Source organism: Martes martes (assembly GCF_963455335.1).
Source record: "Martes martes genome assembly, contig: scaffold_57, whole genome shotgun sequence".
Classification (NCBI taxonomy): Eukaryota; Metazoa; Chordata; class Mammalia; order Carnivora; family Mustelidae; genus Martes; species Martes martes.
In genome coordinates, this window is record NW_027666627.1 from 192,352 (window position 1) to 318,927 (window position 126,576).

At 39.7% G+C, this 126,576-nt stretch overlaps 2 protein-coding genes across 2 annotated transcripts; both read left to right on the top strand.

Moving 5' to 3' along the window:
• Window positions 1-19,640: 19,640 nt before the first annotated feature.
• LOC308337877 (uncharacterized protein) lies at window positions 19,641-86,112 on the top strand (the record flags this gene model as incomplete). Its single annotated transcript, XM_080831423.1, has 32 exons — window positions 19,641-19,707; window positions 22,509-22,537; window positions 22,629-22,701; window positions 25,506-25,534; window positions 25,626-25,698; window positions 28,503-28,531; window positions 28,623-28,695; window positions 31,500-31,528; window positions 31,620-31,692; window positions 34,497-34,525; window positions 34,617-34,689; window positions 37,494-37,522; window positions 37,614-37,686; window positions 40,491-40,519; window positions 40,611-40,683; window positions 43,496-43,524; window positions 43,616-43,688; window positions 46,497-46,525; window positions 46,617-46,689; window positions 49,502-49,530; window positions 49,622-49,694; window positions 52,511-52,539; window positions 52,631-52,703; window positions 55,514-55,542; window positions 55,634-55,706; window positions 60,819-60,901; window positions 63,319-63,467; window positions 76,841-77,008; window positions 78,897-78,930; window positions 79,277-79,418; window positions 84,665-84,878; window positions 86,085-86,112. The coding sequence occupies exons 1-32, from the start codon at window positions 19,680-19,682 to the stop codon at window positions 86,110-86,112; spliced, it is 2,070 nt and encodes a 689-aa protein (XP_080687549.1). The 5' UTR covers window positions 19,641-19,679.
• A 439-nt stretch (window positions 86,113-86,551) lies between these two features.
• Window positions 86,552-121,692, top strand: LOC308337882 (ankyrin repeat domain-containing protein 26-like). Its single transcript, XM_080831427.1, has 8 exons — window positions 86,552-86,729; window positions 87,462-87,596; window positions 88,939-89,091; window positions 105,104-105,373; window positions 106,218-106,432; window positions 107,661-107,892; window positions 120,322-120,367; window positions 121,447-121,692. Exons 1-8 carry the CDS (start codon window positions 86,589-86,591, stop codon window positions 121,584-121,586), a joined length of 1,332 nt encoding a protein of 443 aa, XP_080687553.1. The 5' UTR covers window positions 86,552-86,588; the 3' UTR covers window positions 121,587-121,692.
• The last annotated feature ends 4,884 nt before the right edge of the window (window positions 121,693-126,576 follow it).

Below are 126,576 nucleotides of genomic sequence, written 5' to 3' on the forward strand. Positions count from 1 at the left end.
AGAGACACCTGGAAAGGCCACTGGATACTTCAAGACACCACAGGATCAAGGAAAACATTATTTTCTTTTTGTTTGTAAGCATGTTTTCAGCTAGACGGGAGAAAGGAGATGCAGAAAGGGAGGTTATAGATGTAAGATACTAGTGCTAACTAAAAAGGAAAGAAGTGGTGGAGATAATCCCTAATAAAAAGGGTGTAAAAGCAAAACAATCAAGACTATAGATCCACAAATAAGTCTTTTTTTAGGGTTTTGTTTTCCTTTATTTGTTTCAGGGAGCAAGATTGAGAGAGACAGAGAATGATCAGGGGGAGGGGCAAAGGCAGAGGGAGAGGTTCCTCAAAGAGGCTCACTTCTGAGCCTGGAGCCTCCATGCAGGGTTCCGTCTGAAGACTCTGTCCTCATGAGCTGAGTCGAAATCAAGAGCCAGGTGCTCAACCCGCCGTTCCGTCCGGGTGCTCCCAGAAATTACTTTTTGAAGGGGCGTAGCGAAGGGAACAAGGGAAAAGGGAAAGGCACGTTAGCTGAGAAGTCTTGGAGTTGAGAAGGAAACTCCAGAGAATTCACTTTAGATGGCTCGAGGGTATTTGCACTAGAACCACATATCCATCCTCCTCAGGTCTTTTGGACATCAAAGATACAGGTTACGTCGGACTCCATTACTCAAGTGAGATACGGAAGCTATGGCTTTCTTTTTTTTTAAGATAGGTAATTTTTTGGTACGAGAGCTGTTTCCAAAAACCCTTGAAAGACTGACATGATCTACCCATTCAAACTACGTTTGGAATCAAAAGAAATTATAGGGTTGGTTCCCTGAATGCTAAAATTGTTTTTATCAATAAGTATGACAGTGACCAAAGATTTTCAGTACCTAGGATTTCTGTGGCCATTCAATAGATTTTGTTCCATATACATAGTCATATTTCCATATTTAAAGCTATTGTACATTATTTCTTAGATGTGTTTTATACACCTTCTTGTATGAGTGAATGAAGAAACTTTAAGGTGGCTAAACTAGTGGATGCAGGAAATGTCGGCATACCGGTAGCCCACAAGGATATGGACAAAAATGAGTACTTTTAGTAACTGTGATCCCACAAGTGTATATCCAAGCTGATCAGTTCCTACGGTTTTGTTTGATGAAAACTCAGTTATGCATTCAGTTGGCCTATCATCAGCACTGTGTACTCCTACAGGACAGGACAAATTGAAGCAGGTCATACATACTTAGAGTCCAATGGTATAAATGATTCTGCTGTGCTGCCTTAAGGATGTGGTGTAGCATTCTACCATGGGCTTTCACGTATGTCCACTCAGGGTCACGATGTGTTCCTCTCAATAGAAATTGCTCTTCTGGCCAACCCACCTTCCTGTCTGCAGAAACAACCCCCAAACGCACTCGTCATCTGAGCCAGGCATGAGGATTCAGCTTAGTACCAAGTGCATGAGTGTTTGTGGGCTTCTCTATGTACATGGAGCTAACTAGATGACCCTTTTGCTTTTTAGATTCTGCAGGAAAATATTCTCACCGGAAGGTAAAACTTACATTTCTATTTTGAGGCTTTAACTACAGATTGCATGAAATGTTCATTATGTCTTAATCATATTGTTTCAATACCCATCCAGCCTGCTGTGGAGGGGAAAGGTTTCATTTCTAATCCACCCAGAGACATGGAGGAAATTCAAGCATCCCACTCAGGTAAATTTTACCATACAAATTGAACGGTGTAAAGAAGTCCACTAAAATATTTGAAATGCTCACAGTCTTCTTATTCTGAAGTCTTTTTATTTATTTAGTTAGTTATTTAGTTATTTATTTAACTTTGGGGGCAAGCTTCAGTGAAGGTTCTGACATAAATAAGGTAGATGTTATTGCTGATATCTATGTTTGAACAGAAGATATTTACAAGCCTAAGAACAAGAGCTTCTGAAACATGGAAGGTTTAGCTCAATTCTTTTAAAAGGAAGAGCCGACTGTTTGAAATGCCGGAAGGGTATCAGGGGCGCTTCCGGTACCAAAACCTGTCGGAGTCGGATACCAAAATTTTCCCCCTGTTACTGCTTTCCTCGCTGCTGGGAAGACATTAAGGACTGACGTGGTTGATGATGCAAAGCTATGTTCTAGTCAGCTATAAGAATGTGTGGCTGGATGGCATGTGAAATGGTGGTACTTCATAAATCGTATCATTGAGTGCCAAGTAAGAGTATTGGAAGGAGGAGAGAGCAGGGTCAGTTTGGGGGAAATTGAGGAAGCCTTAGCCGTGCTAAAAAGTCTATTAGAAAGTTTGTGACTTTTAAGACTTTTCCAGTTTTGAAGAATTGATAGTGACGAACGTGAAGCTTGCTTCTCGAAGGTGAAGTTAAGGTGAAGGAATGTGGCAGCAGACTCAATATGGACCAGAATTTCTCCAATGTTACTGAATCCTCGGAGACCTTGTTAAAAATGCACATTGTGGGGGCGCCTGGGTGGCTCAGTGGGTTAAAGCCTCTGCCTTCGGCTCAGGTCGTGATCCCAGGGTCCTGGGATCGAGCCCCACATCAGGCTCTCTGCTCTGCGGGGAGCCTGCTTCCCCCTCTCTCTCTCTCTGCCTTCCTCTCTGCCTACTTGTGATCTCTCTGTCAAAGAAAGAAAGAAAGAAAGAAAGAAAGAAAGAAAGAAGGAAAGAAATCTTTAAAAAAAAAAAGAAGTGCACATTGTGAGGGGCGCGTGGGTGGCTCAGTGGGTTAAGCCTCTGCCTTGGGCTCGGGTCATGACCTCAGGATCCTGGGGTTGAGCCCCGCATCCGGCTTTCTGCTCCGCAGGGAGCCTGCTTCCCCCTCTCTCTCTGCCTGCCTCTCTGCCTACTTGTGATCTCTCTCTGTCAAAGAGATAAATACAATCTTTCAAAAATAATGAACATTGTGAGCGGCAGGTCTGGGATCCTGCATTCTGACCTGTCAGGTGATGCAAATGTCAATGGTCCGTTGGTCATGTGCTCCATTGCAAGGGTGGAGACTTCCACGTAGAGACACCTGGAAAGGCCACTGGATACTTCAAGACACCACAGGATCAAGGAAAACATTATTTTCTTTTTGTTTGTAAGCATGTTTTCAGCTAGACGGGAGAAAGGAGATGCAGAAAGGGAGGTTATAGATGTAAGATACTAGTGCTAACTAAAAAGGAAAGAAGTGGTGGAGATAATCCCTAATAAAAAGGGTGTAAAAGCAAAACAATCAAGACTATAGATCCACAAATAAGTCTTTTTTTAGGGTTTTGTTTTCCTTTATTTGTTTCAGGGAGCAAGATTGAGAGAGACAGAGAATGATCAGGGGGAGGGGCAAAGGCAGAGGGAGAGGTTCCTCAAAGAGGCTCACTTCTGAGCCTGGAGCCTCCATGCAGGGTTCCGTCTGAAGACTCTGTCCTCATGAGCTGAGTCGAAATCAAGAGCCAGGTGCTCAACCCGCCGTTCCGTCCGGGTGCTCCCAGAAATTACTTTTTGAAGGGGCGTAGCGAAGGGAACAAGGGAAAAGGGAAAGGCACGTTAGCTGAGAAGTCTTGGAGTTGAGAAGGAAACTCCAGAGAATTCACTTTAGATGGCTCGAGGGTATTTGCACTAGAACCACATATCCATCCTCCTCAGGTCTTTTGGACATCAAAGATACAGGTTACGTCGGTCTTCATTACTCAAGTGAGATACGGAAGCTATGGCTTTCTTTTTTTTTAAGATAGGTAATTTTTTGGTACGAGAGCTGTTTCCAAAAACCCTTGAAAGACTGACATGATCTACCCATTCAAACTACGTTTGGAATCAAAAGAAATTATAGGGTTGGTTCCCTGAATGCTAAAATTGTTTTTATCAATAAGTATGACAGTGACCAAAGATTTTCAGTACCTAGGATTTCTGTGGCCATTCAATAGATTTTGTTCCATATACATAGTCATATTTCCATATTTAAAGCTATTGTACATTATTTCTTAGATGTGTTTTATACACCTTCTTGTATGAGTGAATGAAGAAACTTTAAGGTGGCTAAACTAGTGGATGCAGGAAATGTCGGCATACCGGTAGCCCACAAGGATATGGACAAAAATGAGTACTTTTAGTAACTGTGATCCCACAAGTGTATATCCAAGCTGATCAGTTCCTACGGTTTTGTTTGATGAAAACTCAGTTATGCATTCAGTTGGCCTATCATCAGCACTGTGTACTCCTACAGGACAGGACAAATTGAAGCAGGTCATACATACTTAGAGTCCAATGGTATAAATGATTCTGCTGTGCTGCCTTAAGGATGTGGTGTAGCATTCTACCATGGGCTTTCACGTATGTCCACTCAGGGTCACGATGTGTTCCTCTCAATAGAAATTGCTCTTCTGGCCAACCCACCTTCCTGTCTGCAGAAACAACCCCCAAACGCACTCGTCATCTGAGCCAGGCATGAGGATTCAGCTTAGTACCAAGTGCATGAGTGTTTGTGGGCTTCTCTATGTACATGGAGCTAACTAGATGACCCTTTTGCTTTTTAGATTCTGCAGGAAAATATTCTCACCGGAAGGTAAAACTTACATTTCTATTTTGAGGCTTTAACTACAGATTGCATGAAATGTTCATTATGTCTTAATCATATTGTTTCAATACCCATCCAGCCTGCTGTGGAGGGGAAAGGTTTCATTTCTAATCCACCCAGAGACATGGAGGAAATTCAAGCATCCCACTCAGGTAAATTTTACCATACAAATTGAACGGTGTAAAGAAGTCCACTAAAATATTTGAAATGCTCACAGTCTTCTTATTCTGAAGTCTTTTTATTTAGTTAGTTAGTTATTTAGTTATTTATTTAACTTTGGGGGCAAGCTTCAGTGAAGGTTCTGACATAAATAAGGTAGATGTTATTGCTGATATCTATGTTTGAACAGAAGATATTTACAAGCCTAAGAACAAGAGCTTCTGAAACATGGAAGGTTTAGCTCAATTCTTTTAAAAGGAAGAGCCGACTGTTTGAAATGCCGGAAGGGTATCAGGGGCGCTTCCGGTACCAAAACCTGTCGGAGTCGGATACCAAAATTTTCCCCCTGTTACTGCTTTCCTCGCTGCTGGGAAGACATTAAGGACTGACGTGGTTGATGATGCAAAGCTATGTTCTAGTCAGCTATAAGAATGTGTGGCTGGATGGCATGTGAAATGGTGGTACTTCATAAATCGTATCATTGAGTGCCAAGTAAGAGTATTGGAAGGAGGAGAGAGCAGGGTCAGTTTGGGGGAAATTGAGGAAGCCTTAGCTGTGCTAAAAAGTCTATTAGAAAGTTTGTGACTTTTAAGACTTTTCCAGTTTTGAAGAATTGATAGTGACGAACGTGAAGCTTGCTTCTCGAAGGTGAAGTTAAGGTGAAGGAATGTGGCAGCAGACTCAGTATGGACCAGAATTTCTCCAATGTTACTGAATCCTCGGAGACCTTGTTAAAAATGCACATTGTGGGGGCGCCTGGGTGGCTCAGTGGGTTAAAGCCTCTGCCTTCGGCTCAGGTCGTGATCCCAGGGTCCTGGGATCGAGCCCCACATCAGGCTCTCTGCTCTGCGGGGAGCCTGCTTCCCCCTCTCTCTCTCTCTGCCTTCCTCTCTGCCTACTTGTGATCTCTCTGTCAAAGAAAGAAAGAAAGAAAGAAAGAAAGAAAGAAAGAAGGAAAGAAATCTTTAAAAAAAAAAAAGAAGTGCACATTGTGAGGGGCGCGTGGGTGGCTCAGTGGGTTAAGCCTCTGCCTTGGGCTCGGGTCATGACCTCAGGATCCTGGGGTTGAGCCCCGCATCCGGCTCTCTGCTCCGCAGGGAGCCTGCTTCCCCCTCTCTCTCTGCCTGCCTCTCTGCCTACTTGTGATCTCTCTCTGTCAAAGAGATAAATACAATCTTTCAAAAATAATGAACATTGTGAGCGGCAGGTCTGGGATCCTGCATTCTGACCTGTCAGGTGATGCAAATGTCAATGGTCCGTTGGTCATGTGCTCCATTGCAAGGGTGGAGACTTCCACATAGAGACACCTGGAAAGGCCACTGGATACTTCAAGACACCACAGGATCAAGGAAAACATTATTTTCTTTTTGTTTGTAAGCATGTTTTCAGCTAGACGGGAGAAAGGAGATGCAGAATGGGAGGTTATAGATGTAAGATACTAGTGCTAACTAAAAAGGAAAGAAGTGGTGGAGATAATCCCTAATAAAAAGGGTGTAAAAGCAAAACAATCAAGACTATAGATCCACAAATAAGTCTTTTTTTAGGGTTTTGTTTTCCTTTATTTGTTTCAGGGAGCAAGATTGAGAGAGACAGAGAATGATCAGGGGGAGGGGCAAAGGCAGAGGGAGAGGTTCCTCAAAGAGGCTCACTTCTGAGCCTGGAGCCTCCATGCAGGGTTCCGTCTGAAGACTCTGTCCTCATGAGCTGAGTCGAAATCAAGAGCCAGGTGCTCAACCCGCCGTTCCGTCCGGGTGCTCCCAGAAATTACTTTTTGAAGGGGCGTAGCGAAGGGAACAAGGGAAAAGGGAAAGGCACGTTAGCTGAGAAGTCTTGGAGTTGAGAAGGAAACTCCAGAGAATTCACTTTAGATGGCTCGAGGGTATTTGCACTAGAACCACATATCCATCCTCCTCAGGTCTTTTGGACATCAAAGATACAGGTTACGTCGGTCTTCATTACTCAAGTGAGATACGGAAGCTATGGCTTTCTTTTTTTTTAAGATAGGTAATTTTTTGGTACGAGAGCTGTTTCCAAAAACCCTTGAAAGACTGACATGATCTACCCATTCAAACTACGTTTGGAATCAAAAGAAATTATAGGGTTGGTTCCCTGAATGCTAAAATTGTTTTTATCAATAAGTATGACAGTGACCAAAGATTTTCAGTACCTAGGATTTCTGTGGCCATTCAATAGATTTTGTTCCATATACATAGTCATATTTCCATATTTAAAGCTATTGTACATTATTTCTTAGATGTGTTTTATACACCTTCTTGTATGAGTGAATGAAGAAACTTTAAGGTGGCTAAACTAGTGGATGCAGGAAATGTCGGCATACCGGTAGCCCACAAGGATATGGACAAAAATGAGTACTTTTAGTAACTGTGATCCCACAAGTGTATATCCAAGCTGATCAGTTCCTACGGTTTTGTTTGATGAAAACTCAGTTATGCATTCAGTTGGCCTATCATCAGCACTGTGTACTCCTACAGGACAGGACAAATTGAAGCAGGTCATACATACTTAGAGTCCAATGGTATAAATGATTCTGCTGTGCTGCCTTAAGGATGTGGTGTAGCATTCTACCATGGGCTTTCACGTATGTCCACTCAGGGTCACGATGTGTTCCTCTCAATAGAAATTGCTCTTCTGGCCAACCCACCTTCCTGTCTGCAGAAACAACCCCCAAACGCACTCGTCATCTGAGCCAGGCATGAGGATTCAGCTTAGTACCAAGTGCATGAGTGTTTGTGGGCTTCTCTATGTACATGGAGCTAACTAGATGACCCTTTTGCTTTTTAGATTCTGCAGGAAAATATTCTCACCGGAAGGTAAAACTTACATTTCTATTTTGAGGCTTTAACTACAGATTGCATGAAATGTTCATTATGTCTTAATCATATTGTTTCAATACCCATCCAGCCTGCTGTGGAGGGGAAAGGTTTCATTTCTAATCCACCCAGAGACATGGAGGAAATTCAAGCATCCCACTCAGGTAAATTTTACCATACAAATTGAACGGTGTAAAGAAGTCCACTAAAATATTTGAAATGCTCACAGTCTTCTTATTCTGAAGTCTTTTTATTTATTTAGTTAGTTATTTAGTTATTTATTTAACTTTGGGGGCAAGCTTCAGTGAAGGTTCTGACATAAATAAGGTAGATGTTATTGCTGATATCTATGTTTGAACAGAAGATATTTACAAGCCTAAGAACAAGAGCTTCTGAAACATGGAAGGTTTAGCTCAATTCTTTTAAAAGGAAGAGCCGACTGTTTGAAATGCCGGAAGGGTATCAGGGGCGCTTCCGGTACCAAAACCTGTCGGAGTCGGATACCAAAATTTTCCCCCTGTTACTGCTTTCCTCGCTGCTGGGAAGACATTAAGGACTGACGTGGTTGATGATGCAAAGCTATGTTCTAGTCAGCTATAAGAATGTGTGGCTGGATGGCATGTGAAATGGTGGTACTTCATAAATCGTATCATTGAGTGCCAAGTAAGAGTATTGGAAGGAGGAGAGAGCAGGGTCAGTTTAGGGGAAATTGAGGAAGCCTTAGCCGTGCTAAAAAGTCTATTAGAAAGTTTGTGACTTTTAAGACTTTTCCAGTTTTGAAGAATTGATAGTGACGAACGTGAAGCTTGCTTCTCGAAGGTGAAGTTAAGGTGAAGGAATGTGGCAGCAGACTCAGTATGGACCAGAATTTCTCCAATGTTACTGAATCCTCGGAGACCTTGTTAAAAATGCACATTGTGGGGGCGCCTGGGTGGCTCAGTGGGTTAAAGCCTCTGCCTTCGGCTCAGGTCGTGATCCCAGGGTCCTGGGATCGAGCCCCACATCAGGCTCTCTGCTCTGCGGGGAGCCTGCTTCCCCCTCTCTCTCTCTCTGCCTTCCTCTCTGCCTACTTGTGATCTCTCTGTCAAAGAAAGAAAGAAAGAAAGAAAGAAAGAAAGAAGGAAGGAAAGAAATCTTTAAAAAAAAAAAGAAGTGCACATTGTGAGGGGCGCGTGGGTGGCTCAGTGGGTTAAGCCTCTGCCTTGGGCTCGGGTCATGACCTCAGGATCCTGGGGTTGAGCCCCGCATCCGGCTCTCTGCTCCGCAGGGAGCCTGCTTCCCCCTCTCTCTCTGCCTGCCTCTCTGCCTACTTGTGATCTCTCTCTGTCAAAGAGATAAATACAATCTTTCAAAAATAATGAACATTGTGAGCGGCAGGTCTGGGATCCTGCATTCTGACCTGTCAGGTGATGCAAATGTCAATGGTCCGTTGGTCATGTGCTCCATTGCAAGGGTGGAGACTTCCACGTAGAGACACCTGGAAAGGCCACTGGATACTTCAAGACACCACAGGATCAAGGAAAACATTATTTTCTTTTTGTTTGTAAGCATGTTTTCAGCTAGACGGGAGAAAGGAGATGCAGAAAGGGAGGTTATAGATGTAAGATACTAGTGCTAACTAAAAAGGAAAGAAGTGGTGGAGATAATCCCTAATAAAAAGGGTGTAAAAGCAAAACAATCAAGACTATAGATCCACAAATAAGTCTTTTTTTAGGGTTTTGTTTTCCTTTATTTGTTTCAGGGAGCAAGATTGAGAGAGACAGAGAATGATCAGGGGGAGGGGCAAAGGCAGAGGGAGAGGTTCCTCAAAGAGGCTCACTTCTGAGCCTGGAGCCTCCATGCAGGGTTCCGTCTGAAGACTCTGTCCTCATGAGCTGAGTCGAAATCAAGAGCCAGGTGCTCAACCCGCCGTTCCGTCCGGGTGCTCCCAGAAATTACTTTTTGAAGGGGCGTAGCGAAGGGAACAAGGGAAAAGGGAAAGGCACGTTAGCTGAGAAGTCTTGGAGTTGAGAAGGAAACTCCAGAGAATTCACTTTAGATGGCTCGAGGGTATTTGCACTAGAACCACATATCCATCCTCCTCAGGTCTTTTGGACATCAAAGATACAGGTTACGTCGGTCTTCATTACTCAAGTGAGATACGGAAGCTATGGCTTTCTTTTTTTTTAAGATAGGTAATTTTTTGGTACGAGAGCTGTTTCCAAAAACCCTTGAAAGACTGACATGATCTACCCATTCAAACTACGTTTGGAATCAAAAGAAATTATAGGGTTGGTTCCCTGAATGCTAAAATTGTTTTTATCAATAAGTATGACAGTGACCAAAGATTTTCAGTACCTAGGATTTCTGTGGCCATTCAATAGATTTTGTTCCATATACATAGTCATATTTCCATATTTAAAGCTATTGTACATTATTTCTTAGATGTGTTTTATACACCTTCTTGTATGAGTGAATGAAGAAACTTTAAGGTGGCTAAACTAGTGGATGCAGGAAATGTCGGCATACCGGTAGCCCACAAGGATATGGACAAAAATGAGTACTTTTAGTAACTGTGATCCCACAAGTGTATATCCAAGCTGATCAGTTCCTACGGTTTTGTTTGATGAAAACTCAGTTATGCATTCAGTTGGCCTATCATCAGCACTGTGTACTCCTACAGGACAGGACAAATTGAAGCAGGTCATACATACTTAGAGTCCAATGGTATAAATGATTCTGCTGTGCTGCCTTAAGGATGTGGTGTAGCATTCTACCATGGGCTTTCACGTATGTCCACTCAGGGTCACGATGTGTTCCTCTCAATAGAAATTGCTCTTCTGGCCAACCCACCTTCCTGTCTGCAGAAACAACCCCCAAACGCACTCGTCATCTGAGCCAGGCATGAGGATTCAGCTTAGTACCAAGTGCATGAGTGTTTGTGGGCTTCTCTATGTACATGGAGCTAACTAGATGACCCTTTTGCTTTTTAGATTCTGCAGGAAAATATTCTCACCGGAAGGTAAAACTTACATTTCTATTTTGAGGCTTTAACTACAGATTGCATGAAATGTTCATTATGTCTTAATCATATTGTTTCAATACCCATCCAGCCTGCTGTGGAGGGGAAAGGTTTCATTTCTAATCCACCCAGAGACATGGAGGAAATTCAAGCATCCCACTCAGGTAAATTTTACCATACAAATTGAACGGTGTAAAGAAGTCCACTAAAATATTTGAAATGCTCACAGTCTTCTTATTCTGAAGTCTTTTTATTTAGTTAGTTAGTTATTTAGTTATTTATTTAACTTTGGGGGCAAGCTTCAGTGAAGGTTCTGACATAAATAAGGTAGATGTTATTGCTGATATCTATGTTTGAACAGAAGATATTTACAAGCCTAAGAACAAGAGCTTCTGAAACATGGAAGGTTTAGCTCAATTCTTTTAAAAGGAAGAGCCGACTGTTTGAAATGCCGGAAGGGTATCAGGGGCGCTTCCGGTACCAAAACCTGTCGGAGTCGGATACCAAAATTTTCCCCCTGTTACTGCTTTCCTCGCTGCTGGGAAGACATTAAGGACTGACGTGGTTGATGATGCAAAGCTATGTTCTAGTCAGCTATAAGAATGTGTGGCTGGATGGCATGTGAAATGGTGGTACTTCATAAATCGTATCATTGAGTGCCAAGTAAGAGTATTGGAAGGAGGAGAGAGCAGGGTCAGTTTGGGGGAAATTGAGGAAGCCTTAGCCGTGCTAAAAAGTCTATTAGAAAGTTTGTGACTTTTAAGACTTTTCCAGTTTTGAAGAATTGATAGTGACGAACGTGAAGCTTGCTTCTCGAAGGTGAAGTTAAGGTGAAGGAATGTGGCAGCAGACTCAGTATGGACCAGAATTTCTCCAATGTTACTGAATCCTCGGAGACCTTGTTAAAAATGCACATTGTGGGGGCGCCTGGGTGGCTCAGTGGGTTAAAGCCTCTGCCTTCGGCTCAGGTCGTGATCCCAGGGTCCTGGGATCGAGCCCCACATCAGGCTCTCTGCTCTGCGGGGAGCCTGCTTCCCCCTCTCTCTCTCTCTGCCTTCCTCTCTGCCTACTTGTGATCTCTCTGTCAAAGAAAGAAAGAAAGAAAGAAAGAAAGAAAGAAGGAAAGAAATCTTTAAAAAAAAAAAGAAGTGCACATTGTGAGGGGCGCGTGGGTGGCTCAGTGGGTTAAGCCTCTGCCTTGGGCTCGGGTCATGACCTCAGGATCCTGGGGTTGAGCCCCGCATCCGGCTCTCTGCTCCGCAGGGAGCCTGCTTCCCCCTCTCTCTCTGCCTGCCTCTCTGCCTACTTGTGATCTCTCTCTGTCAAAGAGATAAATACAATCTTTCAAAAATAATGAACATTGTGAGCGGCAGGTCTGGGATCCTGCATTCTGACCTGTCAGGTGATGCAAATGTCAATGGTCCGTTGGTCATGTGCTCCATTGCAAGGGTGGAGACTTCCACGTAGAGACACCTGGAAAGGCCACTGGATACTTCAAGACACCACAGGATCAAGGAAAACATTATTTTCTTTTTGTTTGTAAGCATGTTTTCAGCTAGACGGGAGAAAGGAGATGCAGAAAGGGAGGTTATAGATGTAAGATACTAGTGCTAACTAAAAAGGAAAGAAGTGGTGGAGATAATCCCTAATAAAAAGGGTGTAAAAGCAAAACAATCAAGACTATAGATCCACAAATAAGTCTTTTTTTAGGGTTTTGTTTTCCTTTATTTGTTTCAGGGAGCAAGATTGAGAGAGACAGAGAATGATCAGGGGGAGGGGCAAAGGCAGAGGCAGAGGGAGAGGTTCCTCAAAGAGGCTCACTTCTGAGCCTGGAGCCTCCATGCAGGGTTCCGTCTGAAGACTCTGTCCTCATGAGCTGAGTCGAAATCAAGAGCCAGGTGCTCAACCCGCCGTTCCGTCCGGGTGCTCCCAGAAATTACTTTTTGAAGGGGCGTAGCGAAGGGAACAAGGGAAAAGGGAAAGGCACGTTAGCTGAGAACTCTTGGAGTTGAGAAGGAAACTCCAGAGAATTCACTTTAGATGGCTCGAGGGTATTTGCACTAGAACCACATATCCATCCTCCTCAGGTCTTTTGGACATCAAAGATACAGGTTACGTCGGTCTTCATTACTCAAGTGAGATACGGAAGCTATGGCTTTCTTTTTTTTTAAGATAGGTAATTTTTTGGTACGAGAGCTGTTTCCAAAAACCCTTGAAAGACTGACATGATCTACCCATTCAAACTACGTTTGGAATCAAAAGAAATTATAGGGTTGGTTCCCTGAATGCTAAAATTGTTTTTATCAATAAGTATGACAGTGACCAAAGATTTTCAGTACCTAGGATTTCTGTGGCCATTCAATAGATTTTGTTCCATATACATAGTCATATTTCCATATTTAAAGCTATTGTACATTATTTCTTAGATGTGTTTTATACACCTTCTTGTATGAGTGAATGAAGAAACTTTAAGGTGGCTAAACTAGTGGATGCAGGAAATGTCAGCATACCGGTAGCCCACAAGGATATGGACAAAAATGAGTACTTTTAGTAACTGTGATCCCACAAGTGTATATCCAAGCTGATCAGTTCCTACGGTTTTGTTTGATGAAAACTCAGTTATGCATTCAGTTGGCCTATCATCAGCACTGTGTACTCCTACAGGACAGGACAAATTGAAGCAGGTCATACATACTTAGAGTCCAATGGTATAAATGATTCTGCTGTGCTGCCTTAAGGATGTGGTGTAGCATTCTACCATGGGCTTTCACGTATGTCCACTCAGGGTCACGATGTGTTCCTCTCAATAGAAATTGCTCTTCTGGCCAACCCACCTTCCTGTCTGCAGAAACAACCCCCAAACGCACTCGTCATCTGAGCCAGGCATGAGGATTCAGCTTAGTACCAAGTGCATGAGTGTTTGTGGGCTTCTCTATGTACATGGAGCTAACTAGATGACCCTTTTGCTTTTTAGATTCTGCAGGAAAATATTCTCACCGGAAGGTAAAACTTACATTTCTATTTTGAGGCTTTAACTACAGATTGCATGAAATGTTCATTATGTCTTAATCATATTGTTTCAATACCCATCCAGCCTGCTGTGGAGGGGAAAGGTTTCATTTCTAATCCACCCAGAGACATGGAGGAAATTCAAGCATCCCACTCAGGTAAATTTTACCATACAAATTGAACGGTGTAAAGAAGTCCACTAAAATATTTGAAATGCTCACAGTCTTCTTATTCTGAAGTCTTTTTATTTAGTTAGTTAGTTATTTAGTTATTTATTTAACTTTGGGGGCAAGCTTCAGTGAAGGTTCTGACATAAATAAGGTAGATGTTATTGCTGATATCTATGTTTGAACAGAAGATATTTACAAGCCTAAGAACAAGAGCTTCTGAAACATGGAAGGTTTAGCTCAATTCTTTTAAAAGGAAGAGCCGACTGTTTGAAATGCCGGAAGGGTATCAGGGGCGCTTCCGGTACCAAAACCTGTCGGAGTCGGATACCAAAATTTTCCCCCTGTTACTGCTTTCCTCGCTGCTGGGAAGACATTAAGGACTGACGTGGTTGATGATGCAAAGCTATGTTCTAGTCAGCTATAAGAATGTGTGGCTGGATGGCATGTGAAATGGTGGTACTTCATAAATCGTATCATTGAGTGCCAAGTAAGAGTATTGGAAGGAGGAGAGAGCAGGGTCAGTTTGGGGGAAATTGAGGAAGCCTTAGCCGTGCTAAAAAGTCTATTAGAAAGTTTGTGACTTTTAAGACTTTTCCAGTTTTGAAGAATTGATAGTGACGAACGTGAAGCTTGCTTCTCGAAGGTGAAGTTAAGGTGAAGGAATGTGGCAGCAGACTCAGTATGGACCAGAATTTCTCCAATGTTACTGAATCCTCGGAGACCTTGTTAAAAATGCACATTGTGGGGGCGCCTGGGTGGCTCAGTGGGTTAAAGCCTCTGCCTTCGGCTCAGGTCGTGATCCCAGGGTCCTGGGATCGAGCCCCACATCAGGCTCTCTGCTCTGCGGGGAGCCTGCTTCCCCCTCTCTCTCTCTCTGCCTTCCTCTCTGCCTACTTGTGATCTCTCTGTCAAAGAAAGAAAGAAAGAAAGAAAGAAAGAAAGAAAGAAAGAAGGAAAGAAATCTTTAAAAAAAAAAAAGAAGTGCACATTGTGAGGGGCGCGTGGGTGGCTCAGTGGGTTAAGCCTCTGCCTTGGGCTCGGGTCATGACCTCAGGATCCTGGGGTTGAGCCCCGCATCCGGCTCTCTGCTCCGCAGGGAGCCTGCTTCCCCCTCTCTCTCTGCCTGCCTCTCTGCCTACTTGTGATCTCTCTCTGTCAAAGAGATAAATACAATCTTTCAAAAATAATGAACATTGTGAGCGGCAGGTCTGGGATCCTGCATTCTGACCTGTCAGGTGATGCAAATGTCAATGGTCCGTTGGTCATGTGCTCCATTGCAAGGGTGGAGACTTCCACGTAGAGACACCTGGAAAGGCCACTGGATACTTCAAGACACCACAGGATCAAGGAAAACATTATTTTCTTTTTGTTTGTAAGCATGTTTTCAGCTAGACGGGAGAAAGGAGATGCAGAAAGGGAGGTTATAGATGTAAGATACTAGTGCTAACTAAAAAGGAAAGAAGTGGTGGAGATAATCCCTAATAAAAAGGGTGTAAAAGCAAAACAATCAAGACTATAGATCCACAAATAAGTCTTTTTTTAGGGTTTTGTTTTCCTTTATTTGTTTCAGGGAGCAAGATTGAGAGAGACAGAGAATGATCAGGGGGAGGGGCAAAGGCAGAGGGAGAGGTTCCTCAAAGAGGCTCACTTCTGAGCCTGGAGCCTCCATGCAGGGTTCCGTCTGAAGACTCTGTCCTCATGAGCTGAGTCGAAATCAAGAGCCAGGTGCTCAACCCGCCGTTCCGTCCGGGTGCTCCCAGAAATTACTTTTTGAAGGGGCGTAGCGAAGGGAACAAGGGAAAAGGGAAAGGCACGTTAGCTGAGAAGTCTTGGAGTTGAGAAGGAAACTCCAGAGAATTCACTTTAGATGGCTCGAGGGTATTTGCACTAGAACCACATATCCATCCTCCTCAGGTCTTTTGGACATCAAAGATACAGGTTACGTCGGTCTTCATTACTCAAGTGAGATACGGAAGCTATGGCTTTCTTTTTTTTTAAGATAGGTAATTTTTTGGTACGAGAGCTGTTTCCAAAAACCCTTGAAAGACTGACATGATCTACCCATTCAAACTACGTTTGGAATCAAAAGAAATTATAGGGTTGGTTCCCTGAATGCTAAAATTGTTTTTATCAATAAGTATGACAGTGACCAAAGATTTTCAGTACCTAGGATTTCTGTGGCCATTCAATAGATTTTGTTCCATATACATAGTCATATTTCCATATTTAAAGCTATTGTACATTATTTCTTAGATGTGTTTTATACACCTTCTTGTATGAGTGAATGAAGAAACTTTAAGGTGGCTAAACTAGTGGATGCAGGAAATGTCGGCATACCGGTAGCCCACAAGGATATGGACAAAAATGAGTACTTTTAGTAACTGTGATCCCACAAGTGTATATCCAAGCTGATCAGTTCCTACGGTTTTGTTTGATGAAAACTCAGTTATGCATTCAGTTGGCCTATCATCAGCACTGTGTACTCCTACAGGACAGGACAAATTGAAGCAGGTCATACATACTTAGAGTCCAATGGTATAAATGATTCTGCTGTGCTGCCTTAAGGATGTGGTGTAGCATTCTACCATGGGCTTTCACGTATGTCCACTCAGGGTCACGATGTGTTCCTCTCAATAGAAATTGCTCTTCTGGCCAACCCACCTTCCTGTCTGCAGAAACAACCCCCAAACGCACTCGTCATCTGAGCCAGGCATGAGGATTCAGCTTAGTACCAAGTGCATGAGTGTTTGTGGGCTTCTCTATGTACATGGAGCTAACTAGATGACCCTTTTGCTTTTTAGATTCTGCAGGAAAATATTCTCACCGGAAGGTAAAACTTACATTTCTATTTTGAGGCTTTAACTACAGATTGCATGAAATGTTCATTATGTCTTAATCATATTGTTTCAATACCCATCCAGCCTGCTGTGGAGGGGAAAGGTTTCATTTCTAATCCACCCAGAGACATGGAGGAAATTCAAGCATCCCACTCAGGTAAATTTTACCATACAAATTGAACGGTGTAAAGAAGTCCACTAAAATATTTGAAATGCTCACAGTCTTCTTATTCTGAAGTCTTTTTATTTAGTTAGTTAGTTATTTAGTTATTTATTTAACTTTGGGGGCAAGCTTCAGTGAAGGTTCTGACATAAATAAGGTAGATGTTATTGCTGATATCTATGTTTGAACAGAAGATATTTACAAGCCTAAGAACAAGAGCTTCTGAAACATGGAAGGTTTAGCTCAATTCTTTTAAAAGGAAGAGCCGACTGTTTGAAATGCCGGAAGGGTATCAGGGGCGCTTCCGGTACCAAAACCTGTCGGAGTCGGATACCAAAATTTTCCCCCTGTTACTGCTTTCCTCGCTGCTGGGAAGACATTAAGGACTGACGTGGTTGATGATGCAAAGCTATGTTCTAGTCAGCTATAAGAATGTGTGGCTGGATGGCATGTGAAATGGTGGTACTTCATAAATCGTATCATTGAGTGCCAAGTAAGAGTATTGGAAGGAGGAGAGAGCAGGGTCAGTTTGGGGGAAATTGAGGAAGCCTTAGCCGTGCTAAAAAGTCTATTAGAAAGTTTGTGACTTTTAAGACTTTTCCAGTTTTGAAGAATTGATAGTGACGAACGTGAAGCTTGCTTCTCGAAGGTGAAGTTAAGGTGAAGGAATGTGGCAGCAGACTCAGTATGGACCAGAATTTCTCCAATGTTACTGAATCCTCGGAGACCTTGTTAAAAATGCACATTGTGGGGGCGCCTGGGTGGCTCAGTGGGTTAAAGCCTCTGCCTTCGGCTCAGGTCGTGATCCCAGGGTCCTGGGATCGAGCCCCACATCAGGCTCTCTGCTCTGCGGGGAGCCTGCTTCCCCCTCTCTCTCTCTCTGCCTGCCTCTCTGCCTACTTGTGATCTCTCTGTCAAAGAAAGAAAGAAAGAAAGAAAGAAAGAAAGAAGGAAAGAAATCTTTAAAAAAAAAAAAGAAGTGCACATTGTGAGGGGCGCGTGGGTGGCTCAGTGGGTTAAGCCTCTGCCTTGGGCTCGGGTCATGACCTCAGGATCCTGGGGTTGAGCCCCGCATCCGGCTCTCTGCTCCGCAGGGAGCCTGCTTCCCCCTCTCTCTCTGCCTGCCTCTCTGCCTACTTGTGATCTCTCTCTGTCAAAGAGATAAATACAATCTTTCAAAAATAATGAACATTGTGAGCGGCAGGTCTGGGATCCTGCATTCTGACCTGTCAGGTGATGCAAATGTCAATGGTCCGTTGGTCATGTGCTCCATTGCAAGGGTGGAGACTTCCACGTAGAGACACCTGGAAAGGCCACTGGATACTTCAAGACACCACAGGATCAAGGAAAACATTATTTTCTTTTTGTTTGTAAGCATGTTTTCAGCTAGACGGGAGAAAGGAGATGCAGAAAGGGAGGTTATAGATGTAAGATACTAGTGCTAACTAAAAAGGAAAGAAGTGGTGGAGATAATCCCTAATAAAAAGGGTGTAAAAGCAAAACAATCAAGACTATAGATCCACAAATAAGTCTTTTTTTAGGGTTTTGTTTTCCTTTATTTGTTTCAGGGAGCAAGATTGAGAGAGACAGAGAATGATCAGGGGGAGGGGCAAAGGCAGAGGGAGAGGTTCCTCAAAGAGGCTCACTTCTGAGCCTGGAGCCTCCATGCAGGGTTCCGTCTGAAGACTCTGTCCTCATGAGCTGAGTCGAAATCAAGAGCCAGGTGCTCAACCCGCCGTTCCGTCCGGGTGCTCCCAGAAATTACTTTTTGAAGGGGCGTAGCGAAGGGAACAAGGGAAAAGGGAAAGGCACGTTAGCTGAGAAGTCTTGGAGTTGAGAAGGAAACTCCAGAGAATTCACTTTAGATGGCTCGAGGGTATTTGCACTAGAACCACATATCCATCCTCCTCAGGTCTTTTGGACATCAAAGATACAGGTTACGTCGGTCTTCATTACTCAAGTGAGATACGGAAGCTATGGCTTTCTTTTTTTTTAAGATAGGTAATTTTTTGGTACGAGAGCTGTTTCCAAAAACCCTTGAAAGACTGACATGATCTACCCATTCAAACTACGTTTGGAATCAAAAGAAATTATAGGGTTGGTTCCCTGAATGCTAAAATTGTTTTTATCAATAAGTATGACAGTGACCAAAGATTTTCAGTACCTAGGATTTCTGTGGCCATTCAATAGATTTTGTTCCATATACATAGTCATATTTCCATATTTAAAGCTATTGTACATTATTTCTTAGATGTGTTTTATACACCTTCTTGTATGAGTGAATGAAGAAACTTTAAGGTGGCTAAACTAGTGGATGCAGGAAATGTCGGCATACCGGTAGCCCACAAGGATATGGACAAAAATGAGTACTTTTAGTAACTGTGATCCCACAAGTGTATATCCAAGCTGATCAGTTCCTACGGTTTTGTTTGATGAAAACTCAGTTATGCATTCAGTTGGCCTATCATCAGCACTGTGTACTCCTACAGGACAGGACAAATTGAAGCAGGTCATACATACTTAGAGTCCAATGGTATAAATGATTCTGCTGTGCTGCCTTAAGGATGTGGTGTAGCATTCTACCATGGGCTTTCACGTATGTCCACTCAGGGTCACGATGTGTTCCTCTCAATAGAAATTGCTCTTCTGGCCAACCCACCTTCCTGTCTGCAGAAACAACCCCCAAACGCACTCGTCATCTGAGCCAGGCATGAGGATTCAGCTTAGTACCAAGTGCATGAGTGTTTGTGGGCTTCTCTATGTACATGGAGCTAACTAGATGACCCTTTTGCTTTTTAGATTCTGCAGGAAAATATTCTCACCGGAAGGTAAAACTTACATTTCTATTTTGAGGCTTTAACTACAGATTGCATGAAATGTTCATTATGTCTTAATCATATTGTTTCAATACCCATCCAGCCTGCTGTGGAGGGGAAAGGTTTCATTTCTAATCCACCCAGAGACATGGAGGAAATTCAAGCATCCCACTCAGGTAAATTTTACCATACAAATTGAACGGTGTAAAGAAGTCCACTAAAATATTTGAAATGCTCACAGTCTTCTTATTCTGAAGTCTTTTTATTTAGTTAGTTAGTTATTTAGTTATTTATTTAACTTTGGGGGCAAGCTTCAGTGAAGGTTCTGACATAAATAAGGTAGATGTTATTGCTGATATCTATGTTTGAACAGAAGATATTTACAAGCCTAAGAACAAGAGCTTCTGAAACATGGAAGGTTTAGCTCAATTCTTTTAAAAGGAAGAGCCGACTGTTTGAAATGCCGGAAGGGTATCAGGGGCGCTTCCGGTACCAAAACCTGTCGGAGTCGGATACCAAAATTTTCCCCCTGTTACTGCTTTCCTCGCTGCTGGGAAGACATTAAGGACTGACGTGGTTGATGATGCAAAGCTATGTTCTAGTCAGCTATAAGAATGTGTGGCTGGATGGCATGTGAAATGGTGGTACTTCATAAATCGTATCATTGAGTGCCAAGTAAGAGTATTGGAAGGAGGAGAGAGCAGGGTCAGTTTGGGGGAAATTGAGGAAGCCTTAGCCGTGCTAAAAAGTCTATTAGAAAGTTTGTGACTTTTAAGACTTTTCCAGTTTTGAAGAATTGATAGTGACGAACGTGAAGCTTGCTTCTCGAAGGTGAAGTTAAGGTGAAGGAATGTGGCAGCAGACTCAGTATGGACCAGAATTTCTCCAATGTTACTGAATCGTCGGAGACCTTGTTAAAAATGCACATTGTGGGGGCGCCTGGGTGGCTCAGTGGGTTAAAGCCTCTGCCTTCGGCTCAGGTCGTGATCCCAGGGTCCTGGGATCGAGCCCCACATCAGGCTCTCTGCTCTGCGGGGAGCCTGCTTCCCCCTCTCTCTCTCTCTGCCTGCCTCTCTGCCTACTTGTGATCTCTCTGTCAAAGAAAGAAAGAAAGAAAGAAAGAAAGAAGGAAAGAAATCTTTAAAAAAAAAAAAGAAGTGCACATTGTGAGGGGCGCGTGGGTGGCTCAGTGGGTTAAGCCTCTGCCTTGGGCTCGGGTCATGACCTCAGGATCCTGGGGTTGAGCCCCGCATCCGGCTCTCTGCTCCGCAGGGAGCCTGCTTCCCCCTCTCTCTCTGCCTGCCTCTCTGCCTACTTGTGATCTCTCTCTGTCAAAGAGATAAATACAATCTTTCAAAAATAATGAACATTGTGAGCGGCAGGTCTGGGATCCTGCATTCTGACCTGTCAGGTGATGCAAATGTCAATGGTCCGTTGGTCATGTGCTCCATTGCAAGGGTGGAGACTTCCACGTAGAGACACCTGGAAAGGCCACTGGATACTTCAAGACACCACAGGATCAAGGAAAACATTATTTTCTTTTTGTTTGTAAGCATGTTTTCAGCTAGACGGGAGAAAGGAGATGCAGAAAGGGAGGTTATAGATGTAAGATACTAGTGCTAACTAAAAAGGAAAGAAGTGGTGGAGATAATCCCTAATAAAAAGGGTGTAAAAGCAAAACAATCAAGACTATAGATCCACAAATAAGTCTTTTTTTAGGGTTTTGTTTTCCTTTATTTGTTTCAGGGAGCAAGATTGAGAGAGACAGAGAATGATCAGGGGGAGGGGCAAAGGCAGAGGGAGAGGTTCCTCAAAGAGGCTCACTTCTGAGCCTGGAGCCTCCATGCAGGGTTCCGTCTGAAGACTCTGTCCTCATGAGCTGAGTCGAAATCAAGAGCCAGGTGCTCAACCCGCCGTTCCGTCCGGGTGCTCCCAGAAATTACTTTTTGAAGGGGCGTAGCGAAGGGAACAAGGGAAAAGGGAAAGGCACGTTAGCTGAGAAGTCTTGGAGTTGAGAAGGAAACTCCAGAGAATTCACTTTAGATGGCTCGAGGGTATTTGCACTAGAACCACATATCCATCCTCCTCAGGTCTTTTGGACATCAAAGATACAGGTTACGTCGGTCTTCATTACTCAAGTGAGATACGGAAGCTATGGCTTTCTTTTTTTTTAAGATAGGTAATTTTTTGGTACGAGAGCTGTTTCCAAAAACCCTTGAAAGACTGACATGATCTACCCATTCAAACTACGTTTGGAATCAAAAGAAATTATAGGGTTGGTTCCCTGAATGCTAAAATTGTTTTTATCAATAAGTATGACAGTGACCAAAGATTTTCAGTACCTAGGATTTCTGTGGCCATTCAATAGATTTTGTTCCATATACATAGTCATATTTCCATATTTAAAGCTATTGTACATTATTTCTTAGATGTGTTTTATACACCTTCTTGTATGAGTGAATGAAGAAACTTTAAGGTGGCTAAACTAGTGGATGCAGGAAATGTCGGCATACCGGTAGCCCACAAGGATATGGACAAAAATGAGTACTTTTAGTAACTGTGATCCCACAAGTGTATATCCAAGCTGATCAGTTCCTACGGTTTTGTTTGATGAAAACTCAGTTATGCATTCAGTTGGCCTATCATCAGCACTGTGTACTCCTACAGGACAGGACAAATTGAAGCAGGTCATACATACTTAGAGTCCAATGGTATAAATGATTCTGCTGTGCTGCCTTAAGGATGTGGTGTAGCATTCTACCATGGGCTTTCACGTATGTCCACTCAGGGTCACGATGTGTTCCTCTCAATAGAAATTGCTCTTCTGGCCAACCCACCTTCCTGTCTGCAGAAACAACCCCCAAACGCACTCGTCATCTGAGCCAGGCATGAGGATTCAGCTTAGTACCAAGTGCATGAGTGTTTGTGGGCTTCTCTATGTACATGGAGCTAACTAGATGACCCTTTTGCTTTTTAGATTCTGCAGGAAAATATTCTCACCGGAAGGTAAAACTTACATTTCTATTTTGAGGCTTTAACTACAGATTGCATGAAATGTTCATTATGTCTTAATCATATTGTTTCAATACCCATCCAGCCTGCTGTGGAGGGGAAAGGTTTCATTTCTAATCCACCCAGAGACATGGAGGAAATTCAAGCATCCCACTCAGGTAAATTTTACCATACAAATTGAACGGTGTAAAGAAGTCCACTAAAATATTTGAAATGCTCACAGTCTTCTTATTCTGAAGTCTTTTTATTTAGTTAGTTAGTTATTTAGTTATTTATTTAACTTTGGGGGCAAGCTTCAGTGAAGGTTCTGACATAAATAAGGTAGATGTTATTGCTGATATCTATGTTTGAACAGAAGATATTTACAAGCCTAAGAACAAGAGCTTCTGAAACATGGAAGGTTTAGCTCAATTCTTTTAAAAGGAAGAGCCGACTGTTTGAAATGCCGGAAGGGTATCAGGGGCGCTTCCGGTACCAAAACCTGTCGGAGTCGGATACCAAAATTTTCCCCCTGTTACTGCTTTCCTCGCTGCTGGGAAGACATTAAGGACTGACGTGGTTGATGATGCAAAGCTATGTTCTAGTCAGCTATAAGAATGTGTGGCTGGATGGCATGTGAAATGGTGGTACTTCATAAATCGTATCATTGAGTGCCAAGTAAGAGTATTGGAAGGAGGAGAGAGCAGGGTCAGTTTGGGGGAAATTGAGGAAGCCTTAGCCGTGCTAAAAAGTCTATTAGAAAGTTTGTGACTTTTAAGACTTTTCCAGTTTTGAAGAATTGATAGTGACGAACGTGAAGCTTGCTTCTCGAAGGTGAAGTTAAGGTGAAGGAATGTGGCAGCAGACTCAGTATGGACCAGAATTTCTCCAATGTTACTGAATCCTCGGAGACCTTGTTAAAAATGCACATTGTGGGGGCGCCTGGGTGGCTCAGTGGGTTAAAGCCTCTGCCTTCGGCTCAGGTCGTGATCCCAGGGTCCTGGGATCGAGCCCCACATCAGGCTCTCTGCTCTGCGGGGAGCCTGCTTCCCCCTCTCTCTCTCTCTGCCTTCCTCTCTGCCTACTTGTGATCTCTCTGTCAAAGAAAGAAAGAAAGAAAGAAGGAAAGAAAGAAGGAAAGAAATCTTTAAAAAAAAAAAGAAGTGCACATTGTGAGGGGCGCGTGGGTGGCTCAGTGGGTTAAGCCTCTGCCTTGGGCTCGGGTCATGACCTCAGGATCCTGGGATTGAGCCCCGCATCCGGCTCTCTGCTCCGCAGGGAGCCTGCTTCCCCCTCTCTCTCTGCCTGCCTCTCTGCCTACTTGTGATCTCTCTCTGTCAAAGAGATAAATACAATCTTTCAAAAATAATGAACATTGTGAGCGGCAGGTCTGGGATCCTGCATTCTGACCTGTCAGGTGATGCAAATGTCAATGGTCCGTTGGTCATGTGCTCCATTGCAAGGGTGGAGACTTCCACGTAGAGACACCTGGAAAGGCCACTGGATACTTCAAGACACCACAGGATCAAGGAAAACATTATTTTCTTTTTGTTTGTAAGCATGTTTTCAGCTAGACGGGAGAAAGGAGATGCAGAAAGGGAGGTTATAGATGTAAGATACTAGTGCTAACTAAAAAGGAAAGAAGTGGTGGAGATAATCCCTAATAAAAAGGGTGTAAAAGCAAAACAATCAAGACTATAGATCCACAAATAAGTCTTTTTTTAGGGTTTTGTTTTCCTTTATTTGTTTCAGGGAGCAAGATTGAGAGAGACAGAGAATGATCAGGGGGAGGGGCAAAGGCAGAGGGAGAGGTTCCTCAAAGAGGCTCACTTCTGAGCCTGGAGCCTCCATGCAGGGTTCCGTCTGAAGACTCTGTCCTCATGAGCTGAGTCGAAATCAAGAGCCAGGTGCTCAACCCGCCGTTCCGTCCGGGTGCTCCCAGAAATTACTTTTTGAAGGGGCGTAGCGAAGGGAACAAGGGAAAAGGGAAAGGCACGTTAGCTGAGAAGTCTTGGAGTTGAGAAGGAAACTCCAGAGAATTCACTTTAGATGGCTCGAGGGTATTTGCACTAGAACCACATATCCATCCTCCTCAGGTCTTTTGGACATCAAAGATACAGGTTACGTCGGTCTTCATTACTCAAGTGAGATACGGAAGCTATGGCTTTCTTTTTTTTTAAGATAGGTAATTTTTTGGTACGAGAGCTGTTTCCAAAAACCCTTGAAAGACTGACATGATCTACCCATTCAAACTACGTTTGGAATCAAAAGAAATTATAGGGTTGGTTCCCTGAATGCTAAAATTGTTTTTATCAATAAGTATGACAGTGACCAAAGATTTTCAGTACCTAGGATTTCTGTGGCCATTCAATAGATTTTGTTCCATATACACAGTCATATTTCCATATTTAAAGCTATTGTACATTATTTCTTAGATGTGTTTTATACACCTTCTTGTATGAGTGAATGAAGAAACTTTAAGGTGGCTAAACTAGTGGATGCAGGAAATGTCGGCATACCGGTAGCCCACAAGGATATGGACAAAAATGAGTACTTTTAGTAACTGTGATCCCACAAGTGTATATCCAAGCTGATCAGTTCCTACGGTTTTGTTTGATGAAAACTCAGTTATGCATTCAGTTGGCCTATCATCAGCACTGTGTACTCCTACAGGACAGGACAAATTGAAGCAGGTCATACATACTTAGAGTCCAATGGTATAAATGATTCTGCTGTGCTGCCTTAAGGATGTGGTGTAGCATTCTACCATGGGCTTTCACGTATGTCCACTCAGGGTCACGATGTGTTCCTCTCAATAGAAATTGCTCTTCTGGCCAACCCACCTTCCTGTCTGCAGAAACAACCCCCAAACGCACTCGTCATCTGAGCCAGGCATGAGGATTCAGCTTAGTACCAAGTGCATGAGTGTTTGTGGGCTTCTCTATGTACATGGAGCTAACTAGATGACCCTTTTGCTTTTTAGATTCTGCAGGAAAATATTCTCACCGGAAGGTAAAACTTACATTTCTATTTTGAGGCTTTAACTACAGATTGCATGAAATGTTCATTATGTCTTAATCATATTGTTTCAATACCCATCCAGCCTGCTGTGGAGGGGAAAGGTTTCATTTCTAATCCACCCAGAGACATGGAGGAAATTCAAGCATCCCACTCAGGTAAATTTTACCATACAAATTGAACGGTGTAAAGAAGTCCACTAAAATATTTGAAATGCTCACAGTCTTCTTATTCTGAAGTCTTTTTATTTAGTTAGTTAGTTATTTAGTTATTTATTTAACTTTGGGGGCAAGCTTCAGTGAAGGTTCTGACATAAATAAGGTAGATGTTATTGCTGATATCTATGTTTGAACAGAAGATATTTACAAGCCTAAGAACAAGAGCTTCTGAAACATGGAAGGTTTAGCTCAATTCTTTTAAAAGGAAGAGCCGACTGTTTGAAATGCCGGAAGGGTATCAGGGGCGCTTCCGGTACCAAAACCTGTCGGAGTCGGATACCAAAATTTTCCCCCTGTTACTGCTTTCCTCGCTGCTGGGAAGACATTAAGGACTGACGTGGTTGATGATGCAAAGCTATGTTCTAGTCAGCTATAAGAATGTGTGGCTGGATGGCATGTGAAATGGTGGTACTTCATAAATCGTATCATTGAGTGCCAAGTAAGAGTATTGGAAGGAGGAGAGAGCAGGGTCAGTTTGGGGGAAATTGAGGAAGCCTTAGCCGTGCTAAAAAGTCTATTAGAAAGTTTGTGACTTTTAAGACTTTTCCAGTTTTGAAGAATTGATAGTGACGAACGTGAAGCTTGCTTCTCGAAGGTGAAGTTAAGGTGAAGGAATGTGGCAGCAGACTCAGTATGGACCAGAATTTCTCCAATGTTACTGAATCCTCGGAGACCTTGTTAAAAATGCACATTGTGGGGGCGCCTGGGTGGCTCAGTGGGTTAAAGCCTCTGCCTTCGGCTCAGGTCGTGATCCCAGGGTCCTGGGATCGAGCCCCACATCAGGCTCTCTGCTCTGCGGGGAGCCTGCTTCCCCCTCTCTCTCTCTCTGCCTTCCTCTCTGCCTACTTGTGATCTCTCTGTCAAAGAAAGAAAGAAAGAAAGAAAGAAAGAAAGAAGGAAAGAAATCTTTAAAAAAAAAAAGAAGTGCACATTGTGAGGGGCGCGTGGGTGGCTCAGTGGGTTAAGCCTCTGCCTTGGGCTCGGGTCATGACCTCAGGATCCTGGGGTTGAGCCCCGCATCCGGCTCTCTGCTCCGCAGGGAGCCTGCTTCCCCCTCTCTCTCTGCCTGCCTCTCTGCCTACTTGTGATCTCTCTCTGTCAAAGAGATAAATACAATCTTTCAAAAATAATGAACATTGTGAGCGGCAGGTCTGGGATCCTGCATTCTGACCTGTCAGGTGATGCAAATGTCAATGGTCCGTTGGTCATGTGCTCCATTGCAAGGGTGGAGACTTCCACGTAGAGACACCTGGAAAGGCCACTGGATACTTCAAGACACCACAGGATCAAGGAAAACATTATTTTCTTTTTGTTTGTAAGCATGTTTTCAGCTAGACGGGAGAAAGGAGATGCAGAAAGGGAGGTTATAGATGTAAGATACTAGTGCTAACTAAAAAGGAAAGAAGTGGTGGAGATAATCCCTAATAAAAAGGGTGTAAAAGCAAAACAATCAAGACTATAGATCCACAAATAAGTCTTTTTTTAGGGTTTTGTTTTCCTTTATTTGTTTCAGGGAGCAAGATTGAGAGAGACAGAGAATGATCAGGGGGAGGGGCAAAGGCAGAGGGAGAGGTTCCTCAAAGAGGCTCACTTCTGAGCCTGGAGCCTCCATGCAGGGTTCCGTCTGAAGACTCTGTCCTCATGAGCTGAGTCGAAATCAAGAGCCAGGTGCTCAACCCGCCGTTCCGTCCGGGTGCTCCCAGAAATTACTTTTTGAAGGGGCGTAGCGAAGGGAACAAGGGAAAAGGGAAAGGCACGTTAGCTGAGAAGTCTTGGAGTTGAGAAGGAAACTCCAGAGAATTCACTTTAGATGGCTCGAGGGTATTTGCACTAGAACCACATATCCATCCTCCTCAGGTCTTTTGGACATCAAAGATACAGGTTACGTCGGTCTTCATTACTCAAGTGAGATACGGAAGCTATGGCTTTCTTTTTTTTTAAGATAGGTAATTTTTTGGTACGAGAGCTGTTTCCAAAAACCCTTGAAAGACTGACATGATCTACCCATTCAAACTACGTTTGGAATCAAAAGAAATTATAGGGTTGGTTCCCTGAATGCTAAAATTGTTTTTATCAATAAGTATGACAGTGACCAAAGATTTTCAGTACCTAGGATTTCTGTGGCCATTCAATAGATTTTGTTCCATATACATAGTCATATTTCCATATTTAAAGCTATTGTACATTATTTCTTAGATGTGTTTTATACACCTTCTTGTATGAGTGAATGAAGAAACTTTAAGGTGGCTAAACTAGTGGATGCAGGAAATGTCGGCATACCGGTAGCCCACAAGGATATGGACAAAAATGAGTACTTTTAGTAACTGTGATCCCACAAGTGTATATCCAAGCTGATCAGTTCCTACGGTTTTGTTTGATGAAAACTCAGTTATGCATTCAGTTGGCCTATCATCAGCACTGTGTACTCCTACAGGACAGGACAAATTGAAGCAGGTCATACATACTTAGAGTCCAATGGTATAAATGATTCTGCTGTGCTGCCTTAAGGATGTGGTGTAGCATTCTACCATGGGCTTTCACGTATGTCCACTCAGGGTCACGATGTGTTCCTCTCAATAGAAATTGCTCTTCTGGCCAACCCACCTTCCTGTCTGCAGAAACAACCCCCAAACGCACTCGTCATCTGAGCCAGGCATGAGGATTCAGCTTAGTACCAAGTGCATGAGTGTTTGTGGGCTTCTCTATGTACATGGAGCTAACTAGATGACCCTTTTGCTTTTTAGATTCTGCAGGAAAATATTCTCACCGGAAGGTAAAACTTACATTTCTATTTTGAGGCTTTAACTACAGATTGCATGAAATGTTCATTATGTCTTAATCATATTGTTTCAATACCCATCCAGCCTGCTGTGGAGGGGAAAGGTTTCATTTCTAATCCACCCAGAGACATGGAGGAAATTCAAGCATCCCACTCAGGTAAATTTTACCATACAAATTGAACGGTGTAAAGAAGTCCACTAAAATATTTGAAATGCTCACAGTCTTCTTATTCTGAAGTCTTTTTATTTAGTTAGTTAGTTATTTAGTTATTTATTTAACTTTGGGGGCAAGCTTCAGTGAAGGTTCTGACATAAATAAGGTAGATGTTATTGCTGATATCTATGTTTGAACAGAAGATATTTACAAGCCTAAGAACAAGAGCTTCTGAAACATGGAAGGTTTAGCTCAATTCTTTTAAAAGGAAGAGCCGACTGTTTGAAATGCCGGAAGGGTATCAGGGGCGCTTCCGGTACCAAAACCTGTCGGAGTCGGATACCAAAATTTTCCCCCTGTTACTGCTTTCCTCGCTGCTGGGAAGACATTAAGGACTGACGTGGTTGATGATGCAAAGCTATGTTCTAGTCAGCTATAAGAATGTGTGGCTGGATGGCATGTGAAATGGTGGTACTTCATAAATCGTATCATTGAGTGCCAAGTAAGAGTATTGGAAGGAGGAGAGAGCAGGGTCAGTTTGGGGGAAATTGAGGAAGCCTTAGCCGTGCTAAAAAGTCTATTAGAAAGTTTGTGACTTTTAAGACTTTTCCAGTTTTGAAGAATTGATAGTGACGAACGTGAAGCTTGCTTCTCGAAGGTGAAGTTAAGGTGAAGGAATGTGGCAGCAGACTCAGTATGGACCAGAATTTCTCCAATGTTACTGAATCCTCGGAGACCTTGTTAAAAATGCACATTGTGGGGGCGCCTGGGTGGCTCAGTGGGTTAAAGCCTCTGCCTTCGGCTCAGGTCGTGATCCCAGGGTCCTGGGATCGAGCCCCACATCAGGCTCTCTGCTCTGCGGGGAGCCTGCTTCCCCCTCTCTCTCTCTCTGCCTTCCTCTCTGCCTACTTGTGATCTCTCTGTCAAAGAAAGAAAGAAAGAAAGAAGGAAAGAAAGAAGGAAAGAAATCTTTAAAAAAAAAAAGAAGTGCACATTGTGAGGGGCGCGTGGGTGGCTCAGTGGGTTAAGCCTCTGCCTTGGGCTCGGGTCATGACCTCAGGATCCTGGGATTGAGCCCCGCATCCGGCTCTCTGCTCCGCAGGGAGCCTGCTTCCCCCTCTCTCTCTGCCTGCCTCTCTGCCTACTTGTGATCTCTCTCTGTCAAAGAGATAAATACAATCTTTCAAAAATAATGAACATTGTGAGCGGCAGGTCTGGGATCCTGCATTCTGACCTGTCAGGTGATGCAAATGTCAATGGTCCGTTGGTCATGTGCTCCATTGCAAGGGTGGAGACTTCCACGTAGAGACACCTGGAAAGGCCACTGGATACTTCAAGACACCACAGGATCAAGGAAAACATTATTTTCTTTTTGTTTGTAAGCATGTTTTCAGCTAGACGGGAGAAAGGAGATGCAGAAAGGGAGGTTATAGATGTAAGATACTAGTGCTAACTAAAAAGGAAAGAAGTGGTGGAGATAATCCCTAATAAAAAGGGTGTAAAAGCAAAACAATCAAGACTATAGATCCACAAATAAGTCTTTTTTTAGGGTTTTGTTTTCCTTTATTTGTTTCAGGGAGCAAGATTGAGAGAGACAGAGAATGATCAGGGGGAGGGGCAAAGGCAGAGGGAGAGGTTCCTCAAAGAGGCTCACTTCTGAGCCTGGAGCCTCCATGCAGGGTTCCGTCTGAAGACTCTGTCCTCATGAGCTGAGTCGAAATCAAGAGCCAGGTGCTCAACCCGCCGTTCCGTCCGGGTGCTCCCAGAAATTACTTTTTGAAGGGGCGTAGCGAAGGGAACAAGGGAAAAGGGAAAGGCACGTTAGCTGAGAAGTCTTGGAGTTGAGAAGGAAACTCCAGAGAATTCACTTTAGATGGCTCGAGGGTATTTGCACTAGAACCACATATCCATCCTCCTCAGGTCTTTTGGACATCAAAGATACAGGTTACGTCGGTCTTCATTACTCAAGTGAGATACGGAAGCTATGGCTTTCTTTTTTTTTAAGATAGGTAATTTTTTGGTACGAGAGCTGTTTCCAAAAACCCTTGAAAGACTGACATGATCTACCCATTCAAACTACGTTTGGAATCAAAAGAAATTATAGGGTTGGTTCCCTGAATGCTAAAATTGTTTTTATCAATAAGTATGACAGTGACCAAAGATTTTCAGTACCTAGGATTTCTGTGGCCATTCAATAGATTTTGTTCCATATACATAGTCATATTTCCATATTTAAAGCTATTGTACATTATTTCTTAGATGTGTTTTATACACCTTCTTGTATGAGTGAATGAAGAAACTTTAAGGTGGCTAAACTAGTGGATGCAGGAAATGTCGGCATACCGGTAGCCCACAAGGATATGGACAAAAATGAGTACTTTTAGTAACTGTGATCCCACAAGTGTATATCCAAGCTGATCAGTTCCTACGGTTTTGTTTGATGAAAACTCAGTTATGCATTCAGTTGGCCTATCATCAGCACTGTGTACTCCTACAGGACAGGACAAATTGAAGCAGGTCATACATACTTAGAGTCCAATGGTATAAATGATTCTGCTGTGCTGCCTTAAGGATGTGGTGTAGCATTCTACCATGGGCTTTCACGTATGTCCACTCAGGGTCACGATGTGTTCCTCTCAATAGAAATTGCTCTTCTGGCCAACCCACCTTCCTGTCTGCAGAAACAACCCCCAAACGCACTCGTCATCTGAGCCAGGCATGAGGATTCAGCTTAGTACCAAGTGCATGAGTGTTTGTGGGCTTCTCTATGTACATGGAGCTAACTAGATGACCCTTTTGCTTTTTAGATTCTGCAGGAAAATATTCTCACCGGAAGGTAAAACTTACATTTCTATTTTGAGGCTTTAACTACAGATTGCATGAAATGTTCATTATGTCTTAATCATATTGTTTCAATACCCATCCAGCCTGCTGTGGAGGGGAAAGGTTTCATTTCTAATCCACCCAGAGACATGGAGGAAATTCAAGCATCCCACTCAGGTAAATTTTACCATACAAATTGAACGGTGTAAAGAAGTCCACTAAAATATTTGAAATGCTCACAGTCTTCTTATTCTGAAGTCTTTTTATTTAGTTAGTTAGTTATTTAGTTATTTATTTAACTTTGGGGGCAAGCTTCAGTGAAGGTTCTGACATAAATAAGGTAGATGTTATTGCTGATATCTATGTTTGAACAGAAGATATTTACAAGCCTAAGAACAAGAGCTTCTGAAACATGGAAGGTTTAGCTCAATTCTTTTAAAAGGAAGAGCCGACTGTTTGAAATGCCGGAAGGGTATCAGGGGCGCTTCCGGTACCAAAACCTGTCGGAGTCGGATACCAAAATTTTCCCCCTGTTACTGCTTTCCTCGCTGCTGGGAAGACATTAAGGACTGACGTGGTTGATGATGCAAAGCTATGTTCTAGTCAGCTATAAGAATGTGTGGCTGGATGGCATGTGAAATGGTGGTACTTCATAAATCGTATCATTGAGTGCCAAGTAAGAGTATTGGAAGGAGGAGAGAGCAGGGTCAGTTTGGGGGAAATTGAGGAAGCCTTAGCCGTGCTAAAAAGTCTATTAGAAAGTTTGTGACTTTTAAGACTTTTCCAGTTTTGAAGAATTGATAGTGACGAACGTGAAGCTTGCTTCTCGAAGGTGAAGTTAAGGTGAAGGAATGTGGCAGCAGACTCAGTATGGACCAGAATTTCTCCAATGTTACTGAATCGTCGGAGACCTTGTTAAAAATGCACATTGTGGGGGCGCCTGGGTGGCTCAGTGGGTTAAAGCCTCTGCCTTCGGCTCAGGTCGTGATCCCAGGGTCCTGGGATCGAGCCCCACATCAGGCTCTCTGCTCTGCGGGGAGCCTGCTTCCCCCTCTCTCTCTCTCTGCCTTCCTCTCTGCCTACTTGTGATCTCTCTGTCAAAGAAAGAAAGAAAGAAAGAAAGAAAGAAAGAAGGAAAGAAATCTTTAAAAAAAAAAAGAAGTGCACATTGTGAGGGGCGCGTGGGTGGCTCAGTGGGTTAAGCCTCTGCCTTGGGCTCGGGTCATGACCTCAGGATCCTGGGGTTGAGCCCCGCATCCGGCTCTCTGCTCCGCAGGGAGCCTGCTTCCCCCTCTCTCTCTGCCTGCCTCTCTGCCTACTTGTGATCTCTCTCTGTCAAAGAGATAAATACAATCTTTCAAAAATAATGAACATTGTGAGCGGCAGGTCTGGGATCCTGCATTCTGACCTGTCAGGTGATGCAAATGTCAATGGTCCGTTGGTCATGTGCTCCATTGCAAGGGTGGAGACTTCCACGTAGAGACACCTGGAAAGGCCACTGGATACTTCAAGACACCACAGGATCAAGGAAAACATTATTTTCTTTTTGTTTGTAAGCATGTTTTCAGCTAGACGGGAGAAAGGAGATGCAGAAAGGGAGGTTATAGATGTAAGATACTAGTGCTAACTAAAAAGGAAAGAAGTGGTGGAGATAATCCCTAATAAAAAGGGTGTAAAAGCAAAACAATCAAGACTATAGATCCACAAATAAGTCTTTTTTTAGGGTTTTGTTTTCCTTTATTTGTTTCAGGGAGCAAGATTGAGAGAGACAGAGAATGATCAGGGGGAGGGGCAAAGGCAGAGGGAGAGGTTCCTCAAAGAGGCTCACTTCTGAGCCTGGAGCCTCCATGCAGGGTTCCGTCTGAAGACTCTGTCCTCATGAGCTGAGTCGAAATCAAGAGCCAGGTGCTCAACCCGCCGTTCCGTCCGGGTGCTCCCAGAAATTACTTTTTGAAGGGGCGTAGCGAAGGGAACAAGGGAAAAGGGAAAGGCACGTTAGCTGAGAAGTCTTGGAGTTGAGAAGGAAACTCCAGAGAATTCACTTTAGATGGCTCGAGGGTATTTGCACTAGAACCACATATCCATCCTCCTCAGGTCTTTTGGACATCAAAGATACAGGTTACGTCGGTCTTCATTACTCAAGTGAGATACGGAAGCTATGGCTTTCTTTTTTTTTAAGATAGGTAATTTTTTGGTACGAGAGCTGTTTCCAAAAACCCTTGAAAGACTGACATGATCTACCCATTCAAACTACGTTTGGAATCAAAAGAAATTATAGGGTTGGTTCCCTGAATGCTAAAATTGTTTTTATCAATAAGTATGACAGTGACCAAAGATTTTCAGTACCTAGGATTTCTGTGGCCATTCAATAGATTTTGTTCCATATACATAGTCATATTTCCATATTTAAAGCTATTGTACATTATTTCTTAGATGTGTTTTATACACCTTCTTGTATGAGTGAATGAAGAAACTTTAAGGTGGCTAAACTAGTGGATGCAGGAAATGTCGGCATACCGGTAGCCCACAAGGATATGGACAAAAATGAGTACTTTTAGTAACTGTGATCCCACAAGTGTATATCCAAGCTGATCAGTTCCTACGGTTTTGTTTGATGAAAACTCAGTTATGCATTCAGTTGGCCTATCATCAGCACTGTGTACTCCTACAGGACAGGACAAATTGAAGCAGGTCATACATACTTAGAGTCCAATGGTATAAATGATTCTGCTGTGCTGCCTTAAGGATGTGGTGTAGCATTCTACCGTGGGCTTTCACGTATGTCCACTCAGGGTCACGATGTGTTCCTCTCAATAGAAATTGCTCTTCTGGCCAACCCACCTTCCTGTCTGCAGAAACAACCCCCAAACGCACTCGTCATCTGAGCCAGGCATGAGGATTCAGCTTAGTACCAAGTGCATGAGTGTTTGTGGGCTTCTCTATGTACATGGAGCTAACTAGATGACCCTTTTGCTTTTTAGATTCTGCAGGAAAATATTCTCACCGGAAGGTAAAACTTACATTTCTATTTTGAGGCTTTAACTACAGATTGCATGAAATGTTCATTATGTCTTAATCATATTGTTTCAATACCCATCCAGCCTGCTGTGGAGGGGAAAGGTTTCATTTCTAATCCACCCAGAGACATGGAGGAAATTCAAGCATCCCACTCAGGTAAATTTTACCATACAAATTGAACGGTGTAAAGAAGTCCACTAAAATATTTGAAATGCTCACAGTCTTCTTATTCTGAAGTCTTTTTATTTAGTTAGTTAGTTATTTAGTTATTTATTTAACTTTGGGGGCAAGCTTCAGTGAAGGTTCTGACATAAATAAGGTAGATGTTATTGCTGATATCTATGTTTGAACAGAAGATATTTACAAGCCTAAGAACAAGAGCTTCTGAAACATGGAAGGTTTAGCTCAATTCTTTTAAAAGGAAGAGCCGACTGTTTGAAATGCCGGAAGGGTATCAGGGGCGCTTCCGGTACCAAAACCTGTCGGAGTCGGATACCAAAATTTTCCCCCTGTTACTGCTTTCCTCGCTGCTGGGAAGACATTAAGGACTGACGTGGTTGATGATGCAAAGCTATGTTCTAGTCAGCTATAAGAATGTGTGGCTGGATGGCATGTGAAATGGTGGTACTTCATAAATCGTATCATTGAGTGCCAAGTAAGAGTATTGGAAGGAGGAGAGAGCAGGGTCAGTTTGGGGGAAATTGAGGAAGCCTTAGCCGTGCTAAAAAGTCTATTAGAAAGTTTGTGACTTTTAAGACTTTTCCAGTTTTGAAGAATTGATAGTGACGAACGTGAAGCTTGCTTCTCGAAGGTGAAGTTAAGGTGAAGGAATGTGGCAGCAGACTCAGTATGGACCAGAATTTCTCCAATGTTACTGAATCCTCGGAGACCTTGTTAAAAATGCACATTGTGGGGGCGCCTGGGTGGCTCAGTGGGTTAAAGCCTCTGCCTTCGGCTCAGGTCGTGATCCCAGGGTCCTGGGATCGAGCCCCACATCAGGCTCTCTGCTCTGCGGGGAGCCTGCTTCCCCCTCTCTCTCTCTCTGCCTTCCTCTCTGCCTACTTGTGATCTCTCTGTCAAAGAAAGAAAGAAAGAAAGAAAGAAAGAAAGAAGGAAAGAAATCTTTAAAAAAAAAAAGAAGTGCACATTGTGAGGGGCGCGTGGGTGGCTCAGTGGGTTAAGCCTCTGCCTTGGGCTCGGGTCATGACCTCAGGATCCTGGGGTTGAGCCCCGCATCCGGCTCTCTGCTCCGCAGGGAGCCTGCTTCCCCCTCTCTCTCTGCCTGCCTCTCTGCCTACTTGTGATCTCTCTCTGTCAAAGAGATAAATACAATCTTTCAAAAATAATGAACATTGTGAGCGGCAGGTCTGGGATCCTGCATTCTGACCTGTCAGGTGATGCAAATGTCAATGGTCCGTTGGTCATGTGCTCCATTGCAAGGGTGGAGACTTCCACGTAGAGACACCTGGAAAGGCCACTGGATACTTCAAGACACCACAGGATCAAGGAAAACATTATTTTCTTTTTGTTTGTAAGCATGTTTTCAGCTAGACGGGAGAAAGGAGATGCAGAAAGGGAGGTTATAGATGTAAGATACTAGTGCTAACTAAAAAGGAAAGAAGTGGTGGAGATAATCCCTAATAAAAAGGGTGTAAAAGCAAAACAATCAAGACTATAGATCCACAAATAAGTCTTTTTTTAGGGTTTTGTTTTCCTTTATTTGTTTCAGGGAGCAAGATTGAGAGAGACAGAGAATGATCAGGGGGAGGGGCAAAGGCAGAGGGAGAGGTTCCTCAAAGAGGCTCACTTCTGAGCCTGGAGCCTCCATGCAGGGTTCCGTCTGAAGACTCTGTCCTCATGAGCTGAGTCGAAATCAAGAGCCAGGTGCTCAACCCGCCGTTCCGTCCGGGTGCTCCCAGAAATTACTTTTTGAAGGGGCGTAGCGAAGGGAACAAGGGAAAAGGGAAAGGCACGTTAGCTGAGAAGTCTTGGAGTTGAGAAGGAAACTCCAGAGAATTCACTTTAGATGGCTCGAGGGTATTTGCACTAGAACCACATATCCATCCTCCTCAGGTCTTTTGGACATCAAAGATACAGGTTACGTCGGTCCTCATTACTCAAGTGAGATACGGAAGCTATGGCTTTCTTTTTTTTTAAGATAGGTAATTTTTTGGTACGAGAGCTGTTTCCAAAAACCCTTGAAAGACTGACATGATCTACCCATTCAAACTACGTTTGGAATCAAAAGAAATTATAGGGTTGGTTCCCTGAATGCTAAAATTGTTTTTATCAATAAGTATGACAGTGACCAAAGATTTTCAGTACCTAGGATTTCTGTGGCCATTCAATAGATTTTGTTCCATATACATAGTCATATTTCCATATTTAAAGCTATTGTACATTATTTCTTAGATGTGTTTTATACACCTTCTTGTATGAGTGAATGAAGAAACTTTAAGGTGGCTAAACTAGTGGATGCAGGAAATGTCGGCATACCGGTAGCCCACAAGGATATGGACAAAAATGAGTACTTTTAGTAACTGTGATCCCACAAGTGTATATCCAAGCTGATCAGTTCCTACGGTTTTGTTTGATGAAAACTCAGTTATGCATTCAGTTGGCCTATCATCAGCACTGTGTACTCCTACAGGACAGGACAAATTGAAGCAGGTCATACATACTTAGAGTCCAATGGTATAAATGATTCTGCTGTGCTGCCTTAAGGATGTGGTGTAGCATTCTACCATGGGCTTTCACGTATGTCCACTCAGGGTCACGATGTGTTCCTCTCAATAGAAATTGCTCTTCTGGCCAACCCACCTTCCTGTCTGCAGAAACAACCCCCAAACGCACTCGTCATCTGAGCCAGGCATGAGGATTCAGCTTAGTACCAAGTGCATGAGTGTTTGTGGGCTTCTCTATGTACATGGAGCTAACTAGATGACCCTTTTGCTTTTTAGATTCTGCAGGAAAATATTCTCACCGGAAGGTAAAACTTACATTTCTATTTTGAGGCTTTAACTACAGATTGCATGAAATGTTCATTATGTCTTAATCATATTGTTTCAATACCCATCCAGCCTGCTGTGGAGGGGAAAGGTTTCATTTCTAATCCACCCAGAGACATGGAGGAAATTCAAGCATCCCACTCAGGTAAATTTTACCATACAAATTGAACGGTGTAAAGAAGTCCACTAAAATATTTGAAATGCTCACAGTCTTCTTATTCTGAAGTCTTTTTATTTAGTTAGTTAGTTATTTAGTTATTTATTTAACTTTGGGGGCAAGCTTCAGTGAAGGTTCTGACATAAATAAGGTAGATGTTATTGCTGATATCTATGTTTGAACAGAAGATATTTACAAGCCTAAGAACAAGAGCTTCTGAAACATGGAAGGTTTAGCTCAATTCTTTTAAAAGGAAGAGCCGACTGTTTGAAATGCCGGAAGGGTATCAGGGGCGCTTCCGGTACCAAAACCTGTCGGAGTCGGATACCAAAATTTTCCCCCTGTTACTGCTTTCCTCGCTGCTGGGAAGACATTAAGGACTGACGTGGTTGATGATGCAAAGCTATGTTCTAGTCAGCTATAAGAATGTGTGGCTGGATGGCATGTGAAATGGTGGTACTTCATAAATCGTATCATTGAGTGCCAAGTAAGAGTATTGGAAGGAGGAGAGAGCAGGGTCAGTTTGGGGGAAATTGAGGAAGCCTTAGCCGTGCTAAAAAGTCTATTAGAAAGTTTGTGACTTTTAAGACTTTTCCAGTTTTGAAGAATTGATAGTGACGAACGTGAAGCTTGCTTCTCGAAGGTGAAGTTAAGGTGAAGGAATGTGGCAGCAGACTCAGTATGGACCAGAATTTCTCCAATGTTACTGAATCCTCGGAGACCTTGTTAAAAATGCACATTGTGGGGGCGCCTGGGTGGCTCAGTGGGTTAAAGCCTCTGCCTTCGGCTCAGGTCGTGATCCCAGGGTCCTGGGATCGAGCCCCACATCAGGCTCTCTGCTCTGCGGGGAGCCTGCTTCCCCCTCTCTCTCTCTCTGCCTTCCTCTCTGCCTACTTGTGATCTCTCTGTCAAAGAAAGAAAGAAAGAAAGAAAGAAAGAAAGAAGGAAAGAAATCTTTAAAAAAAAAAAGAAGTGCACATTGTGAGGGGCGCGTGGGTGGCTCAGTGGGTTAAGCCTCTGCCTTGGGCTCGGGTCATGACCTCAGGATCCTGGGGTTGAGCCCCGCATCCGGCTCTCTGCTCCGCAGGGAGCCTGCTTCCCCCTCTCTCTCTGCCTGCCTCTCTGCCTACTTGTGATCTCTCTCTGTCAAAGAGATAAATACAATCTTTCAAAAATAATGAACATTGTGAGCGGCAGGTCTGGGATCCTGCATTCTGACCTGTCAGGTGATGCAAATGTCAATGGTCCGTTGGTCATGTGCTCCATTGCAAGGGTGGAGACTTCCACGTAGAGACACCTGGAAAGGCCACTGGATACTTCAAGACACCACAGGATCAAGGAAAACATTATTTTCTTTTTGTTTGTAAGCATGTTTTCAGCTAGACGGGAGAAAGGAGATGCAGAAAGGGAGGTTATAGATGTAAGATACTAGTGCTAACTAAAAAGGAAAGAAGTGGTGGAGATAATCCCTAATAAAAAGGGTGTAAAAGCAAAACAATCAAGACTATAGATCCACAAATAAGTCTTTTTTTAGGGTTTTGTTTTCCTTTATTTGTTTCAGGGAGCAAGATTGAGAGAGACAGAGAATGATCAGGGGGAGGGGCAAAGGCAGAGGGAGAGGTTCCTCAAAGAGGCTCACTTCTGAGCCTGGAGCCTCCATGCAGGGTTCCGTCTGAAGACTCTGTCCTCATGAGCTGAGTCGAAATCAAGAGCCAGGTGCTCAACCCGCCGTTCCGTCCGGGTGCTCCCAGAAATTACTTTTTGAAGGGGCGTAGCGAAGGGAACAAGGGAAAAGGGAAAGGCACGTTAGCTGAGAAGTCTTGGAGTTGAGAAGGAAACTCCAGAGAATTCACTTTAGATGGCTCGAGGGTATTTGCACTAGAACCACATATCCATCCTCCTCAGGTCTTTTGGACATCAAAGATACAGGTTACGTCGGTCCTCATTACTCAAGTGAGATACGGAAGCTATGGCTTTCTTTTTTTTTAAGATAGGTAATTTTTTGGTACGAGAGCTGTTTCCAAAAACCCTTGAAAGACTGACATGATCTACCCATTCAAACTACGTTTGGAATCAAAAGAAATTATAGGGTTGGTTCCCTGAATGCTAAAATTGTTTTTATCAATAAGTATGACAGTGACCAAAGATTTTCAGTACCTAGGATTTCTGTGGCCATTCAATAGATTTTGTTCCATATACATAGTCATATTTCCATATTTAAAGCTATTGTACATTATTTCTTAGATGTGTTTTATACACCTTCTTGTATGAGTGAATGAAGAAACTTTAAGGTGGCTAAACTAGTGGATGCAGGAAATGTCGGCATACCGGTAGCCCACAAGGATATGGACAAAAATGAGTACTTTTAGTAACTGTGATCCCACAAGTGTATATCCAAGCTGATCAGTTCCTACGGTTTTGTTTGATGAAAACTCAGTTATGCATTCAGTTGGCCTATCATCAGCACTGTGTACTCCTACAGGACAGGACAAATTGAAGCAGGTCATACATACTTAGAGTCCAATGGTATAAATGATTCTGCTGTGCTGCCTTAAGGATGTGGTGTAGCATTCTACCATGGGCTTTCACGTATGTCCACTCAGGGTCACGATGTGTTCCTCTCAATAGAAATTGCTCTTCTGGCCAACCCACCTTCCTGTCTGCAGAAACAACCCCCAAACGCACTCGTCATCTGAGCCAGGCATGAGGATTCAGCTTAGTACCAAGTGCATGAGTGTTTGTGGGCTTCTCTATGTACATGGAGCTAACTAGATGACCCTTTTGCTTTTTAGATTCTGCAGGAAAATATTCTCACCGGAAGGTAAAACTTACATTTCTATTTTGAGGCTTTAACTACAGATTGCATGAAATGTTCATTATGTCTTAATCATATTGTTTCAATACCCATCCAGCCTGCTGTGGAGGGGAAAGGTTTCATTTCTAATCCACCCAGAGACATGGAGGAAATTCAAGCATCCCACTCAGGTAAATTTTACCATACAAATTGAACGGTGTAAAGAAGTCCACTAAAATATTTGAAATGCTCACAGTCTTCTTATTCTGAAGTCTTTTTATTTAGTTAGTTAGTTATTTAGTTATTTATTTAACTTTGGGGGCAAGCTTCAGTGAAGGTTCTGACATAAATAAGGTAGATGTTATTGCTGATATCTATGTTTGAACAGAAGATATTTACAAGCCTAAGAACAAGAGCTTCTGAAACATGGAAGGTTTAGCTCAATTCTTTTAAAAGGAAGAGCCGACTGTTTGAAATGCCGGAAGGGTATCAGGGGCGCTTCCGGTACCAAAACCTGTCGGAGTCGGATACCAAAATTTTCCCCCTGTTACTGCTTTCCTCGCTGCTGGGAAGACATTAAGGACTGACGTGGTTGATGATGCAAAGCTATGTTCTAGTCAGCTATAAGAATGTGTGGCTGGATGACATGTGAAATGGTGGTACTTCATAAATCGTATCATTGAGTGCCAAGTAAGAGTATTGGAAGGAGGAGAGAGCAGGGTCAGTTTGGGGGAAATTGAGGAAGCCTTAGCCGTGCTAAAAAGTCTATTAGAAAGTTTGTGACTTTTAAGACTTTTCCAGTTTTGAAGAATTGATAGTGACGAACGTGAAGCTTGCTTCTCGAAGGTGAAGTTAAGGTGAAGGAATGTGGCAGCAGACTCAGTATGGACCAGAATTTCTCCAATGTTACTGAATCCTCGGAGACCTTGTTAAAAATGCACATTGTGGGGGCGCCTGGGTGGCTCAGTGGGTTAAAGCCTCTGCCTTCGGCTCAGGTCGTGATCCCAGGGTCCTGGGATCGAGCCCCACATCAGGCTCTCTGCTCTGCGGGGAGCCTGCTTCCCCCTCTCTCTCTCTCTGCCTTCCTCTCTGCCTACTTGTGATCTCTCTGTCAAAGAAAGAAAGAAAGAAAGAAAGAAAGAAAGAAAGAAAGAAGGAAAGAAATCTTTAAAAAAAAAAAGAAGTGCACATTGTGAGGGGCGCGTGGGTGGCTCAGTGGGTTAAGCCTCTGCCTTGGGCTCGGGTCATGACCTCAGGATCCTGGGGTTGAGCCCCGCATCCGGCTCTCTGCTCCGCAGGGAGCCTGCTTCCCCCTCTCTCTCTGCCTGCCTCTCTGCCTACTTGTGATCTCTCTCTGTCAAAGAGATAAATACAATCTTTCAAAAATAATGAACATTGTGAGCGGCAGGTCTGGGATCCTGCATTCTGACCTGTCAGGTGATGCAAATGTCAATGGTCCGTTGGTCATGTGCTCCATTGCAAGGGTGGAGACTTCCACGTAGAGACACCTGGAAAGGCCACTGGATACTTCAAGACACCACAGGATCAAGGAAAACATTATTTTCTTTTTGTTTGTAAGCATGTTTTCAGCTAGACGGGAGAAAGGAGATGCAGAAAGGGAGGTTATAGATGTAAGATACTAGTGCTAACTAAAAAGGAAAGAAGTGGTGGAGATAATCCCTAATAAAAAGGGTGTAAAAGCAAAACAATCAAGACTATAGATCCACAAATAAGTCTTTTTTTAGGGTTTTGTTTTCCTTTATTTGTTTCAGGGAGCAAGATTGAGAGAGACAGAGAATGATCAGGGGGAGGGGCAAAGGCAGAGGGAGAGGTTCCTCAAAGAGGCTCACTTCTGAGCCTGGAGCCTCCATGCAGGGTTCCGTCTGAAGACTCTGTCCTCATGAGCTGAGTCGAAATCAAGAGCCAGGTGCTCAACCCGCCGTTCCGTCCGGGTGCTCCCAGAAATTACTTTTTGAAGGGGCGTAGCGAAGGGAACAAGGGAAAAGGGAAAGGCACGTTAGCTGAGAAGTCTTGGAGTTGAGAAGGAAACTCCAGAGAATTCACTTTAGATGGCTCGAGGGTATTTGCACTAGAACCACATATCCATCCTCCTCAGGTCTTTTGGACATCAAAGATACAGGTTACGTCGGTCCTCATTACTCAAGTGAGATACGGAAGCTATGGCTTTCTTTTTTTTTAAGATAGGTAATTTTTTGGTACGAGAGCTGTTTCCAAAAACCCTTGAAAGACTGACATGATCTACCCATTCAAACTACGTTTGGAATCAAAAGAAATTATAGGGTTGGTTCCCTGAATGCTAAAATTGTTTTTATCAATAAGTATGACAGTGACCAAAGATTTTCAGTACCTAGGATTTCTGTGGCCATTCAATAGATTTTGTTCCATATACATAGTCATATTTCCATATTTAAAGCTATTGTACATTATTTCTTAGATGTGTTTTATACACCTTCTTGTATGAGTGAATGAAGAAACTTTAAGGTGGCTAAACTAGTGGATGCAGGAAATGTCGGCATACCGGTAGCCCACAAGGATATGGACAAAAATGAGTACTTTTAGTAACTGTGATCCCACAAGTGTATATCCAAGCTGATCAGTTCCTACGGTTTTGTTTGATGAAAACTCAGTTATGCATTCAGTTGGCCTATCATCAGCACTGTGTACTCCTACAGGACAGGACAAATTGAAGCAGGTCATACATACTTAGAGTCCAATGGTATAAATGATTCTGCTGTGCTGCCTTAAGGATGTGGTGTAGCATTCTACCATGGGCTTTCACGTATGTCCACTCAGGGTCACGATGTGTTCCTCTCAATAGAAATTGCTCTTCTGGCCAACCCACCTTCCTGTCTGCAGAAACAACCCCCAAACGCACTCGTCATCTGAGCCAGGCATGAGGATTCAGCTTAGTACCAAGTGCATGAGTGTTTGTGGGCTTCTCTATGTACATGGAGCTAACTAGATGACCCTTTTGCTTTTTAGATTCTGCAGGAAAATATTCTCACCGGAAGGTAAAACTTACATTTCTATTTTGAGGCTTTAACTACAGATTGCATGAAATGTTCATTATGTCTTAATCATATTGTTTCAATACCCATCCAGCCTGCTGTGGAGGGGAAAGGTTTCATTTCTAATCCACCCAGAGACATGGAGGAAATTCAAGCATCCCACTCAGGTAAATTTTACCATACAAATTGAACGGTGTAAAGAAGTCCACTAAAATATTTGAAATGCTCACAGTCTTCTTATTCTGAAGTCTTTTTATTTAGTTAGTTAGTTATTTAGTTATTTATTTAACTTTGGGGGCAAGCTTCAGTGAAGGTTCTGACATAAATAAGGTAGATGTTATTGCTGATATCTATGTTTGAACAGAAGATATTTACAAGCCTAAGAACAAGAGCTTCTGAAACATGGAAGGTTTAGCTCAATTCTTTTAAAAGGAAGAGCCGACTGTTTGAAATGCCGGAAGGGTATCAGGGGCGCTTCCGGTACCAAAACCTGTCGGAGTCGGATACCAAAATTTTCCCCCTGTTACTGCTTTCCTCGCTGCTGGGAAGACATTAAGGACTGACGTGGTTGATGATGCAAAGCTATGTTCTAGTCAGCTATAAGAATGTGTGGCTGGATGGCATGTGAAATGGTGGTACTTCATAAATCGTATCATTGAGTGCCAAGTAAGAGTATTGGAAGGAGGAGAGAGCAGGGTCAGTTTGGGGGAAATTGAGGAAGCCTTAGCCGTGCTAAAAAGTCTATTAGAAAGTTTGTGACTTTTAAGACTTTTCCAGTTTTGAAGAATTGATAGTGACGAACGTGAAGCTTGCTTCTCGAAGGTGAAGTTAAGGTGAAGGAATGTGGCAGCAGACTCAGTATGGACCAGAATTTCTCCAATGTTACTGAATCGTCGGAGACCTTGTTAAAAATGCACATTGTGGGGGCGCCTGGGTGGCTCAGTGGGTTAAAGCCTCTGCCTTCGGCTCAGGTCGTGATCCCAGGGTCCTGGGATCGAGCCCCACATCAGGCTCTCTGCTCTGCGGGGAGCCTGCTTCCCCCTCTCTCTCTCTCTGCCTTCCTCTCTGCCTACTTGTGATCTCTCTGTCAAAGAAAGAAAGAAAGAAAGAAAGAAAGAAAGAAAGAAGGAAAGAAATCTTTAAAAAAAAAAAGAAGTGCACATTGTGAGGGGCGCGTGGGTGGCTCAGTGGGTTAAGCCTCTGCCTTGGGCTCGGGTCATGACCTCAGGATCCTGGGGTTGAGCCCCGCATCCGGCTCTCTGCTCCGCAGGGAGCCTGCTTCCCCCTCTCTCTCTGCCTGCCTCTCTGCCTACTTGTGATCTCTCTCTGTCAAAGAGATAAATACAATCTTTCAAAAATAATGAACATTGTGAGCGGCAGGTCTGGGATCCTGCATTCTGACCTGTCAGGTGATGCAAATGTCAATGGTCCGTTGGTCATGTGCTCCATTGCAAGGGTGGAGACTTCCACGTAGAGACACCTGGAAAGGCCACTGGATACTTCAAGACACCACAGGATCAAGGAAAACATTATTTTCTTTTTGTTTGTAAGCATGTTTTCAGTTAGACGGGAGAAAGGAGATGCAGAAAGGGAGGTTATAGATGTAAGATACTAGTGCTAACTAAAAAGGAAAGAAGTGGTGGAGATAATCCCTAATAAAAAGGGTGTAAAAGCAAAACAATCAAGACTATAGATCCACAAATAAGTCTTTTTTTAGGGTTTTGTTTTCCTTTATTTGTTTCAGGGAGCAAGATTGAGAGAGACAGAGAATGATCAGGGGGAGGGGCAAAGGCAGAGGGAGAGGTTCCTCAAAGAGGCTCACTTCTGAGCCTGGAGCCTCCATGCAGGGTTCCGTCTGAAGACTCTGTCCTCATGAGCTGAGTCGAAATCAAGAGCCAGGTGCTCAACCCGCCGTTCCGTCCGGGTGCTCCCAGAAATTACTTTTTGAAGGGGCGTAGCGAAGGGAACAAGGGAAAAGGGAAAGGCACGTTAGCTGAGAAGTCTTGGAGTTGAGAAGGAAACTCCAGAGAATTCACTTTAGATGGCTCGAGGGTATTTGCACTAGAACCACATATCCATCCTCCTCAGGTCTTTTGGACATCAAAGATACAGGTTACGTCGGTCTTCATTACTCAAGTGAGATACGGAAGCTATGGCTTTCTTTTTTTTTAAGATAGGTAATTTTTTGGTACGAGAGCTGTTTCCAAAAACCCTTGAAAGACTGACATGATCTACCCATTCAAACTACGTTTGGAATCAAAAGAAATTATAGGGTTGGTTCCCTGAATGCTAAAATTGTTTTTATCAATAAGTATGACAGTGACCAAAGATTTTCAGTACCTAGGATTTCTGTGGCCATTCAATAGATTTTGTTCCATATACATAGTCATATTTCCATATTTAAAGCTATTGTACATTATTTCTTAGATGTGTTTTATACACCTTCTTGTATGAGTGAATGAAGAAACTTTAAGGTGGCTAAACTAGTGGATGCAGGAAATGTCGGCATACCGGTAGCCCACAAGGATATGGACAAAAATGAGTACTTTTAGTAACTGTGATCCCACAAGTGTATATCCAAGCTGATCAGTTCCTACGGTTTTGTTTGATGAAAACTCAGTTATGCATTCAGTTGGCCTATCATCAGCACTGTGTACTCCTACAGGACAGGACAAATTGAAGCAGGTCATACATACTTAGAGTCCAATGGTATAAATGATTCTGCTGTGCTGCCTTAAGGATGTGGTGTAGCATTCTACCGTGGGCTTTCACGTATGTCCACTCAGGGTCACGATGTGTTCCTCTCAATAGAAATTGCTCTTCTGGCCAACCCACCTTCCTGTCTGCAGAAACAACCCCCAAACGCACTCGTCATCTGAGCCAGGCATGAGGATTCAGCTTAGTACCAAGTGCATGAGTGTTTGTGGGCTTCTCTATGTACATGGAGCTAACTAGATGACCCTTTTGCTTTTTAGATTCTGCAGGAAAATATTCTCACCGGAAGGTAAAACTTACATTTCTATTTTGAGGCTTTAACTACAGATTGCATGAAATGTTCATTATGTCTTAATCATATTGTTTCAATACCCATCCAGCCTGCTGTGGAGGGGAAAGGTTTCATTTCTAATCCACCCAGAGACATGGAGGAAATTCAAGCATCCCACTCAGGTAAATTTTACCATACAAATTGAACGGTGTAAAGAAGTCCACTAAAATATTTGAAATGCTCACAGTCTTCTTATTCTGAAGTCTTTTTATTTAGTTAGTTAGTTATTTAGTTATTTATTTAACTTTGGGGGCAAGCTTCAGTGAAGGTTCTGACATAAATAAGGTAGATGTTATTGCTGATATCTATGTTTGAACAGAAGGTATTTACAAGCCTAAGAACAAGAGCTTCTGAAACATGGAAGGTTTAGCTCAATTCTTTTAAAAGGAAGAGCCGACTGTTTGAAATGCCGGAAGGGTATCAGGGGCGCTTCCGGTACCAAAACCTGTCGGAGTCGGATACCAAAATTTTCCCCCTGTTACTGCTTTCCTCGCTGCTGGGAAGACATTAAGGACTGACGTGGTTGATGATGCAAAGCTATGTTCTAGTCAGCTATAAGAATGTGTGGCTGGATGGCATGTGAAATGGTGGTACTTCATAAATCGTATCATTGAGTGCCAAGTAAGAGTATTGGAAGGAGGAGAGAGCAGGGTCAGTTTGGGGGAAATTGAGGAAGCCTTAGCCGTGCTAAAAAGTCTATTAGAAAGTTTGTGACTTTTAAGACTTTTCCAGTTTTGAAGAATTGATAGTGACGAACGTGAAGCTTGCTTCTCGAAGGTGAAGTTAAGGTGAAGGAATGTGGCAGCAGACTCAGTATGGACCAGAATTTCTCCAATGTTACTGAATCGTCGGAGACCTTGTTAAAAATGCACATTGTGGGGGCGCCTGGGTGGCTCAGTGGGTTAAAGCCTCTGCCTTCGGCTCAGGTCGTGATCCCAGGGTCCTGGGATCGAGCCCCACATCAGGCTCTCTGCTCTGCGGGGAGCCTGCTTCCCCCTCTCTCTCTCTCTGCCTTCCTCTCTGCCTACTTGTGATCTCTCTGTCAAAGAAAGAAAGAAAGAAAGAAAGAAAGAAAGAAAGAAAGAAGGAAAGAAATCTTTAAAAAAAAAAAGAAGTGCACATTGTGAGGGGCGCGTGGGTGGCTCAGTGGGTTAAGCCTCTGCCTTGGGCTCGGGTCATGACCTCAGGATCCTGGGGTTGAGCCCCGCATCCGGCTCTCTGCTCCGCAGGGAGCCTGCTTCCCCCTCTCTCTCTGCCTGCCTCTCTGCCTACTTGTGATCTCTCTCTGTCAAAGAGATAAATACAATCTTTCAAAAATAATGAACATTGTGAGCGGCAGGTCTGGGATCCTGCATTCTGACCTGTCAGGTGATGCAAATGTCAATGGTCCGTTGGTCATGTGCTCCATTGCAAGGGTGGAGACTTCCACGTAGAGACACCTGGAAAGGCCACTGGATACTTCAAGACACCACAGGATCAAGGAAAACATTATTTTCTTTTTGTTTGTAAGCATGTTTTCAGCTAGACGGGAGAAAGGAGATGCAGAAAGGGAGGTTATAGATGTAAGATACTAGTGCTAACTAAAAAGGAAAGAAGTGGTGGAGATAATCCCTAATAAAAAGGGTGTAAAAGCAAAACAATCAAGACTATAGATCCACAAATAAGTCTTTTTTTAGGGTTTTGTTTTCCTTTATTTGTTTCAGGGAGCAAGATTGAGAGAGACAGAGAATGATCAGGGGGAGGGGCAAAGGCAGAGGGAGAGGTTCCTCAAAGAGGCTCACTTCTGAGCCTGGAGCCTCCATGCAGGGTTCCGTCTGAAGACTCTGTCCTCATGAGCTGAGTCGAAATCAAGAGCCAGGTGCTCAACCCGCCGTTCCGTCCGGGTGCTCCCAGAAATTACTTTTTGAAGGGGCGTAGCGAAGGGAACAAGGGAAAAGGGAAAGGCACGTTAGCTGAGAAGTCTTGGAGTTGAGAAGGAAACTCCAGAGAATTCACTTTAGATGGCTCGAGGGTATTTGCACTAGAACCACATATCCATCCTCCTCAGGTCTTTTGGACATCAAAGATACAGGTTACGTCGGTCCTCATTACTCAAGTGAGATACGGAAGCTATGGCTTTCTTTTTTTTTAAGATAGGTAATTTTTTGGTACGAGAGCTGTTTCCAAAAACCCTTGAAAGACTGACATGATCTACCCATTCAAACTACGTTTGGAATCAAAAGAAATTATAGGGTTGGTTCCCTGAATGCTAAAATTGTTTTTATCAATAAGTATGACAGTGACCAAAGATTTTCAGTACCTAGGATTTCTGTGGCCATTCAATAGATTTTGTTCCATATACATAGTCATATTTCCATATTTAAAGCTATTGTACATTATTTCTTAGATGTGTTTTATACACCTTCTTGTATGAGTGAATGAAGAAACTTTAAGGTGGCTAAACTAGTGGATGCAGGAAATGTCGGCATACCGGTAGCCCACAAGGATATGGACAAAAATGAGTACTTTTAGTAACTGTGATCCCACAAGTGTATATCCAAGCTGATCAGTTCCTACGGTTTTGTTTGATGAAAACTCAGTTATGCATTCAGTTGGCCTATCATCAGCACTGTGTACTCCTACAGGACAGGACAAATTGAAGCAGGTCATACATACTTAGAGTCCAATGGTATAAATGATTCTGCTGTGCTGCCTTAAGGATGTGGTGTAGCATTCTACCATGGGCTTTCACGTATGTCCACTCAGGGTCACGATGTGTTCCTCTCAATAGAAATTGCTCTTCTGGCCAACCCACCTTCCTGTCTGCAGAAACAACCCCCAAACGCACTCGTCATCTGAGCCAGGCATGAGGATTCAGCTTAGTACCAAGTGCATGAGTGTTTGTGGGCTTCTCTATGTACATGGAGCTAACTAGATGACCCTTTTGCTTTTTAGATTCTGCAGGAAAATATTCTCACCGGAAGGTAAAACTTACATTTCTATTTTGAGGCTTTAACTACAGATTGCATGAAATGTTCATTATGTCTTAATCATATTGTTTCAATACCCATCCAGCCTGCTGTGGAGGGGAAAGGTTTCATTTCTAATCCACCCAGAGACATGGAGGAAATTCAAGCATCCCACTCAGGTAAATTTTACCATACAAATTGAACGGTGTAAAGAAGTCCACTAAAATATTTGAAATGCTCACAGTCTTCTTATTCTGAAGTCTTTTTATTTAGTTAGTTAGTTATTTAGTTATTTATTTAACTTTGGGGGCAAGCTTCAGTGAAGGTTCTGACATAAATAAGGTAGATGTTATTGCTGATATCTATGTTTGAACAGAAGGTATTTACAAGCCTAAGAACAAGAGCTTCTGAAACATGGAAGGTTTAGCTCAATTCTTTTAAAAGGAAGAGCCGACTGTTTGAAATGCCGGAAGGGTATCAGGGGCGCTTCCGGTACCAAAACCTGTCGGAGTCGGATACCAAAATTTTCCCCCTGTTACTGCTTTCCTCGCTGCTGGGAAGACATTAAGGACTGACGTGGTTGATGATGCAAAGCTATGTTCTAGTCAGCTATAAGAATGTGTGGCTGGATGGCATGTGAAATGGTGGTACTTCATAAATCGTATCATTGAGTGCCAAGTAAGAGTATTGGAAGGAGGAGAGAGCAGGGTCAGTTTGGGGGAAATTGAGGAAGCCTTAGCCGTGCTAAAAAGTCTATTAGAAAGTTTGTGACTTTTAAGACTTTTCCAGTTTTGAAGAATTGATAGTGACGAACGTGAAGCTTGCTTCTCGAAGGTGAAGTTAAGGTGAAGGAATGTGGCAGCAGACTCAGTATGGACCAGAATTTCTCCAATGTTACTGAATCGTCGGAGACCTTGTTAAAAATGCACATTGTGGGGGCGCCTGGGTGGCTCAGTGGGTTAAAGCCTCTGCCTTCGGCTCAGGTCGTGATCCCAGGGTCCTGGGATCGAGCCCCACATCAGGCTCTCTGCTCTGCGGGGAGCCTGCTTCCCCCTCTCTCTCTCTCTGCCTTCCTCTCTGCCTACTTGTGATCTCTCTGTCAAAGAAAGAAAGAAAGAAAGAAAGAAAGAAAGAAAGAAAGAAAGAAGGAAAGAAATCTTTAAAAAAAAAAAGAAGTGCACATTGTGAGGGGCGCGTGGGTGGCTCAGTGGGTTAAGCCTCTGCCTTGGGCTCGGGTCATGACCTCAGGATCCTGGGGTTGAGCCCCGCATCCGGCTCTCTGCTCCGCAGGGAGCCTGCTTCCCCCTCTCTCTCTGCCTGCCTCTCTGCCTACTTGTGATCTCTCTCTGTCAAAGAGATAAATACAATCTTTCAAAAATAATGAACATTGTGAGCGGCAGGTCTGGGATCCTGCATTCTGACCTGTCAGGTGATGCAAATGTCAATGGTCCGTTGGTCATGTGCTCCATTGCAAGGGTGGAGACTTCCACGTAGAGACACCTGGAAAGGCCACTGGATACTTCAAGACACCACAGGATCAAGGAAAACATTATTTTCTTTTTGTTTGTAAGCATGTTTTCAGCTAGACGGGAGAAAGGAGATGCAGAAAGGGAGGTTATAGATGTAAGATACTAGTGCTAACTAAAAAGGAAAGAAGTGGTGGAGATAATCCCTAATAAAAAGGGTGTAAAAGCAAAACAATCAAGACTATAGATCCACAAATAAGTCTTTTTTTAGGGTTTTGTTTTCCTTTATTTGTTTCAGGGAGCAAGATTGAGAGAGACAGAGAATGATCAGGGGGAGGGGCAAAGGCAGAGGGAGAGGTTCCTCAAAGAGGCTCACTTCTGAGCCTGGAGCCTCCATGCAGGGTTCCGTCTGAAGACTCTGTCCTCATGAGCTGAGTCGAAATCAAGAGCCAGGTGCTCAACCCGCCGTTCCGTCCGGGTGCTCCCAGAAATTACTTTTTGAAGGGGCGTAGCGAAGGGAACAAGGGAAAAGGGAAAGGCACGTTAGCTGAGAAGTCTTGGAGTTGAGAAGGAAACTCCAGAGAATTCACTTTAGATGGCTCGAGGGTATTTGCACTAGAACCACATATCCATCCTCCTCAGGTCTTTTGGACATCAAAGATACAGGTTACGTCGGTCCTCATTACTCAAGTGAGATACGGAAGCTATGGCTTTCTTTTTTTTTAAGATAGGTAATTTTTTGGTACGAGAGCTGTTTCCAAAAACCCTTGAAAGACTGACATGATCTACCCATTCAAACTACGTTTGGAATCAAAAGAAATTATAGGGTTGGTTCCCTGAATGCTAAAATTGTTTTTATCAATAAGTATGACAGTGACCAAAGATTTTCAGTACCTAGGATTTCTGTGGCCATTCAATAGATTTTGTTCCATATACATAGTCATATTTCCATATTTAAAGCTATTGTACATTATTTCTTAGATGTGTTTTATACACCTTCTTGTATGAGTGAATGAAGAAACTTTAAGGTGGCTAAACTAGTGGATGCAGGAAATGTCGGCATACCGGTAGCCCACAAGGATATGGACAAAAATGAGTACTTTTAGTAACTGTGATCCCACAAGTGTATATCCAAGCTGATCAGTTCCTACGGTTTTGTTTGATGAAAACTCAGTTATGCATTCAGTTGGCCTATCATCAGCACTGTGTACTCCTACAGGACAGGACAAATTGAAGCAGGTCATACATACTTAGAGTCCAATGGTATAAATGATTCTGCTGTGCTGCCTTAAGGATGTGGTGTAGCATTCTACCATGGGCTTTCACGTATGTCCACTCAGGGTCACGATGTGTTCCTCTCAATAGAAATTGCTCTTCTGGCCAACCCACCTTCCTGTCTGCAGAAACAACCCCCAAACGCACTCGTCATCTGAGCCAGGCATGAGGATTCAGCTTAGTACCAAGTGCATGAGTGTTTGTGGGCTTCTCTATGTACATGGAGCTAACTAGATGACCCTTTTGCTTTTTAGATTCTGCAGGAAAATATTCTCACCGGAAGGTAAAACTTACATTTCTATTTTGAGGCTTTAACTACAGATTGCATGAAATGTTCATTATGTCTTAATCATATTGTTTCAATACCCATCCAGCCTGCTGTGGAGGGGAAAGGTTTCATTTCTAATCCACCCAGAGACATGGAGGAAATTCAAGCATCCCACTCAGGTAAATTTTACCATACAAATTGAACGGTGTAAAGAAGTCCACTAAAATATTTGAAATGCTCACAGTCTTCTTATTCTGAAGTCTTTTTATTTAGTTAGTTAGTTATTTAGTTATTTATTTAACTTTGGGGGCAAGCTTCAGTGAAGGTTCTGACATAAATAAGGTAGATGTTATTGCTGATATCTATGTTTGAACAGAAGGTATTTACAAGCCTAAGAACAAGAGCTTCTGAAACATGGAAGGTTTAGCTCAATTCTTTTAAAAGGAAGAGCCGACTGTTTGAAATGCCGGAAGGGTATCAGGGGCGCTTCCGGTACCAAAACCTGTCGGAGTCGGATACCAAAATTTTCCCCCTGTTACTGCTTTCCTCGCTGCTGGGAAGACATTAAGGACTGACGTGGTTGATGATGCAAAGCTATGTTCTAGTCAGCTATAAGAATGTGTGGCTGGATGGCATGTGAAATGGTGGTACTTCATAAATCGTATCATTGAGTGCCAAGTAAGAGTATTGGAAGGAGGAGAGAGCAGGGTCAGTTTGGGGGAAATTGAGGAAGCCTTAGCCGTGCTAAAAAGTCTATTAGAAAGTTTGTGACTTTTAAGACTTTTCCAGTTTTGAAGAATTGATAGTGACGAACGTGAAGCTTGCTTCTCGAAGGTGAAGTTAAGGTGAAGGAATGTGGCAGCAGACTCAGTATGGACCAGAATTTCTCCAATGTTACTGAATCCTCGGAGACCTTGTTAAAAATGCACATTGTGGGGGCGCCTGGGTGGCTCAGTGGGTTAAAGCCTCTGCCTTCGGCTCAGGTCGTGATCCCAGGGTCCTGGGATCGAGCCCCACATCAGGCTCTCTGCTCTGCGGGGAGCCTGCTTCCCCCTCTCTCTCTCTCTGCCTTCCTCTCTGCCTACTTGTGATCTCTCTGTCAAAGAAAGAAAGAAAGAAAGAAAGAAAGAAAGAAAGAAAGAAGGAAAGAAATCTTTAAAAAAAAAAAGAAGTGCACATTGTGAGGGGCGCGTGGGTGGCTCAGTGGGTTAAGCCTCTGCCTTGGGCTCGGGTCATGACCTCAGGATCCTGGGGTTGAGCCCCGCATCCGGCTCTCTGCTCCGCAGGGAGCCTGCTTCCCCCTCTCTCTCTGCCTGCCTCTCTGCCTACTTGTGATCTCTCTCTGTCAAAGAGATAAATACAATCTTTCAAAAATAATGAACATTGTGAGCGGCAGGTCTGGGATCCTGCATTCTGACCTGTCAGGTGATGCAAATGTCAATGGTCCGTTGGTCATGTGCTCCATTGCAAGGGTGGAGACTTCCACGTAGAGACACCTGGAAAGGCCACTGGATACTTCAAGACACCACAGGATCAAGGAAAACATTATTTTCTTTTTGTTTGTAAGCATGTTTTCAGCTAGACGGGAGAAAGGAGATGCAGAAAGGGAGGTTATAGATGTAAGATACTAGTGCTAACTAAAAAGGAAAGAAGTGGTGGAGATAATCCCTAATAAAAAGGGTGTAAAAGCAAAACAATCAAGACTATAGATCCACAAATAAGTCTTTTTTTAGGGTTTTGTTTTCCTTTATTTGTTTCAGGGAGCAAGATTGAGAGAGACAGAGAATGATCAGGGGGAGGGGCAAAGGCAGAGGGAGAGGTTCCTCAAAGAGGCTCACTTCTGAGCCTGGAGCCTCCATGCAGGGTTCCGTCTGAAGACTCTGTCCTCATGAGCTGAGTCGAAATCAAGAGCCAGATGCTCAACCCGCCGTTCCGTCCGGGTGCTCCCAGAAATTACTTTTTGAAGGGGCGTAGCGAAGGGAACAAGGGAAAAGGGAAAGGCACGTTAGCTGAGAAGTCTTGGAGTTGAGAAGGAAACTCCAGAGAATTCACTTTAGATGGCTCGAGGGTATTTGCACTAGAACCACATATCCATCCTCCTCAGGTCTTTTGGACATCAAAGATACAGGTTACGTCGGTCTTCATTACTCAAGTGAGATACGGAAGCTATGGCTTTCTTTTTTTTTAAGATAGGTAATTTTTTGGTACGAGAGCTGTTTCCAAAAACCCTTGAAAGACTGACATGATCTACCCATTCAAACTACGTTTGGAATCAAAAGAAATTATAGGGTTGGTTCCCTGAATGCTAAAATTGTTTTTATCAATAAGTATGACAGTGACCAAAGATTTTCAGTACCTAGGATTTCTGTGGCCATTCAATAGATTTTGTTCCATATACATAGTCATATTTCCATATTTAAAGCTATTGTACATTATTTCTTAGATGTGTTTTATACACCTTCTTGTATGAGTGAATGAAGAAACTTTAAGGTGGCTAAACTAGTGGATGCAGGAAATGTCGGCATACCGGTAGCCCACAAGGATATGGACAAAAATGAGTACTTTTAGTAACTGTGATCCCACAAGTGTATATCCAAGCTGATCAGTTCCTACGGTTTTGTTTGATGAAAACTCAGTTATGCATTCAGTTGGCCTATCATCAGCACTGTGTACTCCTACAGGACAGGACAAATTGAAGCAGGTCATACATACTGAGTCCAATGGTATAAATGATTCTGCTGTGCTGCCTTAAGGATGTGGTGTAGCATTCTACCATGGGCTTTCACGTATGTCCACTCAGGGTCACGATGTGTTCCTCTCAATAGAAATTGCTCTTCTGGCCAACCCACCTTCCTGTCTGCAGAAACAACCCCCAAACGCACTCGTCATCTGAGCCAGGCATGAGGATTCAGCTTAGTACCAAGTGCATGAGTGTTTGTGGGCTTCTCTATGTACATGGAGCTAACTAGATGACCCTTTTGCTTTTTAGATTCTGCAGGAAAATATTCTCACCGGAAGGTAAAACTTACATTTCTATTTTGAGGCTTTAACTACAGATTGCATGAAATGTTCATTATGTCTTAATCATATTGTTTCAATACCCATCCAGCCTGCTGTGGAGGGGAAAGGTTTCATTTCTAATCCACCCAGAGACATGGAGGAAATTCAAGCATCCCAATCAGGTAAATTTTACCATACAAATTGAACGGTGTAAAGAAGTCCACTAAAATATTTGAAATGCTCACAGTCTTCTTATTCTGAAGTCTTTTTATTTAGTTAGTTAGTTATTTAGTTATTTATTTAACTTTGGGGGCAAGCTTCAGTGAAGGTTCTGACATAAATAAGGTAGATGTTATTGCTGATATCTATGTTTGAACAGAAGATATTTACAAGCCTAAGAACAAGAGCTTCTGAAACATGGAAGGTTTAGCTCAATTCTTTTAAAAGGAAGAGCCGACTGTTTGAAATGCCGGAAGGGTATCAGGGGCGCTTCCGGTACCAAAACCTGTCGGAGTCGGATACCAAAATTTTCCCCCTGTTACTGCTTTCCTCGCTGCTGGGAAGACATTAAGGACTGACGTGGTTGATGATGCAAAGCTATGTTCTAGTCAGCTATAAGAATGTGTGGCTGGATGGCATGTGAAATGGTGGTACTTCATAAATCGTATCATTGAGTGCCAAGTAAGAGTATTGGAAGGAGGAGAGAGCAGGGTCAGTTTAGGGGAAATTGAGGAAGCCTTAGCCGTGCTAAAAAGTCTATTAGAAAGTTTGTGACTTTTAAGACTTTTCCAGTTTTGAAGAATTGATAGTGACGAACGTGAAGCTTGCTTCTCGAAGGTGAAGTTAAGGTGAAGGAATGTGGCAGCAGACTCAGTATGGACCAGAATTTCTCCAATGTTACTGAATCCTCGGAGACCTTGTTAAAAATGCACATTGTGGGGGCGCCTGGGTGGCTCAGTGGGTTAAAGCCTCTGCCTTCGGCTCAGGTCGTGATCCCAGGGTCCTGGGATCGAGCCCCACATCAGGCTCTCTGCTCTGCGGGGAGCCTGCTTCCCCCTCTCTCTCTCTCTGCCTTCCTCTCTGCCTACTTGTGATCTCTCTGTCAAAGAAAGAAAGAAAGAAAGAAGGAAAGAAATCTTTAAAAAAAAAAAGAAGTGCACATTGTGAGGGGCGCGTGGGTGGCTCAGTGGGTTAAGCCTCTGCCTTGGGCTCGGGTCATGACCTCAGGATCCTGGGATTGAGCCCCGCATCCGGCTCTCTGCTCCGCAGGGAGCCTGCTTCCCCCTCTCTCTCTGCCTGCCTCTCTGCCTACTTGTGATCTCTCTCTGTCAAAGAGATAAATACAATCTTTCAAAAATAATGAACATTGTGAGCGGCAGGTCTGGGATCCTGCATTCTGACCTGTCAGGTGGTGCAAATGTCAATGGTCCGTTGGTCATGTGCTCCATTGCAAGGGTGGAGACTTCCACGTAGAGACACCTGGAAAGGCCACTGGATACTTCAAGACACCACAGGATCAAGGAAAACATTATTTTCTTTTTGTTTGTAAGCATGTTTTCAGCTAGACGGGAGAAAGGAGATGCAGAAAGGGAGGTTATAGATGTAAGATACTAGTGCTAACTAAAAAGGAAAGAAGTGGTGGAGATAATCCCTAATAAAAAGGGTGTAAAAGCAAAACAATCAAGACTATAGATCCACAAATAAGTCTTTTTTTAGGGTTTTGTTTTCCTTTATTTGTTTCAGGGAGCAAGATTGAGAGAGACAGAGAATGATCAGGGGGAGGGGCAAAGGCAGAGGGAGAGGTTCCTCAAAGAGGCTCACTTCTGAGCCTGGAGCCTCCATGCAGGGTTCCGTCTGAAGACTCTGTCCTCATGAGCTGAGTCGAAATCAAGAGCCAGATGCTCAACCCGCCGTTCCGTCCGGGTGCTCCCAGAAATTACTTTTTGAAGGGGCGTAGCGAAGGGAACAAGGGAAAAGGGAAAGGCACGTTAGCTGAGAAGTCTTGGAGTTGAGAAGGAAACTCCAGAGGATTCACTTTAGATGGCTCGAGGGTATTTGCACTAGAACCACATATCCATCCTCCTCAGGTCTTTTGGACATCAAAGATACAGGTTACGTCGGACTCCATTACTCAAGTGAGATACGGAAGCTATGGCTTTCTTTTTTTTTAAGATAGGTAATTTTTTGATACGAGAGCTGTTTCCAAAAACCCTTGAAAGACTGACATGATCTACCAAATCAAACTACTTTTGGAAACTATAGAAATACAGGATTGGTTCCCTAAATATTAAAATTTTTATTATCAGTAAGTGTGACACTAATTCTGAAATACATATTTTTTATTTTAATAAATAGAATTTTTTTAAAATTTTAATAAACATATAATTTTTTTTTATCCCTAGGATGTACAGGTCTGTGAATCGCTACGTTTACACATTTCACAGCAGTCATCATAGCACATACCCTCCCCAATGTCCATATCCCCCGTATAATCTTTTTTCAAAAGATTTTGGAGATTGTAATTTCTTTTAGGCTCTTTTTAGCATTCACTTGAGAGTGGGTGGCAGTATTATATTTAGAAGTTTGTGCTCAGCTGGGGATACTAGGTTGAGGTCTAAAGATTGCTTATTGAAAACAAAGTTTCTTAACTTTATTTGTATAGCTTTAAATTCACAAGTATTGGTCCAATTATATTCAATGTAACTAGAAAATGCAGCTTCCCAAACCAAATATTAAAATATTTCCTATATTCTCTATGACTTTATTTTAGAGTTGTCTTTCCCAGCATTAATGGGAATCATTGAGAATTTACTATATAGTATCATCTTCTCAACTATGTATGCATAGTCTATGTTCTTGTTTTATTATTTTTATTTTATTTTTTTAGAGAGCAAGAAAGTGGGGAGGGAGGGAGGTAAGGCAGAAAGAGAGGGAGGGAGAGAACCCCAAGCAGCAGGCTTCACGCTTAGCACGGGGTCTGATGTGGGGCTGGATCTCACGACCCTGAGATCATGACCTGAGATGAAATCAACAGCCAGACACTTACTTCACTGAGCCACCCAGATGCCCCTTATTATTATTATTATTATTATTATTATTATTTGAAGATTTTATTTATTTGAGAGAGATTGAGAGAAAAAGTGGGAGGAGGGGCAGAGGGAGAAGCAGACTCCCCACTGACCTGGGAGCCCGATGGAGGACTCCATCCCAGGATCCAGTCATGACCTGAGCTGAAAGCAGCCGCTTAACTGACTGAGCCACCCAGGCGCCCCCCTTCATTAATTTTGATGAATAGGTGGAATATTGGTTTTAAGCAGTACTACACCGTTTAAAAATAACATTCTCCTGATATACTCAGTCTACTGATTAACCATATCTAATGTGTGCTCTACTTAATGTACCAGTTAACTAAGGGCCTTTCATCAGTCATATGATCAGGTCGGTACTAATAAATTGTACAGTATTTTTTTCACCCCTGTAGTTTTATGTTCTTTCTTTACTTGTAGAATTAACACTATAGTTTCAAAAGATTTTCAATTATCTCCTAGAGTAGTGAATGCAGACAATAAATTCAAAGTTACTTACCTATACAAGTGACTTGTTCCTGTTACTTCCTCATGAGCTTGGTAGATCCAAGAAGCAGGACTTTTAAAACAAAGCACCCACAGGCTTCTGTAACATAGGAAGATATGGAACAGAAAAATTATAAAATAAATACATTCAACTTAAAACAGTTCATGTAGAATAATTCCCACTTGATGCCTTTTATAAAGTAACGAGCAAAATTGGTTGCTAGGGACCCAAGATTGTGTATTTACTCATTTAATATAGATTTATTCTGTACTGGCCCTGATAATTTTATATCCTCAATATTTCTAGAACCATTCTGTCGGTTCAGGTGTGCTTCATCTTTATTTTGCATCAGTGCCTTCTCATTCATCTCCCATCTTTTATTACAATGCCCCTCAGATTCATCCCTCTCCACAGCATTTAGAGTGATGTGTCTCGAATGCAAATATGACTGTGAACCATTGTTGAAAATATGTTTGTGTCCACGTATCTTAAAATTACATATAAGGCTTTCATAATTTTGAGTTCTGCTAAGCTCTCTAACCCTTTCTACTGTCTGCCCTTTTCTCTGGCATCTGAACTGCTTTTGATGTCTTCCTCTTTGATTCCTGTATTTTAGACAGATATTTACCCTGTTGTGTGTTTCTCTCCCTTGTCTTACTGCGCCCTCTAACCCCTTTGACTCTGGCTGACCTCAGTGTTGCTGTCTCAGTTCAGGCATTATCTCTACAAAAACCATTCCTGACACCTTTTATCTACAAGTGCTACATGCACCCAGGTGCCTAGCACTTACTGGGAACTCAGTAAATAATTACTGAGTAGAATAAATACTGTTTACACAGAGATGATTTAAGAGATTGTCCCATACAGGGGCCCCTGGGAGGCTCAGTCGGTTGAGTGTCCAACTCTTGATTTTGGCTCAGGTCAAGCCCCAAGTGGGGTTCAGTGCTGGGCGTGGAGCCTGGTCAAAATTCTCTCTCCCTCTTCTCCTTCCCCCCGTCTCTCTCTTAAAAAAAGAGAAAGAGAGAGATTGTCCCATACAGTCTAGTAACAAAAGGAATATGTACACATAAAGAAGTAACTTACAGTTCGGGTGGTGAAGATGCACTAGAAAAATCTGTATGGTACTAACGTAGCCCCAAAGAAAGAGATCTATTTATCTAGGGAAGGGTAGCCTTAATCAAGGATGACTTTGTGTAGCAGTCTGTGTCCTAGAAGATGTGAAGAAATTTGTCAAGAAGTAGAGGAAAACATTTTAGGAATGTTTACATTCATCAGGGAAATACACCCATAGGAAGGTTGTACACTGATAAAGGCATAAAAAATACTAGTAATTTTGGAAACCATGAATAATGTTGTAGTTGAAGCTTAGGGTGACATTTAAGAGGTACTGTAACAAGGTAAAGAATAGTCTGTTGTGATTTTATATCTTTCTGCTGCATTTTAAAAATTTGTTTCTGATTGTTTTGTTCATTGGTGTTAGGTGGGTGAATTTGTGAATGATTCTTTGAGATGTTTGTATGCCTTTAACCTAGTGACATTTAGTATTTCCCAAATGGTTTGTTGAAGTTTTTGATAATGAAAAGTATTTCTTAAAGTAAATATCCAGCTAAAGATTAAGTTTAATTTAAACTCTTAATTGATAAGATGTTGTTTTCTATTTTTATGAAGGTTATAGCTTTTATCTAACCAGTCTAATTTGTCTATTTTAATAAAATATATAGATTTTTCAGCAGAACTAGACTTAGAAATGACAACAGAAAAAGAGGAAGAAAGTCTTAATGAACGTGAAAATAAACACCTGCAGGTATATACAAATTTAAATTTAAATTTCCAATTTTATATTGTTTTTCCTGCTTTAAGAATGTAACGTAGCTCAAATGAAATTATCTTATGAACAAAATGTATTGAAGTTGATCGATTATAATTTAGTATTTAGTTTTTGTAAAATTTTACAAGTTACCATATTTAAAATATTGTTAGAATTTATAGTAGCTTGTAGTTAAACTTCATCCTTGGAATTGGACCAAAAAAATTCCTGAATATTGTTTGCTTCTTCCATTTTTGTAAGTTTTTACATGCTAAAAAGTTGACATCAAATACTGAACCATATGTTTTAGCAGTTGAAATTAAGTGCAGTATAACAATTATGACTATTGACTTAGATTCATGTAGAAGGAGTGGTTCTTAATGTGCAGTTCTCAGTGGTTCAAAACGTGCAGTTCTGTATTGTCAGTCACTAGTGCCAAGATTAAAGATTTATTTTGTCTTGTGATCTCTGTGTAGTTGACTTCAGAGAGTAGGATCATAAAATGAACACAATTGCCTATTGTAGAATCAAACCTTCCAGGATGGGACCTTTGTATTTGGGTAATAAACAGGAACATTTTCAGTTATTTCATTTCCATATAGGGAATCTGTAAATATTATTAACATTTTTCTTATCCACTCTCAGTGGACGTTACAATAGCTGGATACAGGCAGATAATTTATAGTGATGTATAACACTATCATAGTATATAATTTGAATTAAAATTTAGGAATTTATTTTTCTTTCTGATTGATGTTTATTGATTTTGGCTCCTAATAATAAGTTTGTCTATTCTCTAGTTATTAATCTTTAAAAAAATTCTCAAATGCACTATTAGGGTCACTGTTTAAGGTATGGTAAGATAAAATGGTTTTAAGTTTATAACATTGAAAATCATCTAATTCATTTTTTTTTAGATGTGACATGTAATGAATTGTTTAGTTTAAAAAAACTGACAAAGTTAAGTTTATGGATTTGTGTTTTTCTTCTGTCTCAGGCTAGGGCAAGTTATTTTCGCTTCTTAGTTACAATCCAGTGATTTGGGAGCAGCTTAACATAGATTAAGACATTTAACAGTTAAATTTTAATTATTTTCTAATTTTTTCTTTGTCCATACTTGATTACTTAAGGATAAAGTTATTTTACAAACATGTATGCCAACAGAAAGGACATCTGAAAATGAAACACAGCAATTTAACTTTTATATCTGTCAAAAATGGCTCAAGAACCAGGAATGAATAAGGAATGTGATAGAGAGGATGATAGATTTTTATATTCAGAACATCCCTCTGTTCAAAAGTGTGAGGACATGTGGACCAAACAAGACAAATTAGAGTGGAAAAATAAGTTAAAACTCATCACCAGAGAATTAAAGCAGAAGTTTGGTGAAATTTGTGGGAAAAAAAAATTACTGCTTATCCTAAGGAAGATTCACTACATGGTCACTTTAAAGAAGGAGCAAACTTAATGGAAATACCTTCTAATTTGACAAATGATAGACTTGATTGTGAGAAAAAAGATGCATTTGCATCTTTGAACAGAAAGAGTCTAGACTTGAAAATGTCGTTCTTTCTCATTCATCCTCAGATCATAGTTGCCAGTCATCTTCTGATCTTTCCTTAAGTGAAAATAAATCAGACTCTGAAAATGATAACAAATCAGACTTTGAGCATATTTTTAACAAAAATGAGAGTTTTGATAGTGACATAGAAAATAAAAAAGTAAGGAACCCAGGGGTTACGTTTGAAGGGAAAGAAGACCAGGAGTTTGACATGCAAATGGCAAAAAGTATAAACCAAACTAGTTATTTTAAAGATTTTATTTACTTGTCAGAGAGAGAGTGAGAGAGAGAGAGAGAGAGAGAGAGAGAGAGAGAGAGACAGTGTGTGCACACAAGCAGGGGGACGTCCTGGCAGAAGAAGCAGGCCTGAACTCTGTCCCAGGACTCTGGGATCATGACCTGAGCCCAAGGCAGATACTTAGCCAACAAGGTATCCACGTGTCCCAATTCCTCTCTTTTTATTGACACAGAAATGAAGCAGAATTTATAAAAATTGCAGTTACTTGTAATGATAAGCACAAAATATTTTTATCAATTAAAATTAGGACAAACTAAGAGTCAAATGATATAATTAATGAAAAAAGTTCTGGGATGCCTGGGTGGCTCAGTTGGTTAAGAGCCTGCCTTTGGCTTGGGTCATGATCCCAGGGTCCTGGGATGGGGTCCTGCATTGGGCTCCCTGCTCAGGAGGGAGCCTGCTTCTCCCATTGCTGGCACCTCCTCCTGCTTGTGCGCTCTCTCTCTCTGATGAATAAATAAATAAAATCTTTAAAACATGTATAATTAATGAAAAAAGTTCATTTTAATGAATAAACTAGTAACGATTATCCTTCCTATCAAACTTCCATTAAAGATTGAAGAAACGGAGAAGCACCAAAATGATGAAATGGCAGTATTAGAAAGCGTATATGCTTCTGCTGCTGCTGGACTAATGCATCAAAGAGGGAGTGGAAAAACTGATAACAACCTATGTCCTATTATGGAAAATGAAGAATCTGATGGGTAAGCCTATAGCAATGCTTAAATAGTAGGTAATTATTATTTTCCTATAAAACAAATTCTAGTTGGAGCTAACATTCATGATTAACAAATTTTATGTTTTTTAGTAAGGCTATTTCATCTTGGGTGCTAATCAGAAAAATTTAAATAATGAGATACCATTTTTTGCTATCATAGTGATACATATTTTATTAAAAAATTAACAACCAAAGTTAGCAAATGTGAAGAAAAGGGCATTCTTATACACTGTTGTTAAATAAAATTGGTAAAGCCCTTCCGAAGGGTGATTTAGCAGTGTGTTTCAAAAATTTTATATATTCTGACCTCTTATCCCAAGAACTTCATTGCTAGGACTAGATCCTATAGGAAAACATGACTTGTGTAAACACACACACACACACACACACATTCTAAGGACATTTATTATACATTTATATATATATATAAAATATGACATATGTTAAGGATATTTATTTTAGCATTATTTTCATATAAAAAGTTGGAGATAGTCTAAGTATCTGTCAATAGGGAAGTAAACTTTCACCCCTGTAAAACAATGTAGTACGCGACTGTTTGAAAAAATGAGTTTAGGTCTACAAGGTACTGATTGTTTAACAAAGTATATTTAAAGTTTTTGGTTTGATGTCATGTTTTATGCAAATTTTAGAATACTTTTATTTACTTATTTATTTTTCTACCCCAGCATTTCTTTTTCTTTTTTTTTTTTTAATTACGCTATGGTAGTCACCATACAGTACATCATTAGTTTTTGATGTAGTGTTCTGTGATTCGTTGTTTGTGTATAACACCCAGTGCTCCATGCAATACATGCCCTACTTAATACCCATCATTGGGCTCACTCAACTCCCCCACCCCATTCCCCTTTAAAACCCTCAGTTTGATTCCCAGAGTCCATAATGTCTCATGGTTCATCTCCCCCTCTTATTTTCCCCCCTTCATTTTTCCCTTCCTTCTAATTCCTCCATGCTATTCCTTATGTTCCACAAATAAGTGAAACCATGTCATAATTGTCTTTCTCTGCTTGACTTATTTCACTCAGCATAATCTCCTTCAGTTCCATCACGTTGATGCAGATGTTGGTATTCATCCTTTTTGATGGCTGAGGAATATTCCATTGTATATATGGACCATATCTTCTTTATCCATTCATCTGTTGAAGGTTACCTCTGCTCCTTCCACAGTTTGGCTATTGTAGACATTGCTGCTATGAACATTGGGATGCATATGGCCCTTCTTTTCACTACATCTGTATCTTTGGGGTAAATACCCAGTAATGCAATTGCTGGGTCTTAGGATAGCTCTGTTTTAACATATATATATATATATATATATATATATATATATATATATATATATGTATGTTAAATATATATTTACATTATATATATTATATATATATTATATATATATATTTAGATTTTTATTTATTTATTTGACAGAGAGAGATCCCAAGTAGGCAGAGAGGCAGGCAGAGAGAGAGAGGAGGAAGCAGGCTCCCTGCCGAGCAGGGAGCCCAATGCAGGACTCGATCCCAGGACCCTGAGATCATGACCTGAGCCGAAGGCAGAGGACCAACCCACTGAGCCACCCAGGCGCCCTGTTTTTAACTTTTTGAGGAACCTCCACACTATTTTCCAAAGCAGCTGCACCAACTTGCATTCCCAACAGTGTAACAGGTTTCCTCTTTCTCACATTCTCTCCAACATTTGTTGTTTCCTGTCCTGTTAATTTTGGGCATTCTAACTGGTGTAAGTTGGTATCTCAATGTAGTTTTGATTTGAATTTCCCGATGGCTAATGATGATGAACATTTTTTCATGTGTCCGTTAGCCATTTGTATGTCTTCTTTGGAGAAGTGTCTGTTCATGTCTTCTGCCCATTTTTTAATATAATTTTTTATTTTTTTATTAACATATAATGTATTATTAGCCCCAGGGGTACAGGTCTGTGAATCACCAGGTTTACACACTTCATAGTACTCACTATAACATATACCTTCCCCAATGTCCATAACCCAACCACCCTCTCCCTACCCCTCTCCCCCCAGCAACCATCACTTTGTTTTGTGAGATTAAGAGTCTCTTATGGTTTGTCTCGCTCCTGATCCCATCTTGTTTCATTTATTTCTTTCCTACCCCCCAAGTCCCCCATGTTGCCTCTCAACTTCCTCATATCAGGGAGATCATATGATTGTTGTCTTTCTCTGATTGACTTATTTCACTCAGCATAATACCCTCTAGTTCTATCCATGTCATCACAAATGGCAAGATTTCATTTCTTTTGATGGCTGCATACTATTCCATTATATATATATATATACACACACACACACACACACACACACACATATATATATGTATATGTATATATATGTATATATATATATGTGTGTGTGTGTGTGTGTGTGTGTATATACCCCGCATCATCTTTATCCATTCATCTGTTGATGGACATCGAGGTTCTTTCCATTGTTTGGCTATTGTGGACATTGCTGCTATAAACATTCAGGTGCCCATGCCCCTTCGGATCACTACATATGTATCTTTAGGGTAAATACCCCGTAGTGCGATTGCTGGGTCATAAGGTAGCTCTGTTTTCCACTTTTTTGAGGAATCTCCATGCTGCTTTCCAGAGTGGTTGCACCAGCTTGCATTCCCACCAACAGTGTAGGAGGGTTCCCCTCTCTTCGCATCCTCGCCACGATTTGTCATTTCCTGACTTGTTAATTTTAGCCATTCTGACTGGTGTGAGGTGGTATCTCATTGTGGTTTTGATCTGTATTTCCCTGATGCTGAGTGATGTGGAGCACTTTTTCATGTGTCTGTTGTTCTGCACATTTTTTGACTTGATTATTTGTTTTTTAGGTGTGAAGTTTGGGAAGCACTTTATAGATCTTGGATACCAGCCTCTTGGATATAAAGTACTTTATAGATCTTGGATACCAGCCTTTTATCTGTAGTGTCAGTTGCGAATATCTTCTCCCATTCCGTGGGTTGTCTCTTTGTTTTGTTGACTGTTTCCTTTGCTGTGCAGAAGCTTTTTATCTTGAGGAAATCCCAAAAGTTCATTTTCACTTTTGTTTCCCTTGCCTTTGGAGACATGTCTTGAAAGAAGTTGCTGTGGCTGATGTCGAAGAGGTTACTACCTATGTGCTGCTCTAGGATTTTGATGGATTCCTGTCTCACATTGAGGTCTTTCATCCATTTAGAATTTATCTTTGTGTATGGTGTAGGAGAATGGTCGAGTTTTGTGAAAAATGGAATACTTTTAAAATCTGCTGTGTTGCAAAAGGAAGTTACCTGCTATACTGGCACTCTTATTACCCACAAAATTGCTAGTCACTAGGTTTTGGTTTTGGTTCCTAATGCATGAGTGCTCAAATGTTGGACCCTCAAATTGATCTGAGTATTACCAAGAGATTTCATATAGCAACTTGTCCCATGTTCTATACAAACATTTGATTTGATCCCTGTGCTATAAACCAAGATGTTGCTAATGCATTGAATCTTCTTCTTAAGGTACCATGCACGCGTGCTATTATCCTTCCTTTTTTACAAAAATTAATTTATTTTATTTTTAATTTTTTAATTTATTATTATTTTTTAAATAAACATATAATGTATTTTTATCCCCAGGAGTACATGTCTGTGAATTGCCAGATTTACACACTTCACCGCACTCACCATAGCACATACCCTCCCCAATGTCCATAACCCCACCCCCCTCTCCCTCCCCCCACCCCAGCATATTATCCTTCCTTTTTAAAGAGAATCTATTTCTACATGCGCCTCACCAAAATTTTCAATAGTGACTTCATATTATAGAATTTATGAGAATTCAGTTTACAAAATAGGAATATTTTCTACATTCTAAACCCCTTGTACTTTCCTTACAGAATTTTAATATGACTAATGATTTTGGATAGTAGAAGATATCCTAGAGTTAGAGGATTTTTACCAAGCATGAAATACTGCTGTTGGAACTTAGAGTTTTTCTGTGGTCTTTCTAAGCATGAGAAAAATGATAATCAGTTTATATAATATTATATATCTAGGAAATTTTTAAAGAGTCTTTTGCTTGTATAATTTCATGAATTATTTAATGCTTTGGTTTGGCTTTTTAAAAAGATTTTATTTGTTTATATTAGAGAGAGAGTGGGGGGTGAGGTGCAGTGGTGGGGAGAGGGACAAGCGGGCTTGGCACTGAGAGTAGAGCCCTGTGCAGGGCTTGATCCCACAACCCTGAGATCATGGCCTGAGCCAAAACCAAGAGTCGAAGACTTAACTGGCTAAGCCACTCAGGCGTCCCCTTGGTCAGGCACATAAAAAAAAAAATTAGTGCTACATGTATTTAATTTAAAAAATTTCAAAATATTACAAAAATACTACATCATCTTTGTGTAAGGATTGAACTAAACAAGAAAATTGAGTCATCTGTGACTGTGGCTTCCACTTTGCTATGAAATCCTTAAAAGAACCACGTACACTCAGTGATCCTTACTTCCCTCCCATTCACTCTTGAATTCTCACTAGTAATTTTCACTCCCATTACTCCAAAATTGATTTTCAAAGGTTACCACTGATTTTCATTTTAATAAATCTAGACATAATTTCTTAGATCTCTCTTTTTTTAACCTATCAGCAATATTTGACCCATTGGAAAACTCTCTTCTCCAAAATTCTGTCTTCATGTAGCTTTCAGAATATCACTCACTCACCTGGTTTCCCCCTGCCTTTCTAGTCTGTACATCTCAGCCTGATTTGCTTCTTTTTCCTCATTCTCCTGATTCTCCTTCCAGGAATCAGTCCTTGATTTTCCTTGTCTTGACTTTTACTATCTTTTTTTTTTTTTTTTTAATTTACTTATTTGTTAGAGAGAGAGCGAGTGAGCACAGGCAGACAGAGTGGCAGGCAGAGGCAGAGGGAGAAGCAGGCTCCCCGCGGAGCAAGGAGCCCGATGTGGGACTCGATCCCAGGACGCTGGGATCATGACCCAAGCCGAAGGCAGCTGCCCAACCAACTGAGCCACCCAGGCGTCCCATTGACTTTTACTATCTTGTATATTCTAATGATCCTCAAGTTTGTATCTCCAGCCCACATCTCTCTGTGGAATTCCAGACTTACATATAAAACCACCTATTTGATATTTTGGGGGATAGTTATTGGGTATTGCAAACTTAACATGCCCAAAATTGAAGTACTGATATTCTTTCTTATACCTGCCTTTCTTATCTTTCCTAATTAAGTTAATGACAATTCTAGTTGCTCTGCCAAAAAACTTGGTATCATCTTTGACTCCTGTCTTTTTCTTTTTCATACATGTCCCATCTAATCTGTCAGCCAATCTTGTCAGGTCTTCCTTCAAAATATAATCAGAAGCCAAACACATCCTCCATGACCAAGCCACTGTCATCTGTTGTCTGTATCGGTGTAATAATTAACTAATTGGTCTTCTTGTTTGTTCGTTCTTTTGCCTTTTCTTTTTCCATTAATTCTAAACACAGTGGATCTTTTAAAACATAAGTCAGAGTATGTCTTCCTCTGCTCAAACCCCAGTTGCCTCCCATTTCGCTCAGAGTATGTGCCGAAGTTCTTTCTAACACCTACAAGGCCTTGTGTGATCTATTCATCTCAGGTCTCTCCCTATTGCTTACTACCTCTCCTTGATTTGAACCCCTATTTTCTGTCCTTTTCACTCTGCTGAGGTACACTGAATGTTTCACTTTTTTTTTTTTTTCTCACTATAAACACTTTGAGCTTACCTCTCTACTTCCTGTTGACTCTGTCTGGAGTGCTTTTCCCATCAATAATACTCTTATGGCTTGCTTGCTCCTTGGTCCTTCCTTTTTTTTTTTTTTAATTTAATTTTTGCTTAAAAATTAATTAAATTAATTTAATTAAATTAATTAAAATTTTCGGGGTGCCTGGGTGGCTCAGTGGGTTGAGTCTCTGCCTTCAGCTCAGGTCATGATGCGGGGGTCCTGGGATCAAACCCTGCATCGGGCTCTCTGCTCGGTGGGGGGCCTGCTCCGCCGCCCCCCACCCCCGCCCCGCCGCCTGCCTCTCTGCCTACTTGTCATCTCTCTCTCTGTCAAATAAATAAATAAAATCTTAAAAAAAATTAAGGCCTTTCTTGGTTATCCCGATTTCTTGGTTATCCTATATTTTGGGAAATATCCTGATTTCTTGGTTATCCTATAGCACATCAAAATTTGATTTCTCTGCTTTAGTTTTTCTCCTCTACTACTGGCTATTTTGCCTGTGTAGTTTATTGTTTTTTGTGTTTACTTCACTCATGAATAGGATTTTTATCTGTTCATTGCCATGTTCTCAGTGCCTAGAAAATGTTCTAGCATATATAGTTCTATTCAATAAATGTTTATTGAGTGAATGGGGTTTAACCTGCATGTATTGTTTTTAACATAATACTGATTCTCACTTAAACAAAAGGAAAGTTTGACATGGGTCCCTTCTGACAATTTAACCTGTCAGTTGTATGCATTTTTTTTTTTAATTTTTTGGGGGCCCAATATTGTGGTTACTTGCTACTTATTCTTTTACTGGTATTTATGTTAGCTTTAATTATAGTAAAATGGATCAAAGGAATCACAAACTTCATTTATATTTTATTAGGGAAAATGAAATATGATTGTAAATTATTATAAGATTTTAACAATTCTTGCAAAAGGATTATGAGCCCTCAATATGTAAACTAAGAAGATGAAGCTGGAATTTATTGCCTACTAGTAAGAGAGAACTATGCTGGTCAGTCTTTTCTGACAGAGCAGTCTGCTATTCTTATATAGGGTTTTGGGAAGAGTAGAGTTTAAGGTTTGGGGGGCTTTCAGAGAATTAAGTGGTTTGTCATCATCTGAAACACCATGGTAATTTGGGTGAGACTGTTGGTTGGTTGGTTGGCACTCGAGGCATGTGTATTGGAGTGATTTTGTTCCATATTGGCTTTCTTTTAGAAGGGAGGAGCTGACATTGCCTGATTGGTGAGTGAGGCCAGTAGGCATTGATCAATTACACGCATTTAAAACTGCATATGGTGGCTTCTTGTTACTATGGCTTCCTATTCCTATTTGGGTTCCCCCCACCCTAAGTTTGAGGCGACTTTAACTAGATTTTTTCTATTTAAAAGTTGCTTCTATCAACTGTGTTCAAAATGAAAGCTATTTCATATTCTGTAATTATAGATTTATTTTTGAAATTTAGGTCGAGAGAGATTGTTCAATAATTGCTTTCAGGAAGATCCTTCTTTTTTGGATGTTAAATTTTAACTAGAATAGTTATCTGTTTAACAGTTTTAAAACAGTAATTGCTAGCTTTGTTTTTGTTTTCAGTGCTCTGAGGGGCTCATGTTCAATTCCTAAATTAATCATCTCTTGTGGGAAATTTAGTCTTTTTGTGAGTTTAGGTAGCTATATGCTAATAATATTCTCTTGCATGCATTTAGTCCATGAAAAAGTAATTATAATTTTGTATTAGTAAATCTAGCTTTTTATGTTAGGATTAAATAGTAAGGTAAAAGTATATAAAAGTTACCAAATCATTTTCTTTAAGAAAATTAAGAAGAAATTATTTGTGTGAGAGAGAGTATGAGCAGGAGGGAGGGGCAAAGGGAGAGGGCGAAGCTCAGCGGGGAGCCTGATTTGGGGTTCGATCCCAGGACCTGGAGATCATGACCTGAGCTGAAGGCAGACCTTATCCAACTGAGCCATCCAGGCACCCTCAAATAATTTTATTTTCAAACAAAATTAATCAGATTATTGCTATTTTTGACATGTGAGTATTGTTGAATTTTGTCCAGATTTTTTGAGGTATAATTGACAGATAACTGTGTAGGTGTAAGGTATACCTGTATTACTTTAATACTCTTTTATATTGTCAAATGATAATAGTGTTAATAACTCTATCACCTCGCATAATTATCATTTCTTTTTTAGCAACTCTTTTAGTAACTTTCAAATATGTAACAGTATTATTAACTGTAATCACCATTCTGTACATTAGACCCTCAGATCTTACTAATCTTGTAATGGGAAGTTTGTACCCTTTAGCCAATATCTATCCATTTCCCTCAGCCTCCTACCCCTGGCAACCACAAGTCTATAAATGTGTTTTTTTCAAGATTCCATGTGTAAGATTATAGAGTATTTGTCTTTTTGGATGACTTCCTTCACTTAGCTTAATTCCCTCAAGGTTCATTCATGCTGTCACAGATGGCAGGGTTTCCCTCTTTTTTTTTGTGGCTAAAAATATTCCATGGTAAATATATACCACATTTTTAAAATTAAATTTATTATTTATTTTCAGCGTAACAGTATTCATTGTTTTTTCACCACACTCAGTGCTCCATGCAATCTGTGCCCTCCCTAATACCCACCACCTGGTTCCCCCAACCTCACACCACCCCCCGCCCCTTTAAAACCCTCAGGTTGTTTTTCAGAGTCCATAGTCTCTCATGGTTCACCTCCCCTTCCAATTTCCCTCAACTCCCTTCTCCTATATATATATACACCACATTTTTAAATCCGTGGATCCCCTGATGGGCATGTAGGTTGTTTCCATGTCTTGGCTGTTGTAAATAATGCTGCAGTAAACATAGAGGCGCAGGTACCTCTTTGAGATACTGATTCATTTCTGTCAGAATGTTCCCAGAAATAGGATTACTGGATATTCTGATAGTTCTATTTTTAGTTTCTTGAGGAACCTCCACACTGTTTTGCATAGTGGCTGTACCAGTTTACAGTCCTGTGGCAGTGTGTAAGGATTCCCTTTTCTGTACATCTTTGCCAGTGGTATCTCTTCCCTTTTTGTTGTAAGCCATTTTATTAGGTGTGAGGTGATAGATATATCATTATGGTTTTGATCTGCATTTCCCTGATGAATAGTGATGTCGAGCCCATTTTTTGGTCCTGTTGGCCATTTGAATATCTTCTGAGGAGAGCTGTCTATTAAGATGCCTTGCCCAGTTTTTAATTGTATTTGGTTTTTTGCTGTTGAATTTTATGAATTTCTTATATACTTTACATATTAACCTTTTTTCAGATAGTGTGGTTTGCACATATTTTCATCCATTCTGTAGGTTGCTTTTTCATTATGTTACTTGTTTCTGCTTTGTTTTTTAGATAAATTCAACTTAGTTAACATATATTGTATTACTAGTTTCAGGGGTAGACTTTAGTGATTCATCACCTGCATGTAACACCCAGTGCTCATCACAAGTGCCCTCCCTAATGCCCACTGCACAGTTAGACCATCTTCCCGTCACCTCCCCTCCAGCAACCCTGTTTGTTTCCTCTAGTTAAGAGTCCCTTATGGTTTGCTTCCATCTCTGTTTTTATCTTATTTTTTCCTTTCCTTCCCCTATATATTCAACGTAAATGGAACTAGAGTGTTGCTCGTTTCTTTTGCCGTGCAGAAACATTGCTTGTTCCACCGATTCTGCTTTTGTTGCTTGTACTTTTGATGTCACATCCAAAATCATTGCCAACATCAATGTCAGGGAGCTTTCCCCCGTTTTCTTGTAGGAGTTTTATGGTTTAAGGTTATATATTTAAGTCTTTAATCCAGTTTGGGTTAATTTTTGTGAGTGGTGTAAGTTAGGGGTCCGGTTTCATTCTCTGCATGTGAATATCCAGTTTTCTCAGGATCATTTATTGAAGAGATTATCTTTTCTTCCTTGAGTGTGCTCAGCTCCCTTATCAAATTTTAGTTGACTATATCCATGGGTTTATTGTCCGGTTCTTGATTCTGTTTCTTTGCGTTTTGTGTTTTTTTTTTTTTATGAATGGTCATCCTATTTTGATTATTGTACCTTTGTAACAGTTCGAAAACAGGAAGTGTGATGCTTCCAGCTTTGTTCTTTCCTGGACTGATTTGCTTATTTGGGGTGTTTTTTGTTCTATATAAATTTAAGTATTCTTTTTCCTATTTCTCTGAAAAATGTCACTGGAATTTTGACAGGGATTGCATTGAATCTACAGATGGCTTTGAGTCACGTGGACATTTAATGTTGATTTCTCTAATCCATGAATAATGAGATATCTTCCTATTTGTGTGTCTGATATTTCTTTTATCAAAGTCTCATAGATTTTAGTGTACATATCTTTCACCTCCTTGGTTAAGCTTATTCCTAAGTATTTTGTTCTTTTTGATGCTTTTGTGAATGGTATTTTTAAATTTCTTTTTCAGATTTTTTTGGTTAATGTATAGAAATGTAACGGATTTGTATATGTGGATATTGTATCCTTCATCTTTGCTAGTTCTAACAGCTTTTTGGTGGTGTCTTCAGGATTTTCTATATGTAAGATCATATCCTCTGCAGACAAAGACAGTTTGATTTCTTCTTTTCTGATCTGGATGCCTTTCATTTCTTTATCTAGTCTGATGTTTAATACGAGTGGTAAGGTGGGCGCCTTTGTCTTATTCTTGAACTTAGAGGAAAAACTTTCAGTGTTTTGCCACTGAGTATGATGTTAGCTGTGGGTTTTTCATATGTGGTCTTAGTTATGTTCAGGTATGATACTTTGGTACCCACTTTATTGAGAGTGTTTATCATGAAAAGATGTTGAATTTTGTCAAATGCTTTTTCTGCACATATTGAGATGATCATGTAATTTTTTTCCCATTCTGTTAATGTGTATCAAGCTTACTGATTTGATTTGATTGATTTCTATAGGATAATTTTGCTCAATAAAGTATTCTTGGTTGGCAGTTCTTTTCTCTCAGCATTTTTTTTTAAGCTTTTATTTATTTGACACAGAGAGAGGGATCACAAGTAGGCAGAATGGCAGGCTGAAGAGAGGGGGAAGCAGGCTCCCTACTGAGCAGACAGCCCGATGTGGGGCTCAATCCCAGGACCCTGAGATCATGACCTGAGCTGAAGGCAGAGGCTCAGCCCATTGAGCCACTCAGGTGCCCTTCCAACTCTTTATTAAACTTCTCATTTTGTTCATCTAGTATTTTTCTCATTTTATTGAACTGTTTTTTTTGTTTTGTTTTGTTTTTTAAGATTTTATTTGTTTATTTATTTATTTTAGAGAGAGCATGTGTGTGAGCCGGGCAAGTAGCAGAGGGGGAGCCACATGCAGACTCCACACTGAGCATAAGGCTGATGCTGGGCTGGATCTCATGACCTTGCGATCATGAAACAAAATCAAAGGTCAGGTGCTTAACAGACTGAGCCACCCAGGCACCCCTGAATTGGCTTTTTGTGTTTTCTTGTAGCTCACTGAGTTTACTTAAAACTGCTATTTTGAATTCTTTTTTGGATAAACTACTGATCTTCATGTGTTTGAAATCAATTACTGGAAGATTATTGTGATCATTTTGTGGTATCATATTTCCTTGACTTTTTATATTCTTTGAAGTTTTACATTGCTGTCTTTGCATTTGAAGTAGTCTTTAATGACTACCTTTCCAGTGTATCCAAACCTGATTTTGTTTTGTTTTGTTTTGTTTTTGCTCTGGTGGTGTGCTGGAACTTTACTGTAGGAAATCTAGTTTTTCTAAAAAAGCTCTTTTGTCAATGGGTGATTATCTAAGTGTTTTCCAGGGGCTCCCAGATGTGGTTGAGAGGAAGGGGCTGGAGCCAGTCTATGGGCTATTGCTGGGTCCATAGCTGGGACTGTAGTGAGTGTGCCTGTTATCTGATGCATGGGTAGGCAAGAGTTTTCCTAGGTCCCTTGGTTTATGGTGCTTGGTTCCACAGCTCCTACAAAGAGGTCCACAGCTGCTTTGTCACCACAAAGACATTGTATTGTAGTTGTATATTGATCAGTCTTTGAAGCAAGGGATGTGTATTTGCTTATATATGGTTGGACTTCATAACTGTTCTGTGAACTAATAAATGAATTGAAATGGGTAGCCGCATTTTACAAAAAATTGTTTTTTTTTAAATTCTTGACCAGTGAAATTATTAGAAAACATTGGCTTTTTAAATCTTTAAAAAAATTTTTTAAAAGATTTTTTTAAATTAAATTTAATTTTTTCCCAGTGCTCCAATATTCATTGTTTATGGACCACACCCAGTGCTCCATGCAATATGTGCCCTCCTTAATACCCACCACCAGGCTCAACCAACCCCCCACCCCCACCCCTCCAAAACCCTCAGTTTGTTTCTCAGAGTCCACCACTCTCGTGGTTTGTCTCCCCCTCCGATTTCCTCCAACTCACTTTTCCTCTCCATCTCCCAATGTGCTCCATGTTATTACTTGCTCCACAAGTAAGTGAAACCATATGATAATTGACTCTCTCTGCTTGACTTATTTCACTCAGCATAATCTCCTCCAGTCCCGTCCATGTTGATACAAAAGTTGGGTATTCACCCTTTCTGATGGAGGCATAATATTCCGTTGTATATATGGACCATATCTTCTTTATTCATTCGTCTGTTGAAGGGCATCTTGGCTCTTTCCACAGTTTGGGGATTGTGGCCGTTGCTGCTATGAACATTGGGGTACAGATGGCCCTTCTTTTCACTACATCTGTATCTTTGTGGTAAATACCCAGTAGTGCAATTGCAGGGTCAGAGGGAAGCTCTATTTTTAATTTCTTGAGGAATCTCCACACTGTTCTCCAAAGTGGCTGCACCAACTTGCATTCCCACCAACAGTGTAAGAGAGTTCCCCTTTCTCCACATCTTCTCCAACACTTATTGTTTACTGTCTTGTTGATTTTGGCCATTCTAACTGGTATAAGGTGGTATCTCAATGTGGTTTTGGTTTGAATCTCCCTGATGGCTACCGAAGATGAACATTTTTTCATGTGTCCATTAGCCATTTGTATGTCTTCTTTGGAGAAGTGTCTGTTCATGTCTCTGCCCATTTTTTGATGTGATTTTCTGTTTTGTGTGTGTTAAGTTTGAGGAGTTCTTTATAGATCTTGGATATCAGCCTTTTGTCTGTAGTGTCATTTGCGAATATCTTCTCCCATTCCATGGGTTGTCTCTTTGTTTCGTTGACTGTTTCCTTTGCTGTGCAGAAGCTTTTTATCTTGAGGAAGTCCCAAAAAGTTCATTTTCACTTTTGATTCCTTTGCCTTTGGAGACATGTCTTGAAAGAAGTTGCTGTGGCCGATGTCGAAGAGGTTACTGCCTATGTTCTCCTCTAGGATTTTGATAGATTCCTGCCTCACATTGAGGTCTTTTATCCATTTCGAGTTTATCTTTGTGTATGGTATAAGAGAATGGTCGAGTATTTATTTGAGAGAGAGGGATAGAGAGTAAGAAAGAGCATGAGAAGGGAGAAGACCACTGAGCCAAAGGAAGTGGCTTAACCAACTGAGCCACCCAGGCTCCCGAAAACATTAGCTTTTTAATGGATGTTTTAAATGGATTTTTTTAAAATAGTGCTCCTGCTTTGGATATAAAAGAAGTAAGGAAAGGGGATAAAGAAAAACAAACATCAAAAGAATCTGTGATTACATCAAGGTTTGAGAAAGCCCCTTCTCTAACTTCTCATCCTCTACAAATGAATGATGACAACACTTCAAGTGGAATGGATCAGGATGAAGGAAGGTAAAATCTACAAATTCTTTATTTCCTTCTGAAGGAATTTTAACAGTGATTACTTTTTATGGAAATGAAATGCTGTAGCGTAGGTACAAGTGAAGACAAGAAATACTCAAGTATATCAGACACACTGCTTGAAAGGTTAAGATGAGGACAAGTGACTTTGACAAGGAGCAGTTTCAACAGTCACCATGGAAGCTGGACTGTAATGAATAAGTATAAAGAACTCCTTAAAGAATTTTTACAGGGAAAGGTAATAGAGAAATGGATGATATGAAAAAGAATGTGGAGTTCAAAAGAATTTTCTTTATTTTTTAATTTTAAGATGGGAGCTTTTAGAATACCTTTGTATGCTCCCGGAAATGATCCAATGGAGATAGGCATGGCTATTTTATTTAATTTTTTTCACATTTCCAAATGTTAGAAAGCTTATTGATTGTATTACATTCTTTTAAAGATGATATAGTAATTGTCCTTAGTACTCCTATTCATGTAGTTTTGTGTCAAGAAATTGTTTATTCAGAATTGGTTCCACCGTGGAGTATTCTCATATAATTGAATATGCAGATACTATCATTCATTCACTTAAAACTATACATATAATAGTAAATATACAAACCTTAGGCCATTCTGAGTAGAACTAATCATTCCTTGATAATTTTTTTAGATTTTATTTATTTATTTGACAAACAGAGATCACAAGTAGGCAGAGAGGCAGGCAGAGAGAGAGACGAAGGGAAGCAGGCTCCCTGCTGAGCAGAGAGCCCGTTGTGGGGCTTGATCCTGGACCCTGGGGTCATGACCTGAGCTGAAGGCAGAGGCTTTAACCCACTGGGCCACCCAGGCATCCCCATTCCTTGATAATTTCAGATATTCAGTGCCTTTGACAGTATCATGAATAGCTATGGTTTTATTAGGGACTTTGAATTATCTGGTTATATTTACTTAATATTTGTTTAGATTCTGGGGGAAGGGGAAAGATTTTATTTATAATTGAAAAAAAAAACTATCAATCTATCATAGATTATTACTTTTGGTTTATAAAGTTCTAAATTACAAAGCTGAAGATTCCTGTACCAACAGTGTCATTGACACCTACATAGTGTACTCAATAAGTGTCTGTTTGTGAATAAACAGTTGAATGAATAAATGAATGCCCATTGATCAACTTATTTAGAAGAAGCAAATCTTGAGTTGTTTGAAAGTAGATTTTCAATATTGCCTACATATGAAGTTTTTTATTTAAAAAAATGGTTAAGATTCATGAATTATTATTTACAATTATAGCTAAAAATGGAATACACATAGATTCATTTGCTATCAGATTACTTAAAAACACTTAAATATTACTTTCACCATATACTGTAAAACACGTGTTTTGAAGGCACATTTCCTGGATTTGAATTCTGGGTCTACTCCTGACCACCTGTACCAGCTTTGGGAAGTTACTTTTTTCTGTGCCTCATTTTCTTCCTGTGTAAAATACCCAATATAATTACCTACGTTTATAAGATTGTTGTGAGGCTTAAAATACCCTTAAAACATGTGAAGTTTTCATAATAATGCATAGTATTTACACAGTAGATCCTCAAAACACTAATATCATGATTATTAAAAAAGGGTTTCTTTCATATAAGAACTTAACTTGCACTTTCCAAATCGTTTTTAGAACCAGTAAAAGCTTGTTTTTATTGAAAATGATGACAAAAAATGTGGTATGTTTCTTCATGTCAAATAATGCAAGTAACGTTATGATTTTCCTTTGCTTTTTGTCAGTTTGATCTAAATTTAATGCTTTGTTAACATTATTAATAATATAGTTTAGATATGATTTAGATATTCTTTGTATGTTAAGTATTTAATATTTGCCTGAAAAGAATTGATTTTTTTTTAGATCTGCAAAGGAAACATCTAGTGACAAGGAAAAGGTAAATATATACATATAATTTTTTTCATTTATTTTTAAATTTTTATTTTATTACGTTATTTTGATAAATAATGTTTATCAGAAATATTATTCCACGATAAAAAATTACTTTAGGAAAGGCATAGTGAAAAAAGAGAAAATCTGCCTTTGTTGTACAGACATATACGTTGAAAAAGTTGTTCAGAAACACTAGTTATTGATAAAGGTCATTTTGATAAAAATCAGTCCTTTTGAAAGTACCTTTTTTTTACTCTTGTAAAAAGATACGGGTATTTATCATCTCTCTACACTTAGTATATTTTATCAACATTTAGGGGACATTTTGAAGTAGTATTATTTATTTGTAGGTCAAAAAGCAAATTGATTCTATGGATGACTTTGATGACTTAACTCTGTCATCTGAAACAATTTCGGAGGGTTTCCACATGCCTTGCTCTAATCATATGACTTGCATGTCGCTAATTGAACAACATCGCATGGATTGTAAAGGTAAGACCCTTGTGTAAATATGAAGCCTTTGTATGTACATTACTATAGTAATATGTGCACTTCTTGTCTAGTGCTGTACCATACAACACTGATGTGTTATAGAGCTACTCATCTCAGAAATACGTTTTATATGAAAATAGAGAAATGTTGAATACTCTTAGCCAAAGAGCTGTAATTTCCACTATGTTTTTCGTCATGGCAATGGCACACCTGATGTGTGTTAACTCTCCTCTTGTGTGCCTTCACCCAAGGTCAGGTCAGGTTACCACTACATTTGTCCTAGAAAACTGAAACGACCCAGGACTGTTTTCCCTGGCATTCCACTTCCCAGAATCTTGGTCTACACTGCAACCATAGTTACCATATATTTTTAAAAATTTATATTTCATCACGTGACCCCCTTGCTTAAAGCTTAGTTATTACGTCTCATCGTTCTGGGGTGAAAAACCACAGTTCTCAGCTTCATCTTGGATTGTTTCATATTCTTCTGTCCGTGTCTCAGCCACTGTTTTAGATATTTTTTCTTATAATAGAGGTTTTTTCCCCTCAACAGCTTAAGTTAGGGCAACTGCACATTATGAAGTGTATAATTTGATAGTTTTGACATATGTATATGCATATGAAACCTTAACTGTAATTCAGGCAGGTAATAACCCTTAAGTCTCGTGTCTCTTTGTATTCCCTCATTATGAAACTGCCGAATGGTTTTCTAAAGTAGTTGCACCATTTCCAATTCCCACTAGCAATGTGTAAGAGTTCTGATTTCTCCCTATATATTCATGAACACTTAGTATTGTCAGTTTTTTAAGTCTTAGATGTTCCGATGGGTCTGTAGTATATGTATCATTATGGTTTTAATATACATTTCCCTAATAACTTATAATGTTGAGCATATCTTCGTGGGCTTATTTGCCATCTGTATATCTTCTTTGAACTGTCCAAATCCTTTGTCATTTTAAAAATTAGGTTTTCTTGGGGTACCTGGGTGGCTCAGTGGGTTAAAGCCTCTGCCTTCGGCTCAGGTCATGATACCAGGGTCCTGGGATCGAGCCCCGATATCGGGCTCTCTGCTCAGCGGGGAACCTGCTTCCTCCTGTCTCTCTGCCTGCCTCTCTGCCTACTTGTGATCTCTGTCAAACAAATAAATAAAACCTTTTAAAAAATTAGGTTTTCTTACCTGTTGAGTTTAGAGAATTCTTTGTATATTCTAGATATAGTTCCTTTATCACCTGTATTTTTTTTTGCAAAGATTTTCTCCCAGTCTGTGACTTTTCATTCTCTCAGCAGTATCTTTTGAAGAGCAGTTTTTCTTTTTGATGAAGTCCAGTTTATACCTTTGTTCTTTTATGGATTTTGGCTTTTGGTGTTCCTATCTGAGAAATCTTTGCCTAGCACAAGGTCAGAGGTTTTCTCTCACGCTTTCTTTTAGAAGTTTCGCAGTTGAATAACAAAGTTTTATAGTTTTAGGTCTTACATTTAGATCTGTGATCCATGAGATCTACTTTTTTTTTAAAGATTTTATTTGTTTATTTATTTATTTGACAGAGAGGGAGAGCATGAGCAGGGGGAATGGCAGGCTGAGGGAGAGGGAGAAGCAGGCTCCCTGCTGAGCAGAGATCTGGACACAGGACTCAGTCCCAGGACCCGAGATCATGACCTGAGCCAAAGGCAGCCACTTAACTGACTGAGCCATGCAGGCACTCCCATTTTGAGTTCTTTTTTATTTATGATACAGGGTATGGATCCAGGTTCATTCTTGAACTTGGTAAGTTTACTTATTAGTTTTAGTAGCTTTTTAAAAAATTCTGTCAGATTTTTCTACATAACCAAAGTTTATCAAACTTTTTTTAACTACTATTTTACTAATTTCTTCAGGTGGAGCCAAAGGTCATCAGTTTGAGACTTTTCTTCTTTTTTAGTATATACATTCAGTGCTATAAATGTTCATGTGAGTGCTGCTACTGCAGGATTCCAGAAATTCTTAGGTGTTATATGTTCATTCCCATTCAGTTCAGAATATTTTCTAATTTCTTTTTTCCTTACTTCTTTGACCCAGGGGTTATTTAAAGATTTTATCTATTTGAGAGAGAGAGATAGAGAGTGAGAGAGAGAGAGCGAGAGCGAGCGAGTCTTAGAGCAGACTCCCCTCTAAGCAGGGAGCCCAGTGTGGGGCTTGATCCCAGGACCCTGAGATCATGACCTGAGCCGAAGGCAGACACTTAACCAACTGAGCCACCCAGGCGCTCTGACCCAGGGTTTATTTAGATGTGCGTTAATTAGTTTGCAAATATTTGAGTATTCTCCAGAGATATTTTTATTCTTGATTTCTAATTTGATTTCTTTGTGGTCACAAAACACACTCTTATGACTTCAGTTCTTTTGACTTACTCCTTTTATTAGAATTTATTTTATGACCCAGAATATAGTCTCTTTTGGTAAGTGTTCCACGGATGCTTGAGAAGAACGGTAGTGTTCAAGTCTACGATGTCCTTGCTGATTTTCTGCCTACTGAACTCTCAGACTATAATTGTGAATTTGCTTGTTTCTCTGAAGTTCTGTCAATTTTTACTTTATGTATTTTGAACCTATTAATAGATGCATAAACATTTAGGTTTATTATGCTTCCTTTAGTTGACCCTTTTATCATTATTAAATGAACTTATTTATTGCTGCTAATGTTTTTGCTTTGAAATCTATTTTGTCTGGTATTAATGTAACCGCTCAGGCTCAGCCTTCTTTTGCCAAGTGTTAGTGTGGTCTATCATATTTCTGGCCTCTTAACACATTTGTAGTTTTTACATTTAAAGTGCATTTTTTTTTTTATAGGTGGCAGATAGCTGGGTCTTCCTTTTTTATCCATTTTGACAGTCTGCCTTTTCATTGAGACTTTTAGACCATTTTCATTTACTGTGATTATTGATGTAGTTGATTTGAATCTGTCATCATGTTGTTTGACTTCAATTTGTCCTTTCCGATCTTCATTCCATTCTCTTCTTTTTCTGATTTCTTTTGGATTAAGCAAGTAATTTTTATGATTTAGTTTTATTTATGTGTTTATGTGTATGTATGTATTTCGCTTACTAGCTGTAACTCTTTAGTTTTGCTATTTTGGTGATTAGGGCCTAAATTATATGACGTAAGCATCATAGTCCTCCATCTAGTAATGTTATAACACATCATATGTCGTTTAAGAAAATTATAAAGGTTTACTTTCTTTTCTTCACTCCTAGCCAGATCCTTCTGGATCTGTGGGTTTAGAGTTTTCATTAAGTTTAGAAAGGTTTTGGCCATTTTTTCTTTTCTTTTTTTAAAGATTTTATTCATTTATTTGAGAGAGAGAAGGAGAGAGAGAGAGAGAGAGAGAGAGTGCAAGCACAAGCCAGGGGGGAGGGGCAGGAGAGGGAGAAGCAGATTCCCCTCTAATTGGGGAGTCCAACACTGGGCTTGATCCTAGGACCCTGAGATCATGAGATCATGAGATCATGACCTGAGCTGAAGGCAGACGCCCACTGACGAATCCACTCAGGTGCCCCCCTCATTTTTTCTTCGAATATTTTTTTCTAGTTCCTTTCCTCTGCCTCTTTGGGAAATTGTATATTAGCTTCTCACAGTTTTCAGATGTCAAACTTCAGTCTTTTATTTTGAGCTGTCTCATATGTGTTTATTGGAAAATCCAGTGTGTTTTTCATGTGTGATATAATTTACATCTCTGTAAGTGCTATTTAGTTTTTAAAAAATAGCTTCTATGCCTCCACTTACCTTTTTATGCTTTCTTTGGAGTTCTAGCTAAGTTAGTGACAAACAGTTTGATCCTTTCCCGTCCTGCTCTTATGAATTGTTAGGTGAATCCAGAGTAGTGTTCAGCCTAGAGCTCATAATTCCCCACTGCTGAGGCACGACCTACTTACGCTATTCATTGTGCTGCGGGTTATGAGTTTTTCCAGCATGGCTAATGGGGATAGATACTGCCCCTGGTGCCGTGTGAGCACCAGGCAGGGTTTCCTCTGCTCTTTCCAGATGGATCTTTCCCCTGGTCACAGGAGATTTCCTTACGTGCATGCATTGGTTATTACTCTTCTGTTCTCCGGGGTTCGTTCTTTTTTCTGCTTTCTCCTCGCCAGTGCTTTGACCGCTGATCTCATCTGTCTTGGTTTCACCGGACTCAGTTTCATCACCTCAACTCAGGGAGTCTGGTGGAGTCTATCTCAGTTTTTTCACCTGTGTCATGGCCTGGAAATTGTGCCAAGGCAGTGAGCTCCAGTATGTGTTAGGCTAACTTCTTGTGTTTTCAGGGATCATTGTCCTTCATTGCCTGAATTCCTTTTTCTTGAAAGTGATTTTAAAGTGTATTTTACCTGTTTTTGTTTGGCTTTTTTCAGGTAGGAAGATAAATCAGTACCTGTTACTCCATCTTGGCCAGAAGCAGATTGCAATAGAACTTTGGCACATGCTGTAGACTGTCTTTAATGCTCTCCTTCCTCCTTTGCTCACGTGTTTCCTGCTCCTCCTTCATTTCTCAGAATAGTTATCTCTTCCTCAGGGAAATCTTCCCTTCCTACCGTAGATCAAGTTATGTTATGTGATCCTAGAACTCTTTTATTATAGGAACTCTCTGAATTCCTAATTGTTTTCTCCTTCCCTAGACTTTAAGCTAAATACAAGCCAGAGATCTGCAGAGCTTAGTGTAATATCTTTTGCTTTTTAAAAAATTTTATTTATTTGAGAGACAGAGTGCATAAGCGGGGGGAGGGGCAGGGGCAGGGAGAGAAGCAGACTCCCCACTGAGTAGCGAGCCCAATGGAGAGTTTGATCCCAGGACCCTGAGATCATGACCTGAGCTGAAGGCAGATGCTTAACCAACTGAGACACCCAGGCATCCCAGTAATATATTTCATATTGAAATCCTTCAATATATATTTGTTTAATGTATGAATGAATGAATGTGAAAGCATACAGTCCTTTATATGCAAAAGTACTCATATATTTTATTCTTTTTCTTTTTTAATATTTAAATTTATTTGAGAGTGAGCATGACTAGGGGTGTGGGAAAGAACAGAGGGGTAGGGAGGAAGGGTGGAAAGAATCTCAAGCAGACTCCATGCTGAGTGGAGCCCGATGCAGGGCTCGATCCAACGACTCTGGGATTATGTCTGACCTGAGCTGAAACCAAGAGTTAGATGCTTAACCAGCTGAGCCACCCAGGTGCCCTATATATTTTATTTGTTTTTGTTTTTTCTCTGATGTAGATCCTGTCAGTTTATTGAAAATCCAGGAGGCAGTTCTTTCATATGAAAGATTAATAGATCTTAAAAAATATCACTGTGAACAACTTAAAAGAGAAAATAAAAAAATGGAAAATAAGGCTAATGAACTACAAAAGGAGCTATTAGAAACAAAAGAAATGATATCAAAGTTAGAGCTTCAAAAAGTGGAATGGGAGCAAGAACTCTACTGTTTGAGGTATGATATCTTGGTTTTAAGGAAATACTTGAACTATTTACTTTTTTTTTTTTTTTTATGATAGGCTCCACGCCCAATATATGTGGGGCTTGAACTCACAGCCATGAGATCAAGAGTCACATGCTCTACCAGTTGAGCCAGCCAGGCACCCCTAGAATTATTTACTTTTATACTACAGATATGTAGAAGTTTTAAAATTGTTAACTTACCTTCTGGGATTTTATAGGGAAGAAAACTTCTTTAGTATTGTGAAGTATGAGATTCTTTGAAATAATACAGCAAGTTCTTAACAGCTTTTAATAATTTAATGAATATTCCAAATATAATTTTAATGACCATATAGAAATCCACCATGTGGAAACCTCATTATTTAACAAATTGAATTTTGGGTTTTTTACCCCCATTTTTCTATACTTTAATTAATGCTGTAAGCAATGTTTTTTTATATAAATCTGTTTATACATTTCTGGTTACTTGGAATAAATTCTTCAATGTACTATTGTTTACTTAAAGTATAAAAATTTTTAAAAATGTTCTTTGATCCTATTTTTAAATTGGACCCATCAACAGGGTATAAAATGGCCATTTTTCTCGAGACAGAAAACATTTTTAAAATTAGTTTTTTTAAAACTAATTTTAGTGTGACTAAAAAGTAAAATGGAAAAGGACTACTGCTATGTTTTTTCAGCATCTCTCTTATATGTTGATGAAATTAATTCAAAAGCCTATGCTGCAAGCACATATTACTCTTTATTGTTTACTTAATATAGATCCTGTGTTGTTATAAAAGGGGTTTTTAAATGATTTATTAAATGGATAGTAGGGGAAACAAATAATACATTATATGTTAATAAAAAAAAAAAAACTGATAAGGGGTACCTGGATGGCTCAGTTGGTTACGTGTCTGCCTTTGACTCAGGTCATGATCCCAGGGTGCTGGGATTGAGTCCCCCATTGGGTTTCTTGCTCAGCGGGGAGCCTGCTTTTCCTTCTCCCTCTGCCTGCTACTCCACCTTTTTGTGCTCTCTCTATCAAATAAATAAATAAAATCTTTAAAAACATGAAATGAATAATAATCAATAAGGTAAATTGAGAGTATTGCAGAAGAAGAAACATAAAAATTATAGGGCAACAAATATTCGACTCCCTAGCCTGGTCCTGGATCACAGTAATCTGCAGGTGTATGTTGTGTAAATGCATCTGCAGATACTGTCTTACACGGCTGTACCTGTGATGTTTCATGAAGTAGCAATTTACTTGTAGTGAATTATAACTTTTTTATAAACAGCAACTTCTCTTTTTTAAATAGTAACTAAATTATCTCTTCTAATGGAGGAGTAATTAGGACTATGTAGAAAAAACAATAATTTTCCATTCTTTCTTGAATAATTTCAAAATTCCTTTCCCTACAATGTCTCCCACAGTTATTACTGACTAAAACTTAGTACTAAGCAGCACAATGCTTTTTCATTGCTTCTTTTCAACTATATATATCTTTTGGAAGAGATTGAAGTGAGAAATTAAAAACATGAGCCCTAGAAAGGAAAAAAAATTGAGAATGTAGAAATTTCATTTGGATAAAAAAACAGCATATGTGGAAGCAGATCATAACATGAGTTTTTTATTGCTTACAAAACAAATTTTAAAATAAGCACATTTATTTGCAGGTTTACTTTAAAACAAGAAACCGAGAACAGAGCAATTGCTGAAATGTTATATGAAAAGATTCGGGAGCAACTAACAAGAGAAGAAGAGCAGTATAAGAAAGAAGTTGAAATGAAACAAGAACTTGAACTTAATCTTAGAGCACTAGATATGGAATTGAGGACTGTAAGAAATAATTTCAATCAGGTAAGTCTTTGATAAAAATTTCATATTTCCATCACTATTATTTATAATATCCCTTTGATTTAATGTATATTACTTAGGTATAAAGTAGATAAAAATTTAGTTTTATACTAATAGGAACTATGATATTTATAGCTAAGATCATTAATTTATTGGAATTCTTGGCTTCTCGTATAAACGCTATGTCTATTTTCTGAATGAAGGGATGGAGGGTAAATTGAGATAAATATGCATGTTGGCTTTTTTTTTTTAAGATTTTATTTATTTTTAGAGAGAGAGCATGAGTAGGGGAATGTGTAGAGGGGGAGGGAAAGGGAGGGATAAGAATCTCAAGCAACTCTGAGTGCAGAGCCTGACTCAGGGTTGATCTTAAAACCTTGAGATCATGACCTGAGCTGAAACCAAGACTGGGACACTTAACCAACTGAGCTACCCAGGCACCCCAGTTTTGGATTTTTTATATTAAAGTACAGGCTAAATCACCTTGAGACTATGATGGAATTAGTTAAATGTTTTGTAAAGAAATTTTATTTCACATACTGTATCTACCTGTATTTTTACTCTATGACAAATATAGCTGTCATTTAAATTAAAATTTGAGTTATTCGTGTAGGATAAAAATCCTTGTATTTAAAAAGGCTACTTCTTTTGAACTTTTTTTTTTAAGTTCTCTTAAGCTTTTGACTTTTTTTTTTAATGGTGTCATCCAAAATTCTAATGAAAATATGTCTTTAGGTTGTGGAAGAACGGTATGATACTGAGAAACAACTTTGTCGAAAACAGGATGTCAGAATATTACGAGATGGAATTCTAAACAATCACCTTTGCAAACAAAAAGAGATAGAAATGGATAACAAAATGAGTTCTGGGGTATTTTCTTTAGTTATTTTGAAGTACACGTGTGTATGTATTTGTATGTATATATATTTTATTTTCTGAAATTATTGTTTTTTCTCCGTGTGTGTGTGTACATATACATATATATATATATTTCTCCATGTGTATATATATGTATACATATATATGTATATATACGTGTGTTTGTATATATATATATATTTTCTCCATGTATATATGTATATATATATTTAAAAGCCAACACTCCAAGCATAGAGGATTTTTAAAGCATGCATATTTTGAAATTGAGATTCAATTAAGTGGATTAACTTGACAGTTAGCTCCAGATTTCCCAAATGAACTGAATAAAAAGTACAGTATCTCAGTACTTTTTATACATATATACATAAGTATAAGTATATATTTATAAGTATAAATATATATATATACATACATATATACTTTTATACATTTATACATTTATGCAAGCTATACATGGTAGCTTTTTATACATTTTAGGTTGGCATAATTTTATTCTTATTTATATAAATTTGAATTTTTAGTCTGAAATCATGTATTCTTATGACCTTTTAATTTTTTGCAGGCCCTTACTTTTCATTAAATCATAATTTGGGACGACTGTAATGAGCTTTAGCAAAACTATATTTGATTTAATCTTCCCACTGCTATTTATAATTTTTTAAGCAATTTTACAAATAATTTGCTCATTTCAAAGCTCAATTACTATCATTTGGGCATAAGTTTGTCCAACACAAAGAGAATTGTATCTCTGTAATTTATTAATTGGGCATTGCATCTCCATTTTCAGATTAATGAGGGGTGGCAGGATTCTTGTGTAGCAGGAATGGAGGTCAGGGAGAGAGGTGAAAGCCAGTCATCTAGGGTCTTGAAGGCCATTAGAATGACTTCACTTATGTTCTGAGATAGTTATCTGTTAAAAGGATTTGAGCAGAGGATTGAACCTGTGAGGAACTCCGACATTAATTGAAGCCTCTAATAAAAAAGAGGGAAAACATTTCATACTGTAGAATTTACCAAAGTTAGTTCCACCTATATAGCCATTTCTTTTTGAGACTTCAGTAGCTTGGGAAGCTTTGGGAAAATTCATCCACAAGGAATGGATAGTGGGGCTGAATTAATTATCTAAGTACCATAATACTGACTAGGCAGGATAACATCTTTTTGTGTCTTTAACCAAATTCATTAAACAGCCATAATGTGTACATGTTAGGAAAAGGAGATGAATTGACGTTTGTAGTGAAATTTTCCAAGTACATAGGTTAAAGTTATATATTGTTAACGTAATTTAATAGTAAGATGATTTATAAAACCAGTAACAGAAATGTCTTATTAGGTAGTTGTGAGAAAACTTCAAGAAGAACTGGCCGATACCCTAAAAAAACTATCTATGTCAGAGTCTTCACTGGAGGTGACATCACGTTGTCGTATGAATTTAGAAGATGAGGTACAGGACTTAAAGAAAAAACTGGCTCAGAGTAGGAATCAGGTATGTATGAAATGTAACATGTCAAGTTAATCTGTAGTTGGTTAAATAATATGAAGTGTTTTAGGATGCTTATTTCCATGGACCACTTTCTTCTGTATTTTTGTTACAATTAATTTAGTACAATTTTAGTATCTTCACAATGTACTTATTTCTTTTTTTTTTTTTTTTTTTTTTTTTTTTTTTTTTTTTTTTTTTTTTTATTTCTTTATTTGACAGACATAGATCACAAGTAGGCAGAGAGGCAGGCAGAGAGAGAGAGAGGGGAGGAAGCAGGCTCCCTGCTGAGCAGAGAGCCCGATGCGGGGCTCGATCCCAGGACCCTGGGATCACGACCCGAGCCGAAGGCAGAGGCTTTAACCCACTGAGCCACCCAGGCGCCCCACAATGTACTTATTTCTTAAACTTTGACTTTCATTCTGTTATTTCTGTTATACATTTTTTTCTTATAGTAGTTACCCTTGAAAGTTGAAATTTACACATCATTCCTCACAGAAATTGGGACTTTTTCCCTACTAAATAATTTTTTTAAAGACTTATTTATTTATTTGTGGTCCGGTGAGGGGGTTGGAAAGGCAGAGGGAGACGGAGAGAATTTCAAGCAGACCCCTGCCCAGCAAGAGCCCCATGCTGGCTTGATTCCATGACCATAAGGTCATGACCTGAGCTAAAATCCTGAGTTGGCTGCTTAACCAACTGAGCCACCCAGGTGCGCTAAACAATGTTTTTTAATGATATCTCTGTTACCATGATGAGCTAAGCCATGTAAAAGCAGAAGATAATGTTTAATAGAATGTTTCAGGAAATTATCTTATTTTTCATCTTTACTTTTTTGAACGGATACAGAATCTGTACTGATTTCAGGGTAACTTGTACAGAAAAGTGATTTCACAAACCAGTTGAACTTAGGCATTTCCTTCATTTTCTTTTCCTTTTCAATATATAATAAATGCACAGAAATATTTAGATCATGTATACTATATACACCCAAAAGAGAGAATTAAGAAAATTATCTATGTCTTGCCATTGGATTTTTTTTAAAGCTTTATTGAGATAGAATACACATTCCATACATTTCACCCATTTAATATGTGTAGTTCAATGTTTCTGAGTATATTGATAGAGTTGTGCAACCATTATTGCCATCAACTAGAACATTTTAATAACCCTGAAAAGAAACCCGTAATCCTTGCCCCCAGGCTCAGGCAACCACCAGTCTACTTCCTGCCTCTATAGAGTTGCCCATTCTGAATATTTCATATATAGGGAATCACACAATGTGTGGTCCTTTGTGACTAGCTTCCTTCGCTTAATGTTTTTGGGGTTCATCTGTGTCATAGCATATATCAGTGCTCCATTCCTTATTATCAAACAGTACTCCATTGTGGGCTAAAACCCTTGTTCATTCATCATTTGATGCACCTTTGGGTTGTTTCCACTTTTTGGCCATTGATAATGCTGCTGTGAACGTTCATTTAGTTATTGTCTGGACATCTCATTTTATTTCCCTGCTATTACATTTTATCCTCTCAGTTAATTGGGTTGATTTCACCATCTCTCAGTCTTTTTTTTAAATTAACATATAATGCATTATTTCTTTCAGGGGTACAGGTCTGTGACTCATCAGTCTTACACAACTCACAGCACTCAGCATAGCATATACCCTCCCCAATGTTCATCACCCAGGCACCCCACCCCTTGCACCTCCCTCCCCTCCAGCAACCCTGTTTGTTTCCTGAGATTAAGAGTTTGTCTCCCTCCCTGGTCCCATCTTGTTTCATTTTTTCCTTCCCTACTCCCCAAACCCCCCACATTGCCTCTCAACTTGCTCAGAGAACTCATATCATAATTGTCTTTCTCTGATTGACTTATTTCGCTCAGCATAATACCCTCCCTTTAGTTCCATCCACATCATTGCAAATGGCAAGATTTCATTTCTTTTGATGGCTGCATAGTATTCCATAGTGTATATATACCACATATTCTTTATCCATTCATCTGTTGATGGACATCTAGGTTCTTTCCATCATTTGGCTATTGTAGACATTGCTGTTATAAACCTTTGGATGCATGTGTCCCTTTGGATACCTACATTGGTATCTTTAGGGTAAATACTCAGTAGTGTGGTTGCTGGTCATAGGGTAGCTCTATTTTCAATTTCTTGAGGAACCTCCATGCTGTTTTCCAGAGTGGCTGCACCAGCTGACATTCCCACCATTCCCACCATTCCCACCAGTGTAGGGGGGTTCCCCTTTCTTCACATCCTTGCCAACACCTGGTGTTTCCTGACTTGTTAATTTTAGCCATTCTGACTAGTAGGAGATGGTATCTCAGTGTAGTTTTGATTTGTATGTCCTTGATGCCAAGTGATGTTGAGCACTTTTTCATCTGTCTGTTGGCCATTTGGGTGTCTTCTTTGCAGGAATGTCTGTTCATGTCCTCTGCCCGTTTCCTGATTGGATTATTTGTTCTTTGGGTGTTGAGTATGATAAGTTCTTTATAGGTTTTGGATACTAGCCCTTTATCTGATATGCCATTTGCAAATATCTTCTCCCATTCTGTCAGTTGTCTTTTGGTTGTGTTGACTGTTTCCTTTGCTGTGCAAAGAGCTTTTGCTCTTCATGAAGTCCCAATAGCTCATTTTTGCCCTTGCTCCCCTTGCTTTGGGGGATGTTTCTAGGAAGAAGTTGTTGTGGCTGAGGTCAAAGAGGTTGCCGTCTGTGTTCTCCTCAAGGATTTTGATGGATTCCTTTCTCACATTGAGGTCTTTCATCCATTTGGAGTCTATTTTTGTGTGTGGTATAAGAAGATGGTCCAGTTGCATTCTTCTGCTTGGGGTTGTTCAATTTTCCCGACACTATTTGTTGAAGAGACTGTCTTTTTTCCATTGGACATTCTTTCTTGCTTTGTCGAAGATTAGTTGACCATAGACTTGAGGGTCCATTTCTGGGCTCTCTATTCTGTTTCATTGATCTATGTGTCTGTTTTTGTGCCAGTACTACACTGTCTTGATGATGACAGCTTTGTCATAGAGCTTGAAGTCTGGAATTGTGATGCCTTCGGCATCAAGCCCTGCATTAGGCTCCCTGCTCAGCAGAGGGCCTACTTCTCCCTCTTCCTTTGCAGCTCCCCCTGCTTGTGTTCTCTCTGTCTGTCAAATAAACAAATAAAATGTTAAAAAAAACCCACAAAAACTTAATTATGTTGAGCATCTCATCTTTTTATGTGTGTTATTATCCATTTCTATATCTTCCTTAAAGACTGAATCAATTATTTTGCCCACTTCTTTATTGGATTGTCTTTTCATTATTGTAAGAGTTATTTGCATATTCTAAATACAGATCCCTTATCAGATATAAGATTTTCAAATCTTTTCTCTTATTCAGTAGCTTGACTTTTCACTTTATTGATGGTGACGTTTGAAGCAAAGACGTTTTTAATTTTGATGAAATATACTTAATTTTTTTTGTCTTTTGGTGTCATATCTAAGAAACTGTTGCCAAATCCAGTCACAAATGATACACCTATGTTTTTTTCTAAGTTTTTTTTTTATAGTTTTAGCTCTTATGCTTTGAGTTAATTTTGTATATATGCTATGAGGTAGAGGTTTAATTTTATTACTTTGCATGGGGACATCCATTTGTCCTAGTACCATTTGTTAAAAAGACTATTCTTATTCCATTTAATTGTTTTATACCCTCGTTGTACGTCAGTTCACCGTAATGTAGCAATTTCTTTTTAGATTGTCAATTCTAATACATTGATCTATATGTCTATCCTTATGTCACTGTCCAATCAAATTTTATGAGACATCTTCCCTAGTCGTCTTGCAAATTACCACTCACTTATGTAATAATAAAAAGTCACTGTAGGAGAACTTAACTTTACTCCTGTAGACATTTTTTGCTTCTTAAAAAGGAGACTTTTACCAACTTATGCCTTGCTGACTCCATGATCCAATGAGAAGTTAGGCTCAAAAAGCTAGAGTCCTGTTTCTTTTCTCCATTCATATCTTTAGTCTCTCACTCAGTGCCTCGCATATCCATTTTCATCAAATCTTGGTTGTGGGATCTGCTATCTACTATTTACTTCATTACGTTTTATGAACTTGTTATAAAGTGTAGACTCATCCATAAATTTCACCATGTAGGAAGGAAAAGATGAACTCTGGGCCTTCAGCTTTCCTGTTTTGAAATCTTGCTAATCCAGAATTGCAACTCACAAGTAGATACTCTTTTGACCTGGTTCTTGTGTATAACACTGGTATTGATCCTGTTCTTGGCAGAGATCCTACATTCTCAGAAAACACAGGTGTCTTTACCTGTCTTCTTTTAGTTTAAATAGAAAGATATGTACTTTAATAGCTCAATACGTAATTAATGGAATAAATATTTATTACATTATTTCCAGAATACAGCTGTAAATTATCAGGTTTTATTTAAAGGCGTTATCAGACACAAATAGTAGATAATCAGTTTAAATTCCAAAAAAAAATTCAAAGCCTGTTTGTATGATATAGGAAAGCTTTGTGGCACAACATAAAGACGAGATGGTCTTACTTACCTCCCCACATAAAAAAGCTTCGAGTTAGATAAAGGAGAAGTTATATTCAATTTAAATAATGCCAAAGGATAGTACATTTTGTTTTCTACTGAAAAGATTAAAAATGATTCCATAATGTTCTCTTTATTTCCTCACTGATGAAAGCTGAATAAAGATTGAGTATTAGATTGGTTAAAAAATACTCAAAGATGCCTATTTCTTTTAGAATTTCAGTTAATGGAGATCAGGTAAAAGGTCAAATTTTGGTTATTAAACTATTTCTAGTTTTTCAGCTATTATACTTCAAATCATATTGTCTCTCTGCTTGCGAGTTTTTCTTTTCCCCTAGCTTGTGGGGAAATTCTGGAAAGGTGTTCCTGCCAGTTGTAATAATTTGTAATTGAAGGGAATCTTAGAAAAATATCTTAAGAGAAAGGAAGAAGGTGGCAGAGTAAGAGGAGCCTAGTTTCAACTAATCCCTGAAGACTAACAGAACCAAAGTCCACTATTAGAGAGAAGAGGCCACATCAAAGAAGGTAGGAAGTACAGAGATGTGGTTTAGGAGAGAAACAGATCCTGGCGGCTGCAGAGGAGGGGAGTCATGGTCATGGAGAAGGGCAGGAGCGAGACACGGGTCTGCACAAAGAGAACGTTTCCCTGTAGCCACTGACTACAGAGGAAAGTGAGAGGAGTATAATGTCATGAGTTCTTACAACTAGGGGGACTTAAAACCTGGAATTCTAAAAGTCACTGGGTTTGGCTGGGCTAGAGCCTGTAGGGCACTGTGCTGCTCTTGGAGAGAAGGCAGGCAAACCACCTGGGAACATACAGCATGGAAACAGTGATCTGAACAGTGTCTGGGGCATACAGTAGGGAAATTACTCAGTCTTCTCAGAGCATTTCCCTGAGAGGCAGTGTTCACAGAGACCCCTCTCTAGGAACAAAGGAACCAGCTTGTACCATTTCCCTCCAGTGCCCCTCAGCACAAGCACAGAGCCATCTGTGGGACACAGTGCAGCTCTGACACTGGCTGCCTAATCTGCTTACACCGAGCACCATCCCCTTGCACTCCAGTGGAACTGCCCTGCTCAATCATTCTTGCCTCAGTTCCACCACAGCAGGCCTTTCCCCCAGAAAATCAGCACAAGCCCCTGCCCACACCACATCTGACCAGATTCGGGAGGGCCTCAGTTCCAGTGGAGGTGGTGACAGGTCTCATTTCACAAGCACACCAGAGCGCACCTAGTTAAAAGTTGCTACCTTCAGGCCAGGTACTAAACACTGCCCACAGCAGTGAGGGAGAGCCTCTGCAGATGTCTGGCCTGAAGGACAGAGCAGCCAGAACACAACAGCAGAGTGCATGCAGCACACACTAGAGATACTCCCCTAAGCACGAGACCCTGGGCACTACATGACGTCTTTTTTCATAAGTCCATTACTTTCGGGAGCAGATGATGTAACTGGCTTTTTTAACACAGAGAAGCTGGTAGAGACTTAGATAAAATGAGAAAACAGAGGAATTTATCTCAAACAAAAGAACAGGATAAGGCCATGGGTCCAGAGATTGAAGTGAGACAGATGTAAATATCATGCCTGATGGAGGATTTAAAGCAGTGATCATAGGGATACTCACTGGACTTGAGAAAAGAACGGACAACATCAGTGAGACCCTTACAACAGAGATAAAAGAGCTAAAAAAGAATCAGAGATGAAGAGTGGAATAAATGAGATAAGAAACACACCTAATGCAATGAACAGCAGGCTGGAAAAAACAGAGGAACAAATTAACAACTTAGAAGTCAAAGTAATGGAAAGCAATGAAGCCAAAGAAGGGAGAGAAAGAAGAATTATGCAAAATGAGACCAGACCTAGGGAATTCAGTGACTCCATCAAATATAATAACATTCATGTTATAGGAGTCCAAGTAGAAGAAGAGAGGAAAAAAGGTGTAAGAAAAGTTGTTTCTAGAAATAATAGCAGAAAACTTCCCTAATCTAGGGAAGGCAAAAGGCATCAAGATCCAGGAGACACAGAAAACTATCAAAATCAACAATAGTAGGCCAACACCAAGACCTATTGTAATTGAATTTGCAAAATATACTGATCAAGAAAACATCTTAAAAACAGGAAAGCAAGTCAGTAACTTCCAGGGGAAACCCCTTAAGGCTAGCAAGAACTTTTTCAGCAGAAACTTTGCAAGCCAGAAGGGAGTGGTATTATCTATTCAACGTGGTGAATGGGAAAAATCTGTAGCCAAGAATACTCTATCCATCAAGCCTATTACTCAGCATAGGAGAGATAGAGTTTCCCAGATTAAAAACTAAATGAGTTTGTGACTACTAAACTAGCCCCACAGGAAATATTAAAGGGGACCCTTTGAGTGGAAAGAAGAGACCAAATGTGACAGTATAAGGGCAGGAAGCACAAAAGTAGCAAAAATGAACATTTATATAAAAAATAAGTTAAGGAACTCAGGAAAAAAGGATATAAAATATAATACCTTACCTAAAGCATGAGGAGAAGAGAAAAGAAAGGGCTCAAACTTAAAGACCAGCAGCTTAATATAGACTGCTATATGCAGAAGAGGTTATATACAAATTATATATCAAAAACCACTAATAGTGGTGCCTGGGTGGCTTAGTTGGTTAAGCATCTGACTTGATCTCAGCTCAGGTCATAATCTCAGGGTTGTGAGATTGAGCCCTGCACTGCACTCTATTCCAGCCATGGAGTCTGCTTAAGATTCCTTTTCCTCTCCCCACTCCACTCATGCCATCTCTAAAAAGAAAACAAAACCACTGATAAACACTCAAAGAGGAGAAAGAAGTCCAAATATATCACTAAAGAAAACCAGTAAAACATCGAAGACACAAAAAATGGTCAGAGAAAATCTCTAGAAACAACCACAAAGCAAGTAGTAAAATGAGAAATACATATCTATCAATAATTACTTTGGATATAAATGGGGTAAGTGCTCTAATCAAAAGACATAGGATGTCAGAGTGGATTAAAAAAAAGAAGAAGAAGAAGAAAAAACAAGACCCGTGTATAAGCCGCTTGCAAGAGCTTTCTTTTTGTCATAAGGACACCTGCAGATTGGAAGTCAAGGGATGGAAAAAACATGTATCTTGCAAGTGGATATCAAAAGAAAGCCAGAATAGTAATACTTATGTTGGACAAAATAGAGTCTGAAAGAACGACTATAGTAAGAGACAAGAGCACTATATCATAATAAAGAGGACAGTCTGACAGGAAGAAGAACTATCTATTGTAAATATTTATGCACCCAACATGGGATCACCCAAGTACATAAAACAATTAATGACTAAAATAAAAGAACTAATTGATAATAATACAATAATACTAGGGCCCTTTAATTTTATTATATATGTTTTAAATGAAATTCATTGCTTTTATTCCTAATTGCAAAAGTATCCATGAAGACAATGTACAATTTGGATATTTTAGGAAGGAATAGAAATAATCAATAGTTTATTCTTCTAATCCAAGAGCATGGAATGGTCTTCCATCTTCTTGTGTCTTCTTCAGTTTCTTTAATGAGTGTTCTGTAGTTCCTCGAGTACAGATCCTTTACCTCTTTGGTTAGGTTTATTCCCAGGTATCTTATTGTTCTTGGTGCTATAGTAAATGGAATCGATTCTCTAATTTCCCTTTCTGTATTTTCATTGCTAATGTATAAGAAAGCCACTGATTTCTGTACATTGACTTTGTATCCTGCCACGTTACTGAATTGCTGTATGAGTTCTAGTAGTTTGGGGGTGGAGTCTTTTGGGTTTTCCATATAAAGAATCATGTCATCTGTGAAGAGAAGGAGTTTGACTTTTTCCTTGCCAATTCGGATACCTTTTATTTCTCTTTGTTGTCTGATTGCTGTTGCTAGGACTTCTAATGCTATGTTGAACAAGAGTGGTGAGAGTGGGCATCCTTGTCGTGTTCCTGATCTCAACGGGAAGGCTGCAAGCTTTTTCCCATTGAGGATGATATTTGCTGTGGGTCTTTCATAGATAGATTTTATGAAGAAGAATAAACATTGTTAAAATGTCTATACTGCCTAGAGCAGTCTATACTTTTAATGCCATTCCGATCAAAATTCCACCGGTATTTTTCAAAGAGCTGGAGCAAATAATCCTAAAATTTGTATGGAATCAGAAGAGACCCCAAATCGCTAAGGAAATGTTGAAAAACAAAAATAAAACTGGCGGCATCACGTTACCTGATTTCAAGCTTTACTACAAAGCTGTGATCACCAAGACAGCATGGTACTGGCATAAAAACAGACATATAGGCCAGTGGAACAGAGTAGAGAGCCCAGATATGGACTCTCAAGTCTATGGTCAAATAATCTTTGACAAAACAGGAAAAAATATCCAGTGGAGAAAAGATAGTCTCTTCAATAAATGGTGCTGGGAAAACTGGACAGCTATATGTAGAAGAATGAAACTCGGCCATTCTCTTACACCGTACACAAAGATAAACTCGAAATGGATAAAAGACCTCAACGTAAGACAGGAATCCATCAGAATCCTAGAGGAGAACATAGGCAGTAACCTCTTTGATATCAGCCACAGCAACTTCTTTCAAGATATGTCTCCAAAGGTGAAGGAAACAAAAGCAAAAATGAACTTTGGGGACTTCATCAAGATCAAAAGCTTCTGCACAGCAAAGGAAACAGTCAACAAAACAAAGAGGCAACCCGCGGAATGGGAGAAGATATTTGCAAATGACGGTACAGACAAAAGGTTGATATCCAGGATCTATAAAGAACTCCTCAAACTGAACACACACAAAACAGACAATCATATCAAAAAATGGGCAGAAGACATGAACAGACACTTCTCTAATGAAGACATACAAATGGCTATCAGACACATGAAAAAATGTTCATCATCACTAGCCATCAGGGAGATCCAAATTAAAACCACATTGAGATACCACATTACACCAGTTAGAATGGCCAAAATTAGCAAGACAGGAAACAACATGTGTTGGAGAGGATGTGGAGAAAGGGGAACCCTGTTACACTGTTGGTGGGAATGCAAATTGGTGCAGCCACTTTGGAGAATAGTGTGGAGATTCCTCAAGAAATTAAAAATAGAGCTTCCCTCTGACCCTGCAATTGCACTACTGGGTATTTACCCCAAAGATACAGATGTAGTGAAAAGAAGGGCCATCTGTACCCCAATGTTTATAGCAGCAATGGCCACGGTCGCCAAACTGTGGAAAGAACCAAGATGCCCTTCAACGGATGAATGGATAACGAAGATGTGGTCCATATACACTATGGAGTATTATGCCTCCATTAGAAAGGATGAATACCCAACTTTTGTAGCAACATGGACGGGACTGGAAGAGATTATGCTGAGTGAAATAAGTCAAGCAGAGAGAGTCAAGTATCATATGGTTTCACTTATTTGTGGAGCATAACAAATAACATGGAGGAAAAGGGGAGATGGAGAGGAGAAGGGAGTTGAGGGAAATTGGAAGGGGAGGTGAACTATGAGAGACTATGGACTCTGAAAAACAACCTGAGGGTTTTGAAGGGGCGGGGGGTGGGAGGTTGGGGGAACCAGGTGGTGGATATTAAGGAGGGCACGGATTGCATGGAGCACTGGGTGTGGTGAAAAAACAATGAATAGAGTTATGCTGAAAAGAAATAAAAAATTAAAAAAAAAATAAAATGTGTAAAAAAAGAAATTAAAAAGGAAGCAAGAAAAAAATCAATAGCTAGGCACTTTAACACACCACTTATATCAGTGGACAGATCAGAAAGTCAACAAGGAAACAGTGGCTTTATATGATGTACTGGACTGGGTGGACTAAGGAGATATATTCAAAATATTCCCTCCTTAAACAACAGAATACACATTCTGGAACATTCTGTAGAATAGATCACATATTAGGCCACAAAACAAGTCTTTCTTTTTAAATTTAATTTTATTTTTTTTTCAGTGTTCCCAAATTCATTGTTTATGCACCACACCCAGTGCTCCATGTAATACGTGCCCTCCATAATACCCACAAAACCGGTCTTAATAAAGACAAGAAGATTGAAGTCATACCATGCACCTTTTCTGATCATAATACTATTAAATTAGAAGTCAGCCACAGGAAACAATGTGAAAGACCACAAATACATGTTGGTTAAGTAACATTCTACTAAACAATGAATGGAGCAACAAGGAAATAAAAGAATAAATTTTAAAAAAATACATGGAAGCAAATGAAAATGAAAACACAATTGCCCAAACTTTTGAGATTCAGTAAATATGGTTCTAAGAGGGAAGTATATAGCAATACAGGCCTACCTCAAGAAATCAGAAAAATCTACAACAACCTTACCTTCACCTAAAGAAGCTAGAAAAAGAATAACAAATGAAGCCTAAAGTCAGCAGAAGGAAGGAGATAATAAAAATTAGAGCAGTAGTAGTAGTAGGTGGCTCAGTTGGTTAAGCAGCAGACTCTTGATTTCAGCTCAGGTCATGATCTCAGAGTCCTGGGATTGAGCCCTGCTTCTGGCTCTGTGCTCAGTGGGGAGTCTACTTGAGGGTTCTCTCACTCCCTCTCCATTTGATCCTCTCCCCACTTTCTCTCTCTCTCAAATAAATTTTTTTTTTAAATTAGAGCAGAAGTAAACACTATAGAAACTTAAAAAAGACAAAAATAGGAGAGATCAATGAAACCAGGAGCTGGTTTTTTTAAAAAAATTAATAAAACCAATAAGGCTTTAGCCAGAGTTATCAGAAAGAAGAGAAGAAGGACCCAAATAATATCATAGATGAGAGAGGAGAAATAACAACCAACACCACAGAAATGCAGACAATTATGAAAGAATATTATGAACAACTATATGCCAACAATTTGGACAATGTAGAAGAAATGGATAAATTCCTAGAAACATATAAATTACCAGCAGTGAAACAAGAATAGAAAATTTGAACAGACTGAAAACCACCAAAGAAATTGAATCATTAACCAAAAAACTATGAACAAACACAAGTCCGGGACCAGAGGGAAATTCTACTGAGCATTTAAAGGAAGAGTCAGTACCCTTTCTCAAACTATTCCAAAAAACAGAAAAGGAAGGAAAAACTCCAAATTCATTCTATGAGGCCAGTATTATGCTGATACCAAAATGAGACAAAGACACCACAAAAAGAACTCTAAGCCAGTATCTTTGGTGAGCATGGATGCAAAAATCCTCAACAAAATACTCGCAAACTGAATCCAACAGTACATTAAAAAAAATCATCACCATGATCAAATGGGATTTATTCCTAGGTTATGGGGGTGTTTTAATATCAGCAAATCAATCATTGTGATACACCAAATTAATAAAAGGAAAAGAATCATCTGATCATTTCAAAAGATGTAGAAAAAGCATTTGAGGGGCACCTGGGTGGCTCAGTGGGTTAAATCCTCTGCCTTTGGCTCAGGTCATGATTCCGGTGTCCTGGGATCTAGCCCCGCATCGGGCTCCGTGCTGTGCTCGGAGGGGAGCCTGCTTCCCCCTCTCTCTCTCTGCCTGCCTCTCTGCCTACTTGTGATCTCTGTCCGTCAAATAAATAAATAAAATGTTTTAAAAAAAGCATTTGACAAAGTGCAACATCCATTCATGATAAAAAAGTACAACATCCTTTCATGATAAAAACCCTCAACAAAGTAGGTTTAGAAGGAACATAGTTCAACATAATAAAGGTCATATATAAAAAATGCACAGGTAATGACATTCTAAATGGGGGAAAACAGAAAGAAAAACTTCTTAGATCTTGCTTCTAGTTATGGACTTCTTCTCATTAGCACTGTTTGTCATTATTAAATTAATCTTAGGGGCACCTGGGTGGCTCAGATGGTTTGTCTGCCTTTAGCTCAGGTCATGATCTCCAGGCCCTGGGATTGAGTCCCATGTTAGGCTCCCAGCTCAGCAGGGAGTCTGCTTCTCCCTCTCCCTCTGCCTCTCCCCCTGCTTGTGCTCTGTCTCTCCGTATCTCTTCCAAATGAATAAATTTTAAAAAATTTAAAACAATTAATCTTAACATTTACTACTTCCCACTTTAATGGAGACCAATTTCTACTATATAAATTATGTATTTTATTAACTCTTTTTGTCATCCATTTTTCTGTTTGTTTTTTCTTAACAAACTCCCCAAAGTTTAGTGGCTTAAATAAATAACATTTATTTCGTTCACAAATCTACTGTTAGGAAAAGTGTGGCCAGGACAGCTTGTTCTCTTCCCCTAGCTTCAGGTGGGGCAGCTGAAAGTCTTGGGGCTGGAACTGTTTGAAGATTTGTTCACTCACATCTGGTGGTGTTGATGCTGGCTATTGCCTAGGGCTATAGTTGGGGCAGGCAGCCAAAACACTTACACTGGCACACTAGCCTCTTTGTGGCCTGAACTTTCTTACAAGATGGGGGGCTCAATTCCAAGGAAGCTGCCTGAGCTGCAGAGCAAGGCAGAAGCTCTGTTGTCTTTTGTAATCTAGCCTTGGAATACACAGAGCATCACATTCACCATATTCTGTTAGGAGAAAGTCACGAAGGTAGGCCCATGGTCTTTTTTTAAATGGAATGAATATTTAAAAACGTATGGACACATTTAAAAAGCAGCATGATTTACCCACTGGCCACAATTTTTTGTATTCCTCCCACATGAAAAATACACTCACCTTCCTCCCATACCTCCCACAAATCTCAGTTCTCCTGGCATTGGGTTTAAGCTTGAGTCCAAGATCTTACCATCTTAATCAGGTACAGCAGGGATAAGGTACCTGAAGTATAGTCCCTTGAGTGCAAGTCCTCTCCATCTGAGCACTTGGGAATTAAGGAAGACAGTTCTCTACCACTCCAAATGGAACACTCTGGTAACCTGCTCAGGACTCTCCCATTGAAAGAAAATGGGAGGCACACTAGTCCACAGCAGTTTTGAAACACACCCTGAAGCATGCTGTCAGTTCTTCAGTTAGGACTTAGTCCTAACCATGGGAATGCTTCTCCATGGCTGTTTGCTTTACTCTTGGAGCTCTTGGTTCTGTCCTTTTCATAAGGAATGACCTGTGTTTGTAGCTTCTTTCTCAGCTTGCTTCCTCCTGGTGGGACTTCTAAGACTCAAAGGCCTATTTTTAGTTTGTACTATCTTGGTCTCTTTTAGTCCAAGCTCGCAAACAGTGTTTTTGCTACTGTAATTATCTTAGTTTTTTGAATTTTCCGTGAATATGATTGGATTTCATGCCATTAGAAAAGCCATCCTCCCGGGTCTTTTTGAGATAAGCTTTTCACCTCAGGTTTCCTGTGCAGCTCTCATTTGACAGTGTGTTTCAAATTCTCCTACTCTTAAGATCCTTAAAGAAATTTGAGGCACACCTTAAATCCTTCTCAAGTCTTAATAAAGGGTTTATAGTTTTGGCTTCATCCATAGGCCATGTCTTCCTGGATTTGCTTTTAACCCAGAAACCATCTCTTTCTTTTAGCGTTATTTGACAATACAGCATGTGGAGAGGCTGTAAATGAGGAACAGATAGATGAACCCAGTAAGTCCTGGTTCCTTCATATTGAATAGTCTTTCTTTAGCTTATCTCTCCTATCAGTTTTACTTTCAAGTGGTTTGTGGCACGAGTTCCTTTTCCCTCTAGTGTCCTTTTCTTCCCTTGTCTAGAAGCCTTTGCTGTAAGCCTCTTCAGGGGCCATCAGGTTTCCACTAACAGTCTCTTGGAAGCCCTTCTGGTTTTCATTCTTAGTCTTCTCCACTTCGCACTCTTACTCTTCTTTCAGGTTCCACCCACCTCCTGGTTCAAAGAAGGTTTAGTTTTAGTTTTTTGGTTTTTTTTTTTTTTTAATGGCAGCACCCCATTTTAATATCAGTATCTGTGCCAGTTATTTATTGCTGTATAATAAACCATCTTAAAACCTAGTGGCTCAAAACAGCATTTATCTTGTTCACAAATCTTTGGACAAGGCTGAGGAAGGCCAACTCATTTCTTCTTCATTTGGCCTCACCTGGGGTGACTGGAAGCTGGGAACTAGAATCATCTAAAACCTTGTTCCTGCACATGTTTGGCTGTTGAGGCTGGCTTTGGGCTAGGTGGTTAGCTAGGGCAGTCTCAGCTGGAATATTTGCATGAAGACTCACTAGGTAGCCTGGGCTTTCCCACAACAGCTGGATTCTAAGGGTGAGGTTTCCTAGAAGAAGAAAGTCAGATGGAAGCTATATCACATTTTCTAACCTAGCCTTAAAAATCACACAGCAGTTCTGCCATATTCTGTTCACTAGGAACCAGTTACTAAGGCTAGCGCACATTAAGGGGAGGGATTGTCATGGGAGAAGTGTCAATTTATAAAACCACCACATCCACTCACCTTGTCTTTCCAATCATATCTAAAGGAAAGGAGTTCTTCCCAACTGGAAGAAAGTTTTTTGGTTGAAACTGAAACTCCAGCAAGTTTTTTGGCTGTTTTCATTGCTTAGTATATTCTCTTATTTTGTGGGAAGTAACAAAGGACTATAACACTGTCAAGTTAAGGAATTTTTTTTTTTTTAGTCGAAAAATATATGGATCATCTCACTAAATTTTTTTCCCCACTAATTTTTTTTACTGAGAGATGTGCTTTCTTAACCTTGTGAATCATTTCTCCTCAGAATGCAATTCAAATTAGCATAAAACATTTGTAATTCAGAAAAAGGCTGATGGCATTAGAATCAGTATTTATAGATTCATTAATTAGAGTCTTATTTTCAAAGTCTTATTTTGGTAAGCATTTATTGGCTCAGACCTACATAAGTCTATATGGTATTCCTAAAACTTCATTAAAAATTATGGAGTACGAGGGCACCTGGGTGGCTCAGTTAAGTGCCTTTGGCTTGGGTCGTGATCCTGGGATGCTGGCATTGAGCCCCATGCTGGGCTTCCTGATCAGTGGGGAGTCTGTTTCTCCCTCTCCCTGCTCTTATGCTCTCGCTCTCTTGCTCTCTCTCCCTCTCAAATAAATGAATAAAATCCTTAAAAAAATTGTGGAGTGTTAAGGTGAGGGAAGGGTTCAGACACTTTCTACTAAGACATGACTTACAGTTATTTTATGGAGGAAAAAATCTGAAACCATCATAGAAAAATAAAAATATAAGAATCAATTACAAATGTGTGGCAAAGAGGATGACAGCAGAGATTGATTTTAGCAACTCCTAGTGGTTTTAATTTTGTTCTTGATTTTCTGAGTTATTTGAGGTTCCACATTCCAAGACTGTACAATATAGATAACATTTTGTTGAAAATGAACTTATTTTAAAATTTGAGCACCTGGCTGGAGCAGCAGTAACATATGTGACTCTTGATCTTGGGGTTGTGAGTTCAAGCCCCATGTTTGGTGCAGAGATTTAAAATCTTTAAAAAAAAATTTGGCGCCTTAGTTTTGCATTAGACTCGTTTCACTCTACATCTAAACTGTATTATTTTATTAATGCAGGTTGATGATCTTACAGCAAAACTGGAAACTATGTCTTCAAAAAACCAGGTTCTTACTCAGAAATTATCATCTATGAAAGAAATACAGATGAAATGTGAAAACCTAGAGAAGAATAAAAAGAAGTTGGAACAACAAGTAGTAAACCTCAGAAGTTGGGTAGAAGTCAACGTGGTAGAATACAGTAAAATAGAACGATATAAACAGGAGCTTGAAGAAAGGACAAGATTGACCCTAGCAGAAAAATTAAAAGAAGTCAATCTATTTTTAGAGGTTAATTTATTTGTCTATAAAATGCTTTAATTCATTTCACTGCAAATTACATTTTAGTTATATCCAGTGTAGAGTTTTCCTCTACTTCCTTTAGAGCAATTTGGTAAATTAATGGAAGCATTTGTTCCTTCCCTTTCAAAATTTCAGTTTTCATCATTATTCACACTAAATTGATCTTTCAGAATGATTCACAGTAGAAAGTTATTTTATTTTTTAAGACCAGTTAGTATAAAATAAGGCTATTGAGAGGAAAAGAAAAAATTGTGCTTTAAAAATTTTTACCATGGAGTACATGGGTGGCTCATTCGGTTGCTTGTTTGGGCTCCATTCTGGGCATGTCTGCATAAAAGAAATGGTACCGTACTTGGATTATTCTTTTTTTTATATTAAGTATCTAATTTATTTATTTGGAAAGCACGAGTGGGGGATGGACAGGTAGAGAGAAAATTCCAGGCATACTTCATGCTGAGTACGACACAGGGCTTTATCCCAGGACCCTGATATCACTATCTGAGCAGAAACCAAGAGTCAGGCACTCAGATGACTGAGTCAGCCGGGCACCCCATGTACCTCAATTATTCTTAAGTTGTATTGTTCACATTTTAAAAATTTAAATGATTTTATTATTCTTTGAATTATCAGATTGCATGAGTTCTCATGTAAGAATGAACATTATTCACATTTAATTCAGCTTCACATTAATGATAAATATTTTACATTTCAGCTTTTTTTTTTCACTTTAAAAATTGCTCTCTGAATCATTGACACAAAACTAAAAGAAAGAAATCTACTGTAATAACCCAGATTGTAACAATTTTAAAACTATGCTTTTAATTTGCTTTAGTCACAAGTAGCATTTCACGAAAGCAGAGCACAGTTAAGAGAACATAATAATGCTTCAGTAAGAAGTCAAATGGAACTCAGAATTAAAGAGCTGGAATCTGAATTATCCAAAATGAAAACTTGTCAAGATGTTACTAAAACAGAATCGGGCATATACGAGCACCTCTACCTAGAAGAAGTAAAACATGGAATGTCATTGACAAATGAACTGAACAAGTAAGTTAAAACAATCATGAAAAGTAGAGTTAGCTTATGAATTTGCCTCTAAACCATAATTTTTTTGGAGCCCAGTTCATGAGAACAGTAGTAAGTGAAAGCCAACTAGATACTATAATTTTGAAAAATGATGTTTGTAAATGAACTTACTGTTGAAATGTTAGTCCAAGACAGTTTGCATTTCTCTCATTTTTGGTTTTAAATGATTTTATTTTTTCCCTTGAGTATTTTCAGTTAATCTGATCTTCTAGTCTTTAAACTAATTGTTTGAAGGTTTATAATTTAGACAGCATATTATTATAAATTTGTCAGAATTACCCTAAATAGAAATGAGTTTATTAATATTTATTTATTAATGTTAGTTTATTTTTGGAAGAGTGCATCTTTAACCCAAAAAGTCCAGACGGAAAGGGCAGATTCCACCTCCAGTACCCTGGTATCTGTGTTATAACCTAATTGCCTCTGGAGGTGTTTCAGTTCTTTCTGATCACAACTCTGCCATCTACTTCTCCCCTAGCAGTTGTTCGTCTAAATTATTCCTCAGTGCCAAATGCCCAATTTCTCTGAGGTAATGTGTGAAGTGTGCAAGAGTGGTGAAAGCCAATGCTTGAAAAATGTCTTTGAGGGATGCTTTTTTATTTTTATTTTCCTTTAGAGATTTTACATATCTATTTGACAGAGAGAGCAAGTGAGCACAAGCAGAGGGGAGCAGCAGGCAGAGGGTGAGGGAGAAGCAGGCTTCCCGCTGAGCAGGGAGCCCAGTGTGGGGCTCAATTCCAGGACTCTGGGGTCCTGACCTGAGCTGAAGGCAGATGGTTAACTGACTGAGCCACCCAGACCCCCCAGGATGGTTTATTTTTGCAGCTCTAAACTGGTTTACTAAATATAAGTATGTGTCATGGCATCCCCAAGAATCTTTGAAGTACAACCATTCCAGAAGGCAGCAGGTATTACCTGTTAAGCCATGGACATCACTGATAGCCATTTCTCTCCCTCCTTAATTTGAATTACTTGTTAGTTAGGAACCCTAGAAATATATGTACTTCTTGAGAACAGTTTTAAACCTATAATTATACATAGTAGGTCTGCTCTGTCACATTTACCATGTTAAAACACTATTTAATGGCACATTCTGTTTACTATTATGGAAACTTAAAAAAACGCAAGTAACTTAGGACTGACTGGGGAGAAATGAAATACTAAGCACTATGTTTTGTAATCTGAACAGGACTAGTGAGAGGCTGGCAGAGACCAGTACCAAACTTCTGGTGGAGAAGCAGCAGAAGCAAACTTTGCTTGACACTATTAATATGAGGCCAGCCCTAGATCTGCCTTATGGTAGAAATGTTAATCATAACAGTTCACTATTCAATAGAAATGTTGCTCTAAGAGGAGACGTGGTGATTCATACTTCAAACTCACGGCGTTCAAGTAATGACATCGAGACTTTCTTGACCAAGGTTAGTTATATTATCTTTCCTTTTTTTCCTTGGGTTTCAGATTTCTGATATAATTTTGTTTTTAATTTGGTAAAATTCTGAGTTGTTTAGCTAACCAATACATACTAAGTAAAAGTCATAATTATTTGTGCTAATAAAGAAATGAGACAGGGGCACCTGGGTGGCTCAGTGGGTTAAAGCCTCTGCCTTCAGCTCAGGTCATGATCCCAGAGTCCTGGGATCGAGCCCCACATCGGGCTCTCTGCTCAGCAGGGAGCCTGCTTCCTCCTCTCTCTCTGCCTGCCTCTCTGCTTACTTGTGATCTCCCTCTCTCTCAAATAAATAAATAAAATCTTAAAAAAAAAAAAAGAAAAAGAAATTAGACAGAAATTTTGATTTTTTTTCTTAGTTCCTGGAGCTCTTACTTTCAAGAGATACCTATTAGTACCTTTATTTGATAAATATAACAAAACTGACATATTTTATTATTTTTTCAAGATTTTATTTATTTTAGAGAGAGAGTGTACAAGAGGGGGAAAGAGTGTGAGACTCTGAAGCGGACTTCCTGCTGAGTGTGGAACCCTACATGGGGCCCAGTCTCACACCCCTAAGATCAGAACCTGAGCCGAAAACAAGAGTCAGACACTTGACTGAGTTACCCAGGTACCCCAAAATGGACACATTTTAAATTTCTTGAAAACCAACATCTAAATTCAATTTTAGAAAGTAAATATTATTGCTCACTAATTAAATCTATACTTAGATGTTTTGACTAATTTCCTGGTTGGCAATGGTTCATAACAATTTTAAAGATCGATATTACCCATTTTTCCCACCCCTATGTATAAATGAACAACAAGAATCCAAACACTTAATCACATATGGATATTTATTATTTAAAAGAATCCATGATAAGTCCTTTTTATGATTTAAATAAACTTGTAATGCTAAAGAGATTAATTTTTCTTTTTAAGTTGTAATTGTTGTCATTTTCTCACCTGAGAGTACATCCTTAATTGTTATCTTACTTGGAGCATTTTTTAAAACTTATAACACTTCTATTTCAATTTTTACAAAATGTCTTGCTGAGCAATTGTAGAGCATTTTCTAAATCGCTAAATCAAGCAAATATAGGATTCTTTTTTTTTAGAGAGAGAGAGAGGGTGAGAGAGAGTGTGTGCAAGCTGGCGGTGGGGGGTGAGGTGCAGAGGGTAAGCAGGCTCCATACTCAGTACAGAGCCTGATGCAGGGCTCAGTCTCAACAATTCTGAGATCATGACCTCAACCAAAGTCAAGATCAGATCCTTAACTGACTGAGCCACCCAGGTGCCCCACAATTGGAATTTTTCAAATGAAGTTCACGTATATCTACCATGCCATCACTTGAATGATTGATGACTAAGATGGTCTTTAAGTAGCAGCTGGTTTCCATTGTGTATCATTGTTATTAAAATATCCATTTCAATCAATGTACATAGGTTTATGGTTTTGAAAGTATATTCATGGTTTTACTAAGGTAGACAAAGGTAGCATAGGCTCATGGTAAATGAGGCCTCAATCTTGTTCTTTTATTTGGTTTCCTTATTGTCTTGCTCTCTTTCCTTCTAATTTGAGGACTTTCTTTAGTGTTATGCTTGGTTGCCTTTCTTTTTCTTTTTTGTATATTATAGATTTTTGTGATCACAATGAAGTTCATATATAACATCCCATGCATATAGAAGTCTATTTTAAGTTGATGGTTACTTGAGTTTAAACACATTTTAAAAACACTACATTTTTCCACCCACCTTGTTTTATGTATTTGATGTCTTAGTTTACATCTTTCTATTTTGTGTATCCCTGAACTAATTACTGTAGATATAATTGTTGTTACTACTTTTGTCTTTTAACATTCATACTGGCTTTATAAAAGTGCTTGATCTATTACTTTTATTGTATGTTTGCTTTTACCAATAAAACTCTTTCTTTCATAATTTTCTTATTTCTAGTTATGGCCTTTTCTTTCTTTCTTCTTTCTTTCTTTCTATCTATTTTGGAGAGCAAGCGAGAGAGAACACAGATGGGAGGGGAGGGCCACAGAGAGAGGGAGAAGCAGACTCCCTGAGCATGGGGCCTGGTGTGGGGCTTGATCCTAGGAGGTCCCTTAATTAACCTGTCCTCATTTAAAAAATTCTTTTATCTTTTTGTTTTTTGTCTTGGATGATTTCTGCTACCCTGTCGATCACTGATCTGTTCGTCTGCAGCTTTTAATCTGCTGTTGAGTCCCTCTTGTGTATTTCTCATTTTAGTTATTGTATTTTTCAGCTCTGATTCGTTCTTCTTTATATTTTCTCTTTGTTGAAGTTCTCACTGAATCCATGCATTCTTCTCCCAAGTTTGCTGAGCATTTTTATGACCAGTACTTTGAACTCTTTATCAGATAGATCACTTATCTCTGTTTCATTTAGTTATTGTTCTGAAGTGTCGTATTGTTCTTTCATTTGGAACATATTCCTCTATCTCCTCATTTTGTCTGACTTCCTGAGTTTATTTCTGCAATTGTTCTTTTCAACTTTTTCCCTCTTTAAAGTATGTTGCTTTGAACAATGAATGTTAGGTATCAAGTCAAGGAAGAAGAAACCCTTTCTAAGTATTGTCTGATCATTTTTCTTGTTGGAACTGTGGTGGAGTAGGTGGCAGATGACATTGCTCTTCTTTTTCTGAGTTGAGGACACAGGAGTCAGGCAGTTGGAGATAAGCCTAGTGACTTTAATACATACTAGCAAATTGGAGGATGTGGCTTAGGTATGTAGCCACAGCAAACTTCCTAATGCTTTATTCCAAATTAGGCACTTCCACACACAGTTGTAAATGGAAGGAAGAGGTGTTTGATGCCCAACCCACAAAGATGAAAGCAGACCTCAATTCATGTTACTATGGCAGGCATAGCTTTTCAAAGAAGAGATCTGGAAGCACATAGGCACTGCTGAGTGCCTTCTCCCAAATTCACCCACTAGGTAAATCTCCTTTCCTGTCACGAAGAAGGTAGAGAAGTGTTCTCACATGGAAATGAAGATTTACCTGTAATTTCTGAGTGAATTTAATTTATAATTAAAGTTAATCGTGTCTATTGTACATATGAACTAATGGAGAGGCTAGATGGCAAAGAGAAATCTGTTCAGTGTTTTAAATTTTGCTATAAATAACTCACAACATAGGTAACTCATTTGTTGATTGATTTTGATAAACCAAGTTTTATTTGAAGGAAATGAATAATTCTTTCAAGGAAGAATTTCCTCAGGTTCAGGTTCTTTGGTTCAACTAACGATTTTCTCCTTCAAGTTCCCTGTCCCTTCAAGTTAAAAAAAATTGTGCTTATAAATTGAGTATATTGACTGTTACTAATAGGAGTTAAGATAAGTTCTCTTCCTTTATTTTTGTTCATGACTATAAAAATTTATAGTTTAGTTAGAAAGCTGTTTTCTGCCTAATGCCTTAACTTTATTGAGCCACATGACAAAGTTTTATGTATTCATTTTCTCTGAGTTCTAGTTAAAAATGCATGTATTTTTCCTGAATATGAGGAAGTAACTGGCATAAAACTCTAGGCTCAGTAAGACCTAAAACACATTCCTGGCCTGCAACTAGGTGGTTTTTTGACCTCAGGCAAACTACAATCTCTCAGAGGCCTTTTTGTCTCTTACGTAAAATTAGGGACTTTGACTAAGTTAGTGACTTTTATACCTCTGGGGAAATATTTTTTTTCCAAAGAATAGAAATTAACTTTTTTTTTTTAAATTAAACTGTATTATATAAGACAGAGACAAGTAGAGCTGTTTAGCTAAAAGAGAGATGAGACTACACCTGTAGACTTCCTTGTCCCTCAATCCTGCTGTGTCCCAGTGGAACCTTAGATTTCTATGAGCCATAGTTTGAAAACTAACAGTTATGAGAAAATCCTTCTAGTTAATAATTCTTTGAATTAAAATTTGCTGATATATTGCACATTGCTTTTCTGTGTATAATTTTCTTACCCTCCTAATTTTTTGATAAATGGAAAAGTATAAATAAAATTGCAAATGCCTTCTCCTTATTAGTGGACGTCAAGCTATTTCTACCATCTAAACACAGTTCTCGCCTAGAAATAAAGGTCACAGAAGTAAATATTTAGGAAAAGTTTTGGGGAAAAGATAGTAACATTACATTGGTAATTCCTTAAGTCATGTCATATAAAAAAGTGTTTTATATTTTACATAGTATTTATTAATGGTATTATAAAATTGCTTCAACAAAAGTTTCTCCCATCAAGTGGTATTGAGTCATTAGTTTTACAAGGCTGCCTAGTAATGTTGTCAGATTATTAATTTTATAAGGCCTGAATATAATGTTATTGTCAAAAAGTGTTATGATCCCTCAAAAAATTAAAAATAGAAATGCAGTACCATGTACCATTCAGTAATTACACTACTGGGTATTTATCCAAAGAAAATGAAAACACTAATTTGAAAAGTTATATGCACCCCTATGTTTTTTGAAACATTGTTTACAATAACCAAAGTATGGAAGCAACCTCAGTGTCCATCAATAGATGAATAGATAATGAAGATGTGTGATACATATACAATGAAATATTTATTCAGCTATAAAAAAGAATGGGATCTTGCCATTTGTGACAACATTGATAGACCTAGTATTATGCTAAGTGAAATAACTCAGAGAAAGTCATATACCATATGATTTCACTTCTGCATGGAATCTAAAAAACTAAACTACTAATAGCCTACTGTTAATAGTTCATTAACACAGGTTTTGTACATTACATGTATTACATACTATATTCTCACAATAAAGCTAGAGAAAAAAATGTTAATGAGAAAAACATAAGAGAAAATACACTAAAGTACGGTATCAAAAAAAGTGCATGTGTAAGTAGAGTAGACCTGCATCATTCAAACCCACGTTGGTCAAGGGTCAGCTGTATATTACAAATATTCCCATCTAGAATTTTCTTACTTAGACCTTTCTCATGAAAGGTATCCTCTCACTGAATGCCCAAAATGGGGTCTAATGTAGGGTACTGAGGGTTGCCTGGGTGGCTTAGTTGGTTAAGTGACTGCCTTCAGCTTAGCTCATGATTCCTGGGTCCTGGGATAGAGCCCCACTTCAGGCTGTCTGCTAAGTGGGGAGTCTGCTACTTCCTCCGTCTCTGCCTCTTCCCCCACCCATGCTCTCTATTTCTCATTCTGTCTCAAATAAATAAGTCAATAAAATTGCTGGAATAAACGTTGCGGTTCAGGTGCCCCTTTGGATCAATATATTTTTATCTTTGGGGTAAATCCATAGTAGTGCAATTGCTGGGTCGTTGGGTAGCTCTATTTTCAGCTCTTTGAGGAACCACCCTACTGTTTTCCAGAGTGGCTGCACCAGCTTACATTCCCACCAACAGTGTAAGAGGGTTCTGCTTTCTCTGCATGCCTGACAACATCTGTTGTTTCCTGACTGGTTCATTTTAGCCATTCTGACAGGTGTGAGGTGATATCTCATTGTGCTTTTGTATTTATTTCCCTGATGCCAAGTGATGTTGAGCATTTTTTTCACGTCTGTTGCCCATTTGTGTGTCTTTTTTGGAGAAATGTCTGTTCATTTCTTCTACCCATTTCTTGACTGGATTGTTTGTTCTTTGGGCGTTGAGTTTGATAAGTTCTTTATAGATTTTGGATACTAGCCCCTTATCTGATATGTCAATTGCAAATACCATTTTCCATTCTGTAGGTCATCTTTTAGTGTTGTCAGTTGCTTTCTTTGCTATGCAAAACCTCTTTATCTTGATGAAGTCTTTATTTCCCTTGCCTTTGGAGACGTGTCTAGCAAGAAGTTGTTTTGGCCAAAGTCAGAGAGAATACAACCTGTGTTCTGTTCTAGGATTTTGATGGGTTCCTGTCTCACATGTAGGTCTTATATCCATTTTGAATCTTATTTTTGTGTGCGGTGTAAGAAGATGGTCCAGTTTAATTCTTCTTGCTTGTGGCTGTCCAGTTTTCCCAACACCATTTATTGGAATGACTATCTTTTGTTGCATTGGACATTCTTTCCTGCTTTGTCCCAGATTAGTTGACCATAGCGTTGAGGGTCCATTTCTGGGCTCTCTATTCTGTTCCATGGATCTCTGTGTGTGTTTTTGTGCCAATACCATACTGTCTTGATGATGAGAGCTTTGTCATAGAGCTTGAAGTCCGGAATTGTGATGCCACCAGCTTTGGTTTTCTTTTTCAACATTCCTTTGGCTATTTGAGGTCTTTCCTGGTTCCATACAAATCTTAGGATTATTTGTACCAGCTCTGAAAAAATGTTGATGGTATTTTGATAGGGATTGTGTTGAATGTATAGATTGCTCTGGGAAGCATAGACATTTTAACTGTATTTGTTCTTCCAATCCATGAGCATGGAAGGTTTTTCCCTTTCTTTGGGTCGTCCTCAGTTTCTCTCATAAGTGTTCTATAGTTTTCAGAGTGCTGATCCCTTGCCTCTTTGGTTGGGTTTATTCCTAGGTATCTTAATGGTTTTTGATGCAATTGTAAATGGGTTTGACTCCTTAATTTCTCTTTCTTCTATCTCATTGTTGGTGTATACAGATGCAACTGATTTCTGTGCATTGGTTTTATATCCTGCCACTTTGCTGAATTCCTGTAGGACTTCTAACAATTTTAGGGTGGAGTCTTTTGGGTTTTCCACGTAGAGTATCACATCATCTGCAAAGAGTGAGAGTTTGACTTCTTGCTAATTTAGATGCCTTTATATCTTTTTGTTGTCTGATTGCTGAGGCTAGGACTTCTAGTACTATGTTGAGCAACAGTGGTGGGAGTAGCTATCCCTGCCGTGTTCCTGACCCAGGGGGTAAAGCTTTCAGTTTTTCCCCATTGAAAATGATACTCACTGTGGGCTTTTATGATATTGAGGTATGTTCCCTCTATCCCTCCACCATGGAGAGTGTTAATCAAGAAGGGATGTTGTACTTTGTCAGATGGTTTTTCTGCATCTATTGAGAGTATCATATGGTTCTTGTCCTTTCTTTTATTAACGTATTGTGTCACACTGATTGATTTGCAGATGTTAAACCTCCCTTGCAGACCAGGAATAAATCCCACGTGGTCATGGTGAATAATCCTTTTAATGTACTGTTGGATCCTGTTGGCTAGTGTCTTGGTGAGAATTTTTGCATCTGTAGTCATCAGCAGTATTGGTCTGTAATTCTCCTTTTTGTGGAGTCTTTGTCTGGTTTTGGGATCAAGGTAATGCTGGCCTCATAGAGAGAGTTTGGAAGTTTTCCGTCCATTTTTATTTTTGGAGACAGCTTCAGAAGAATAGATGTTAATTCCTTTTTTCAATGTTTGGTCGAACTCTCCAGGGAAGCCATCTGGCCCTGGAGTTTTCTTTGTTGGGAGATTTTTGATGACTGCTTCAGTTTCCTTGCTGGTTATGGGTCTGTTCAAGTTTTTCTGTTACCATTTCTTCCAGGTTGCCTAATTTGTTGGCAAATAGCTGTTCATTATACATTCTTAAAATTGTTTGTGTTTCCTTGGTGTTGGTTGTGATCTCTCTTCTTTCATTCATGATTTTATTAATTTGGGTCCTTTCTCTTTTCTTTTTGCAAAGTCTGGCCGGGGGTTTATCGATCCTATTCCTTCTTTCAAAGAGCCAGCTCCTAGTTTTGTTGCTGTGTTCTACTGTACTTTCGGTTTCTATTTCATTGATTTCTGCTCTGGTCATTATTAATTCTCTTCTCCTGCTGGATTTAGGCTTTCTTTGCTGTTGTTTCTCCAGGTCCTTTAGGGGGAAGGTTAGGTGGTGTATTTAGGACCTTTCTTGTTTCTTGAGAAAGGCTTGTATTGCTCTATACTTCCCTCTTCGGGACTGCCTTGGCTGCATCCCAAAGATTTTGAAGGGTTGTGTTTTCATTTTCCTTTGTTTCCATGAATTCTTTTACTTGCTTGTTAATTTCCTGGTTGGCCCATTCATTCTTTAGTCGGATGCTCTTTAGCCTCCGTGTATTTGAGTTCTTCCCAAATTTCCTCTTGTGATCGAGTTCAAGTTTGAAGGGACTGTGGTCTGGAAATACGGAGGGAATGATCCCAAACTTTTGGTACCGGTTGAGACCTGATTTGTGACCCAGTATGTGATCTCTTCTGGAGAAAGTTCCATGTGCCCTGGAGAAGAATATGTATTCTGCGGCTTTGGGATAGAGTGCTCTGAATACATCTGTGAAGTCCATCTGGTCCAGTGTGTCATTCAAAGCCCTTGTGTCCTTGTTGATCTTCTGCTTAGATGACCTGTCTATTGCAGTGAGTGAAGTGTAAAAGTCCCCTACTATTTATTGTATCATGCTCGATGTGTTTCATTAATTTTGTTATTAGTTGGCTTATGTAATTGGCTGCTCCCATGTTAGAGGCATAAACCTTGACAATTGTTAGATCTTCTTTTTGGAGAGACCCTTTAATTATGACAGTGTCTTTCCAAATCTCTTACGATGGCCTTTGGCTCAAAATCTAATTTGTCTGATAGAAGGATTGCCACCCTGGTTTTCTTTTGATGTCCATTAGCATGGTAAATGGTTTTTCCACCCCCTCACTTTCAATCTGGAGGTGTCCTTGGGTCTAAAACGAGTCTCTTGCAGATAGCATATTGATGGGTCTTGCTTTTTTATCCAATGATACCCTATGTCTTTTGCTTGGAGAATGTGGCCCATTGACTTTCAGGGTAACTATCGAAAGATATGAATCAAGTGCCATTGTATTACCTGTAATGTCATTGTTTCTGTATATTGTCTCGGTTCCTTTCTAGTCTATCTCACTTTGGGGCTCTCTCTTTGCTTAAAGGATCCCCTTTAGTATTTCTTGCAGGGCTGGTTTGGTTGTCACAATTTTTTTAGTTTCTGTTTGTCCTGGAAATTCTTTATCTCCCCTTCTATTTTGAATGACAGCCTTGCTGAATAAAGTATTCCTGGCTGCATATTGTTCTGGTTTAGCACCCTGACTGTACCATGCCAGTCCTTTCTGGCATGTCCTGAGCTGCTTTCTGGATTTTTCTCTTTGTCTCTGAAATTTGCAAGCTTCACTACTATATGTCGAGGTGTTGGCCTATTCTTATTGACGTTGAAGCGGGTTCTCTCTGCCTCTTGGATTTGAATGCCTTTTCCTTCCCTGGATTACAGAGGTTCTCTGCTATAATTTCTCAGATATACCTTCTGCCACACCTCCTTTCCTCCTCTTCTGGGATTCCAGTTATTCTAATATTATTTTGCTTTATGGTATCACTTATGTCTTGAATTCTCCCCTCGTGATCCAATAATTGTTTATCTCTCTTTTTTCTCAACTTCTTTATTCTCCATCATTCTGTCTTCTATGTCACTACTTCTCCTTTCTGTGTCATTTATCCTAGCAGTTAGAGCCTCCAATTTCTAAAATTTGAAATAGTTCATATTTATTAGTTAATTACAGCTCAGTAAGTCTGTAAAAGATAAGTAGTGTTTTATTTCACCATTACCCATTATGTACGTGATGAAATTTTTAAAATTTCTATTCAATTAGCTGATACATGATATATCAGTTTCAGATATAGTGTTCAGTTAACCATCAGTTGTATATAATACCCAGTGCTCTACACATCACGTGCCCTCCTTCATGCCCATCACCCAATTACCCCACCCCATCCCACCTCCTCTTCAGCAAACATCTGTTTTTTTCCTATAGTTAAGAGTCTCTCGTGATTTGTCTCCCTCTTTGATTTCTTCTATTTAATGTTCCCTCCCTTCCCTTATGATTCTATGCACTGTTTCTTACATTCCCCATATGTATGAAACAATATGATAATTGTCTTTCTATGATTGACTTATTTATCTCAGTATAGTGCCCTCCGTTTCCATCCACATCAGTGTAAATGGTAAGAGTTCATCCTTTTTGATGGCTTCATAATATTCTATTGTATTTATATATACACCACATCTTCTTTATCCATTCATCTGTTGATGGACATTTGGGCTCTTTCCACAGTTTGGCTATTGTGGAGATTGCTTCTATAAACATTGGTGTCCAGGTGCCCCTTCAGATCAGTATGTTTGCATCTTTGGGGTAAATACCTTGCAGTAGAATTCCTAGGTCATATTTTTAACTTCTTGAGGAACCTCCAAACTGTTTCCGGAGGTAGAGCCTCCATTTTTTTTTTATTGCATCTCCTTAATAACCTTTTGATTTCAACTTGGTAATATTTTTGTTCTTTTATTTCTGCGGAAAGGGATTCTCCAGTGTCTTTTGTGCTTTGTTCAAGCCCAGCTAGTATTTTTATAGTTGTTATTCCAAACTCTAATTCTGCCATCTTACTTATATCCATACTGATTAGGTCCCTGCCAGTCAGTAGTACCTCCTGTTCTCTTATTTCAGGTGAGTTTTTCCATCTAGTCATTCTGTCTAGAGAAGAATAGAAAATGAGAGAACAAAATACTAAAATAACAAAAACAACCCCAGAGAAATATAATCTTAAACCGATGAGAAGAGACCAGAAACCAAAATAAATAAATAAGTAAAAGAAAAATGTAAAAAGAGAGAGAATATAATCGGACAGGTGTTGAGAACAGAGCAATACACTAGATTCTGGGTATATTTTGGTCTGTTTGCTGGAGGGAACTACATCCCAAAATTGTAAAGAAAGAAGAAAATAACGTTAAGCACTATGAAAGGATAGAATGTAACTATAAAAATTGAAATTAAAAAAGTTTAAAAAACCTGAGATGATAAAATGAGAAATTGGTTGAAATGGAAAAAGAAAAAGAAAATTAAACTTGAAAGGTTAAGGAGCCATGAGTCCTATATAGTATTTTCCCCCAGCACTAGAGTTTTTCAGTTCTCTGTGATTGGTTAAACTTGATTCTAGGGGGAAGTTGCTGCTGATTTTCTGGAGGAGGGGCCTGTTGAGCTTGAGCTGATTCTCAGAGGTATTTGCCCTGGTGGTATTGCACTGCCCTTGCGAGGGGGCCAGGCTAAGTAAGGGCTTCCAGATCCCTCTTTGTGGCTTTTGCAGTGCTTGAGAGGATTAGAATGAAAATGTGAGCCTCCCAGTGTCCAGCCCAGAGCTGAAAGCGGGCACCCTCCACTCTTCAGTGTGCCCTCACAGCAAAGCTGTCAATCACTCTTGTCTCCCTGGTTTCTGTATGCACTTTGTATACGCCCAGCCTTTGAACATTTTTATTTCAGCCATGCAACCCCCTTTGGAGTTTCCAAACTTTGCAGTCTCCTGTGGCATGCATTCATGCCGCTCCTCCAGGGGGAGGGAGGGAGGTTTTGCCCTGGATTTTCTGTGTGTTGGGCCCCTGCTCTAAGAGCCGTTACCCAATGGGATGGGGTTTGTGGTTAATGGCAACACTGAGCTGAAAGCCCCCTCCTCTGCTCTTTGATTGCAGCTGGCTTCCCTGCTGAAACACCTGGGAACTCTCCCATACTCAGGCACCCCATTCTTTCTGTGACCTCGGGGATCCTGAGATCTGGCAGTTCTACCTAGGATTCCGACCTACTTCTCCACCTGAGTGCTTTTCAAGCAGGGATGTCCCTCACCAGATTGGACTTATAAAAGTTCCCGTTTGCACGCCACTGCTATATCACTTTCTGATAAGCGGTTTATGCCCCCCACCCCACCAAGAGTTTATCTTCCCATATATCATCTTGGATTCATTTCTCCACGCCACACCTCCTACCTTGCAGGACGTGGTCACTTTTCTATTTGTAGAATTATAACAGTTCTTTTCTTAGATCTCAGGTTGAGTTCACAGGTGTTCAGAATGATTTGAAACCTCTAGCTGAATTCCAGGGACTGGACAAAACTATGGTCCCCTATGGCTCTGCCATATTCCTCTTCTTCCAGAAATTTTGTATATTTAATAGACCAATATTAATTGTACTTTTTATCAGATTTATCTAAATAGCATTACATGTATTTCTTCTGTTACCTAAGATTAAAATAAGCAGGGATTTATTTTATTTATGTGATTATCTTTCTATTTAAGCAATCCCTAACTTAGTTTTATTCTCTAATAGTGGTTTTATATGAAATTTTTTAAATTAATTTCTTTTCAGTGTAACAGAATTCATTGTTTATGCACCACACCCAGTGCTCCATGCAATTTGTGCCCTCCATAATACCCACCACCTGGGTCCCCCAACCTCCCACCCCCCGCCCCTTCAAAACCATCGGATTGTTTTTCAGAGTCTGTAGTCTCTCATGGTTCATCTCCACTTCCAATTTCCCTCAACTCCCTTCTTCTCTTGAGAGTCAATTATCATATGGTTTCACTTATTTGTGGAGCACAACAACATGGAGGACATAATAGTGTTATTTTAAGTTCACACTTCATAAGCTATATATAATTCCTACAATAATGTCTCTTGTTTAACTTGAACATTATAAATAATATTTTACTTATTTCAGATGCAGCAGGAGTTGGAAAAAAATATAGCTAGAGGAGTAAAGGAAGGTATGCTGCCAAATTTCTGAATTAAGATGGTCATTGATTTCTGAAATAGACTATGAATGGTAAATGGCATTGCTTTCCATCGTTTGGATAATAGGTACTATGTAAAAATTTTTAATATATATCTAATAAAAATGTAAAACATAAACATAATGAGAAATATACTTATTCCTCATTTAGTCATTGTGTTTCAGACTTTAAAAAAAAATCTCCAAATGCCTATTTATCTGTTATTTCAAGCTGTAATCTTCCTTCACTTCTGCCATCCCTCTGGAACTGTCAACCTGAATATGTGGGCTTTCTCAAATCCTTGTTTCTGCTAATGATATGCCCCCCCCCCAAAAAAAAAACAGTCTTGTCTTAGGTAATACTTAGTTAAGCAATTATAGTTCAAATAGCTGTCACTTGACAGGTGACATTTAAATCTTCAGTCATTGATTTTCTCATTGATTTACCTTTTGCCCTTGGGTAAAATTCCAAGCTCCGTACATGGAATAAAAACACCCAAATCAGTTTGGTTCTAGCCAGATTTTTCAAACTTTCTCTATCACTAACATTTACCCTACTCTGCTGCTTTGCTCTCGCACCTCTTCAGCGTCGACTACTTGCAATTCCACAAGTGTTGTTCCTCACTCTCTGTGTATGTTCTTTGTATATGCGTCTTCCCTCTACCTGGCACACTTCTTCCCTGTCCTTCAGGTATCAACTTACATATACCCTCCACCAAAAAGCAGACAATATTGATAGAAAACTAGGATTTTCCTTCTGTGTGTTCTTATGTTCAACTCTGAAAGTTGCCTGTTTGATTTTTCAGTCTGTCGTATATGATTGTTCACGGGTGGGCTCTGTTATCATCTTGTAATGAGAAAAACAGAAGCTCTGATATTTATCCACAATAGCAATTACCTCAGTGGGCAACCACGAGCAAAATACATTTAAAAGTAATCTTGTATTTTATATTGTAGTTGTATTAGATATTTTTCATTCTTCATAACACTCATAAGGCTTCAACTTTGTTTTTTTACTAACTTTTAGTTAAGAATGAAGTATTGTAGATAAAGACTAATTTTTTTCCTTTTCAGCTTATGCTGAATTTGAATCACACTCATCTATTGGGGCCACCTCTTTAGAATCTACTTTTGAAAGACATACAAGTTATGATGATGTACTGGAATCATACAGAGATTACTCACAGTTTCTGAAGAAAAAGTATAGCATCTGAAAGATAAATTGCAAAAAATTATTTACTGGATGTTTATATAACATTTTAATTGTTTCCTATTAAATGGATGATATGTAAAAATCTTCATTAAAGGAACATCTTTTTGGATCATGTGTGTAATGAAAGTTTATATAATATTTTAAGCTATGTTTCTTGGCAGCTAATTAACTTTTAAGCAGATTTTTTATGTGGAAATCAGCATTATGGGTTTTACATGCTCCAGGCTGCCCAAATACCAGCTTTCTAAACAGCACCCAACCAACCCAAGTTTTCATGAATACTTCAGTCATGTTAATTGATAACTTTTTGGTATTTCCCAATTTTTATTACTACATATGAACCTAGAGATTTAGACAGACATTATTTTGATATATTGCTGCTACGTTTATTGTCAATGTTTGCATGTATTCTAATTTTTATAGTGCCATAAAACCTATGTATGATTTTAGTTTTAAATACTGATTCTGGGGCACCTGGGTGGCTCAGTGGGTTGGGCCTCTGCCTTCAGCTCAGATCATGGTTTCATGATCCTGGGATCGAGCCCCACATCAGGCACTCTGCTCAGAGGGGAGCCTGCTTCCATCTCTCTCTCCATCTACCTCTCTGCCTACTTGTGATCTCTCTCTCTCTCTCTGTCAAATAAATAAATAAAATCTTTTCAAAAAATAAAATAAATCGATAAATAAATAAATACTGATTCATAGCTCTTCCCCCATGGTGAAATAAGATTTGCCTAAGGCTTTTCACCTTTTCTGTTTATTTTTTATTTACTTTTTGAGAACAGTCTTAACATTAGAAGAAAAAAAAAGAACTTTTACCCCAGAACCATTTGCAAGACAATTGTTAAATTATGCCTGATTCCCATGGCGTTTATATCCTACAAGTCAGTACATTCCACATAACTACGGTACAACCTTGACAATAAGACAATTAATTCTAATACAGTTGACTTTTGAATAATGCAGGGGTTAAGGGCACTGACCCTTTGCAGTCAAAAATATGTGAATAACTTTTGACTCCCCAAGAGTACTGTTGACCAGAAAACTTACTTGTACAAAAACAGTTAATTAACCTGTGTACTATATTTTTATGATAAAGTAAGCTAGAGAAAAGAAAATGTTATTAAAATCATAAGGAAGAGGGGGCACCTGGGTGGCTCTGTGGGTTAAAGCCTCTGCCTTTGACTCAGGTGATGTTTCCAGGGTCCTGGGATCGAGCCCCACATTGGGCTCTCTGCTCAGCAAGGAGCCCGCTTCCTCCTCTCTCTCTCTGCCTGCCTCTCTGCCTACTTGTGATCTCTCTCTTGCTCTCTGTCAAATAAATAAGTAAATAAATAAATAAAAATCTTTTAAAAAATCATAAGGGGGGTGCCTGGGTGGCTCAGTGGGTTAAACCTCTGCCTTCAGCTTAGGTCATGATCTCAGGGTCCTGGGATCGAGCCCCACATCGGGCTCTCTGCTCAGTGGGGAGCCTGCTTCTCCCTCTCTCTCTGCCTGCCTCTCTGCCTACTTGTGATCTATCAAATAAATAAATAAAATCTTTTAAAAAATCATAAGGAAGAGAAAATACACTTATAGTACTGTCATGCATTTATTGAAAAAATCTACATATAACTGCACCCATTCAAACCATGTCAACTATACATTCTTTTTTTTTTTTTTAAGATTTCATTTATTTACTTGACACAGAGAGACAGTGAGAGCACAAGTGGGCAGAGTGGCAGGCAGAGAGAGATGGAGAAGCAAGCTCCTTGCTGAAAACAGACACTGATACAGAACACCATCCCAGGACCCTGGGATCATGACGTGAGCCCAAGGCAGCTGCTTAACCGACTGAGCCACCTAAGCACACTATACGTTCTATCATTTAATCATTTAGTCCTCATGCTCTTTTTAAGTTTTGTCACTTGTCTGTAATATCCTTTACAGCAAGAAAGTTCCTGTTCAGAGCCATGTATTTAATTCAGATGTTGTGTCTCTTAGTCTCTTTCAGTTTTGAACAGTTCCTTAGTCAGTCTTTCCTGGATTTTCATGACTTTTAATCTTTTGAATAGTTAATTCCAGTAATGTAGAATGTCTTTCAGTGCAGGTTTTTCTTATGTTTCCTTATGATAAAATTCAGATCAGGGATGCCTGGGTGGTTCAGGTCAATATCCCAGGGTTCTGGGATTGAGTCTCGCATTGGGCTCCGAGCTCATTGGGGAGCCTGTTTCTCCCTCTGCCTGCTGCTCCCCCTGCTTGTGTTTTCTCTCTCATAATACTGAGTTTTCCCAAACACAATTTTAATTGATTAACTCTCAATGTTTACAAAATTTCCTATAAAGGTCTTGTGGATATTTTTTAGATTTATTCCCAGTTATTTGATACTTTTGATCCTACTATAAATATTATTTTAAAAAATCAATTTCATTTCCTGTTGCTAGGTTATAGAAATAAAATTATTTTGCATATGGAGCTTAGATTCACCTATCTTGCTAAACTATTTTATTATATTGTTTCTCCCAGTTCTGGAGGCTGGGAACTCCAAATTCCAGGCACTGGCAGATTCAGTGTCCAGTGAGGGCCTGCTTCCTGGTTCATAGAGGGTGGTCTTCCTCCTGTTTCTTCGTACTGCACAGGGCCATGGGAGCTCTCTCAGGACTCCTTTGTGAGGGTACTAATCCCATTCATGAGGGTTCAACCTTCATGAGTAATCACTTCCCAAAGTCTCCATCTCCAAATACAATTACATTGAACACTAGGATTTAACACACTAATTTGGGAGCTGGGGGGACAGAAATGTTCAGTCTATAGCAAGGCTGTTCCTTGTTCTTTGCCAGGTAGACCTCTCCACTGTGGCTTTTTACTTCACGAGGCCAATAAGAATTTCCCTGCAGAGAGGGCTCAGTCGTCTTTTAAGGATTTCACCTGCTTCAATCAGGCTTACATAGAATAATCTCTTTTTGATTAACTCGAAATGAACAATTAATTATACCTGCAAGGGTCCTTTACAGTTGCCATGTTCTAATGGCTAGAGTCAAGTCACAGATCTTGGCTACACTTAAGGGAAAGGAGTATAAAAGGTGAGAACACCAAAGAGCATTTATTATAGGGTCACCTAGGGTCTTTATTTTACAATTATATTAACAGGTCTCTTATACTACTAGTTTTCTAAGTTTTATCATGGATGAATGTTGAATGAATGAATGTTTATTTTGCATATATTGAGATAATTTTTTTAATTTGTCAGTATGGTGAATTACATTATGTACTCATGTTAAGCCAACCTTGCATTTCTCAGGTAAACTGAATTAAGTTGTGATTTCATTCATTTGTTTCATACATTGCTACTATTGATATGCTAATATCATAGTGAGGATTTTCTTCTGTCCATGGATAATGTTAATACAAGGGATATTGAATACGTTTAACTCAATTTACTTGGCTTCAAACTTATGTGTATTGTTGCTTTGTGTTTTCTGTCTTGTATCTTTAAAAAATAATCGACATTTTTATAACTTTCATATCATACTCTCAATATGCATTTAAATTGAACTATATATCTAACTTTTTTCCTCTCTTCTTACATCTCCGAATTTCTGTTTGGGATTATTTTTCTTCTGTTTGTTTATGTACATACTTTAAAATTTTCATGAGTGAGAACTGCCAGGTAATAAACCTCTATTTTAAAATGTCTTTATTGGGCACCTGGATGGCTCGGTTGATTAAATGTCTGGCTTTGGCTCAGGTCATGATCCCAGGGTCCTGGGATCAAACCCCACTTCAGGCTCACTGCTCAGCCTGGAGTCTTCTTTCACTCTGTCTACCCCTCCCCACCACTTGTGTTCCCTCTTTCTCTCCTCTTCTCTGACTCTCTTACAAATGAATAAAAAATTTTTAAAAGTAAGTAAATGTCTTTATTTCCTATTACTCTTGATATACATTTTCACTGCATAGAGAGTCCTAGGTGAATAGTTATTTTCATTGATCATACAGAAAATGTCATTCCACTGTCCTTTGTCTTTCATAAATGCTCTTTAGAAATCAGGTGACTACCTGTTTCTCCCTTGAATATAATCTGTTCCCCACTCTGCTCCTTTTCCCCACAATTTTTGGTTACTTTAAAGATTTTAGTCATGGGGGGGGGTAAACACCCTTTTTGTTTGTGTTTGTTTACTGCAGGTATACTCGTATGTGTCTAGATTTGGATGTCTTATTATTTATCTTAATAATGTTCCATAATTAGAATTGCATTTACAACAGCTCCAAAAACCACGATATACCTAGGAATAAACCTAACCAAAGAGGCAAAGGATCTGTACTCCAGAAACTACAGAACACTTATGAAAGAAATTGAGGAGATGAAATCACATCCCATACTCATGGATTGGAAGAATAAACATCCTTAAAATGTCTATGCTGCCCAGAGCACAATTTACACTTTCGATACAATCCCTATCAAAATACCATAGACATTTTTCCCAGAGCTAACACAAATAATTCTAAAACCTGTGTGGAACCAGAAAAGACCCCAAATAACCAAAGGAATGTTGAAAAAGAAAACCGAAACTGAGGCATCACAATGCCTGACTTCAAGCTATATTACAAAGCCATAGTCATCAAGACAGTATCGTATTGGCACAAAAACAGACACACAGATCAATGGAACAGAATAGAGAGCCCAGAAATGGACTCTACATTCCACTAATCTTCGACAAAGCAAGAAAGAACATCCAATGGAAAAAAGGTAGTTTCTTCAATAAATGTTGCTTGGAAAACTCTACAACCACATGCAGAAGAATGAAACTAGACCACTATCTTACACCATACACAAAGATAAAATGGATGAAAGACCTCAACATGAGAGGAAGCCATCAAAATCCTAGAGGAGAACATAGGCAGTAACCTCTTTGACACTGGCCACAACTTCTTTCAAGATGCCTCCTTAAAGGTAGAGGAAACAGAAGCAAAATGAACTTTTGGGACTTCCATCAATCTAAGTTTTTACACAG

Bases quoted from the DNA above. Each gene is read 5' to 3' on its own strand.
- LOC308337882 (XM_080831427.1), top strand. From the start codon at position 86,589: ATGTTATATGAAAAGATTCGGGAGCAACTAACAAGAGAAGAAGAGCAG. The intron at 89,092-105,103 runs GTATGTATGAAA...TTATTAATGCAG, and splicing joins TGGCTCAGAGTAGGAATCAG to GTTGATGATCTTACAGCAAA. The intron at 106,433-107,660 runs GTAAGTTAAAAC...TAATCTGAACAG, and splicing joins TTGACAAATGAACTGAACAA to GACTAGTGAGAGGCTGGCAG.